The 124,368-nt window shown below is 46.4% G+C and overlaps 1 protein-coding gene across 1 annotated transcript; it reads right to left on the bottom strand.

The window, feature by feature from the left end:
• Nucleotides 1-11,416: 11,416 nt before the first annotated feature.
• Nucleotides 11,417-100,990, bottom strand: farsb (phenylalanyl-tRNA synthetase subunit beta). Its single transcript, XM_072474535.1, has 17 exons — nucleotides 100,836-100,990; nucleotides 87,249-87,304; nucleotides 86,513-86,667; nucleotides 84,513-84,585; nucleotides 82,727-82,842; nucleotides 82,307-82,457; nucleotides 80,062-80,170; nucleotides 67,780-67,850; nucleotides 67,610-67,671; nucleotides 66,655-66,706; nucleotides 62,597-62,658; nucleotides 62,298-62,505; nucleotides 59,630-59,710; nucleotides 58,374-58,466; nucleotides 45,734-45,851; nucleotides 31,944-32,096; nucleotides 11,417-12,262 (listed from the first exon to the last, which is right to left on the bottom strand). The coding sequence occupies exons 1-17, from the start codon at nucleotides 100,891-100,893 to the stop codon at nucleotides 12,111-12,113; spliced, it is 1,770 nt and encodes a 589-aa protein (XP_072330636.1). The 5' UTR covers nucleotides 100,894-100,990; the 3' UTR covers nucleotides 11,417-12,110.
• Between the last annotated feature and the right edge of the window lie 23,378 nt (nucleotides 100,991-124,368).

The raw sequence follows: 124,368 nt of genomic DNA, 5'->3' as shown, positions 1-124,368 counted from the left end.
CTACCCCCCTGCAGAAATGGTTATAAGTATGTGTTGGTGGTCATCGGCACCTTCACAAAATGGGTGTAAGCTTTTCCATCGAGAACAAATACGACCAAGACAACAGCTAAAATACTAACACAGCACATCTTTACAAGATGGGGCCTCCCACGCAGTATAGAGTCCGATCAAGGCTCCCATTTTACAGGACGAGTAATAAAAAACGTCCTCACAATTTTCGGAATTAGGCAAAAGTTTCACATAGCCTACCACCCCCAGTCAAGCGGCATTGTAGAGAGGATGAACAGAACTCTAAAAGCCACTCTCAGGAAAATGGTACAACAGAACAACAGCACCTGGGATTCAGTTCTCCCATTTGCTTTAATGTTCCGATGGAACACGGTATCCACGTCCACAGGATACACCCCCCACACCCTCATGACCAGACGCCCCATGAAAGGGACAGAGTATTTATGAGGACTGGATTTGGCCAGCCCCGCAGTCACCATCCTCACGCATGAAAATGCTGTACAGCAGCTTATTGAGAACATAAAGGCAGTCCAACTCGCAGCAGCTGTGAGACTTGGGACCAGGAGGAAACAAAGCAAAGCTTGTTTCGACAAAAAGGAACATGCCACCGAGTTTGTAGTCGGGCAGCAAGTGATGCTTTCCCTATACAACCCCAGTTCATTCCTTTCCCCCAAATTCTCCAGACCGTACTCCATTTTGGACAAAGTAAGCCCCTCTGTATACAAGATCACATATCCCAATGGCAAGTCTGCGTGGTTTCACATAAACCAGTTTCAGGCTTATGACTCGCAGAACAACCATGCACATCACGTCTCGCTTGCAGCAGCAGATGAGCACGCCCCGCCCACAGATGACGTATTCCTACCCTCCCCCAGCCAGTCCAGCCCGTCCTCAGACACATCTTCGACTCCACCCCCAAGAGGCATGACTCCGCCTCTCCCTTCCTTCAACCAGCAGCGACAGCGACAGTGATAGCGACAGCAATTACGACAGCCACAGCACACCACGTTATAATTATACCCCTGCACCAGGCCCCACTCCCAGCGAATCCAAGCATGATTCCAGCGACCCCTTCGAAATCACAGACATCAAAGCCCCTGACCCAGACCCACAGCCCGACGATTACCGATTGAAACCTAGTAGCTCCAACCTCGACACACGATTCTGGCACTGAGACAATTCATTCAGGCTCATCCGGAATGATGAGATGGAACCCCAATTCACCCCAAGCAGCTTTAGCCAAACTACTCCAATCAAGAGTATGGCAGCCGGGAGAAGATGATGTCATAGAGTCTGACTCCCACCAAACAAATCCCTTTGCGACCCTGTTCGCTACTGAGCAATGAGGTGTCCACATGATGAAAAAATAAGGAACCAATGGAGAGATACGGTGTCCTTTCTGATGGAACCTGCACCATGTTTGTTGTATGTTTGTTTGTTTAATGTACATGTTTGTTGTTTGTGAATTTGAAAGTTATTCATGGCCCCACACCAACACCCTTTGACGCCCAATGGCTGTTAATGGAACAAGTTTGTCAACAGACAACCGTTCAGAGGAAATGGTTTGTTGACAGACACCACTCATAGCTACTCTCCTAATTCGATCACGAGAGGCAGCCTCCCACGATGACCACATTCTTACCCATTCTTTCCGGTCGCTCAGGCAGTGGAAAAATGGCACTGGTCCCCGCCCTGCCTGAGGACCCCCCTCTGGTCAGCTACGCTCGGGTAGATCACATACGGCACTGATCACCGTCCTACCCGGGGATTCCACCCATTTCTTACCCGCCGTGGCCCATACGCACCCCATTTTGCCACTTTTAGTTCAACATTCTTTTGTTTGTTTCTGGCGACCCTTAGGTTGCTTCCGTATGCTATTTACATCCTCAAACACTGGGATGGTAGATCGCACAGGCTGCAAGACGGCTCGCACTGTGTCAGTATTTTTCTCGGCTGTCTTGTCCAAAGATTTGGTTGAAAAAAAAGAGGGAGTCACAGGTGGTGAACAATTATAATGGGCAATTGGCAACAAAGGACAGACAGACAGACATACGAGATCTTAAGCAAGATAGTAACAGATATTATGCTTGTGTCCATAGAACTCCGGAACCTCAGGAATCCCAGAGGAAGAAAAAGAAGACAGAAAGACGGAAAGATGAAGACAGCCTTCATGTTCACCTGGATCTTAGCGGGATCCCTTCAGTTGCGCGTGGACGCTACCCGCCTGACCCCTACCACATAGGCCGTGAATGATTCCCACCCCTACCGTACACCGTACCCCGTGATAGTTAACCCCGAGATAATTAACGACACCCCGACCTGGTGTGACAAGTTCATAACCTGGTATTCACTATCGTACATAGTAGAATCACTCTTAGTACTGGCGATACTCTGCAGTGTCATGCAGACACTTAGACTCAGAAATGGCGAAGGAGAGCCTACCGCTCTCGCACCCCGGTATACACGTTTAGGTCACCTATTTTTGGACTTCACCAAACCCCCCAACCCCTTGAGTGAATTAAAGTGCATCCGCTTCTCTTTATGTGTGTTTTATTCAATAAAGAAATGTAAACCTCTGTGCTTGACTGCCAAGCCAGAGAAACTTGTGTTGCTGCTATTTGTACATTTAAAATGTTGTAGAATTATTGTTGATTGTTTGAGTGAGGATAGTTTATTAAGGATATTTAAAGGTTCCAGTTTTTTAAATTTTGTATTGCATGCCTGAATGCCATAGCACCCCGTAGAATTTTATACTGATGTATGTAGGTAAAATGATTTTAAGTAAAATTGCATTTCATAGGATAGGGCAGTGTAGAGCCCGTGAAGTGCTTATGGGTGCCCCGCTTGGTCAGAGAATGAAGACGATGCAGTAATGTGATCCTTCACGCTTCGCGTTGAGGATCACAAGGAGGGCGTGTAGCCATCTTGGATGGTCACTTCCCTATTACAAAATGGACACTTTGCAAAGATTGCAGGGAAAATGGACAATACTGAGAAAGCAAGCAGGTGCAGGGTTTGTCTGTTGATTGGAGCCGCAGCTGCCAGGCAAGACCGAAACTGCAAAGCCATTACCATATTGATGAGCCATCTCCGGGGACAAAAGAGTAATATTTAAGTAAACGATACTAAGGCAGACACTCTGGCGCCAGAGGAGACCAGAACAAAGCAGGCCAACGGCCACCTAGGACACACCCAGCCATCAGGGCACCCACCCCTTTATTGGAGGAAATCGATAGGAACGATTGAGAAACAGCCCAATAATTGGGGCCAAGTTCAAGGCCCGCCCAAAAGCACGCGAAGCCCCCTTTTGGTATAAGAAGGAACCCCCAAGAGAGAATCGCTCTCTTGGCTCCGGCTCTCACCAAGGAGAGACCTGCCCAACAGCTGCACCAGAACAAGTAAGTCCAAGGTCAACGCACACTGCCAGACAGACGAACGTAGCAGCTGTTATCCCGTACCAGTTCCACCCCAGCAACCTCAGATCCAAACAACGGCCATTGTTCCGCTGACTGAGTGGGCGCCCGAAGCTAAGTATAGGCTTTAGCAGTAGTGATAGTTTAGTCTGTAGTGTTTGTGCATGAGTATATTGAACTGTGTATGTAAATAAATAATCATTTGGCTTTGAATTAACTAACTGGTGTATTGAGTCTTTGATCAGTATTCGGTTTGAAACTTGTGGCGGTATCAACAGATACCTGGCGACTCTAGAGCAAAACGTAATTAGAATTAAGGAAGGCAACCATATTGACCACCTTATTCAGAGCCAAATAAAGAGAAACACAATTAGCAACAATAGTAACCCCCAGGATGTTGATAGTGAGGGGTTCAGTGATGTTAATGCCATTGAATGTCAAGCGGCGATAATTAGATCCTTTCTTGTTGGAGATGATCATTGAGCCTGGTATTTGAGTGGCGCAAATGTTACTTGCCACTTGGCAGCCCAAATATGGATAATGTCCATGTCTTGCTGCTTTTGGACATGGACTGCTTCAGTATGTGAGGAGTCGCGAATGGTGCTGAACATTGTCGTCAGCGAACATCCCACTTCTGAAATATAATGGAAGGAAGATCATTGGTGAAGCAGCTGAAGTTGGTTGCGCCTCGAACACTACCCTGGGGAACTCCTGCAGTGATATCCTGGAGCTGAGATGATTGACCTCCAATCACCACAACCATCTTCCTTGTGGCAGGTATTACCACAACCAGCGGAGGGTGTTCTCCTGATTTCAATTGGCTCCGGTTTTTCTATGGTGTCTGGCAAAAGTGGAAGGGCTGCGATTTTCAGAGGCAATGGGCTGGATTCTCCCCCATCCGCCAACGGGAGCAGAGTTCCTGATATGGTGGAGAATCCAGCTTCAGCCAAAAGGCAGATTTGGTGCTCCGTTTCGATGCTCCGGTCTCATACTGGCGGCAACAATGAGGTTTGCGCACCTCACCAAGAGGATGTATATGGGTCAAATTGACCCATTTGATTCCTATTAACAGGTTGGGCACCGGATTCTCCAAGCCTGTATGAATTTCCGGTCCTCTGGACCAAGATTCACGTGTGCGAGAATTGGCGCAGGTTTTCCCAGCATGGCCCTGACGCTGAGGACTTTGTGATGGCGAAATACGCGTTATTGAGGGTGGAGGAAGAATGACAAGAGTGCAAAGATCTGCAGCAGCTAACCAAGAAGACAAAGAAGAGGAAGTCTTACACCACCAGGCAGTGTTTTGGCAATAAAATCTCCTACCTCAACTGAAATGAGAAGCCGTATATCTAGTGGCGGGTTATGTCACCCACTGTGGCCTAGCAACAGGTCATTGTACATTACTGCTTGTGGCTGTCCCACATATGTTTCTACATATCTGGGGCAACCCAAGCTCCCCAATGTAACATTGGCAACATCATTAATACATAACATACGTTCCAGGTGTCTTCTTCAAAAAAGCACAACCGATTTATCCCCTTTCCAATGATTACAGCAAAAGAGGCAAGAGCACCTGGCTCACAGGAATTGCACACATTCCACAGATCCAAGGCATTTTGGATTGGATGGAGCCTGCATGGAGATGGGCACAGACCCCAGCTATTTGTGAACATGAAAGGCTTCCATTCCAAAAAGATGCAGCTAGCACCTGAAGATTATTCAGTTTCCTGACAGTAGTCATAAAACATTTATCCTTTGCCAGTGCTTATGTACCAGGACACTTGGGTCCCTCTGTACCTCCGAATTATGTGATCTCTCTCCATTTAGATAAAATACTGCTCTTCTATTCTTGCTGCCAAAGTGGACAAGTTAATGAAGATCCAGATACTAATCAAGGGAGGTGGAGGACATTGCATATCCGCCCCCTCCATCATGTCCCCCTACAGAGTGATCTCCTCTGGGGTTCAGTCACTATAGGGGTTATCCCTGAGCTGCGAGTGACAGGGGTAGATTTCTGCTTGGGAATGATTTGGCTGGCATCACATATAATCCTAGATCAGTCAAGAGGGAAAATGGAAACTGATCAGCTACAGGAGGAAGTTCCGGAGATTTTCCCCGATCGCATAATGATCTGGTCCCAAGCCAGGCAGACAAATATAAACAAGGAGACAAGCACCCCAGCCGGCTGAACTGGCAGGTCTTGCTCACTGAAATCAGATATGGAAAACTGTCTGATGGAGCGGAGGATCTCAGCCTCCTTAATAAAGGCACCGCAGGCTTACCCCGAATTAAAGCGGATAGCACAGACTGACATTTCTGAGGCAGAAGCTGCCCAGATCTCTGAGTGCTTTGACTTACAAGACGGGGTCATAAAGTGCAAGTGGAGACCCCTTGGGAGACCTGCAAACGAGGAATGAACAGTGAGGAATGAACAGTGCTCCACCAGACTGTAATGCCCACAAAATATCATCAGGAAATTTGACAACTTACATATGCTATTCCAATTGTTCGACATATGGGTACCCACAAAACCTTATCCTGCCGAAGCAGATATTTTTCTGGCTTTACCTACAGTCTGCTGTGGTTACAGTCCACAGAACCTGCCACATGTGTCAGGTTGCAGGGAACCCCCAGGCCACAATAACACCTGCACAAGGCCATTTAAACCAAATCCTGGCTGTGTTAGACCACTACTCAAAACCAGGACAGACTATCCTCCTTATCATAATGTACCTGGCCACCCAGTTCCCTGATGCTATTCCTTTCAAAATGATCACAGCAAAGGACTCACACAGTCCTTTACCCAGTACTGCTTTCCAAAAGTGACCCATTCAAATCAGGGGACAGATTTAATGTCCTGCGAGTTTCAGGAGGTTTTCCACAACCTGGGAATAACCCATCTTAAATTGTCAACCTACCCCCCCCTCAATCCCACAGGGCAAAAGAGCAATATACCAGACCCTGAAAATGATGAATCAGGAATTCATTGCCCCAAATACCCTCAGAATTGGTCGTTTTCCTTATGTTCGGCACAAGGGCCTCCTCTAATAAATCCACAGGCTTGAATCTATTTGAATTAATTTACAGGCATTAGGTGTGTGGCCCCCTGAAATGACTAAAATATATTTCTGAGCCACAGGAAGGCATCACCTTCTGGGAACAACTCTATAATATCTGTGCTGTAGCCAAGGAACATTTCAAAACCCCCAGCAGGTCATGGGCAGGCTGGCAGATAGCAGAACAGGTCCTAGTGCCACAGCCAAATGATTCTTGCAGGGCAAAATTTAGTGTTTCGTAGCGGGTGGTCAATAGGACCAGTAAGGTCAATTATTTGGTTCACGCCTCTGAAGCACCAGTTACACCATTGATACATGTTAAAGAAATATGCCAACCAAGAGCCCAGTCAACCAGAGGGCTTACCAGAGGGTAGAGGATTGCCGGGGAGTCAGACGAGGAGGACGGACTGGAGAACTGCAAGGTCAAACTTTCACAGTTAGGCTGGCAAATTAAAATGCTGGAAAATCTAAATGCCCTATTAACTAAAAGTTGCTCTGTTCAAGATAAAGAAATCTGTAGGGCCCAACTGGAAGGAACCCCATCAACAGAGAACGATATGGATGTAAGAGATAGCCCACCGATAAAGCAAAATCCATATTGATTGATCCCTGACAAGCTGGCTCAGGTCAGACAAGAAATCAGATACGTGCAAGGCAATGATGTAATACAGCTCAGCCAAAGCAGTTGGAGCTCCCCCATTGTACACACCGCTAAAAACGGACAGATCAAATGGTTATGTATTGACTATCAGAAGGTGAATGTAATGACCTGAACCTCTCCATAACTAACCTCTCGCATCAAGGATTGTGTAGCTAATTGTGGGGGGGGGAGGGGGGGTCACTCTGCCTAACTCAGTAAAAATCACCTTTTGAACACCTCTTCATGCAAAGGATGGTGACTCTATCGGTCAGACAAAGATCACAAAAAAATAAAATCCATATTCATTAGGGAACCACGCACAAGAACACAAGATAGGAGCATGTGTAGACAAAACCGCCAAAGCTTCACCACCATTTAGTATGGTCATGGCATATTTTGGGCTGTCTCCACTTTCCTGCCCACTCTCCATATACCCCAATTCCTGAAACCAAAAATCTGTCCATCCCAACCATATGTAATCAACGCTGAAGCATTCTAGGGTAGACAATTCCAAATGTTTACAATGCTTTAGAGTGAAGAAACTTTTCAGCTTGGTCCAAAAGTAATGAACCCTTATCTTGAGACTGTGTCTCCTAGTTGGGCGGGATTCTCCGATCCGCCAGCTGCGTTTTCCTGCGTGGGGCATCCCCGCCGGCAGCGGGATTATCTGTTCCCGCAGCCAGCCAATGGGGTTTCTCATTGTGGCCACCCTATGTCGTCAGGAAACCAGTACGCTGACGGCGGGCCGGAGGATCCCACTGACGAAGAATTCTGCTGAATGTCTCTGTTTGGTGGCCCTTTTCTGATTTCTAAAATACTTCCAATCTTCAGACTTTCACTATTCTTTGCAAATTTATAAGCCTCTTCTTTTAATCTAGCCACAGATGGATCTCTCTTGCAGTTTTTGTTTTTCAATGGAATGCAACTTTGAATATTTAGATTTTTTTACGTTTCCCATTTATTTATGGCCATACCCATTAGTATATTTATACAATCAAACTTAGCCAGTTTTCCACTCAAACAAAACAAAGTTTTAAAATTAATGTTGAGGTTGACTATTAGCATGACCCCAGAACAGACCCCAACAGTGGTTAGGATACTGGACCAAAATCCCAATATTTAAGTTCATTTGTAAGACTGTGCAGAAAGAATGATTCTCTCCAGGAGTGATTGCATGAAAAAATAGGGCTTTGGGATTTCTAAAACAAAATTTATTATGAATACAATATCAAACTTTTTAACTTCACATCTGAAAAGAAGTTTAAAATTACCTCTTAACACTACTACTCAATTTCCCATTAAAAAAGAAACATACAGCTCTCAATCCAGCTTTAAAATCAGCAAGGCATAGAGTTATTACTTTGCATAACAGATTTGGGCCCTGGTTAGAACCGCTGCAGATTCTGGCTGAATATCTTCAATGGCTGCTTCAACTAGGTTGTTTCAGCCTCTTCCTTGTCTTCAGACAAGGCTGCTTCGGCATTAAAATATTATATTTTTTAAACTATCCTATTGGGAAAGAATTGTGGATTCAGGGTCAGGCAAATCAGAATTCAGCTCCTCTCTCTCTCTCAAAGCTTCTCCAAACTCACTGCCTCTCTGTGATTTTGGGCTCCACATAGCAATGACCTCATTTTCCCAAGGTGAAAAACAAATTATCTCTGCAGGCTGCAAAAGCACATTAACTCCCCTGGGACCTCCCCAGTCAATCCACATTCCCCAGGTCAATTTCACCTGACGTTTCCTAGAAGCAAAACAAAATCCTTTTTAAAACACGACCACTGCAGTCAAACACACTATACCCCCCGGCTTTTAACTGTTAAATATGTTCCAATATTTAGAAGCCAATATTCCTGAAATCCTCCAATTGTCAGTATGTCACTTTTAAAGATAACAACTGTATTGTGATCACTAGTTCCCAGCAGATCTTTTACATTAGGATTACTAGTTAACCCTCCCTTGTTACACAATAATTTATCTAAAATAGCTTCATTCTAGATGGCTCCACATTGTATTGCTCCAGGAAACTCACAAAAATACCATACAAACTCATCTTATAGACCACCCTTGATAATTTGATTGGTCCAGTCTACATGAAGATTGAAATCCTACATTATTAGTACATTGCCTTTTTTACATGCTCCAGTAATTTCTTGTTTAATGCTCTGTTCAACAATACAACTACTGCTCAGGGACTATACCAGCAGAAAGAAACCAAAATGCAACAATCATGTTTACCTTACAAGGTATATTCAACTGAAAATGGAAGACCCTTATGAATCTGAATTAGCAACCCACTCCTGCGTAAACTATATTTTAAAGTGACCTTAAAACAGGTTACACTTTTAAACCAAGGAGTGATAGTTAGCTGACATAATAATGCAAAAAGTGGGAGGGTAGAAAGTATAGTATGTCTAGTATACCTTCACATGGAGAATAAAGACCGCAATATCTGAGGTCAAGCAAACCACCTTTCTTTAGAAATTATACTTCACATATAACATCCAAAAAAAGATGGCAAGTTATTTAACAAATAATTATACTGTCAAATAATGCATGGTGATAAGTGTTACAAATACAAGACTTTATAAGACGGTTGTGTTTTCGACTCTCTTCTTTCAATTTAAGGTAAAACAGAATATCCAAGAATGGAGGGTGATGATCATATTGAACATTGTGGCCCATATGATTTGGTTGTCAAGGGGACAGAGCCCAAGTTGAAACACAGAAATTCAAAGGCTAGGTTTCATACCTTGGCGCAAAAGAAGGGCAGAGGTCTTGTTGGACACAGGCTTTTAGTCTCAGTCAGACAAAAGACAAAAGGAAGACCCCAAAACAGTGGCTGCTATGCCAAGCTGAGGGAAAGGCAGTTTTGTGTTAACCACCAAGTAGAATTCTGGTGAGAATGAATTCCCTATTTGAAGAGATGGAACTTGTAGACATTTAAAGGCCGAGGGGTCACCTGAGGAGGTTGTACTGCTGGAAAGTCAATTTGAATGTACTCAGGACATTGAGTGAAAGGAATGTCAAAAGCACACTAGAAGATTCCCCTGAAGTGATCCTATTGGAAAGCTGGGAGGAATCTGGGATTGTAACTACATTCACGAAAATGCTTTTCAAATTCCAAACATGTACACTTCCAGAAAGGGACCTGGATGAAGATCAGGAGAAGGACGTCTGGCCAATTTTTCTTTCTTTAAGCAAGGAACATTGAAACCAAGTGTAGTATCCCCCAACACCGGCCAACTGAGACCAGCTAACCCAAGGCAGCCATGGAATTGAAACTGGAACCTTGCTGACTGGTACGTCTCAGAGACTCAGTGGATCTGTTTGCTGGGTCACCTGGCAAGCCAGCAGTAAATGAAGTTTAAAATTTAAAAGTCAATCTCATTCAATATTCTACTTGGAGATTAAGGTAACACCTCACATTTTCTTCAAAATCTGTATGAAGGCGAGAGAATGATTACGGTACACTCTCCATAAAGCTACAGGCATGAATTAGCGTTTCACCATTTGCACAAATCACCAAGTTCAGGCCTTTTTTTCTTTGCTTACGTGTAACGCTTCTGGAAAGAATTGTTTCGTACTTTCATACATACTACAAAACAAATTCCAAACCAAGTGAAATGGTTAGCGACTGCCAGGACTTCCTGGCAACAGGAAAACTATTTTGACTTCAAAAGTTCAAAAAATGCCTAAGGGCATGAGATGGGTTTCATTAGTTCTAAATCACGCCACTGTGGTGGGACATACAACTGCAGAAAATAAAACTGCTGCGTCCTGCCAGCCAATCGGCAGAACAGTATGTAACTTCAAATGCAACGAGGAAAGCCGCAAAGGTTGATAATTAAGAGGGAACTATGAGGAGAAAATTGAGAGGAATGCCCCAAGAAGAGAAATTTGAGAATAATATGCAAGTGAATCCCAGACCTATGCTACAAATCAGCTTTCTTTTTAATAAGCTTCCAAAGAGTAATAGTACTCCTAAAATTCTGAATATTTGTCTTTAATGTCATCAATTTCGTAAAATAAAATTAGAAAATCCAGAATTGCGCAAAAGGTCCATCTTAACTGAGTGATGTTTACCAGAGTCACACTAAACTGTCCCAGCCCATAAAATAACCCCACATTCAGTTAAAACTGCAATTCCCGATCCTTCCTCGACAACTCATTGGCGCATCTGTCTGGTACTGAGAACCCTTTGTTTCTCATTCTTTTCCATATATAGTCTCATCAAGACAAATTAAAGTTAATTCTGAAGAGTACGTGTGTGACGAATAATGACTCAATATTTTTCGGAATATAATTGCTTAAAACAGTGCTGCAGTTTATTTGTGTGTTTACATATGCAATGCAGTTTCAACATTTGAAGATAATGTGGCAGCTGCACCAATTTTAACTGAGTGAGTAAACACTATTAATTTATTTTGGGTCAAACAAAAAAATAGTTGATTCATTACAGACAGGCAAACATTACACTATTTAGGCATTTGCAGCATTAAAAAGTATAATGGTAGCTATTGGCAATTGCCTCTTATTGCACCAGGTATTGAATAGGGGAAACTCTCAAATTGGCTTTATGCCACTGATTAAAACAATTTTATCAGTTACATATGCAATTCTTTTACATCATGTTAGCTGCTGAGAAAAATGAGTGGGATTTCCTTAAATCGAATAGATCCTATTACAGCAGGTAAGTTCGACCTTTGTGTGTCAACATTTTGATTATAATATCACACTTGCATGTTGCACTGAATTGCAGCATTGTACACTTATAGCTTCAGTTAATTTATGCTGAAGAATGTACTATTAAGTTTCAAGCAAACAGATAAAATTACAGTTGAGAGAATATATTTAACCACAAAGCAGGCATTAGATCCTTTTGCTTTATTAAATATTTATCTTTACAGTTGAATAGTGTCAGTAGCTGCTCTTTGCACAGAATGACTGAAGGATACAAGAAGTGTGATAAGAACTAAGAAGCAGTCTCATCCTTCAAAGAAAAGGCTCAATGTCGATTTCGAGTGCAGAGCAGGGCATGGTCAGTTCAAATTTGGTGATAACATCAGGATGAAGAACTCCCAGCTTGCCAATACTCTGACCTTTAGCAAAGATCTCTGCACATCGACCCGGGAAGAAAGTGGAATCTATAAAAGGAAGAAACAGAACAAAAAACATCAGTATTTCTCCACCTTCAATAATCAGTAGATGTAATTCACTTTCCTCACATTGCCCTGCAGCTGGCAACTGATAATGCCTTTAATTAAATCTTCAACAGCTCTAAATGAAAATTTATAATTGTCTTCGGCAGGTCAGAAGTGAGCTACACTTTGATGATGGTGGCCAAATCCTTTTTTTCTCAGAATCCAAATGAGTACTAGTCTTTATCACATTTTCAAGATAATTAACCATCAAAGGCATAAAATACCATCAAAGTTTTCCTCACCAAAAGACCCAAGTGGTGGTTGCAACAATAAGTAATTAAAAGTATACATGGGTCACTTCATGAATTTTTAAAATCCAGCTGTAGTCTTTTGATAGCTCATTTTTATTAGTGTTATTTTCTTCTTTGTTGCCCCTCTTTATACATTAGAATACATCCTTTTGATAGATGATCATGAAGTAGTTAACTCTGAGTAGACATTTGAAGTAGTCATTATCACTGTTTTTCACCAAAACCTTCCTGCACAGAGTATTCTGGCTTTCTATGTTTCTGCTTTAACCTTGCCTTGGATCAGGAGAGATATAAGGTTATTTTTCAGATGCAATACTGTGCTAAGCTGTAACATTTTGACAACTACAATAAACAAAATAGATGTGGGTAAGAATTGAATCACGTGTGATGTTTTGCAATCTGTAGGAAACAGCACAATTACGAAATGTATAATGAAAATATCCTTTATGCTAACATGCTAATTCTTTGTTGGTCAATAAATAGGAATACCCAGGGGTGGCACAGTGGTTAGCACTGCTGCCTCTCGGCTCCGAGAGCCCGGGTTTGATCCTGGCCCCAGGGTCACGTCCGGAGTGTGAAGTTTGCACATTCTCCCAGTGTCTGCATGGGTCTCACCCCACCACGCAAAAAGATGTGCAGGGTAGGTGAATTGGCCATGCTAACTTGTCCCTTAATTGGAAAAAAAGAATTGGGTACTCTAAATTTATTACAAAATAAAAATAAAAAGGAATACCCTCAAATTTGCAGAATTAAAGAATCAGGCATTAAAGATTCATTTTCTATAATAGCATGTGTCCATTCTGCAAAGTGTAATAAGCTACACAGAAATTAAGAAATAAAAGCCAAATAATAGATCTGCCAGGTGTGAATTGGGTGGTTTCTTTAAAAATAATTTTGAATTGATCTATGAATTCACTTGCGATGCAATAACAATTGAAAATAATTCCTCTGGAAGATCCATTAAACAAAAGAAATCTGTGACTGGACAACACATTTTGTTAAAATTCAAGTAGGGGATTTTTCCATCAATCCACATAGGATCAAGAAAACAAATAATTTCTTGTATTTTCAGATTTCACACATAATTGTAAAGCTTTACTTTTCTCAGTGCAACACTGTGGTACTTCCACTTCATACTTCTTTGCCAAATAGTTTTGAAAAATTCGACTGGTACAGAGAGGGAACAATTTTGTGCTCCCCTAACCTCCTATACAACCCATGGGTCTGCAGGCAGAAGGCCTGTAAAATTCCCGGGTGGCTTTCTCACCACTCTCCCCTCCCACCTATCTGCAAACTTACGGGGCAGGTGAGAAGTTGGCTCCTTCCGCTCGGCCAGAATTCTTTCGCTGGAGAGAGGAGTTCATGGACCGGGTGGGGAAACCCAGTGGATCACCCTGTTTGCGTTGAGGGCGGGAAAGTGAGGAACGAGTTACTGGTGCCCTTTTGAGATTGGCAATTCCCCCTCCCACTATGGTCTGCCCCCTCTGCCCCCACCCCACCCTAAGATCTGTCCACCCAATGTGTTCCCCCCTGCATGGTCTTGCCATCATGACCCCTCCACCACCACCACCCACATCCCAGGCTGCCCTGCCGCAAGACTCCATACCTACTCGATCCTGTGAGCTTGAGCACTTTGACTGGTGAGACTGCCTGTAGTCCCAAGCTGTGGACACCACTTCCGGTAGTGCTGCTGGGACTGCAGAGTTGTCGGCCAGTGAGATGACAACAGCTTTCTGAGGCGGGATCACCTCCTGGGTGAAGGCAGAAATCTTACCTCCAGCTAATTAATGCTCCTCAGTGTCTTAAATGTTCCAGGACAGCCAGCATCGATAGCGATATGCTTCCCAGACTCTTCAGGTGGCAGGACACGAAGCCCTGTCAGCCGAAAATATCTGTCCTACACTAGAAACTAAAGCAATGGCGCAAGATTGCAATGGAGAGCCATTAATCAAGCCTGTTGTTAGTTAGACGTGTCCTTGCTTGTTTGATGTAGAGGGCATCTGGAATCTGAGTGAACAGGCCAAGGACCTTTGCATCTCCTTGACCAATCAGACACAAGTTCCAAACAAGGAAATATTGGCTGGAATTCTCCAGCCGTTCGCTGCTGGCAGGATTCTCTGGCCCCATTGGCAGCGCACCCCCACCTGCGTGTTTCCCAGCAGCGTGGGATGACTGCAATGGGAAATCCCATTGATAGTGGAGGGAGCAAAGAATACCCCCATCCGCTAATGGCGTGCTGCATCCCGCCACGGAGAAAGATTGGGCTAGGAGGCCTGAGAATCCCCGCCCAGAATTTAGAATGGTGAATTCAACATCAAATCAGGTACAGAAAGAGAAATAAATGGAGGAAAATTATGGAAGAAGAAAAAATGACAGAAAGGAAAAAAATAGCACCCACGCCATTTGTTGACTGAGCAAGCTTGACACCACAGTAGGGTGCATCAAAGCTACCCCGCAAGATGATGGCTACACTGATCAGTTCATTGTTCGCTGTGTATCGCACATATGCATGAATGGGTTCACTGCTGCTGTGATGCCAGGCACATGCTTCATACATCCCAATGACGGTGGCTCATATCAAACCGCACGTCCCTTGCGTTGTTCACAATGGGCAGCCTACTGAACCAATCTGTGCTTGCAAAACGGAGAACATAATGTCTAATGTTATGTTTGATTCTGCAATTGGACAGGACTTGCTAAACAATCCCGATTATAATAACAATTGTACTGACAACCAATTCAAGATCATCTGTCGGACCTTCAGTGTGGTTCATGCATATTGCTAGAAGTTCCATATATTCATACACAGAGACCTGTCCTCTCCAGGCAAAAGGAACATCTCCAGGTTTGAGCATCTTTGAATATAAGTAAAGTATGGGGAACAATAGTTCCCTGTTGCAAAGCCTCAACCAATCACATGCTGACCTGCCAATCACCCCTTTCTAATGCAGTATAAATTGTTGCTACCTTCCATATTTGGCATTCTTGCATTTATCTGATGAGTGTGAGATGAAAAGCTTCACCAGCATGTCTCTTTTTCAGCAATACTCAAGTTCAGTACTACCAAGAGACTAAAGAAAAACAAATGCTACAAAAAAGTTTCCAACTATTAAAGCCTGAAGGAATGAGGCCCCAGGGCTGTAATAATTAATTTCCAGTGTTTAAGAGGTTCATGGAATTTATGATCATAGATCATAGATTTTACAGTGCAGGAGGCCATTCGGCCCAACGAGCCTGCACCAGCCCTTGGAAAGAGCTACCCTACTTAAGCCCACGCCTCCAACCTATCCCTGTAACCCAGTAAGAGGACACTAAGGGGCAATTTAACATGGCCAATCCACCTAACCTGCACATCTTTGGACTGTGGGAGGAAACCGGAGCACCCGGGAGGAAACCCACGCAGACACAGGGAGAAAGTGCAAATTCCACACAGTCACCTGAGGCCGGAATTGAACTCGGGTCCCTGGAGTTGTGAGGCAGCAGCGCTACCCACTGTGCCACCGTGACATCCTTGTTGACTGACATTAGCTACATTTATCCATCCTTTAGCTGAACTAAGAATTGAATTGATCTAACTTTGTGGCAAATTTACTTCATATCTACCACACAAAACAGGAGCTTCACACCACTCAATACATTTTTGAAGAAGTTAGTCAGACAGCGAGATGATGCCTCCGGAAAGAAAGCCCTCTCCTAAAGTTGTTGTGGCATTTGCACATTAATAACAGCAAGTGCTGTTAGCGCCTCTGTTATTTTCACAACTATTTTTGGGACAATGCTGTTATTCAATATTTATTCAACATTTAGTCAAATGGAATATTTGACAGAGTGTGATGTAAAGTGCCATCTTTTGAGCATGCTTTTCTAACAAAAAAGGAAAAGTAGAAAAAAACAGAGTAACCGCCCACCTAAGTAGGATATGATTATAACTGCAACTGAACAAGTTCTATGAAAGAATCAACAGCGATTTATCTGTCTAAGCTGATCTAATGAGGTGAAACTAGTCTCCCTTCTCCTCTCCAAAGAACATAAAAATAACTCATGGCGTGAGGGGTCAAAATTAGATGAATTCCCTTTCCCTTATTTAAGACCTTGCAGTATTTATAAAACATTCAGATTGTTCTGATATGCATCGGTTTTCTAGGCTGGGTGTTCACTGAGTTCTGGAAGAATAGTCAAGTGTTCGTGATAGTACAATGCTAATTACCCAATATTGCATTGATTCTGATAAAACGTTGTGTATTAGATTCACTTCTTATACAGTCGTTAAGAAATCCATGCACAAAAATGCATGTGTTTATCCCACAGTCGGAGATTGAGCGGAGGATAAAATTAACACTACCAACTTGGTAGCATGTGAAACATCAATAGAGGCAATGGAGATAATCAAATTAATCTCCTTGCTTGAAATGGTTTGGGATTTTTTTTAAACAAAATCAAATTTTCAACATTTTTACAAGAAATAAACACAATCCTAATGCCACCCCCCCCCCCCCTCCCCCATCCATTGATGGCAACCAGATCCCCAAAGTCTAAAATAAGTGAACCCCATCTCTTGTGGAACCCCTCATCTGCTCCTCTTAGAGCAAATTTCGCCTTCTCCAAGTACAGGAGCTCCATTAGATCCACAGCCACACCAAGGCACAGGGGGAGAAGCTGACCTTCACCCCAACAGGACCCTCCTGCGAGCGATCAATGAGGCGAAGGCTGAGACATCTGCCCCCGCACCCGTCTTCAACTCCAGCAGGTCTGACACCCCAAATATCGCCTCCAGGACACCCGGCTCCAAATCCACATATAGAACCTCAGACATGGTGCTGAAAAACGACCCCCAAAATTTCTCCAACTTTGGGCAGGGTCAGAACATATGGATATGATTGGCTGGGCCCCTCTCACATTGCTCGCAGCTATCCTCTACCGGTTTGGGATTTTTCTTAATGTTTTATTTGAATTCCTCAGAAAAAGGTTCTTCACCAGCTAGCAGTCTTCTTTGTCCAAGAGGGTAAGAGTTTCAGCAGCAGCCATCTCTAACCACTATTAACATTTTTTCTACACTCATTGAGAGAGATTTTCAGTAAACCCAGCTGGCTCCATTCGATGCACCTTCAGGGAGAGAATCCCTGGCGTGGTGGAGCATTCCACTTAATAACCTGGTTAAGAATAAAGCACATCAACGGTGAGACAGACTCAACTGCTAGACAGCCCATCAGACCTGGATTATTTGGTTGAGAGCTGGGCACGGAGCCAGTCTATAGACTGGACAGTTTTTCAAAGTGACTTACAGAACATATCCCCCCAGGTTCTCTCCCCTTTCCCATTTTCACTTAAAACAAGCAGAGGGTAGTTTTCACCACCACTTGGGTGGTAAACTGGCAGAATGGATCAGCCATCCACTATAGAGCCCATCTGATTTTCATTTCCATTGAAATCAATTGCTGCAGGTCTCTCTAATAGAAGGCAGACAAACTGATCAGATATATGACTTCCCAGAATGTACTGCATCCTCTCCCATCTCTAACTCATCCAGAAAAGAATTGTTTACCACTAGATAGAACCAATAAGTTATCTTCACTGTGGTGGTACTTCACACTTGGCTTGCGGTGAACACACTTTAATACTATTTAATAGCAAAATCTCACACGGGTCATCCATGAAACCCAAAACCACCAATCGTTTAAGGAATGATAACACATGTGTACACCACCACTGGGTTCAAGCAGCTTTTACATGTATAAATCCTTCTGTAAATGACAGGAAACAACATTTTTCCCACTAATATTCTAGTTTGACAGAGAACAATAGACAGGTTGCACATTACACCAAGTGGGTGAAACAGTGCTATGTCCTTTGCAACTTATGAAACAAACAAATAAAGCCTGGGTTTATTCCAGGTGCTAGGCACTTTCAAGGACATTTATAGTTTGATAAAATGGCATCATGCCCATTTATTCTTTGTGTTTCTGTTTAGGATGCAGCAAAGTGAAAGTTTACATAATAATAGTTCAAACCATTGGCACATATTATTACCTACAGCAGGAGGTAATAAAATGGAGCACCTACACCCGGGTTAGAAAAAAGCACTGAAAGCTTCTATAATAGTACGGGTATATTTTTTAACATATAAAAAACACATGAAAGGAACAACCTACATCTTGTATAAGCAGCTTAAAATTAACAATCAGTTCAATTCTTCGCCCTATCCAAGTATTTATTAAAAGCCTTGCACAGGAAGACACCAGAAGCTGCTTTAAAAAGCTGCAGTGTCTAAACTGCACAGGTGGAAAGCCTCTCAGGTGGCTTAATCCTTTTAGGTTAAGCACTAACTCTATGCTCCACCACATCAAAGAACGCAACTAACAAAGATGCCAAATGACAGATCAGACACTGAATCCATCAGATGAAAACCTGTGTACGTATGCCTGAAGCAACTTCTCCTGCCATTGCTAAATCTGGATAAATAGTGACGTCAACTGTAGGTATGCAGTTTTCAACTATTAAACTATATTGGCACGTATCAACTTAACTTGTCTCCACTGCCACCACTACCCCAACCCTACCCCACACTCCCTCCCCAACCCTGCCACACTCTCCCAACCATTTTTCTATATCAGACTGCATCAAATTTCCAAATTTGGACCATTTGTCCTAAGCAGTCATTGCTGGCACTTCTTTTCTCCTTACATGCTACGAATGTCAAAGTGACAACGTATCCACTAAATTGCTAGCTTTCTTGGAAAAAGCTTCATTTCGGTTTGAGAGAGAAGGGGGACTAACTGCAGTGCACAGTGAATAAAAGAAGAAAATCTCATGTTCTAAATTTGTGCTAAATGCACCATGCAATATCGCATTTTACAGCTGGTTTCTATTTATACTTATCGTAAATACACACCTTAATATTTGAACTGAAACGTCTTCATTCCATCAATTATACTTCTGTGAAAAAACTCAAGTGTTGTGTTTAAATAACACACTCTCTGCAGGCCACACTACTCTGCTTTCACTCTGCTTTTCAATTGAATACATATTTATTTTTACAAGTTCAAAGCTCAGCTATCATATACCATCAATATTGATATAATTTCCACTTCTTTAAAATGGGGAGATCATGTCACCTTCCAATTACTAGAACATTTTTTTTTAAACAAGAATATTCACGTATTCTAAACCCACATTCCATTTTGTTTAAGTAGCACTCACACTGCCTACAGCAGGAGTCCATTTGGCCCATTGAGTCTGCACCGACCCTCTGAAAGAGCACCCTACCTAGGCTCACAGCCCCCACCCTACCCCCGTAATCCCACCTAACCTGCACATCCTTGAACATTAAGGGGCACATTAAGGGGCAAATCTAGCAGGGCCAATCCATCTAACCTGCACATCTTTGGACTGTGGGAGGAAACCGGAGAACCCAGAGGAAACGCACACAGTCATCCAAGGCAGGAATTGAACCCGGGTCCCTGACTCTGTGAGGAAGCAGTGCTAACCACCGTGCCACCTTTATTAACTGCAGGATGTTAACCACAAAATAATAGTGTACCATTAAAGACTGTTGAAAACTCTATCTCATTTGTTAGAAACATTTTTAGCAAATGGTACAAACAAAATATATTCATTTAGTATTGCTTCACCATGTCTACTTTTTCAAGGTCTGTACTACCAAATGACTATATATTAATTTGTCTGCAATTATAATGGAATAATAAGACCATAAGAAATAGGAGTAGGCTATTCTGCCTGCTCTGCCATTCAAAATGATCATTGCTCATCTTCCATATCAACTCCATCCTCTTGCCGTATCCCACTACCCCTTAATTATCTTAGTATCCATAGATCTTATCTTTTACTGCCTTAAATATACTCAAAGATCGAGCACCAATAACACTCTCAGGTGGAGAATTCTAAAGATCCACAACCTTTTAAGTGAAGAATCTTTGCCAATCCCTTACTCTAAGACTGTAACCCCAACTTCCAGAGTACCCCAGCCCCCAAGCAAGGGGAAACATCTGCTGTATAAAGCCTCTTAAGAATTTGATATGCTTCCAGTGAAAGCAGCTGTAAATCTTCTGAACTCTAGGAAACAGATGCTTATGCTTGTTCAAATCTCTCCTCACAGAACAATCCCATCATTCCAGAATCCATCTAGTGACCTTCTTTATTTAAAAAAAATTAATTTACGGGATATGGGCGTCGCTGGTTGGGTCAGCATTTATTGCCCATCCTTAGTTGCCCTTGAGAAGGCGGTGGTGAGTTCCCTTCTTGAACCCCTGCAGTCCTTGAGGTGTAGGTACACCCATTATGATGTTACGATGTGGAGATGACGGCGTTGGACTGGGGTGAGCACAGTAAGAAGTCTTACAACACCAGGTTAAAGTCCAACAGGTTTGCTTGGAATCACTAGCTTTCGGAGCGCAGCTCCTTCCTCGGGTGAGTCACCTGATGAAGGAACCGCACTCCGAAAGCTAGTGATTCCAAACAAACCTGTTGGACTTTAACCTGGTGTTGTAAGACTTCTTACTATGCTGTTAGGGAGAGAGTTCCAGGATGTTGCCCCAGTGACAGTGAAGGAGTGGTGATATATTGCCAAGTCAGTGCTGAGTGACTTGGAGGGGACCTTGGGATTCCCAGGTATCTGTTGTATTTGTCCTTTTAGATGGTAGTGGACATGGGTTTGGAAGGTTCTGTCTGAGGCCACTTCGTGAGTTACAGCAGTGCATCCTGTTGATGGTACACACGGCTGCCACGGTTTGTCGATGATCGAGGGTTTGAATGTTTGTGGAAGGGGGAGCAATCAAGCTGGCTGCTTTGTCCTGGATAGTGTTGAGCTTCTTGAGTGTTGTTGGAGCTGCACTCATCCAGGCAAAGGGAGAGTATCCCATTACACTCCTGACTTGTCCCTTGTAGACAGGCTTTGGTGGGGCCAGGTGGTGAGTTACTCGCCGTAGGATTCCTAGTCTTTGAACTGCCCTAGTAGCCACAGCATTAATATGGCTAGTCCAGTTCAGTTTCTGATCAATGGTAAGCCCCAGGGTGTTGATTGTGGCGAATTCAGCGATGGTAATGCCATTGAATGTCATGGGGTGGTGGTTAGATCCTCTCTTGTAGATGGTCATTGCCTGGCACTTGTGTGGCGCGAATGTAACTTGCCACTTGTCAGCCCAAGCCTGGATGTTGTCCAGGTCTTGCTGCATTTGGACATGGACTGCTTCATTATCTGAGGAGTCATGAATGGTGCTGAACATTGTGTAGTCATCCGCAAACATCCCTACTTCTGACCTTATGATGGAAGGGAGGTCATTGATGATCTAGGACACTAGGACCTAGTTGGGCTAGGACACTACTTTGAGGAACTCCTGCAGTGATGTCCTGGAGTCGAGATGATTGATCTCCAACAACCACAACCATCTTACTTTGTGCCAGGTATGACTCCAGCCAGCGGAGAGTTCCCTCCTCCCCCCCGATTCCCATTGACTCCAGTTTAGCTACGGCTCCTTGATGCCATACTTGGTCAAATGCTGCCTTGATGTCAAGGGCAGTCACTCTCAAGTCACCTCTGGCATTCAGCTCTTTTTTCCATGTTTGAACCAAAGCTGTAATGAGGTCAGGAGCTTAGTGACCCTGGCGGAACCTAAATTGAGCGTCCGTGAGCAGGTTATTGCTAAGTAAGTGCACTGTTGATGACTCCTTCCATCACTTTGCGGATTATGGAGAGTAGAATGATAGAGCGGTAATTGGCTGGGTTGGATTTGTCCTTTTTCTTGTGTACAGGACACACCTGGGCAATTTTCCACATTTCCGGGTAGATGCCGGTGTTGTAGCTGTACTAGAACAGCTTGGCTAGGGGTGCGGCAAGTTCTAGAGCACAAGTCTTCAGTACTATTGCTGGGTCCATAGCCTTTGCCCCCCTCCCAAGGCAAGTATATTCTTCCTTAGGTCTGGAAACCAAAACTGTGCTTATAATCTCACCACGGCCTGAAACAATTGTAGTGATATTTCTTCTGCAATACCATTGTAATAAATGCTAACATATGATTTGTTTTCCTAATTGTTTCCGGTATTTGCCTATTAGCTCTGTGATTCATGCACAAGGACATTGAAGTCCCCATCACAAGCAACATTTCCCAATCTCTCACCATTTAAATAAAAATCCTGCTTGACTATTTTTCCTTCCAACATGGATAACTTCACTTTTCCAGACTTAACGTTCAATCTGGCGTGCTCTCGCCCACTCACTTAACCTACCCATGTTCCTTTGCAGCTTCTTCGTGCCCACTTCAAGCTTACTTTGTATTGTCAGAAAACACAGACACATTATATTCTGTTCCATCATCAACTGATATAGGTTGCAAATACTGGAGCTAATTTCTGTAGTACTCCACTGGTTACAACCTGCGAAGCAATGTTAATTCCCATTCTCTGTTTTCTACCCATTAATTAATCCTCAATCAATATATTATCCCAAATCCCATGAATCCTAATTTTGTGTAATAATCCCTTGTGTGGCACCTTAATGAATGTTTTTTTGAAAATGCGAAACAATACATCCATTAGTTCCCCCTCATCACCCTACTAATTACATCCTCAAAAAAACTAATAGATCTGTCAAACATAATTTCTCTTTCATAAATCTGTGTTGACTCTGCCTAATCAGATTTTCCAACTCTCCTCTTATCGAGTCTCAAATATTAGATTCTAACATTTTTCCTACTACCAATGTCAGGCTAACATAATTTCCTGTTTTCTCTGTCCTTTCTTGAACAGCAGTTACATTTTCTACTTTCTGAGCCATGGAAACTGTTCTAGAATCTACGGACTTCGGGAAGGCCAAAACCATTGTGCCCACTATCGCTGTACTCTATTAAAACACTAAAATGCAGGTGATTGGGTTCAGAGGATTTCTAGATCTTGTATTGATTGTATAACCATTCCTGACATAATGGAATTTGGATTGGTATAATGATTTTTATCTTTAGATCTTAGAAACGCAGTTATCTGAAATTGATTGTGCTATGTCAGATTTTAAAAACAATAGGTGGGGATTTTCTGGTCACTCCTGCCCCAGGAATGGAAATTCCAGCCCGAGGTTAGTGGACCTTTCAATGGTCCATGAAATTGTCCGTCCCGCCCTTGCCATTCCGCAGTGGGCAGGACCAAAAATTTACCTCAGTATATCTAAAATATTTTGTGTAAAGTTCGGCTTTCATTGTTTTTTGTTTGATTAGAAAGGGAGCAAGAATGAGAATGAAGTCACTGATGTTACTACTGATCAATGGATTGTAGTTGCTATTCATCAATAGATTGAAGAGATGTTCATATTAGGTGGATTGGCCATGCTAAATTGACCCTTAGTGTCCAAAGGTTAGGTGGGATTACAAGGATAGGGGTACAGCCTAGATAGGGTGCACCTTTGGAGGGTCTGTGCAGACTCAATGGGCCGAATGGCCTCCTTCTGCACTGTAGGAATTCTATGAAGTGTGTTAGAATTTGAAAATTTTAGTTCCATCACTCTGAATTGTTTCTTAGGGCAATTTTGCAAAGAAAAATTACTGTAGGAAAGATCAACGGTCTTGCACTTTGTGTAATCAAAATGTCAAAAAAATTTTAAAAGGGCAGAGAAACGATACAAGCTCAATTCAAGATATGATCAATGCAAGTGGTGATTTGTCACAAAATATATTAAATCTCATAATTTTAGTTAAAATTAATCCCCAATGTTCAATAGAGCCCCATACCTAATAATAAAAAAAACATTACATATTATGCGTGTTAACTCTGTAATGTTGAATATATTATCCTTACAGAAAAGGTAACATATTTAGAAAAGCCATCAATTGCCCCATTCTATCTCTCTTTTGCTCCCTCTTAACAGTTATATGCCCCAGAACTTTACTTGGAAAGAAACCCAAGATTAAAAAAACCAATGTGAATCATCAAGGCCAACATTTTCCACATTGGCCACAGGCACTGAAAGGGACACAAACTGCATTAGTTTTGCAAAGTGAAATTTTTCTCACAAGTTTCCATACAAACTTATTTTCATATTACTGAAAGTAAAGTCTTTCGTGAACTGAGGTACTCCAGCAGAAAATCGGAAGATATATTTTTTTTAATGTTTGCATCAGAAAATATTCCTTGATATATTTAAGAGTGGTAACTCGGTGTAGTTTGATCAAGACACATGAAAATAGGTTCATGACAAAAAAAATAATTATTTTTAATCCGTATGTCTGGTCTGGCCTATTTCAGATAATTGAAAAGGATTTTGAAAATCTATACAAAATGGTTTACGAGTGGCATTGGTCTAGTCAGTTTCTTAACAAATTGTAAAAATTAAAAGCTTTTAAAACATGCATATCAAGCCCTTGCTGTTAAAAAGTGCTTAATTTTAAGAGCCTCCTGGAAGTATTACAAATGGATGCAATTAGCAGAAACACACAATATTCAATTTAATACAATTTTGTGCACTGGACCAACTTCTAGTACAACATTTTTAAACTAGTGCAAAAGATCACAAAGCTCAATTTGCACTGGACGTAACAGTCGCTCATAATTCCTCGATTTTATTGTGTAATTTGGTCAATTTTGGATGAAACGTGCCCTATTGGAAACTCTAGCCCAAGTAACTACTTCCAAGAATGTAACTAAAAAATGATTGTGTTACCGTGTACACTGCGGCAATCCACTCAAGGTTCATATTATGTCAATAAACTGCTTGAGGTATTTTTTTTTAAATCAATTGCCATGTCCTGAAGTCTCAACAATTTTTGAATTGTCTCACTATTCTGAATAATTGACAATTACCAATTACCCCCTGAGCAAAACAGACAGCCAACCCATCAGCTGTATGGGCGTGCTCCAGCACAACCAGCGCCATCTTTTTGGCTGAGACAAGTGTGTGTGGGGAGTGTAATGTGTATGTGCGGCTGCAGCTGGTCAGCCTCCTGAGTGTCAATCACAGACCTGGCGAATCCCGCACCATTTTTCATTGGAATCGATTGTGTACCATGCAGCACCAGTGCTAGCCCCTTAATGGCAGCGGAATCGGAGCAGTTTTGGCGCCAGTTTTTCTTTCGTGGCAGTCCACGGAATTTGCGTTGGCATCAACACTTAGTCTCAGAAACGGAGAATCCCGCCCATTGGTTTCCATAAACAATTCACTAAAAATGAAGGAATGATCTTCCTTATAATACTCTTGTTCTGGTCAAAATATCTTAAGACAATCCATTTCATCACTTGTTATGATTTAGCAACACCCCATGGCACTAATAACCTAGATTATGTACTCTGAAGGAAAATCTCAGTGATATTGCACAGTGAATGCTAATTATATACTAACACTATTACACCTCTCCATTCTACATATAATGGACTAACCCTCCTCCCTGGAGATGGTAACTAGACCAGACGTCTGACTCATGCACTGTCTGTTTTGCTACGCCTGTTTGCTAATGCTGCTCTTCCGTATCCAAGCTTTAACAGGATCACCAAATCTCCTGATGATACAGATTGCTCAGAATGGCCACCTACAGCATCTCTGTTCCATTTTGTGTAGCCTGAGTGAGGATCATTTTTCACATACAATTTCCAGAAAGGCAAATTGCACTCAACAATTTCATCCCTATTTCCAGTCATCTATCCCCGTGCACAGGTGTTTCACAGATGGCTGTAGAAGGTCAGAACCTAGTGGCATTATGAGAAAATGTATTTCACAAGTGCAAAAAAAATGAAAGCTTGTATTGTTCTGCAGGTGAGATAACAAGTCATGGCATACAGAAGGTTAATTAAAGGCTGCACCATCTTTAGGGGAGCCTTCAATTAAATAAAGGAGTTTACTCAATCTAGAGGTGATTGCAGCAAATCATTTTTGCACAATACTGCATGACAAACAGTAGAATGTTTAACTATGGTGGAAAATCCACTACGACACAATTACATTTCTTCATGCATTGGAAACAGATGTATTAGACCTATACAGATCTGTTATGAGTATACCACCCATTTGTACAATCTATTTATTGTATCACTGAAACTTGCAGCATAGAAAGATGTCATCCAGCCTGTCATGCCCTTGCTGGCTCTATGAAAGAGCAGTCGTGCTTGGTCCCGCACCCCTGCCTTTTGTCTGCAATCCTGGAAGTTCATCATTAACTACCCATCCAACCCATTTTTTAAGATTATGACCATCTTGTCAGATGCAGCGTTTCAGCTCTGAGTGAAAGGAATTTCTCTCCATCTGCTCTCAAATCAATAATTTTAAATTTGGTTTGGTTATTGACCCGCTCTCAAAAAGGAATAGTTTTTCTCTATCTACTCTTATCACTCCCCCTCAACATTGTGAAAATGTCTGCTCAATTACCTTCAATTTTCTCCGTTCCAGGGATAGCAGTCATAACTTTACCTACCACTCCTCATAACTGAGGTCCCTCATCCCTGGTAACATCCTGGATAAACCTTTCTAAGGCGTTTCCATTTTTCCTGATTTTCTCAAGTACAATCTGAATGCTGCAATAGTAATCATCTAGAACAGTGTCTTCAATTCCTCCGGTTTCTTGTTCAAATTTCACTTCTGTTATTCACCCAATGTGACAATGTATTCTAGTTTGGACGGAGATCGCCCTGTGAATTATATATATATCCCCAAAAGATGATTAGGTTGTCAGTAATATTCCTCAGTAAATACAAATGAAACGTTTGCTGTGAGTTGGTAGCGTATGAATGGCAAATAAACTGCCTGAAATTCCTCTAGAATTTATCAAGACAGTATCAGACACGTTATCAGGTATGTATTTGTGTTTTTGGAAAACAAGGTAACTTACTATACAGAACAACTAGGACTTTTTAAGATTCACTAGGTTAATCCCAGAGCTGAAGGGGTTGGATTACGAGGAGAGGTTGAGTAGACTGGGACTGTACTCGTTGGAATTTAGAAGGATGAGGGGGAATCTTATAGAAACATATAAGATTATGAAGGGAATAGATAGGATAGATGCGGGCAGGTTGTTTCCACTGGCGGGTGAAAGCAGAACTAGGGGGCATAGCCTCAAAATAAGGGGAAGTAGATTTAGGACTGAGTTTAGGAGGAACTTCTTCACCCAAAGGTTTGTGAATCTATGGAATTCCTTGCCCAGTGAAGCAGTAGAGGCTCCTTCATTAAATGTTTTTAAGATAAAGATAGATAGTTTTTTGAAGAATAAAGGGATTAAGGGTTATGGTGTTCGGGCCGGAAAGTGGAGCTGAGTCCACAAAAGATCAGCCATGATCTCATTGAATGGCGGAGCAGGCTCGAGGGGCCAGATGGCCTACTCCTACTCCTAGTTCTTATGTTCTTATAAGTTTACTCACCTCACTAATCCATCAAATGTAGTACCTGTATAATGAACAAATTTAGAAGAATGTATATGTAGTTAGTTATAGAATGGCCTACTCTTAAATCACTTGGTTGGTAAATTTGCAGCAGAACTGAGTCAACATACAATGATGGTCCTCAGTTTAATCTCTGGCTTGTGTGTCGAATTAACCAAACTCAAAAAGAATTCATTGCTTGTAAAAATGCTTTGAGATCAGTGAATATGAAAAGCACCATGTAAAAGCAAGTTTGCTCTTTCTTTCTTCCCACAAAAAGTAGTCAGCGAAAGTATCAGACACGTTATCAGGTATGTATTTGTGTTTTTGGAAAACAAGGTAACTTACTATACAGAACAACTAGGACTTTTAAAGAGCTGTGATCTAGGGCAGCATGGTGGCACAGTGGTTAGCATTGCTGCCTACTGCACTGAGGACCCGGGTTCGAATCCCGGCCCTGGGTCACTGTCAGTGTGGAGTTTGCACGTTCTCCCTGTGCCTGCGTGGGTTTCACCCCCACAACCCAAAGATGTGCAACTCAGGTGGATTGGCCATGCTAAATTGCCCCTTAATTGGAAAAAATAATTGGGTACTCTAAATTTATAAACAAAAAAAACAAACAAAAAAAAGAGCTGTGATCTAATTCCTTATCTGAGCTGGACAATGAAAGAAAATTAAAATCTTAATGGACCCAAGTGTGTTAGCCTGAAAACCTGTGTTACAGAGCACGACACTGCCAGATTTTCATCTAGCCCCTCACTTTCTGAAAATGGTCCACATTGCTCTGTGACCACGTTATTTTAGCACTGTCGCTGAAAAGGAACTTTGTAGTTGAACAAGTCGGCTTCTTTCAACATCTCAGAACTGAGAAGAATAAACATATTAGCTTGCATTTATACAGCATGTTATGACATCATCACAACATCTTTAATGGATGTTGCACACCATTTCTAGCTAGCTGCTATAGGCGCAAACAAATACAATGGTAGCCTGTTGCCGCTCTGACCCCTTTCTGCGCTTTACGCCAGCATTTCAACATATTCATACCATGTGATGATCACAAAACTTTCATCTTTATTCAATTTGTTATGTGACTACTTTATGAAAATATGAACACTCTTTTCGGTCCATGTCATGTGATTCATGTATGTGTTCCTGCATTCATATAAAATGGGACAATCAGCAGAGCATATTTCAAAAACAGCAAATATCATTTAGGTTTTCAATAAATAGGCACCCGTGTCCTCATCATTGCCTGCTTGGCAGTTTGTTGACCAACAGTGTTCTCCACCACTGTCATTCCACATTCTTCTGGTTCAAGTTTACTGAAACTACAGGACTGAGAGGTTTAAACATATATTAACAGAGCTACTTGTTGGCCAATTTATATTACTTCAATCAACATACTGCAGATGGGGAATGTGTAAGAATCAGTATTCAAAATAAAGAAACCATCAAGTTCTCTTCGGAGCAACTAGTTCATCAGTCATAGACGCGTTGGACACCCTGCATCACTGCAAAATCGTCTATTAGCTGCATGGCATTTCTGATTATGTAATAAATTTCCATAAATGTAACAATAGTTTTATTTTTGTGTACGTTTTAAAATAACTGCAGTGTACCTCCAGAGGGTACTTCTTAAGTTAATTTTTGGGAATCTGCTCAAAGACTAAAAATGCTGACACATTTGAATGAATGCACTATTCCACAACCAAACTTGCTAACACCAAATCATTTTCAAAACATTAAGCAGAGCACAAATTGAGTAGTTTTAGGATTACATACAGTTGTTTGCTGGTGGTGGAAAGACAATCTCTTGAGATTACAGACTGTGTCTGATCAACATCCTTCAGTCTCCTAACACATTAAGAGCAAACCTAATCTGCTATCGAAAGAATTGATTTGCATTTATTGATGAAGCAGATTGCAATACAATAGGAAGTTTTTGAATGTGATTAAGGTCAAATGGAAAAATGCCATTTTAAAACTTTCCACAGCTTATAATAAGATGTCTGAATCTAGTTCCCCCAACTGTTCCTGTGCTAAATTTCCATTGTAATATGTTTTATGCAACAATTATGCAAATATGTATAACTGACAAAAAATAATTCCATTGAAATATATAATCCAGCATTTACATCACAGCTCAAAACACACACTGAACATCATTCATAAAACGTTATGAACATTTAAACCAGTCTGCTGTCTCTGTTAATAGGAATTTAGCAGAGTATTCAAAAATGAAGTGAACTGGGTTATCAATTTCACATGGACAGAGGATATAGGTTCAGCAAGTGTCAGCACTACTGCCTCCAAGTCAGATTATTCCAGGTTCAAGCCCTGATGCAGGATTTCAGCACGTAATCCAGGCTGACACTTTAGTACAGTGCTCAGGGAATACAACATTCTCAGGGGTATGGTCTTCAAAATAAGACCTTGGCCTGGATTCTGCAGTAACAATAGGTGATGCTAACATTGTCAATGGTGAGCAAATCAGACAGCAACTTTCAATGATCATACGTGCGCAATTAAACACAGAAATTAGAAGGTTGCCGTTCAGAGTTATCCAGCTCCTCCAGGAGCTATGCTATACCAGTATTTCATCCAAACATTCATCATGAAAACACATGGAGTGCATGAAATTACTACATCTACTTACTAAACAAGCTCAAAAGGGGCTTATCCATTCCAGCATAAGCAGGTTTTTAATTGGTGTCTTAATTACACCCAAACAACCTCTCTGGCACAGAAAATTAACTTTTACAAGTGTGGAGTTCATTTCTTCAGATTTTCCATATTTTTAGAGACTGGGGGGGGGGGGGGGGGGGGGGGGGGAAACTAATTTTTAAAAAACTTTTTCTGTCTTATTATAAAACCGCTTTGATTCAGAACTCAAAAGATTACACAAACTAGGATAATATTCCCTGAAATTTAGATGGGCAAGGGGTAAATTGATTGAAGTTTTGAAGATATCATGGGAAAATGATAGGGTAAATAGAAACTATTCCTTCTGCTTAAGACGAGAAGACAGTCTCACATTAGAGCCTGACCTTTCAGCAGTGAAATGAGGAAACTGTGCTGCATGCAAAGGGAGGTAGAGGTTTTGAATACCCTTCTGGAAATGGCAGTTCATGTTAGGTCAATCGTCAATTTTAAATGTGAGATTGTTCCATTTTTGTTAACCAAAGGCATTGGTAGCATAGGGAAAAGTTGGGTACATGGAATCAGGTCACAAATCAGCCAGAATTTCATTGAATGGTGAATAGCCTCAAGGGGCTAAATGGCCGACTCCTATTCCCATGTTGGGCCAGTGGGCCGAATGGCCTCCTGCCGCACTGTAAATTCTATGAAATAAATCTATGTTCTCTTCATCCCATTTCTCTTTCCTTCTCTTTATTTCACCTTCTGTGCATGTTTCGATGTTGAATTAGATGTTCTTAACTTAAACTTTCTAATTTAAACTCTGAACTTCTCATTAAGAATTGCTTAATGATTGGATTGATTGAGGAGATACATGTCTGTTTTATCTGTTTACATGAATCCCCGTTAGAGGGTGCCACAGCAAATCATACTTCTGATCAAAGGTTCTAGTGCAAAATCCCATAAAAAAATCTCTGGGCCAGTGTAATGGGCAACCAGCACCTTTCATTTTCTGCCAACTGTAAAATCCAGTGGATTTTTGCCCAGACCAGTTGCTGTGGATGTCAAAGATCCCATGGTGTTGCTCAAAGAGATGGTGGGTTTCCTAGCATGTTGACCAAAATTCATCCCTCAAGTAACATCATCAAAATAAATGAACTGGCCCTTTATATTATTGTTGTTTACATGTAGAGTGCTGCATTTCAGTCAGATAGCATAATTCCAAAGATTCTTTGTTTATTCCCTGGGTCTCAAAACTTCTTTACCCTAGATTCTGGGGCAGTAAATGCACACTCCAGGTTATTAGGGAGGTGAGGTAGACCAAAGGAAATGGCTGGTAATGCTGAATCCAAGTTGGATATCTAGATTAAATTTTAAAAATGAACACCACTCACCTTCCGCAGTCTGAATGTAATAGCCATTTTCCTTTCCTGATTTCAGTTCAAGAAGCTGCATTACACGGTCCAACAAGCCATGGATCACCTCAAAGCCAGGGTTCTTGTTGTAGTACATGGCACAGAGGCGCCTGGTGTTCCTCGCACCAACATCTATGGTCCCATAAATTTCAAAACATCAATCTCAATTTAAAAACAATATAATCTTCACCAGAAAACAGGTCACACAAGGTAGCACGTAAAGAAGGCAACACTGGAGGAAAATGCGTCTTCAGACAAGTGCTTGAAACTCAGAAGACTGACAACAGCAGACTTAAACAACATAGCTGTTGATAATTAGAAAGGACTAAAATAGACAGGGATGTTCCCTCTCCCCACTGTTGTTTGCGCTGGCGATAAGAGCCGCTGGCAATTGCTCTGAGGCCTCAAGGGGCTGGAAGGGGTTGGTTCTGAGGGGGGGGGGGGGGGGGAGCACAGAGTCTCACTGTATGCGGATGACTTACTGTTGTATGTCTCAGACCCAATGGAGGGGATGGGGGAAGTTATGGGAATCTTAGGGGAATTCGCCCGGTTTTCGGGGTACAAGCTTAATATGGGGAACAGTGAGTTGTTTGTGGTTCAGGCGGGAGGTCAGGAGAGGCGACTGGGGGAACTGCCGTTTAGAGTGGTAGAGGACAGTTTTAGGTACTTGGGTATTCAGATGGCGAGGGATTGGGAAAGGCTGCACAAATTGAACCTGGCCCGGCTGGTGGACCAGATGAAGGAGGATTTGTCTCTGGCGGGTAGGGTGCAATCGGTAAAAATGACGGTCTTCCCGAGGTTCCTTTTAGTTTTCCAGTGCCTCCCCATCTTAATCCCGCGGTCCTTTTTTAAGCGGATCAATAAGATTATCGTGGGCTTTGGTTGGGGGGGGCATGCCCCCGCGGGTGAAGAGGGCAATGCTCGAGCGGAATTGGGGAGTTGGTGGGCTGGCGCTACCGAATTTCAGTAATTATTACTGGGCGGCTAACATAGCCATGGTTAGGAGGTGGCTGGTGGGGGGTGAGCCGGCGTGGATGCGCATTGAGGCGGCTTCGTGTAAGGGCACAATTTTAGGGGCACTGGTGATGGCGCCCCTGCCATTCCCGCCGGCACGGTACTCCACCAGTCCAGTAGTGGTGGCGGCCCTGAGAGTCTGGGGGCAGTGGAGGAGACATGTGGGAGCAGAGGGGGGATCAGTGTGGTCCCCAATCTGCGACAACCATCGGTTTGCCCTGGGGAGGATGGACGGGGGGGGGCGGTTCCGAATTTGGCGGAGAGCGGGGATTGAGAGAATGGGGGAAGGTAGCTTCCCGAGTATGAGGGCGCTGAAGGAGAAGTTTGCATTGGCTGGGGGAAATGAACTCTGATATTTACAGGTACGGGACTTTTTGTGGAAGCAGGTATCAACCTTCCCACTCCTGCCGCTAAGTGGGATTAAGGATAGGGTGGCCTCTAGAGGATGAATAGGGAAGGGGAGCGTCTCGGACATATATAGAGAGCTTATGGGTTCGGAGGAGCTGCAAACCGAGGTGCTGAAGAGAAAGTGAGAGGAGGAGCTGAGGGGAGAGATTGAGGAGGGCCTCTGGGCAGACGCGTGAGGAAGGGTCAATGCTACCACACCATGTGCCAGGCTCAACTTGATCCAATTTAAGGTTGTTCACCGGGCTCCATTGACAGTGGCCCGGATGAACAGGTTCTTTGGGGTGGAAGATAGGTGTGCGAAGTGTGCGGGGGGGGGCCAGCGAACCATGTCCACATGTTCTGGGCATGCCCAAAACTGAGAGGGTTTTGGCAGGGTTTGCTGACACCATGTCCATGGTATTAAATATGAGGGTGGCAATGAGTCCGGGGGTGGCTATTTTTGGGGTACCCCAGGACCCATGAATCCAGGAGGAGAGAGAGGCGGATGTTCTGGCCTTTGCTTCCATGGTAGGCGTATATTGCTGGCATGGAGGGACTCAAAGCCCCCGAAAACAGAGACCTGGCTTTCAGACATGGCAGGCTTCCACTGCCTGCAGAAAATTAAGTTCGCCATGAGGGGGTTTCTGGTGGGGTTTGCCCGGAGGTGGCAACCATTCGTTGGCTTCCTCACAGAGAACTAATTGTCAGCAGAAAAGGGGGGGAAGGGATTAGGTTAGCGTAGGTTAGGGGGGTAAGTAATGGCAAGACCTGCAGGAGAGGGTGGTGGAATTTTTCTTGTTATGTATATTGTTGATTTTGTTGCTGTTAAAATGCCAAAGAAATACCTCAATAAAACATTTATTTAAAAAAAAGGACGGACTAAAGTAAGATGGCATGCATTTTTTAATTCTTTCACAGTGTGGCCAGGCCAGCATTTATTGCCCATTCCTAATTGCCTTCGAGGGGGTAGTGGTGAGCCACCATCTTTTTAAAAAAAATTTAGAGTGCCCAATTCATTTTTTTTCCAATTAAGGGGCAATTTAGGGTGGCCAATCCACCTAGCCTGCACATTTTTGGGTTGTGGGGGCGAAACCCACGCAAGTACAGGGAGAATGTGCAAACTCCACACGGACAGTGACCCAGTGCCGGGATCGAACCTGGGGCCTCGGCGCCGTGAGGCAGCAGGGCTAACCCACTGCGCCACCGTGCTGCCCTGTGAGCCACCTTCTTGAACTGTTGCACTCCATGTGGTGTAGGTACACCAACAGCACTGTTCGGAAGGGAGTTCCAGGATTTTGACATTGAAGGATAGGCGATATAGTTCAAAGTCAGGATGGTGTATGGCTTGTAGAGGAACTTGCAGGTGGTGTGTTCCCATACCTTTGTCTTTCTAGGTGGTAGAGATCATGGGTTTGGAAGGTGCTGTCAAAGGAGCCTTGGTGAGTTGCTGCAGTACACACTGCTGCTTCACTGTGACGGAAGGAGTGAATAATTAAGGTGGTGGATGGGTGCCAAGCAAGCAGATTTATAGCATGCAGAGAAAGATGTTTGTGTTCTATGACTGTGAAAGCAAAGCATTTTACCAGGAGAGAGTACTGCTGACTTCAAATGAATAGTTCTCTTGCCTCTGATGGCACATATAAATGACTTAACTTCCACGATCGAGACAAAAATGGAAGTCTGAATTAGATGCCTCTATTAAAGACCTATGATTGCACAGATATTCCCCAACTAAAATTAATTGCTAATGCATAACCTTGAATCACTAAATTGATCGTCATAAATGTCATTGGTTACAACCTGGTGAGTCTGTTTTTCAACATTTCTTCTGGAAAGATTTCCTTGATGCTCTGTACAAGGCACATTTGCATCATGTAATTTTTTAACTCTGTTATCAGGATGTGACATTGCATTCATTGCCCATTCCTAGTTATCATGGTAATGGTGACGGTGCTGCTGGATTTTTTTGCATCTGTCTCTGGAATCTTTGTGTTGGTGATGTCACCATAATGTTATTAGGGAGGGATTTCCAGGACTTTTACTCATCAATGGGTTACAGTGACTTGGAGGAGGGAACATGAAGATTACAGAATTCGTGTGATTTTGCTTGTAGTAGAGGCCCTAGAGCTGGAAAGCTGTTCTTTCATTGGCAAGGCCCATCTCTAATTGTCCGTGAACTGAGTGGCTTGCTAGGCCATTTCAGAGAGCATTGCTTTGGGTCTGGAGTCACAGGTAAGTCAGTCGGGTAAGGACAACAGATTTCCTTCCCGAAAGGACATTAGTCAACCCGATGAGTTTTTACAACAATTGATGATAGTCATGGTTACCATTCTAGATTTAATTGAATTCAAATTCCACCAGCTGCCTTGGTGGGATCTGAACACAGGTCCTCAGACCATAAGCCAGGGCTTTTAAAATACCAATCCAGTAACATTACCACTACACCACCATCTCTCCATGGGAGCATGTATGCCAGCTGCAAAGCCCCTGTGATGGCTGCAGGTAGATACTGCACACATTCTACCAAATGACCAGTTTTGTGAGGGCCACGAAGAATCCAGCACGAGTTTTAAGGATACAAAGTAATAACATTTATTTACAATAACATATATATATATATATAACAGCAGCAGCAACTTCCCTTGCTACACACTGCTTCCTGCTGGTTCCTAAACTGGCCAGGTTTATTTATACTAGGAGTTTACTAATGGTTTCTCCGCCCCCCTCATTGGGGAAGCTCATACTCCCACAGGATTGTGGGATTGTCATTAGTCCCCAGCCAATGGTAAGTAGGCAGGTTATATCATCCCTCCCCCCCCAAAGTCCAAGGAATCCACCGAAGACCCTGGCGAAGGAGGGCGTCGTACTCGTTTTGCCGCAGGCCGGACACCATTTGCACGCGGCGCTGGATCAGGCGGCGTGTAACGAGACGGACACCGGCGCTTCCGTGATGAACGGCGCAACGGTTGTACATCCACGGCCCGTGGACCCGAGGATTCCCCCTCTGATGCATCCTGTGTCTCCATCTCGGAGTCAGATTCTGCTGCCTCCGTCATGTCAGCGTCTCTATCTCCATTCGGTTCTGTAACGACCTGCGCAGGCTTCGAGTGAGGCACCAGCGGAAGATTGTGAGGATTACCTTCCCTTGTCTCTGCGGCTGTAGAAATGAGCTCCGGGGGGCGGGGAATCTTTTGAGGGAATAGTCTTCTGGACCAAACGTGGTCTACATGTTTTCGCTGGAGACGACCCTGGGCTTGCACCTGTAAGATATAGGGCCCGTTTGGCGAAAGATTACACCAGGAACCCACTGGGCACCACCAGCAAAATTCCGAACGAACACTGGGTCAACGGGCGCAAAATGCCGAATCGGTCGATGCCGAGAAAATCCCTGTCCCTGCCGTTCTTGTGTGCGGCGTACTTTTGCGCCAATGTCCGGGAAAACCATACTAAGGCGGGTGCCAAGTCTCCGGCCCATTAGGAGTTCTGCGGGAGCTACCCCAGTCACCGCATGGGGAGTGGTCCTATACGTAAACAAAAAGCGAGCCAGTCTCGTGTCCATTGATCCGGAAGACTGCTTCTTTAGGCCTCTTTTGAATGTCTGCACTGCGCGCTCTGCCAACCCATTTGAAGCCGGGTGGTAAGGGGCAGTGCGGATATGGCGTATGCCGTTCATATTCGTGACCTTCGCAAACTCCTCACGAGTGAATGGAGTGCCGTTATCCGTGACCAGCACCTCGGGGAGGCCATGCGTACTAAACAACAAACGCATCTTTTCAATTGTTGCGCAGGACGTTGTCCCCTGCATCTTATGCACCTCTAGCCATTTAGACTGGGCATCAATCAATAGAAGGAACATGGATCCTTGAAAAGGGCTGGCGAAATCTGCATGCAAGCATGTCAAATGCCGCCCTGGCCATTCCCAGTGATGTAGGGGCGCGGCCGGCGGAAGCTTCTGATGCTCCTGGCAAATGGAGCAGTTTTGGGCCACCTTCTCAATGTCGGTGTCGAGGTCTGGCCACCAGACATAACTCCGGGCCAACATTTTCATCTTGGTCACGCCCGGATGCCCATTGTGCAAGTCCCTTAGTATCAGCTCCTGGCCTTTTTCCGGGACAATCACACGCGTCCCCCACAAGAGGATGCCGTCTTCCACGCTGAATTCTGACAGCTTGGAGGAAAATGCCCGCAACTCGCCTGGGAGCTGTCTATGCTGCCCACCATACAGGACTATGTGCCGAACCTTTGACAGGACTGGCTCCGACTGGGTCCACTCACGGATCTGTGATGCCGTGACAGGCAAGGTGTCCATAAAATTTAGGGTTGCAACCACCTCACCGGTCGTGGGGGTCGACATGGGGCCGGTCGATAAAGGCAATCGGCTCAGTGCGTCGGCATTTGCTATCTGCGTACCTGGTTTGTGCTCCAGAGAACACTCGTATGCAGCAAGCAACAAAGCCCAGCGCTGGATCCGTGCGGAAGCAATGGGCGGTATTGGCTTATCCTCTCTGAAAAGTCCCAGCAGAGGCTTATGATCAGTCACGATAGTGAAATGACGGCCATACACGTACTGGTGGAAGCGTTTCACCGCAAAACCCACTGCCAGGCCCTCCTTCTCGATCTGCGCGTACTTTTTCTCCGCTGCAGTCAATGTGCAGGAGGCGAAAGCTATCGGTTGCTCGGCCCCATTCTCCATCTTGTGGGTGAGCAAAGGCTTTCCAGGATCATAGTGGGTTAGTAACCCAGGCGACGACAATTGTTGCTTTACCTGCCGGAAAGCGGTTTCTTGCGGCTGACCCCAAACCCAGATGTGATTTTTCTTTAGCAGAAGGTGCAAAGGGGCCAGCGTAGTTGCCAGATTGGGGAGGAACTTCCCGTAATAGTTTACGAGACCGAGAAAAGAACAAAGATGCGAAGTGTCAGTCGGGGCGGGGGCCTGTTGAATTGCGCGCACCTTCTCTGCGACGGGGTGCAAACCTTCGCGGTCCACCCGATAACCTAGGTAGACTACTTCCTTTGCCTGAAATACGCACTTTGTGCAACGTAAACGGACTCCAGCCTCCGAAAGGCATCTAAGGACAGCCTCCAGATTTTCCAAATGTTCCTGCTCCGACGACCCTGTAATCAAAACGTCATCTAAGTAGACAGCAACACGTGGTAAACCTCTCAAAATGCCCTCCATAACACGTTGAAAAATTGCGCAGGCAGAGGATACTCCAAAGGGCAACCGTGTATATTCATACAGGCCCCGGTGTGTATTAATCGTTACATATGGTCGGGAGGCAGGGTCCAGCTCCAACTGCAGGTAGGCGTGACTCATATCTAATTTGGTGAATGAGAGTCCACCTGCAAGCTTCGCGTAGAGATCCTCTATGCAAGGCATTGGATATCGGTAGAGTCGGGAAGCCGTATTCACTGTAAGTTTATAGTCGCCACACAAGCGAACTGTGGCATCTCGCTTCATTACAGGTACAATTGGTGCTGCCCAGTCAGCAAAACGGACGGGCCTGATAATACCCAAACTCTCCAAACGAGTGAGCTCCCCTTCTACCTTCTCGAGCAAGGCGTAAGGCACCGGGCGCGCCCGGAAATAGCCCGGCGTGGCTCCTGGTTCGACTTGGATACGGGCTATGGCCCCTTTTATTTTCCCCAAACCAGGCTGGAATACATCTGGGTATCGTCCTAGCACCTCAGTCAACCCTTCAGAAACTGTTTGGAGGATGTGCTGCCATTGCAACCGCAAATGGCGCAACCAGTCCCGACCCAACAGGCTGGGCCTATGGCTGCGCACCACGATAAGTGGGAAACGCCCCTCCTGGCATCCATAAACAACAGGAGTCATTGTAGTTCCTGCAATGTCCAGTGGTTCCCCCGTGTAGGTGGCCAACCTGGCCTGTGAGTCGGTTAATGTAAGGGTCTGTATACCCTGCTTGATGCGGTCGAATGTCCTCTGGGCGATCACGGAGACCGCTGCGCCAGTGTCCAACTCCATCTCAAGCGGGTGGCCATTGACCCGTACTGTCACCTTAATGGGGGCCACACGGGGAGCTGCCCCACAATGCAACTGCAGGCAGTCATCCTCCATCTCCACGTCCTCAGGAGTAGTCGCCGCAGGTTCATCCACATGGAAGGTACGGCCCCTGGGCTGGTCCCGGTTACGGCCCCTGGGCTGGTCCAAGTTTCGGTCCGAACGACGGCGCCTCTGGCGCCCCCAGGACCGCCGTCCGCGACGGGGTCGGCGCCTACAAGTCTGACACGGACATGGCTCCTCATCCATTGGTTCTGGAGAAGGCTCCCTTCGGGGAGGAATGTCCGACGGCCACTGGCGTCGGTCCGGATGTTGCCTTGCCCAAGGTACCGCAGGAGTGCGGGGGGACGTTTTCGGACGGAAGGGCTTGCACCCCAAGACATGCACTTCCATTCCCTGTAGCTCCTGCACTCCTCGTTCGGCGCTCTCTCGGGACAATACTATTTGAATGGCCTGTTGAAAAGTCAACGTTGGCTCAGCTAACAACTTTCTCTGGGTGGCCGCATTGTTAATACCGCAAACCAAATGGTCGCGTAACATTTCTGACAAGGTCTCACCATAGTCACAGTACTCCGCAATCCTGCATAGCCTGGATAGAAAATCGGCAAGGGATTCTCCAGGGGTCCTCTCAGCGGTGTTAAACGGGTAACGCTGGACTATCGTGGACGGGGTTGGGTTAAAATGTTGCCCCACTATATTCACAAGTTCATCAAACGTTTTGATGTCCGGCGCAGCTGGGTACGTAAGGCTCCTAATCACCCCAAACGTATGCGGGCCGCAGGCGGTGAGCAATATGACCACCTGGCGCTCGTTTTCGGTGATATTGTTTGCCCGGAAATAGTAACGCATCCGTTGTGTGTACTGGTTCCAGCTTTCCAGCGCAGTAACAAAAACATCCAAACGTCCGTACAGAGGCATGGTATAATAGAAAACAACTTCCAACCTGTATCCAACAAAAATCCAGGGAGGTGGCTTCAGCAGCGTAGACAGCTATTCACTTTAACCTTCGTCGCCAGTTTTGTGAGGGCCACGAAGAATCCAGCACGAGTTTTAAGGATACAAAGTAATAACATTTATTTACAATAACATATATAGCAGCAGCAACTTCCCTTGCTGCACACTCCTTCCTGCTGGTTCCTAAACTGGCCAGGTTTATTTATACTAGGAGCTTACTAATGGTTTCTCCGCCCCCCCTCATTGGGAAAGCTCATACTCCCACAGGATTGTGGGATTGTCATTAGTCCCCAGCCAATGGTAAGTAGGCAGGTTATAACAAACAGATAGCTCTGATTTGGATAGTATAGAGCTTCTGGACTGTTTCTGTAGCCTAACTGGTGAGTATTTCATCACATTCGTGACTTGAGGCTACAGATGGTGAAAAGGCTTTGTGAGCCCAGCTGAGCACTACTTGTTCAATAGCCAATCTCTGGTTTGCTTTGGTAGTCAAGCTGCTGATATGACTGATCCAGTTAGGCTTCTTGAGCTAATGGTGACCACCCCGCCCATTCGCCCTTCGCAAGATGACGTTAATGCGGTGGTGAGTTGGAGGGGGAGCGGGGAGTGTGTTGATGGACAATGACCTCAAGCTTAATTGTACCAGCCATATCAACATCACTGCTACAATAGCAGGGAAATGCTGGTGCTCCTGAATTATATAGGGAGGTAGTTGGAAATAGCTATTGCATAATGCTTGTGGCACAAATGCTGCCTGCCATTTGTCAACCCAAGCTTGCTGCACATAGGGACATCAGTGATTTCCAGAGCTTGCAATAATTGCCTTTCAATCCTGACAACCAACTTCTTTTGTACCAATAATGACTTCAGCCACTGAGGGCATTTTCGGTGACCACTCCTGCATGACTACACCCCCCCCCCCCCCCCCTTCAACAACCTCAGTTTTGCAAAGGGTATTTGGTGCCATTTTTGGTCGAATGTTGTCTTGCTATCAAAGTCATTAATTCTCACCTCTCCTCTCGCATTTACATCATCTCCTTGTCTCCTATGAATTGTTGAAGATTTATACCTTTTCAGAATTATTAGTGCAATCTGGTCAGGTAATCAGCCAAAGATAATTTTTATTTTATCATGAACGAAGCTGCAACCCTGAAATTGCCTTAGCAGACTCTGAATTTTATCACCAGCCAGTGACCTTTGCTGGAAAAAGTGCACACGTGGATAGGATTAGGTTCAGCTGTGATTCCCATACTCAAGCTCCAAAATATGCCAATATTCACTGTCTAACACACAAAGAATAGGTACTCAGAGGAGACACATGGGGACATAATTAAGCTAAGAAAACCATAAGTTAAATTTAGAGAAAAATATATTTGTGCCAAGCAATATATTTATAATAGGTTGTTTCATAGTCCCGAAGCTACAACTAAATCAATTAAAGATTCAATAGAGCATAGTTACAGGTTTAGTGCTGGAAAAATTAGAACAGGACAGGTTCGGAATGCTCTTTCTTCATTTCATGCTTTTATGTTCCCTGGAATCTTCTACACCAACTATTACTAGAAAGACCAATGATCAAATTTTCCCCTATGTTTCTGAGTTCATAGAGTTGGATTGAGAACGCTTGTCCTCTCAAACAGAAACAATTTGGCCATCAAAAGCATTAATCAGAAAAAATACTGTGTCTGCTTTCATGAAGAAAAATATTTCTGCTAATGGTTGGTTACTGTCAATAAAAAGAATGCAACACATCAGATAAAATACTTATGCTATATCCTTGTAGCTTCAAGTAATTAAACAAAAATATTATTACAATGTCATGAAAGAATTTCACTGCAGCTTATAATGGGTAAATGATGTTTGTTTAAGATTTTAAGCAGATCTTTGGCTGCACGACTAACTGAATTTCTGCCACACACGTCTGTCGTTCCATTTTGACCTCTGACAGATGCAGGATATGAGGCTGAAGTGGCATGCTTTGAATTTGCCTTTTGCCGAGTACGCCTGATCAAGGCATTCTAGCTGTTTCTTTGTAGGTATGGATGTGCGAAATGCAACATTTAGTGTTTAGCACTAACTGTGGCATTGAATATATCCATCTACACAATAGACACTCCTTGGTCAGGAGGCTGCCAACTCAAAATGGAAAACATTTCTGCACAGAGATATTTTAGTAAAAATCTGAGTCCAATTTTTCCCTCCTCCTTCTGCCAATTTTCTCCCCTCCGGGAACAGTTGACTTCTTTGCTGGTATGTGGCTCATTGTGCATGAGCCCCTCCAGTAACCCGCAGAGGAAGCCTCCTAAATGTGTGAGCATAGACACTAATTGCTATTTCTGAACTGAGCAAACTTGTATTTTTCACACTGCACTATTTCAGAGACAATGGTTTTTTACCGTTATAGAGCTATGTAAATTAATTGATGAGCCCTCATTCATAAACGGCAGGAGGTCTGAGCAAAAGTCAAATTTCGCTGTTGCATCTTCGAAAATCATGGAAATTAAATCATCAGTTATAATATCAGAGATCTGCAGAATAGGTTTCAGCTTGCGAGTACTGATATTAAAAAATCTCAAAGTGGATGGCTTCAAGTGCATCAATTTATACATTTTATGAAATGAAAGTCAATGTTTTGATTATATATAATTGGATTATTTTATGAATTATTCCATTCAACTAATTGTTTCTCACTTCACTTACTACTACCTTGTTTTTTTAAATGCCCTTTGGAGTGGGAGTGATATTTGTCTTAAATATCTGTGATATTTAATTTGATTTTCTGATTGCGCAAGTACTTAGGTGAATTTCAGTTTTATAATATAATCTGTACAGTGAACTTGCAAGCAATCTGCTACAAGATAGTGTGATATCTTCTTGCGTGTCCTTTCATATTATAAATCATCGTGTTTTGGTAAACTGAAAAAAAGTCACAGCGAAGTGATTAATTATTTGAGCTCAGCTCCCTGATAAGTTAATGAATAGCTCAGCTATGCAGGTCAAGAAGATTCCATATTCCATTCTGAGACCATATTGAGTTAAGTGATCACAATCAAGCAGCAATACAGACATTACAATTGGCCCAATTGCTCCCATTTTTTTGAGGAGAAAACTATTCACAGATCCTGGGCGGGATTCTCCACTCCCGCGCCGAAGTGCCCACGCCGTCGTGAACGCCGTCGAGGTTCACGACGGCGGGAAACGGCCCCTATCCCAACCGATTCAGGGTCCGATAATGAGCTAGGAGCGGGGCCGCGTCATCTACACGCGCCAGGCCTTGTCGCCGCGTAAAGGCGGCGCCGCATACATGACGCAGCCGGCGCCACATAACTGGCATCACCCGCGCATACGCGGGTTAGCCGGCGCCAACCCATGCATGCGTGGTTGCCGTCCTCTCCGAGTCCGCCCCGCAAGAAGGTGGCAGACGGATCTTACGGGCTGCGGGAGAAAGGAGGTCCTCCTTCAGAGAGGACGGCCCGACGATCGGTGGGCACCGATTGCGGGCCACCCCACATTTGAGGTACCCCCCGTGCAGGATTCCCCGCTCCCCCCCCCCCCCCAGCATTCCCGCGCTGTTCCCAACGGCAGCGACCAGGTGTGGACGCCGCCGGGGGGAACCCGCCGTTTTGGGCTGGCCGCTCAGCCCATCCGGGCCTGAGAATAGCAGGGGTGCCGGAGAATCGCCATTTTGGGTGTCTCGGGCGATTCTCCGGCCTGTGGCCCGCGGAACTCGACGGGGCCGTTCCCGCCGCTTGGGAGAATCGCGGGAGGCCGTCGAACCGGCGTCGCAGGAAATTTTGGCGTTCGACAAATTTTGACATTCGAGAGCCGCCGGATACAGGCAATCTTTACAGTCACATTTTGATTATTAGCGCTTGGATAGTTCTATCTTTAAGAACTCTTAACTTCAATGATCACTCAGTACATGTACCCCAGTTTCTAAATCTGAATTAACTGTTACATTTTACCTGTGCTCAAATTTGTATGGATGCTGGCTAAAATTAAATTCCACCGTATAAAACTATTATAATAGTAATATTCCTTAAGTAAGATGGTACTTACAATAATCACACCCAGTCACTACTAGAGGTAAAGTAAAGTTGCCATAGTCCCAGATGACCATCGGCTGCTTTCCCCTTTGAGGGGGAGAGCTGACTGGTGGTGATTTAACCTGAGGATCACCACACCTCAGCAAGGGGCAAGGTTGAGAAGGTTCATAGATAACATCAGCCGGTACAGGAATTGAACCCACGTTGTTGACCTCTGCATCATAAACCAGTCGTCCAGCCAACTGAGTTAAACCGTAGAGGCCTGATGAGTGTCAAATTGAAATGGCTGGGAGTATCCCGGAATCAATCTTCCAGTCACCAAAGAAATCAATCCAGGTGATTATAAAATGCTATTCTAAACGATTCAGTCATATAATTTGTCTCTCTCTTTTCTCTCGTCTCTTCCTGCTTCCCATCACCTCCAAAAGAGAGTGGATTGAATAGCCATCTCACAGTGGTCCTTTCATTTTGGGCATTTCTGAGATACAGCTGGACCAACCAGCCACCAATTACCAAGAAGGGGAAGGAACTATAACTCGCATCATGAGGCACTGCCAAGCGATGACATCACATCCAGCACAGCGCCGCCCAATCAAACTCAAACTAAAATTTATTAAATGGGTGAGAAAAAGTCAGAAGGACTCTTTGTGGGCTTGGATTTTGGCGGGCTGTGATGGTATTCATAGAATCATAGAATTTACAGGGCAGAAGGAGGCCATTCAGCCCATTGAATCTGCACTGGCCCTTGAAAAGAGCACCCTATTAAGCCCACATCTCCAACCTATCCCCATAACCTAGTAACCTCACATAATCGTTAGGATACTACGGGGCAATTTAGCATGGTAAATCCACATCTTTGGACTGTGGGAAAGAACCGGAGGACCTGGAGGAAACCCACGCAGACACGGGGAGAAAGTGCAAACTCCATACAGACCGTCACCCGAGGCCGGAATTGAACCCGGGTCCCTGGAGCTCTGAAGCAGCAGTGCTAACCACTGTGCCATCGTGCTCTGGGTTTTGAATTTAAATGAGGGATTTGATGCAAGCAACGTATATTAGTCAGAGTAAAAACTATTAGACAAACTATTTTCTTCATGTATGCGTGGAAAATATGATTCTAAAGTCACTTTTAATAATCGCTGATTAAAAATAAGACTGTAATTGGCTAGTAAAAAGTAACGTCGTCGTAGTCCCAGATGACCATGGCTGCTTTCCCCTTTTGATAGTAAGAGCTGACTGGTGGTGATTTAACCTGAGGATCACCACACCTCAGGCAAAGGGCAAGGTTCATGAAAAACCTGCAACTGACCACACAAGTATCATGTTTTACAAAATATAAATACCTTTCGAAGGGTCTTTCAGAACAACATCAGAAATTTCAAACAACTTCAGAGGCAGTGGCATCTTCCTGTTAGCTGCAGTTGTCTTCAGCAGACCAGATAGAAGAGTGGTACGAACTACCTAAATCAAAGAGAAAGATGAATGCCATAAACGAGCTGGTTTCATTTAGCAGCATGGAATATCCTGATCTCGATATTCCAAAATACATGAGATCCATCGCATATGCCTGCTCACTGCTGGCAGTAAACATGTGGCTCCAGCAGCCAATAGATCAGAAGCTACCATTGCCAAATTGGGTAAAAGGTATTTCCCATTATCAAAAGAAATGTACAGAAAATGTAAAGTCTAGGAACCTGTTGGACTTTAACCTGGTGTTGTAAGACTACTTACTGTGCCCACCCCAGTCCTACGCTGGCATCTCCACATCAAAAGAAATGTAGTTAGGGCGATAAAAAAAATAGCTCCTATTTTTAATTAGTAAACCATTGTAATTTAAGATAGAGAAGTAACCAGCGACTCACTACCACCTTCTCATGGGCAATAAATGCTGGCCTAGCAAGTGACGTCCACATCCCATGAAAGAATAAATGCTGAGGATCCGGGTTCGATCCCGGCCCCCTGTCCGTGAGGTCTCACTGTGCATGGGTCTCACCCCTACAACCCAAAGATGTGCAGGGTAGGTGGATTGGCCGTGCTAAAAATAGTAATAATAATAAATTGCCCCTCAATTGAAAAAAAAAATTTAAATGAGAAAATAAAAGCAATCCTCTAACTGCAATATATTAATTGCACATGTTTGACCATTTGAAAAACAGAAGTCAGATATTACAGCCGCAATTTTCAGCAGGAAGCAAAATCTGCATATTCACAGGAATTCATAATAAATAGGAACAGGGTCCGATTAACACACCTTTTAGAGTTAAATGATCCTTAAATAAAGCATTATTAATTTCATTGATGAACTACTCAATTCATCTTTAAGAATTGTATTTCTCAAGGCTTGAGAAAGAGAGTTGGTCAAGTGATGCAAGATTTTACAGACTGAATTCACATCACAGTGGTTACAAATTTACAAACTGGAACACCGACACCACCTTGTGGTCTTTTCAATATCCCCATCATGAGTTGACAAAAGTGCACTGAGGTGAAGCTTGATTTCAACACTAAACATTAAAAGACGGATTCACTAGTCATAGCTGCTGATCCAAACAATTAGATACTCATGGACTGGACTCAAAACATATGCTGGTGAAGCCCATAATGGCATCTTTAAAAACAAATACGCTGCTGCTCATATTTCAAAATGCAAGTTAAGACAAATCTTCGAACCATCTAACAGCAACTCCACCTGCATTGCAAAGCTTCTCCTATGCCACCACTTGTATCATTGGGTCTGATTTCAGTTTTGAAAATGTTGCATCAGCTGGCCACCCCTTAGTTAACAACGAAAAGGAGGCTGGCATACATTCCTTCAACCGAATCCTGGCGGTTTGACAACAGGCAAGGCCTGTTGATAGACAGAGTCCTGTTTTTTCAAAGATTTAATGCAATACTTTGAATTAAGAAATGCAACTTTAAGCAAACAATTATTTTATGGAATGTGGCTTGGCTGTCTAGGCTTAGCCATTTTATTGCTTATCCCCAATTGCCCATGAGAAGGTGGTGGTGAGCCACCTTTGTGAACCGCTGCTGTCCATGTGGTGTACGTACACCCACAGTGCTAGTAGGGAGATCCAGGATTTTGACCCAGCGGCAGTGAAATAACATTGATATAGTTCTAAGTGGAGATGGGACGCGACTTGAAGGAGGACTTGCATGTAGTGGTGTTCCCATGCATCCACCTTGTCCTAGGTGGTAGCGGGTTTGAAAGATGCTATCACAAGGTCCTTGGTGAGTTGCTGCAATTCATCTTATAGCTGGTACACACTGCTACCACTCTATGTCAGTGGTGGAGAGAGTGAATGTTGAAGGTGGTGGATAGGGCGACTCATGGGGGCTGCACTCATCCAGGCAAGTGGAGACAGGGCGGCACGGTAGCACAATGGTTAGCACTGCTGCTCACAGCGTCAGGGACCCGGGTTCGATTCCGACCTCAGCTTATGCTGTGTGTAGAGTTTGCATTCTCCCAGCGTCGGCGTGGTTTTCCTCCGGGTGTTCCGGTTTCCTCCCTCAGTCCAAAGATGTGCAGGCTAGGTGGATTGGCCGTGCTAAATTGCCTTAAGTGCCCAAAGGTTGGGTGGGGTGGCTTTTCGAAGGGCCATGCAAGCTCGATGGGCCGAATGGCCTCCTTCTGCACTGTAGGGATTCTATGATTCCATCATACATGTGCCTTGCAGATGGAGGTCAGGCTTTGGAGAGTCAAGAGGTGAGTGACTCTATGTATTATGCCTAGCCCCTGACCTGCTTTTGTTGTTTTTTAAAAATATTTTTATTCTCCTCTTTTTTCACATTTTCTCCCAAATTTACACCCACCAACAAAAAACAATAAGCAGTAACGAATGCAATGTCAATCCCCATATCAATAACAACAATCTCATCCTCCCACCAAACTCCCAAACATCAGCCCGTATGTTAACATAAACAAATGACAAAAAGGAATCAGTAATCACACATAGTCACCATTAACACATACAGTCCCCCTCCCCCCAACTCTCTCACGCCACCCCCCTAATGTTCGATGTTATCCAATTTTCGAAAGTGCATAATGAATAATGCCCATGAATTGTACAACCCCTCCATCCTTCCCCTCAGTTCAAATTTGACCTTCTCAAGAATCGAGGATTCCAGCAGGTCCCCCCACCACGCCAGGGCACAGGATGGAGAGGTTGATCTCCATCCCAACAGGATCCGCCTTCGGGCGTTCAACGAGGCGAAGGCTACAACATCTACTTCCGCACCCGTTTCCAATCCCGGCTGGTCCGACACCCTGAATATTGCCTCTCGAGGAGCCCGGGTCCAGTTTCACATGCACCACTATAGAGATTATCCAAAAATCCTCCTTCCAGTAACCCTCCAGCTTCGGACAGGACCAAAAGATATGAACGAGTTTGCGGGGCCCCCCGCAACGCTCAAACACATCTTCTACCCCCTCAAAGAGCCGGCTAATCCTCGCTTTTGTGAGTTGTGCTCTATATATCTATATACCACCTTCAGCTGCATCAGCCCCAACCTCCCGCACGAGGTGGAGGTGTTCACCCCCCGGAGCACCTCACACCAGAACCCATCATCCATACCCTCTCCCAACTCTTCCTCCCACTTTACCTTGATCCCATCCAGCGATGTCTTCTCCTCTTCCAAAATAATCCTGTAAACCGCCGACACTACCTTCTTCCCCAGTCCCCCTGTCGTCAGCACCTCCTCCAGCAATGTGGAGGCCGGTTCTACCGGGAAGCTCTCGTTTCTGGCAGTCTCGAACCTGCATGTATCTAAATATTTCTTCCTGCTCCAGCCCATACTTTGCTCCCAGCTCCTTCAATCCTGCAAACCGACCCCCAAGAAACAAATTTTTTAGTGCCCTAAGTCCTTTCTCCTCCCATCTCCGAAAATTTCCATCCCACAGCCCTGGCTCAAATCTATGGTTCCCCCGAATCAGCATTTCCTTGACACTGCCTCCAACCTGAAGTGCTGGCGAAGCTGCCTCCAAATTCTCAACAAAGCTATTATCATAGAATCATAGAATTTACAGTGAAGGAGGCCATTCGACCCATCGTCTGCACCGGCTCTTGGAAAGAGCACCTTACCCAAGCCCACGCCTCCACCCTATCCCCATAACCCAGTAACCCCACCCCACCTTTTATTGGACACTAAGGGCACTTTAGCATGGCCAATCCACCTAACCTGTACATCTTCGGACTGAAGGAGGAAACCGGAGCACCCGGAGGAAACCCACGCAGACTGGGAGAACGTGCGGACTCTTCACAGACAGTGACCCAGGGCCGGGAATCGTACCTGGGACCCTGCAGCTGTGAAGCAACTGTGGTAGCCACTATGCAACTGTGCTGCCCATATTACTACCGGACTCCCTGAGTATTTCCCCGGGGCCGTCGGGCGACGTGCTGTTGCTAGTGCCTTCAATCCCGACCCCCTGCACAAACTCTCCTCCATTCTGACCCACTGGGAGTCAACCCCTCTGACCCAGCTCTGTGCCTTCTCCATATTTGCAGCCCAGTAATAATGCATCAAGTTCGGAAGACCATGTTGCCTGGTTTGGAGGGCATTAGCTATGAGGCGAGGTTGAATAAACTTGATTTGTTCTCACTGGAATGAAGGAGGTTGAGGGGCGACCTGATAGAGGTCTACAAAATTATGAGGGCATAGACAGAGTGGATAGTCAGAGGCTTTTTCCCAGGGTAGAGGGGTCAATTACTAGGGGACATAGGTTTAAGGTGCGAGGGGCAAGGTTTAGAGGAGATGTACAAGGCAAGTTTTTTTACACAAAAGGGTCGTGGGTGCCTGGAACTCGCTGCCGGAGGAGATGGTGGAAGCAGGGATGATAGTGACATTTAAGGGGCATCTTGACAAATACATGAATAGGATGGGAGTAGAGGGATACGAACCCCGGAAGTGTAGAAGATTTTAGTTTAGACGGGCAGCATGGTTGGCGCAGGCTTGAAGGGCCGAAGGGCCTGTTCCTGTGCTGTACTTTTCTTTGTTCTTTGACCCCAGCCCCTGCCTGCCTTCCTCTCTGTAGTAGCACCTTTCTAATTCTGGCCACCTTCCCTCCCCAAATGAACACGGTAATCATCTTTTCAGTCTCTCTAAAATATGCCTTTGGCAGGAAAATCGGCAGGCATTGGAAAATGAACAGAAATCGCAGCAACACGTTTATTTTAATCGCCTGTACCCGACCCGCCAGTGACAGAGGGAGACAATCCTACCTTGCCAGATCAGCTTTCACCCTCCCCACCAAACTAGAAATATTGTACCTACGGAGCCCCTCCCCAATCCCGAGCAATGACCTGCTTTTGCAACCACAGTAATTTTTTTTTCTTTTAAAATTTAGAGTACACAATTATTATTTTTTCAATTAAAGGGCAATTTAGCGTGGCCAATCCACCTAACCTGCACATCTTTGGGTCATGGGGGTGAAACCCACACAGACACGGGGAGATTGTGCAAACTCCCCACGGATAGTGACCCAGGGCCGGGATTCGAACCCGGGTCCTCAGTTCCGTAGGCAGCAGTGCTAACCACTGTGCCACGTGCCGCTCCTGTAACCACAGTATTAATATGACTAGTCCAGTTCAGTTTCTGATCAATGGTAACCCCCCGGGATGTTGATCATGGGGGATTCAGTGATGGCAATGCCATTGAATGTCACGGGAGATGGTTGGATTCTAACTTCCTGGAGATGGTCATTGCCTGGCACTTACGTGGCATGAACGTCACTTGCCGCTTATCAGCCCAAGCCTGAATGTTGCTCAGGCCTTGCGGCATATTGATATGGATTGCTTGTGTATCCGAGGAGTCATAAATGGTGCTGAACATTGTGCAATCATCAGTGAACATCCCCATTTCTGACATTATGATCAAGGGGAAGTCATTGGTGTAGTTGCTTAAGATGGTGAGGCCAAGGAAACTTCCCTGAGGAACTCCAGCAGTGAAGTCATAGAATACACAGCCATAGAATTCACAGTGCAGGAGGCCATTCAGCCCTTTGAGTCTGCACCGAGCCACCAAAACAGCACCCTAACCAGGCCCATTCCCCCTCCCTATCCCTGTAGCCCCACCGAACCTCCACATCATTGTACACTAAGGGACAATTCAGCATGGCCAATCCACTTAACCTATACATCTTTGGGTTTTGGGAGGAGTCAGGGGCACCCAGAGGAAACCCATGCAAATACGGGAAGAATGTACAGACTCCATAGGCATTCACTCAAGACTGGAATTGAACCCAGGTCCCTGGCGCTGTGAGGTAACAGTGCTAACCAATGTGCCACCATGCGTCCTGGAATTGAGATGATTGGCCTCCAATAACCACAACCATCTTCTACCTGGTGCTGTTATGATTCCAACCAGCGGAGGATTTTCCCCTTGATACGTCTCAACTCCAATTTTGCTAGGGCTCCCTGATGCCACATTCAGTCAAATGCCGCATCATCTCTGGAATTCAGTTCTTTTGTCCATCTTAGGCCAAAGGCTGCAATGAGGTCAGAAGCTGAATGTCCCGGGTGGAAACTAACCTGAGCATCAGTGAGCATGTTATTGCTGAGCAAGTGTCACTTGAAATAACACACCAAAATAGAAATGTAATGCTAAACATTTTCGGATGATCGGAACAGAGAAACAGCTCCTCAAGCCTGCTCCATCATTCAATTAGATCATGGCTGCGCTTAAACTTTTACTGCATGTTTTGATGCCTTTACCCTGACAGAAACTTATTTCAATCCTGAAAGGTCCAATTGTCCCAGCACAACAGCACTTGCGCGGGAGAGAGTTCCAGAATTCTATTACTCTTTATATAATAAGGTGCTCCCAGATCTAACACCCAAATGATTTCGCTCTAATATTGCGATGGATGTCCTTTTGTTCTTGATTCTCTCAAAAGAGGGAATTGTTTCTCTGTATCGATGCTATCTAATTGTTTTAACTCTTTATGCACCTTGATCAGGTCACTCCACAATCTCAAATACTCAAGGCATTACAAATCAGAACCTGTCATCATTAAATCCTCTAAGCCCTGCTATCTGGTGAATGTTCGCCAGAATCTGTCCAAGCTCAATCTATCTCTCTCCCACTGTGCTGCACAAAGAAGGCAGAACCCTAGATGAGGTCTAACCAGAGCTCTAGAGGAACTAAAAAAATTGGAGCAGGAGTGGGCCATTCAGCCCTTTGAGTCCGCACCGCCATTCAATGAGATCATGGCTGATCTTCTACTTCAATACCATTTTCCTGCACTATCCTGCTAATATGAAGGAAATAGCGATTTCAGTCTTGAAGATGCTCTGAGGCAGAGGATTCCAAAGATTCACCACCCTCTGAGTGACAAAATTCCTCTTAGCCTCAGTTCTAAATGGCATGAGACTATATCCCCAGATTCTAGACACCCTCCCCCCCACCCCTCACCCCCCACCTCTTCCTCCAACTCCAATGTCAAGCCCTGGAAGAATTTTGTACATTTGAATGAGATCACCTCTCATTCTTCTAAGCTCCAGAAAATAAAGGCCCAGTCCATTTAGCAGGGGCTGGTTTAGCACATTGGGCTAAATCGCTGGCTTTTAAAGCAGATCAAGCAGGCCAGCAGCACGGTTCAATTCCCGTACCAGCCTCCCCGAACAGGCGCCGGAATGTGGCGACAAGGGCCTTTTCACAGTAACTTCATTGAAGCCTACTTGTGACAATAAGCGATTTTCATTTTCATTTCATTTTCATTTAATCTTTCCTGACAGGCGGCACACAGTGCTTAACACTGCTGCCTCACAGCTCCAGGGTCCCAGGTTAAATTCCGGCCTCGGGTGACTGTCTGTGTGGAGTTTGCACTTTCTCCCTGTTTGCGTGGGTTTCCTCTGGTTGCTCCTGTTTTCTCCCACTGTCCAAAGATGTGCAGGTTAGGTGGACTGGACATTCTAAATGGCCCCTTAGTGTCCAAAAAAGTTTGGTGATGTTACTGGGTTACGGAGATAGGGTGGAAGTGTGGGCTTAAGTAGGGTGCTCTTTCCAAGGGCCGGTGCAGACCAGATGGGCTGAATGGCCTCCTTCTGCACTGTAAATTCTATGATTCCCATAGGACAATCCTCCATCCCGGGAAATATTTTGATGAACTTTTGTTGCACTCCTTCTATGGCCAGAATATCTTTCCTTTGGGAAGGAGATCAAAACAGCACACAATACTCCAGGTGCGGTCTCTCCAAGGCTCTGTATAATTGTAGTAAGGCAGCTTTACTCCCACACACAAATCCTCTTGTAATAAAGGCAAACATACTATCTGCCTTATTAATTTTTTGATGTACCTGCATGTTAACTTTCAGAGACCCATGAACAAGGACATCCAAGTCCCTTTAAAGTTCAACACTTCCCAGTCTCTCACCATTGACATTTCGACTTTTCCTGTCAGAGTAGATAGAACATAGAACATAGAACATAGAAAAATACAGCACAGAACAGGCCCTAATATAACTCACATTTCTCCACTTTGTAGTCCATCTGCCAAATTTTTGTCCACTCACTCAGCCTCTCCAAATACCCTTGAAGCAGCTTTGCATCCCCCTCACAACTCACACTTCCACCTGGTTTTGTGTCAGCTGCAAACTTAGATGCATTACATTTACAAAAAAATATTTAATCCCCACATCCAAATCAATTATATAAATTGTGAATAGCTGGGGCCCCAAGCACTGTTCTCTGCGTTACCTCAAGTCACAGCCTGCCAACCAGAAAATGACCCATTTATTTCTACTCTCTGCTTTCTGTCCGTTAACCAGTTCTCAATCCATACCAGTATGTTCCCCTCAATCCTATTGCTGTGTTCTGTGATCTTGCCTATGCAACGAATCTATAGAATGATGATTTATTGATGTATACATGGCAAAGTAACAGTCAGAATTCTATACAGACCAAGTTACTGACTGAGTCTCCTAGACGCTGATGGAACTACCCTTTTGTGTGACTGTCCTGGTGTACGCCTTACAACCTTCTGCCGATAGCTAGATGTCACATGACTGATGTCTGACGCCACCTGCTGGTCGGAGGTCACACTGCTGAGTGCATTTAATATTTTCACAGGCATATCACCACACCTATCTGCTCTAATTTTGTTTATTAACCTCTTCTATGGGACCCGATCAAAAGCTTTCTGAAAAATCCAAATATACCACAATCACCGATTCCTCCTCATCTATCTGAATTACATCCACAAAAAACTCCAACAAGTTTGTTAAACATGAGGTCCCTTCCATGAATTCAGTGACTCTATCCAATCCTACCATTATTTTCTAAGTGTTGCACTAACATCCATTATTAGATTTGAGCATCCCTTCTACTGGTGGCAGGCTAACAGGTCTGTAGTTCCTCATTTACTCTCTCCCTCCTTTCTGGGGTTACATTTGTTACCTTCCATCTGCAGGAATAATTTCAAAGACTATAGAAATTTGAAAGATAACCACCGATGCATTTACTATGAATATACCATGGAAGCATACAGGATCATTTGAATTAAGCAACTTTTTAATCAAAAGATAACTATACAAGCAGGATTATGAACACTTTCGAAGAAGAGTCATTTGGATTTTAGACTAGGGCACCTTTTTAGTAAAACTTTACATATTTGGCTTCCAAAGTTATAAAAAGTCCTTGAACTGGTTGTCACTCCCTAAATTCACTTTCCAAATCCATGACCATCTTATTTGGAATTCCATGTATGAATCCCTCCTTTCAGGTTGCCACCTCTGCCACAGTACAAAAACTGATCTCATCTAAGTCAAAAATGTCATCCTATGGGACAGTGACAAAAGTAAACTACCTCTCCTCATCCTTCTTGACCTGCCTCCAGACATTGACATGGCTCCCGAATGCATCTTCCCCTTTGCTCCAGCTGAACTGGACTGCAGTCACTTGGTTCCATTCTCATCTACCCACTCACCTGCAATGGCTTCCCACTCCCACACTACTCCTGGTGCCCCTCAAGGATCTCTCCTGGGTCCCCTCCTATTTCCCATCTACATGCTGTCCCTCAGCGACATCATCCAACAACACACCCGTTTCCATAGTTTTTGACATCACCCAGCTCTACCTCAGCACCACCTCTCTCCAGCCCTTCCACTGTCTCTATAAATTATCGGGACTGCCTTTCTGACATTCAGTACGAGACAAGCAGAAATTTCCTCCAACCAAACACAGGGAAGACAGAAGCCATAGTTTTCAGTGCCCACCACAATCTCTGCTCCCGAACCATTGACTGTGCTCCTTTTCCTAGCAGTGGATTAGGTTGAACCAGGCTGTTTTCAATATTGGTGTTAGACTTGTCATGGAAATGATTTTCCAACCACTTATCCACGCCAACACAAAGACTGCCTATTTCCACGACTGTAACAACATACGACTTCACCCCTGCTTCAGCAACCCTCACCCATGCCTTTGTTACTTCTCAGGATTTATTACTCCAACACACCCCTGGCTGCCCGTCCATGTTCCAGACTCCATAAGCTTGTGGTCACACAAGCCTCTGCAGTCCTTATTTCACCTTGCTCCAAGTCCAGTTACCAATCACCTCTGACCTACGTCATTTATCAATTACACAAGGCCTGGATTACAAGCATTCTCTTCCTTTTTTGTCAAATCTCACCATGGCCTCGCCCCTCCCTTTCTCTGCAGTTTCCTCCAACCCTAGAAGCCTCTGAGATATCCTCTAATTTTGGCATCTTGAGCTTCCCCAATTTTAATCACACCACCACTGGTGGCCATACTTTCAGGTGCCGAGCCCCAAGTTCCAGAATGTTCTTGCTATCCCTCTCCGCCTCATTATCTTGCTTTCCTCCTTCAACACACTTACCACTTGGGCCAAGGATTCAGTCGGCATGGACACAACTGGCCAAATGGTTTAATACTGTTGATCCGTCCTAATATCTCCTTATGTGGAGATCAGGTGGCATCATATTTTGTTTTATTTATCTATATTTTTAATTTTTTTTAAATTCTAATTAAGGGACATGGTCAATCCACCTACCCTGCACATCTTTGGATTGTGTGTGTGTGTGTGTGGGGGGGGGGGGTCCCACACAGACACAGGGGGAATGTGCAAACTCCTCACGGACAGTGACTCGAGGCCGGGATCGAACCCAGGTAGGCAGCAGTGCTAACCACTGTGCTGTCCACATATTTTGTCTTATAACGCCTTGTGAAGCACCTGTGGATGCTTTATTACAATAAAGGTGCTATATAAGTGGGAGTAGCATTGATGGTAATATGGTGGTTATGATGGTGTACTAAGAATAGCTCATAGAGAAAATAAAATTAAACAAAGCATTTTTTGAAAAAGATCTCCATTTACTTTCTTGTTTAAACATCAAAAGCAGAAACCACTAAGAATAGGAAAGGGGAAGGTGAGAGTTTTGCAAGAGTGGGCTGGGCAGCAGGGGAGAAGAGCAAACGAGAGGAGTGAAAAATAGAGGAGGGAGGGGGAAAGCAGCACAGGGAAAAGAGAGACAGATGAAGTTAAACAATAAAACACCAAAAAGAGTCATATTGGACTTGAAACGTTAACTCTGTTTTTCTCTCTCTCCACAGATGCCACCAGATCTGCAGATACGTTCCAGCATTTTTAATTTTTATTACAAAAGAGGTGGGTGTGGAGATTGAAGTTGTTACTTGTAAAACCAAACATTTCCTTCACAAATGAATCAACAATTTCACTGCAAAAACTGCACGATAGAAATCTTCCCTTTGATTTCAAGATCTATGTTGAAGACCCATGGAATCAGATTTATATCCCAGTTAAGATACAAATCAAGTGAATTCACAAGTAGGTTATGAGATCAATCCACTCATTGAATAATAAATCAGATGTCACAACCATTCAAAATATATCCTTTGTCATCCAGATATACCACATAAAATATGTTATTGATCCCATTACCTTATTAATTATTATAACCTAAACGACATTTGTCACAAAATTCAATATTAAGAGAAAGATAACACCATGGGCACGATTTTACTAAACGGGAACAAAGTCCCATAAGTGAGCGCGTTTAGCCGCATGTTTCCCGGCACTCCCTGTACCGAGAAACACAACGCTATAAAACAGCAGTCGCATCAGATAGGGGGCCTCAGCGTGGAATGTGTGCCACACATGGCCCAGTTTTGTGCACTGAGGAGCTCCACTCGCCGGAGCTCCACAGTGTAGCGAGGGATCGGGGCGTCATTTAAAAATGGCATTGCAATGTCCGAAACCCCAACTCGAACCGCATCCACCCCCCCAAGCCGCAATGCATATGGGGAGGGCCCCCTGGCCCACCCGCAACCACGCCCCCCCACAACACGCACGCACAGGGCACCCCGGCCTGATCACCACTGGGTAAAAAAATACTAGCACGACACCTTGGCAGTGCCAACCTGGTAGCCTGACAGTGCCCACCCAGGCACCTTGGCAGTGCCAGGCTGGCATCCCAGTGGCACTGCCAGGGTGCCAGGCTGGCAGCACCACCCTGCCCATTGGGGAAGCACCTGGGGGCCTCCGATCCCCTGGGAGACCCCCACGAGTGCCATTCTGTCTGGTCCCTGTTTGTGGAGACCAGTACTGAGCGGCGCTCACCTGAGGTCTCCGAGGCGAAGGAGATAGATCCCACGCCTCTGGTACCTCGGAAATCTGCACTCGCTCTAACATGCAGACTTGCTAAAAAGTGAACCCGCCCACAATGGGCGGGATTTACATCGCAACATCTCACGAGATCTCGTTACATCTTGCGAGGCATTGCGAGCAGAGTAGATCCTGGGAGCGAGGTCCCCCGGCTTCTATCCACGCTGCGCCGTGACGAGCTGTTTTTCAGGCTAGTGTGACCGCAAAATCGCATCCCATATTTGAAGCCTTTACAGGTCTAAGTTAACAAACTTTGTTTTCATGCATAAAATCTGTCTTTAAAGCTGAAAGCGGCAAACGTGTAAATTTTTCGATAAACTGAACCAATATTCATTGTTAATTCATACCTGAAATTCAGCTGTTTTGGGATTGGCAATATGTACTGCTCTTGTCTCTGCTATGTCCTTGCCCAACCTGTCTGCAACGTCATCCTGAGAACACTGAGGCAATGAAAAGCAGCAATGTTTATCTATGAGTCAATGCAATGTCATCGGACTATTAAATCTACTTCTTACAAAACTGATTATACTCTCTCTGTTTCTTCCTAAAGCAAAAGTAGAGAACACACTGCTCAAACACAATGGGCAGGATTCTCTGGCCACACCCTTGGCGGGAACTGCCATGGGCAAGAACGGAAGATTTGGCATTCCAGCCATAACTCTATTTACTTTCAGTGGCACCAGAAAATCCCAGCTGTGAACAAGGGCGGAAGATTTCGGCCAGTGTCCCAGAATCTGTTGCAGCAGGGCATCTTATAGTGTGCCCTATTGGACCTGCATCCTAACACACTCCCATGAATAATAATAATCTTTATTATCAGAAGTAGGCTTACATTAACATTGTAATGAAGTTACTATGAAAATCCCCTAGTCGCCACATTCCGGCGCCTGTTCGGGTACACTGAAGGAGAATTCAGAATGTCCAATTCACCTGACAGCAAGTCTTTCGGGACTTGTGGGAGGAAACCGGAGCACCCGGAGGAAACCCACGCAGACACAGGGAGAACGTGCGGACTCTGCACAGATAGTGGCCCAAACTGGGAATCGAACCTGGGACACTGGCGCTGTGGAGCAATGGTGCTAACCACTGTGCTACCACGCCACCCATAATTGTCCTTGATGCACTCATGGGTTCTCCCAGAAGTGTCCTCATCAGTATGTAGGGTGTATTTTTTCTGAAATGCAGGATTCTAAAAGATGCTTTGTTGGCTAATTATAAATTGCTGAAGTGTTAACTGGGTATGTTATTACAACTCCAACAAATATATATTCAAGGAAATTCTGAGCCACTCACTGCAAAAAATTACATCTGACTTTAAAAATTGATCCATGCTGAGCAGTTTGTTGTAAGACTACCATTGCTACTCTTTCTTTCAAAATGAAAGCAGCCATTGAAAAAACAAATGTCCAAAAGTTGTGTTTTCTTCCCAATATTACACAGAAATAAGTGATCTTAATCCATACCAGAGGTTGCATATCTGATCACCATGAAGTGAGATCATTAATGCACTCAAGTCTGAGCAAAATATATCAAACCATAAAAATGAAATGTTCGTAATGTTCCTACAATGGTCCTAAATATTAGGAAATGATCACAAACTCACCAGGGCAAATGTCAAGGCCTCCGTGAATCCACCAGCTGCCATGTCCTGCCTCAGCAACTCAGACAACTTGTTCAGTGAAAACTAATGAAGATAAAATAAAAGCAATCAGGTGACCAGGCTGCAGACAGCTTCAGCAATCCCGGGCAGATTTCGCAGTGATGCTCAACCTGTGCGGCTACACGATGTCAACGAGGCCTCACAATTTCCAGAGGGCGCACCTCGCATCTTAAATGTGCTAAACCAAAAGGTGCAGAGGGCCAACCAATACTACTCCAAAGAGTCCGCTATTTGAAATGCCAAGTAAGGAACCAGTACAAATTTGGGTCAAGTACTCATTAATTACAAATAACTTAACACCTGTATTTTCAGGCATAAGGGCTATCCTCTCAATTCACTAGTTATTTGACATGAAAACTTTAAAAAATCTTGTTAAAAGCTAAAATTTATGACTTATATTTATCAGACTTGTTAAACTTAATTTTAAATGATTTTTCTGATCAGTTACGATTGTGCTTTTCTAAAATGTTTACATTTTTAAATTTTGTATCAGCAATGATATCTATTGAAAACATGATTTTTCAGTATATTTTTGTTTTCAACATCTTTTCTACAGCAGGGGACTATTTTTGTGGTGCAGTGACTGTGTGCCTGCTTACAACTACCTGCCATTAAAAGTCCACATTAGCCTGGGCTATGCCGGGATGCAGCCCTCCCTCAAGGTAACCAAAGGTCTCGCCGCTGGTATTGCAGTCGGTATGTATCAAGATATATTCTTTTTTTAAAATAAATTTAGAGTACCCAGTTATGTTTCTTTTTTCCCCCCAATTAATGGGCAATTTAGCGTGGCCAATATACCTAACCAGCACATCTTTGGGTTGTGGGGTGAAACCCACGCAGACACGGGGAGAATGTGCAAACTTCACACGGACAATGACCCAGGGCCAGGATTCGAACCCGGTTCCTCAGCGCCGCAGTCCCAGTGCCCGTGCCGCCCCGTATCAGGATATATTCAATGTCAGTTGCAAGTGCTGTCACTGGGCCGCTGACTGCAAAATCTGGGCCACTGATATGTAGTCACAACATCAAATAAGCTGCATTTCCTAACGACCAGCATGCAGCTATAGTACTTACTTCTTACTTAAAAATGGCACCAGGTAATTGTAGCTAAGTGGTCATTTGCTGACTGCAACCGTTACAGACGTAAAATATTAACTCCTATTGGAGAGATTATGATTTTTTTGGCAATGCTCTCATCGGTCCAAGTATTTTGCAGCACTTAGTTACTTCTCAACGAAGACTAACAACTAATTACTTCAAATCACTTTGGAATTATTCTTGTGCTTTTTTAAAAACTTTTTTAAAAACTGGATATCATGCAACACTGACGGATCCATTAATGCCAATTTATAGAATTATGGAATATTGAAGCATGATAAAAAACAGCCCTCCAATTTACCTTTCGACTCAACTCATCTAGAGTAATTGCATTTTATGCTTGGTCCAGATACTCGTCAGTCATCTTTTTTTTCATCAACTTACTCATTGCCTTCTAAGATGTTCTATGCACTCTGCTTTAACAACAGTTTTCAGCAGAGAAATCCATTTTCTAATCATTTCTGTACGAATTAGTTGATTCTAATTTTTCTGTAGTCCTTTTATGATACTGCATAATCACCCCTGATACAGCTCACCCCTGCATCCCCAACAATGCTCACAGACCCTCACCACAGGGAGGGTGGGGGGGGGGGGATGAGCAGCGTTGGTGGTGGGGGCTAGGAGCGGAGTCGGAGTTGCAGTTGCGCTGGAGTATTTTGATGCTCCACCTGATTGACTTAGGACTGTGCTCCTGAGCAAGTTTTACTTCTGCTAGAAAAAGCTCTGCAAAGATCAGCGTCAAAACCAGGGTAAGTAGGTATCAGAAGTTCCTCTTTCCTGGTTAAATCAGCTCCCGAGTCTCCAATGCCATTGTGACTATCAATAGCAATAGATCTCTCAGTTTCCGCTGCTATTGGGGTTGGAACATCTGAGCCATTAAGTGGTCATTTATTTCATTGACGTTTCTGGATCCTTGTTGCTGTGTTGGTCTGGATAGCGACAGTGCCTACACCTCAACTAGGATTTACTAGCTGAGTGGACATTTGGAGCATCCTAAGATATAAATATAAATGTCAGTTCTTTCTTTCAGATCAAAGGTATGTGTGAATATTTATTTGTATTTACCTTCTTTTCCCAGATATTAAAACTATATAATGCTTCTTCTGTTATTTATCTTTGTTTTAATTTCTAACTCACCATGCTAAGGCCAGGATTTGTAGAATCTTGATTAAATGCCAAGTTCCATCAGCAATCAACTCTGCTATGCTAATTACCTTTTTTTAAATTTAGAGTGCCCAATTCTTTTTTTTACAATTAAGGGGCAATTTAGCACTGCCAATCCACCTACCTTGCACATCCTTGGGTTGTGGGGATGAAACCCCCACAGACATGGGGAAAATGTGCAAATTCCACACGGACAGTGACCCAGGGCCAGGATTGAACCTGGACCCTTGGTGCCTCGAGGCAGCAGTGCTAACCACTGTGCCAAGATATGGCTAATTATCAATGGACAATTCAAATCTCTGAAATCTGATATTACAAGAATTTGTCTTCAAGAATAACTAAGACTCACCTGATTAGCTACAGTATAGGCTTTTGGAACTGTCATCTTGATATTATTGTAGCCATAGGCTATTGCTGCATCTTCTACAATATCACATGGATGGATGATGTCTGCTCTTGTGGGGGGGATTTCAATTTCTATTTGTGCCCCATCCCCCATCACTTTGGACTTTAAGTACATCCGAGTCAGCAATTTAGCAACAGACTTGGCTGTTTCACTACAAATAAAATTAAAACGCAATTTTAGAAATAGAAATAGAACTTTAAAACAACTTCAGCTAATCAAATATATTAATTTTAATAACTTACTTGATTCCTACTCGTTTGTTAATAAAGTCTGCACTTAGAATCTCTTTCCTGTACCCCAGCTCCTGCAAAAAAAGAACAAAAGTTGCCACGTGATATTTTAATACTCTTTTAACCACCACTTTTCTTCCCTCCTCTCTGGGCCTATTCTGGGGAAAGATTTCCTGGGTTCTGTTAAGCCAGTCACAATCGCTTGGGACACCTGGCACTTATCCCAGACCACATCATCAATTCACAAGTAACATTCGTGCCACACAAGTACCAGGCAATGACCAACCTTAATAAGAGAGAATCTAACCACTTCCTCTTAACATTCAATGTCATTACCATCACGGAATCCCCCACCATCGGCATCCTGACTCCCCAAAGCCTGCCCACCACCTACAAGGCACAAATCAGGAGTATGATGGGATACTCTCCACTTGCTTGGATGAGTGCAGCTCCAACAGCACTCAAGTGACATTATCCAAAGCAAAGAAGCCCACTTGGTCACCCCTCCACCACCTCAAACATCCACTCACTCCAACACCAACACACAGTGGCAGCAGTGGTGTACCATTGATTCACCTCAGCAACTCACCAAGGTTCCTTTGACAGCTCCTTCCAAACATGCAACCTCTACCACCTACAATGTGGGAACACCACAGCCTGCAAATTCCCCTCCAAGTAACACACCATCTTGACTTGGAACTATATTGCCATTCCTTCAATGCAGCTAGGTTACAATCTTGGAACTCCTTCCTTAACAGCACTGTTGGTGTACCTGCATCACATGGACTGCTATTAAGGAAAATAAGGAAAAGGCAATAAATACTGGCTTTACCAACAACGCTCACGTGATTCACATTCTGCAAGAAAAATTACATTTGTGTAGTGCTGACACTGACAACCCTGCAACAGGAAAACCAACAGTTGTTGTAATCTGAAAATTATCAAGGTGTGCTATACAATATATTTGGACAGCAGAATCTAGAATCCTAGTTGAACGACCTTATAGTTTTCATATTTGAAATAAAATATTTCTCAGTGCTGGTCCATTTCAAGTACATTTTGCTTGTTTATAATTACATGGGAGTTCTGTTTAATAGGCATACATTTTTTTAAATTTTGTAATTATAAATCTTGAAGTGCATAATGGATTACATTTTGAAAACTTATTACAATCAAGTTTGAAACAAACTGATTTGGAGTAAAATTTATGGTTTTGATCCCTCGACCTCTGGGTTATGGGCCCAGCATGCCTCCGCTGCACCACTCTGCTACGCGAGTAGAATTTATAACAACTTGATAATACAAGGTTTGTAGCAAACGCGTATTATAACATTACAAAAGGAAAGGAAGATTATTCTTCAGCTAATAACCTTCAAAATTGTGAAAGTTATATTTTTGCGAGGTTCTTAACTCATTATTTCAAATTGCTTCCATTACAGCCACCTCAAATAGTAACTTACCCCGATTGCTTGTGCCAGGGTGCAACTTGGAATGGAAAAAATGTGCGACTGCATTGTTGGGTATTTTTCATAATTCAAGTATTGATAGCCACAACTCTTGTTTATTAACCATTACACCTTTGGAACTCCTATTGACAGTAGATGCAGCTCACAAAGTGACCACTTTTATTCCTCTGATTATGCACAGTTAAGTCCATTTGTTTCTTCTTTTTTTTTTCTTTCTTTCGTCACTCCCTCCTTCCCTCCGTCATCACTCCCTCCCTCCCTCGTCATTCCCTCCCTCCCCGTTCCTCCCTCCCTCTCCCCCTCACTCCCTCCCTCCCGTCACTTACTCCCTCCACCCATCCCGTCACTCCCTCCCCCCCCGTTACTCCCTCCCCGTCACTCCCTCCCCCCGTCACTCCCTCCCTCGTGACTCCCTCCCTCCCTCGTCACTCCTTCACTCATCACTCCCTCCCTTGTCACTCCCTCCATCCCTCCCTCATCACTCCTTCCCTCCCTCCCTCGTCACTCCCTCCCTCCCTCCCTCCACCCCCTCGTCACTACCTCCCTCCCTCGACACTACCTCCCTCCCTCGTCACTCCCTCCCTCCCTCGTCACTCCCTCCCTCCCTCGTCACTCCCTCCCTCCCTCGTCACTCCCTCCCTCCCTCGTCACTCCCTCCCTCCCTCGTCACTCCCTCCCTCCCTCGTCACTCCCTCCCTCCCTCGTCACTCCCTTCCTCCCTCGTCACTCCCTTCCTCCCTCGTCACTCCCTTCCTCCCTCGTCACTCCTTCCCTCCCTCCCTCGTCACTCCCTCCCTCTCTCGTCACTCCCTCCCTCCCTCGTCACTCCCTCCCTCCTCGTCACTCCCTCCCTCCCTCCCCGTCACTCACTCCCTCCCTCCCCGTCACTCACTCCCTCCCTCCCCGTCACTCACTCCCTCCCTCCCCGTCACTCACTCCCTCCCTCCCCGTCACTCCCTCCCCGTCCCTCCCTCCCTCCCCTCCCCGTTCCTCCCTCCCTCCCCTCCCCGTTCCTCCCTCCCTCCCCTCCCCGTTCCTCCCTCCCTCCCCGTTCTTCCCTCCCTCCCCGTTCCTCCCTCCCTCCCCGTCACTCCCTCCTTCCCCGTCACTCCCTCCCTCCCAGTAACTCCGAACCTCCCTCCCAGTCACTCCCTCCCCGTCACTCCCAACCTCCCTCCCCGTCACTCCCTCAATTGTTTCTTCAATGATCAGCATGACACATACATTAGACCATAAGACATAGGAGCAGAATTAGGGCCACTTGGCCCATCGAGTCTGCTCCGCCATTCAATCACGGCTGATATTTTCTCATCCCCATTCTCCTGCCTTCTCCCCATAACCCCTGATCCCCTTATTAATCAAGAGCCATATGTCCAATGCCTGCCTAATTTTCCAACATTTAAAAAAATTTATTTAAGTATATTAATTCAAATAAACAAATAATAACATCTATAGACTTACAAATTCAATATTATGCAGATAATTAAAAATTTGGACAGCACAAACACACAGCAGCAAAGCCTATGTACTGCAATATGGTCGATTATCCTTTTCAATTCTCTGGAATTAGTAGCCATGATGTGGAGGTGCCGGTGTTGGACTGGGGTGGGCACAGTAAGAGGTATTACAACACCAGGTTAAAGTCCAACAGGTTTGTTTCGAATCACTAGTTTTCGGAGCGCAGCTCCATCATCAGGTCACCTGAAACAAACCTGTTGGACTTAAACCTGGTGTTGTAACACTTCTTACTGGAATTAGGGGCGAGATTCTCCGACCCCCCGCCGGGACGGAGAATCGCCGGGGGCTGGCTTGAATCCCGCCCCCGCCGGCTGCCGAATTCTCCAGCACCGGATATTCGCCGGTTGGCGCCCCCCCCCACGATTCTCCGGCCCGTATGGGCCGAAGTCCCGCCGCTAAAATGCCTGGCCCGCCGGCGTAGATTAAACCACCTACCTTACTGGCGGGACAAGGCGGCGCGGGCGGGCTCTGGGGTCCTAGGGGGGCGCGGGGCGATCTGGCCCCGGGGGTGCCCCCACGGTGGCCTGGCCCGCGATCGGGGCCCACCGATCCGCAGAAGGGCCTGTGCCGTGGGGGCACTCTTTCCCTTCCGACTTCGCCACGGTCTCCACCATGGCGGAGGCGGAAGAGGCTCCCTCCACTGCGCATGCGTGGGAATGCAGTCAGCGGCCTCTAACGCTCCCGCGCATGCACTGCCCGGAGATGTCATTTCCGCGCCAGCTGGCGGGGCACCAAAGGCCTTTTCCGCCAGCTGGCGGGGCGGAAATCCGTCCGGCGCCGACCTAGCCCCTTAAGGTTGGGGCTCGGCCCCCCAAGATGCGGAGCATTCTGCACCTTTGGGGCGGCGCGATGCCCGACTGATTTGCGCCGTTTTGGGCGCCAGTCGGCAGACATCGCGCCGATACCGGAGAATTTCGCCCTAGTAGTTTGAGTGTTAACTTGGTATAACATACTTTACAATTTTAGAAATGTAGAGTTGTTTTGGAGGTCACATCCAGCCCTGATAATGTTAGGTAGTTAGGCGATTGTGATCAAAGGTATTGACTATACAATTACACAATGAAAATGATAGCTGATTATTCTTACTGGGTAAATATACGTTTCTTCATTAGGATAAATCACCTGAGCTGCCTCAACTCTGTAAAACAGATAAGAATTTTAATTCAAGGTAAATCTCCAGCAACTCAAATGCACTTGATAATTAAACATATATCGTGTTAAAAGCCAAAAACTATCCAATGCCAATAGCTTTTTTGAGAATGAAAGAAAATAGCAGCAATTTACGTTAGGAGTGTAAAAATACACTTTAACTGCCTAAAATCCAATCTTATGTTGGCAGAACATTAATTCATTTCTATACACACCAACATATTTTTTCATCAATTAAGAATACAAACTTTTAATTTAGACATCCAGGGGAAAAAAATCCAATTCTAGCCTCTTGAACATCGCAGATTTTAATTGTTCCCTCATTGGTGGCAGCGCCTTTGGCTGTCAGAGCCCTCAGCTCACCCAGAATCTTTCCATCTCTCTCGCCCTTCCTTCAAGATATTCCTTAAAATCTCTCTCTTCGACCAAGTTTTAAAAGGGGGATTTAATAAATTTAGACTTGATTTAATTTGATTAATTTAAGGGCAGCACGGTGGCGCAGTAGGATAGCCCTGATGCCTCACGGCGCTGAGATCCCAGGTTTGATCCCGGCTCTGGGTCACTGTCCGTGAGGAGTTTGCACATTCTCCCCGTGTCTGCGTGGGTTTCGCCCCCACAACCCAAAGATGTGCAGGCTAGGTGGATTGGCCATGCTAAATTGCCCCTTAATTGGAAAAAATGAATTGGGTACTCTGAAATAAAAAATTTTAAATGTAATTAATTTCGTTGAATATAACATAGTTACTGGAACCTGAATTACTCCATATGTGACTCTGTCAAATCTTGTTTTGATAATGCTCCTGTGAAGCGCAGTGGGATATTTTAGTTCATTAAACACGCTAAATAAACTCAAATTGTTGTTGCTGTGGGTGTCATCTTTGCAAGTACTTACGTAAACGGTTTCTCGCAGTACTCACTGAACATTGTGACAATCGTATCCAACACTATTTTTGCCTGTGACAAGAGAGATTCAACCATTTAATTCAAGTTTGGCAAAGTGTGACAAAGCATAATCAAAACAGAATGTGAAAATGTATGAAACCACCATACTGGTGTACTTACTTTAGTGCGATCAGTTGCTGTGCATTCTATAAAAATGTTCCGTGTGTTGAGTGTTATTTTGCTGTGATCGCCTAGCAAATTAAAGCATTCAAAAAGGTGACTCCTGGAACTAGAATCTGCAGTCAACAACTGGCATATGAAAATTCACGTTATTCTAGTTAAAGGCATTTGTTTCAAACTGTCTAATCGTTCTGTTTCTGGTACAGTCATCTCTTCCTTGTGGATCCTTGATTCAGCCACAATTACAAAGTCCCAGTTTTCAGCACCCTTACGTTAGGGAGTATATAAGGGCATTGGACGACAACAATTTATACTGCCTGAGAAAAGGAATGTTGACTGATTGGCAAGATAGCTCTAATTGGTCGAGGCATGGCCATGGCAATTGCTCCAAACATTATTGAAAGAAGGTGCAATGTCCGGACATATACTTTTTGCCTGAAGAGGACAAATCCCTACACATGAATAAATGCAGCTTCGCGCAATCAGCACTTTTAGTTTCATATTGTATAAACTGTTGTTCTCTATTGAAATTTGGCATTTTTGCACCTGTCCTGATGACTGCCAGATGAAAAGTCTCAACAGCATATCTTTTTTTCAGCAATACTGATGGTCTGTACCAAGAATATTACAGAGTTGTGGAAATCTGGAATACCACCACCCTTCCCTCTCCCAACATCACTGGTCCCCATCCCACAGTCAATCGAAATGTTCATAACTGAGGTCACATTGAATTTTTGTCAGGGGAGGGTATCAACGGATATGAAGAAAAGGCAGGTAAAACTGAGCATAGATGCACATTAGTTATGATCTAATCATATGGCGAAGCAGGCTTTTAAGGCTGAATGGCTGACTCACATTTTTATTTTTGGTAGCTTCAAATGTCATGGGCGTCATTCTCCGACCCCCCGCCGGGTCGGAGAATGGCCGTTGGCCGCCGTGAATCCCGCCCCCGCCTAAGTCTCCGGTACCGGAGATTGGGCGGGGGCGGGAATCGGGCCGCGCCGGTTGGCGGAACCCCTCGCTCAATTCTCCGGCCCGGATGGGCCGAAGTCCCGCCCAGAAATTGCCTGTCCCGCCGGCGTAATTCAAAGCTGGTATTTACCGGCGGGACCTGGCGGCGTGGGCGGGCTCCGGCGTCCTGGAGGGGGGCGCGGGGCAATCTGACCCCGGGGGGTGCCCCCACGGTGGCCTGGCCCGCGATCGGGGCCCACCGATCCGCGGGCGGGCCTGTGCCGTGGGGGCACTCTTTCCCTTCCGCCTCCACTACGGCCTCCACCATGGCGGAGGCGGAAGTGACTCTCCCCACTGCGCATGCGCGGGAAACTTTCAGCGGCCGCTGACGCTCCCGCGCATGCGCCGGGAAACTGTCAACGGCCGCTGACGCTCCCGCGCATGCGCCGCATTTCCGCGCCAGCTGGCGGGGCAACAAACGCCATTTCCGCCAGCGGGCGGGGCAGAAATCCCTCCGGCGTCGGCCTAGCCCCTCAATGTTGGGGCTCGGCCCCCAAAGATGCGGAGCATTCCGCACCTTTGGGCTGGCGCGATGCCCGTCTGATTGGCGCCGTTTTTGGCGCCAGTCGGCGGACATCGCGCCGTTGGGGGGAGAATTTCGCCCCATGTCTCCACAAGCAGTCCACATACAGAGATACGCTGCCATAACAGAAATATTGTAAATGCTCTACTTACAACTTCATGAATTTATTTAGGGAAGAACAAAGCCATACAGACTAGAAAGGTCACAAATTTAACCTCCAGCCTCTGTTGAATTACTGAGTGTGTGGGAAGTTACTGGAACAGCAGGAAGTGCACTATGAATAACCTCATGAACCCTGGCTTAGGGAGAGAAAATTGTGTCATGGCCCTGATCCTGAAAGTTTTCCAGCAATTCCTCTGGGGAGTGCATGTGTGTGGATCACGTTTGTAGTGATTTCCCATAGTTGAATTAGCCATCAACAATCAACATTAATAATGATTAATGTTGCTGCTCAGATATATGCATGTGCACACAGTGGCCTGGAAGGTGCTGTCCGGGTCTTGTCTGAGTTAAATACCATGCGTGTGTAGCTACATACAGAATTAAATTTGACAGCGGGGCAAGAAAAAAAGAATCAAAGAAGATTCAGACTCAATATATCTGCATGCCAGCTCTGGTCAGTATTACAATGCTGTTCAACATGGCAATTGAAGGTTCTGGTATGTCCCTCCGAAATCTGTCTGGAACATGGAGATCAATGCATGAATACTAGCTACTGAGGCGGACTCAACCTGAGGAACCGTTGAGACAATCAGCAGCACTTTTTGCCTGATGGGGTGGGTCAGTCAAGTATGTATCCCCACTGATGACAACTGACTAAGGGTGCAACTTGCACTTATAATTGGAAGACCCTCAGAGACCATAGCCCCAGGCAGTGCTACTGGGAGCATAGTGTGGGAGTAGACGTCATAGACGTCTGTCGCACAGAAAAGGCCCTTTGGCCCATCGTGTCTGCGCCGGTCAAAAACAACCCACTAAGTATTCTAATCACATTTTCCAACATTTGGCCCATAGCCTTGTATGCCTTTGCACATCTAAATATTTCGTAAATGTTATGAGGGTCTCTACCTCCACCACCACTTTAGGCAATGAGTTCCAGGCTCCCACCACCCTCTGGTTGAAAAGGATTTTTCTCACATCCTTTCCAAGCCTCCTGACCCTTACCTTAAATTCATGCCCCCTGGTCATTGATCCCTCCACCAAGGGGAAACATTCCTTCCTGTCTACTCTATGCCCCTCATAGTTTTATACATCTCAATCATGGATTGAGGGGGTCAGGTCTCCTCTACTTCAAGGAAAGCAACTCAAGTCTATCCAATCTATCTTCATAACTAAAACTCTCCAGCCCACGGAACATCCTCATAAATCTCCTCTGCACCCTTTCCAGTGCTATCACATCACTCCTATAATGTGGATTCCAGAACTACACGCAATACTCTAGCTGTGACCTAACCAACGTTTTATACATTTCTTGCATAACCTCCCTGCTCTTAAACTCTGTGCCTCGGCTAATAAATGCAAGTACACCAAATGCCTTCTTAACCATTGAATCTACCCTGCCCTGCTACCTTAAGGGACCAGTGTACATGCACACCAAGGATCCGCTGATCCTCGGTGATTCCCAGGGTCTTGCCATTTATCATGTATTCCCTTGCCTTGTTTATCCTGCCCAAGTGCATCACCTCACACTACTCCGGATTGAATTCCATTTGCAACTGATCAGCCCATCTGACCAGCCCGTCTATTTTTTAAAAATATATATTTATTAAAGTTTTTAACACAATTCTTCTCCCTTACAAACAATAACCCCCCCTCCACCGTAACAAAAAAAAAGAAACGAGAAATCGCGCGGAGCAAGATATATACATGGCAAAATAGTATATTTACATAGCTTTGTACACTGGCTCTCTCCCGTACGTGCCAGTTTCCCCGACTCTTCATGTTATCTCTTGCTCATCCACCCCCCATGCAGCTCTCCCTCTCCCCCTCTTCCCCCCCTCCCCCCCCCCCCAGGTTGCTGCTGCTGCTGACCAACCCTCCTCTAACGCTCCGCGAGATAGTCTAGGAACGGTTGCCACCACCTGTAGAACCCCTGCGCAGACCCTCTCAAGGCGAACTTAATCCTCTCCAACTTTATGAACCCAGCCATATCGTTTATCCAGGCCTCCACGCTGGGGGGCTTCGCCTCCTTCCACATTAGCAAGAGCCTTCGCCGGGCTACTAGGGACGCAAAGGCCAGAATGCCGGCCTCTTTCGTCTCCTGCACTCCCGGTTCGTCCACTACTCCGAATATTGCTAGCCCCCAGCTTGGCTTGACCCGGACTTTCACCACCTGAGATATTGCTCCCGCCACTCCTCTCCAGAACCCCTCCAGTGCTGGGCATGACCAAAACATATGGACATGGTTCGCCGGGCTCCCTGAGCACCTTCCACATCTGTCCTCTACCCCAAAGAACCTGCTGAACCTCGCCCCCGTCAGGTGAGCTCTGTGAACCACCTTAAATTGTATCAGGCTGAGCCTGGCACACGAGGAGGAGGAATTAACCCTACCTAGGGCATCCGCCCACAGACCTTCCTCGATCTCCTCCCCCAGCTCCTCCTCCCATTTACCCTTCAACTCTTCTACCAGCGCTTCCCCCTCTTCTTTCATCTCCCGGTGTATTTCCGACACCTTGCCCTCCCCGACCCATACGCCCGAGATCACCCTGTCTTGAATTTCTTGTGCCGGGAGCAACTGGAATTCCCTCACCTGTCGCCTTACAAAAGCCCTCACCTGCATATATCTAAAGGCATTTCCCGGGGGTAACTCAAACTTCTCTTCCAGTGCCCCTAGGCTCGCAAACGTTCCGTCAATGAACAGGTCCCCCATTCTTCTGATCCCTGCCCGATGCCAGGTCTGGAACCCCCCGTCCATCTTCCCCGGGACAAACCGATGGTTACCCCTGATCGGGGACCACACCGATGCTCCCCTTGCACCTCTGTGCCGTCTCGACTTGCCCCAGATCCTTAGCGTTGCCGCCACCACCGGGCCCGTGGTATACTTTGTCGGCAAGAGCGGCAGCGGTGCCGTCAGCAACGCCCCCAGACCGTTCCTTTGCAGGACGCCATCTCCATCCTCTTCCATGCTGCCCCCTCTCCCTCCATAACCCACTTGCGGATCATCGACACATTTGCTGCCCAGCAGTAGCTCCCCAGGTTTGGCAGCGCCAACCCTCCTCGGTCCCTACTGCGTTCCAGGAACCCTCCCCTTACCCTCGGGGTCTTATTCGCCCACACAAACCCCATAAGACGCCTGCCTACTCTCTTAAAAAAGGCCTTAGTGATCACGATGGGAAGGCACTGAAACACAAACAAAAACCTCGGAAGGACCACCATTTTGACCGATTGCACTCTACCCGCCAGCGAGAGCGGTAGCATGTCCCGTCTTTTAAAATCCTCCTCCAGTTGCTCCACCAACCTCGTCAGATTCAGTTTATGTAGGGCCCCCCAACTCCTGGCTATCTGGATCCCCAGATACCAAAAGCTTCCCCCCGCCCTCCTCAGCGTTAGGTCCCCTATCCCTCTTTCTTGGTCCCCCGCCTGTAATACAAAGAGCTCACTCTTCCCTACATTGAGCTTATAGCCCGAAAACTCCCCAAACTCCCTTAGAGTCTGCATGACCTCCACCATCCCCTCCATTGGATCCGCCACGTACAGCAACAGGTCATCCGCATATAGCGACACCCGATGCTCTTCTCCCCCTCGGACCACCCCCCTCCATTTATTAGACTCCCTCAATGACATGGCCAATGGTTCGATCGCCAATGCGAACAACAGGGGGGACAGGGGGCACCCCTGCCTCGTCCCTCGGTACAGCCGAAAGTACTCCGACCTCCGCCGGTTCGTCACTACACTCACCACCGGGGCTCTGTAAAGAAGCTTAACACAACTGATAAACCCTCCCCCAAACCCAAACCTACGCAGCACCTCCCAGAGGTACTCCCATTCTACTCGGTCAAAGGCCTTCTCCGCATCCATAGCTACCACGATCTCCGCTTCTCCCTCCACCGATGGCATCATTATCACGTTTAAGAGCCGCCGCACATTGGTGTTTAGCTGCCTACCCTTTACAAATCCTGTCTGATCCTCGTGAATCACCCCCGGGACACAGTCCTCGATCCTCGTCGCCAGCACTTTTGCCAGCAACTTTGCATCCACATTAAGGAGCGAGATCGGCCTGTACGATCCACATTGCAGTGGGTCCTTGTCCCGCTTTAGGATCAAAGAAATTGTCGCTTCCGACATTGTCGGAGGTAGGGTCCCCTCCTCTCTTGCCTCATTAAAGGTCCTCACTAGTAGCGGGGCCAACAGGTCTACATACTTCCTGTAGAAATCCACCGGGAACCCATCCGGTCCTGGGGCCTTCCCCGCCTGCATGCTCCCCAAACCCTTGCTCAGCTCCTCCAACCCAATTGGTGCCCTCAGACAAGCCACTTCTTGCTCCTCCACCCTCGGGAATCTCAGCTGGTCTAGGAATCGTCTCATACCCTCTTCCACCGTTGGGGGCTGGGATCTGTACAGCTCTTCATATACCTTAAATACCTTGTTTATTATCGTCGCACTCCGAACCGTGGCTCCTCTTCCATCTTAGACTCCCCCTATTTCCCTCGCTGCCATCCTTTTACGGAGCTGGTGTGCCAGCATCCGACTAGCCTTTTCCCCATACTCGTAGGTCGCCCCCTCCGCTTTCCTCCACTGTGTCTCCGCCTTCCCTGTGGTCAACAGGTCAAACTCCGTCTGGAGCCGTCGTCTTTCCCCAAGTAATCTTTCCTCCGGGGCCTCGACGTATCTCCTGTCCACTCTCAAAATCTTCCCCACTAACTTCTCCCTTTCCATGCCCTCTGTCTTCTCCCTGTGAGCCCTAATGGAGATTAGCTCTCCCCTGACCACCGCCTTCAACACCTCCCATACCACCCCTACCCGCACCTCCCCGTTGTCGTTGGCCTTCAAGTACCTTTCGATACACCCCCTCACCTTCCCACACACCACCTCGTCCGCCAGCAGTCCCACATCCAGCCACCACAGCGGGCGTTGGTCCCTCTCCTCTCCCAGCTCCAGTTCCACCCAGTGCGGGGCATGGTCCGAAACGGCTATGGCCGAATACTCCGTCCCCTCCACCCTTGGGATGAGCGCCCTGCCCAGAACAAAAAAATCTATCCGGGTGTAGGCTTTGTGTACATAGGAAAAGAAAGAAAATTCCCTGGCCTGCGGCCTTGCAAACCGCCATGGGTCCACTCCCCCCATCTGATCCATAAACCCCCTAAGTACCTTGGCCGCCGCCGGCCTCTTTCCAGTCCTTGATTTGGAGCGGTCCAGTGCTGGGTCAAACACTGTATTGAAGTCCCCTCCCATTATCAGGCCTCCTATCTCCAGGCCCGGAATGCGCCCCAACATGCGCTTCATGAATCCTGCATCATCCCAGTTCGGGGCGTACACGTTTACCAACACCACCCACGTCCCCTGCAGCCTACCGCTCACCATTACATATCGCCCTCCATTCTCCACCTCAATAGTCTTAGCCTCAAATGACACCCGCTTTCCCACTAATATTGCCACGCCTCTATTCTTCGCGTCCAGTCCCGAGTGGAATACCTGTCCTACCCATCCCTTTCTTAACCTGACCTGGTCCGCCACCTTCAGGTGAGTCTCTTGGAGCATGACCACGTCCGCCATCAGTCCCTTTAAGTGCGCGAACACTCAAACCCTCTTCACCGGCCCATTCAGCCCCCTCACGTTCCACGTTATCAGCCGGATTGGAGGGGCTGTCTCACACCCCCCCCACCCACCCCCCGTCGACTAGCCATCTCCTTTTCTGTGCCAGTCCCGTGTCCACGCCTCCCTCACCCTCCAGTCCCCCAGACGGGGGACCCCCGTCCCGACCACCTCTTCTATGTCCCATTCCCTTTCGGCCAGTGCAGCAGCAACCCTTTCCCCGCCTCCCCCCCCCCCCAGCACCCGGTGTGCCCCGTCCAACTCCAGCGGCCTCGAAGGGGCCTCCTTGCCCATCATCGCCCCGAGCATCGTGCTCACGTATGCCCCGGCATCGGCCCCCTCCGCTCCTTCAGGGAGACCCAGGATCCGCAGATTCTTTCTCCTCGACCTGTTCTCCAGGTCTTCGAGTCTTCCCGCCCACCTCCTGTGTAGCGCCTCGTTCTGCTCCACTCTCGCCACCAGGCCCGAGATCTCGTCCTCGTTCTGACCAATTCTTTTTTGTACCTCCTGGATCTGAACCTCGTGGGCCTTCTGGGTGAATCCTAGTCCTTCGATTGCCGAAAGCATAGGGGCCAGCATTTCCTTACCCATCTCCTCGCGATGCTCCTCGAAGCAGAGCCTAATAAACTCCTGCAGCTCCACTTTGGCTCTGGCCGCCGCCATTCTATCTTTCTTCCCCGGTCCTTCCCGCTGCTCCAGCTCCTGCAGCTCACCTTTGTCTCTGGCCGCCGCCATTTTGTCTTTTTTCCCCGGTTTTTCCCGTTTCTTCAATGCCACTTTTGTGGCCGTTATGCTTCGAGTCCGTTTCATACAAGTTGGAGGGGGGCCTCCCTCTTACCTTCCCCACGGGTTAGTTTCAAAAAAAGTTCCGTTGGGGCTCTTCTAGCGAGCCCGAAAGTCCGTGGTAGCGGGAGCTGCCGAATCGTGCGGCTCAGCTCCGCATTGCCGCATCCGGAAGTCACCAGCCCGTCTATATCCTCCTGTAATCTAAGTCTATTCTCCTTAAAATTTACCACCCCACCAATTTTTGTATCATTCACAAACTTACTGGTCAACCCTCCTCCATTGATGTCTAAATCATTTATATCAATCACAAACAGCAAGAGCCACAACACTGATCCCTTTGGGACCCCACTGGTCACAGGCATCCAGTCAGAAAAACATTCCTCAATCATCACCCTCTGCTTTCTGCCAATCAGTCAATTCTGGAGCCAATTTGCCAACGTTCCTTGGATCCCATGGGCTCTTACCTTCGTCATCAGTCTCCCATGTGGGACCTTATCAAAAGCCTTGCTGAAGTCCAAATAGACAACGCCAAATGCATTGCCCACATCCACACAACTGGTCACCTCTTTGAAAAATTCAATCAAGTTGGTCAGACATGACCTCCCCTAAACAAAAACATGCTGACTGTTCTTGATTAATCCCAGCCTCTCCAAATGCAGGTTAATTCTGTCCCTCAGAATTGCTTCCACCACTGAGGTTATACTGACTGGCCTGGAGTTTTCTGGTTTATCCCTTCCTCCCTTCCTGAATAATGACATCACGTTGGCTATCCTTCATTCCTCCAGCACCTCACCTGAAGCCAGAGATGAATTGAAAATTATTGCCAGCCCCCCTGCTATTTCCTCTATTGTCGCACCCAACAGCCTGGGATACATTTCATCTGGCCCTGGAGATCTAGATACTTTTAAGCAAGACAGACCTCCTCGCTGCCTATGTAAATTCCTTTAATTTTATCATAGTCCCTCTCCCTGTTTTCTATACTCACACCTTTCACTAATGAACACCGGCATAACGTATCTATTTAGAGCCCAACCTATGTCCTCCGGCTACTAACACAAATTACCACTGTGGTCCTTACTGGGCCCTACTTTTTCCCTAGTTATCCTTTGACCCTTAATGTACTTGTAAAACTTAGGAGTTCCTTTATTTTGCCTGCCAGTATCATTTCATGTCCTCTTTTTGCTCTCCTAATTTTCTTTTTATGTTCCCTTTTGCACATTCTATACGCCTCTAGGACTTCTGCTGTTTTGAGCCCCTGATATATACCATAAGCCTCCCCTTTTCTCCTTATCCAATGCAGTATACACTTCAATACCCAGGGTTCATTATATTTGTTGGTCCCACCCTTTTCTTGATTGGAACATGTTGGCCCTGTACTCTCCCTATTTCCTTCTTGAATGCGTCCCACTGTTCTGTCTTTTACCCAAAAGTATCTGCTCCCAGTCCACTCTGGCCAAATGATACGTGGGGCGGGATTCGCCGATATCGGCGCGATGTTCGCCGACTGGCGCCAAAAACGGCGCGAATCAGTCCGGCATCGCGCCGCCCCAAAGGTGCAGTCGTCTCCGCATCTTGAGCGGCCGAGCCCTCACCGGACTGATTTCCGCCCGCCAGCTGACGCGAAACTGACTTTGCCGGGCAGCGCATGCGCGGGAGCGTCAGCGGCCGCTCACGGCATCCCTGCGCATGCGCACTGGAGGGGGTCTCTTCCGCCTCTGCCATGGTGGAGACCATGGCGAAGGCGGAAGGAAAAGAGTGCCCCCACAGCACAGGCCCGCCCGCAGATCGGTGGGCCCCGATCGCGGGCCAGGCCACCGTGGAGGCACCCCCCGGGGCCAGATCGCCCCGTGCCCCCCCCAGGACCCCGGAGCCCGCCCGCGCCGCCGTGTCCCGCTGTCCCAAAGGTGGTTCAATGTACGCCGGCGGGTGTGGGTTTACAGCGGCGGGACTTCGGCCCATCGCGGACCGGAGAATCGCCGGGGGATTCCCGCCGACCGGCGGGGCGCGATTCCCGCCCCCGCCGTATCTCCGGTGGCGGAGAATTCGCGACACGGCGGGGGCGGGATTCACGCCGGGCCCCGGCGATTCTCCGACCTGGTGGGGGGGTCGGAGAATCGCGCCCCTGATCTTATTAAAATCTGCCTTCTTCCAGTTTAGGATTTTGATTTCAAGCCTATCCTTGTTCTTCTCCATAAGAATCTTGTATCTAACAGCGGTATGATTGCTGTCAGAAAAACATTCCCCCACTGATGCTTCAACCACTTGCCCGGCTTTATTACCTAAAATTAAGACCAGGACCACCCCCTCTCTTAGAGGACCTTCTACGTACTGGTTTAAAAAGTTCTCCCGGATTCATTTTAAGAATTCCATTCCCTCTAAACCTTTTACACTATGACTAGCCAATTAATGTTGTGACGGCTGAAATCCTCTATTATCACTATCCTATTACTTTTACACTTCTGAAATGCAATAATAATAATAATAATAATAATAATTGCTTATTGTCACAAGGAGGCTTCAATGAAGTTATTCTGAAAAGCCCCTAGTCGCCACATTCCAGCGTCTGTTCGGGGAGGCCGGTACGGGAATTTAATCCGCGCTGCTGCCTTGTTCTGCATTTCAAACCAGCTGTTTAGCCCACTGTGCTAAACCAGCTCCTATGTGCCTGCATAGCTGCTTTTCTATTTCTTCTGGATTGTTGGGGGGCCTATAAAATATTCCCAGCAATATGATTGCTCCTTTATGGTTTTTAAGTAATACCCATATGGTTTAATTTGAAAAGACTTCTAAATTTGTCCTTCCTTACTGCTGTAATTGATTCCCTGATCAAAATTATGGCACCCCCTCCTTCCCTGTCTCGCCTAAAGATCCTATATCCTGGAATATTGAGCTATCAATCCTGCCCCTCTTTTAACCATATCTCAGTGATAGCAATGACATCAGAGCCCCATGTTTTAATTTGTGCCCTCAACTCATCTGCCTTTTTCAGCAGACTCCTTGCATTAAAATAAATGCCATCCAATCTTGCCAAACTCCCTTGTGACTTAGCTGGTCTAGAAATTCTGCGACAACGAATGAACGGACATCGCGCGACAATCACCAGGCAGGAATGTTCCCTTCCAGTCGGGGAACACTTCAGCAGTCAAGGGCATTTAGCCTCTGATCTACGGGTTAGCGTTCTCCAAGGCGGCCTTCAGGACGTGCGACAACGCAGAATCGCCGAGCAGAAGCTTATAGCCAAGTTCTGCACACATGAGTGCGGCCTCAACCGGGACCTGGGATTCATGTCGCATTACATTCATCCCCCACCATCTGGCCTGCAAAATCCTACCAACTGTCCTGGCTTGACACAATTCACACCTCTTTAACCTGGGGTTACCCCATCTCTGGATCTGTAAAGATTTAATCACCTGCTAATGCTCGCATTCCAAGCATTGTCTGGCATCTTTGAATCTGTCTATATATATGTTTCTGGAACATACCTCTTCATTCACCCGAGGAAGGAGCAGCGCTCCGAAAGCTAGTGACATCGAAACAAACCTGTTGGACTTTAACCTGGTGTTGTAAGACTTCTTACTGTGCTCACCCCAGTCCAACGCCGGCATCTCCACATCTTATAATTTTGGCTGTCCCTGCTGAACCTTCTCTCAGGATCTCATCCCCCTGTCAAGTTAGTTCAAACCATCACCAAGTCAGTAGACTTGGAAAGGCGTAGAAAGCATTTGGTGGGTGAGGGGGCCAACCACACCTTGGGGCAGGGGGACCCCGACCGGAAAGAGACAAGCCCCTCCCCTGCACCTCTTCAAGACCTGAGCAGGGCATTTCCCCCACGTCCCCCTAGCCTGCCTCCTGACTTTCTCGCGCCAGCCTAGAAATTGTAGCTAGGTGGGAAGAGGCACTGAATTAGCCTCTACCATTGGGGTGTGGGTGGATCTTTGCAGACCTTCTCCCTCCACCCTCATAAAAAGGCATAGGTCTTCAGCAGGTGGGAAGACAACCTGGGGAACGTAACAGGTTGCCCCCCAGATGCAAACCAGCTGGCATGGATCTGTAGAATTCTGCCCTGTGTGTTCAGGTGGGATGGGGTAGCAGATAAAATTGGGAAAAGAGATGCAGTGGACATTAAATACTTAATGTGGAAAAATTGGGCCAGTAAAAGCAGATGTAATACAAGCTCAAAAATAATTCCACAAATGGCATACTATACTCACCATTTATGATAGGTGGCATGGAAAGAGCTATGCCATTGCTGTCATAAATAATAGGGTAAACTGGCTTGTCCTCAATGATATGCAAATAATGGCGAAGGTGACTGTCAGTCTGAAAATCAAATCAAATTAATCTGAGCATTTTCATGACCAGGATCATTGGGGAAATTATGGGTCCAGTAGATACCATTGGAGTTTTGCTTCTTTCATTTTTAAAAATACACTGTGAACAGTAACATGAATATACATGCAGTAACTTTATCAAACTATTTTGGATTAAATTCAATATATATTTTTGCTTTTAAAGTACAACCCAATATCGGAAATGCATGGCACTGCACAACATATTAGTGAAGATCAACTGAACAACAAGTGTAATGAACGGTTTGGAAAGCAAATGTTATACCGGCGCTTTGGCAAATTTAAGCAGCAGTCAAAAGCATATTTTTGTGTGGTATGTTAGGTATATGGAGATAGAAAAAGCAATTATTCCCACAGTACATTTTCAATAGGTGCCAAATGCAGGCTGAACTGCATTAGTCTATTTGGTGGGAATCTGGGGCGAAATTCTCCGGTATCGGCGCGATGTCCGCCGACTGGCGCCCAAAACGGCGCAAACCAGTCGGGCATCGCGCCGCCCCAAAGGTGCGGAATGCTCCGCATCTTGGGGGGCCGAGCCCCAACCTTAAGGGGCTAGGCCCGCGCCAGACGAATTTCCTCCCGCCAGCTGGCGCGGAAATGACATCTCTGGGCGGCGCATGCGCGGGAGCGTTAGCGGCCGCTGACGGCATTCCCGCGCATGCGCTGTGGAGGGAGTCTCTTACGCCTCCGCCATGGTGGAGACCGTGGGGAAGGTGGAAGGAAGATTGTGCCCCCACACCACAGGCCCGCCTGCGGATCAGTGGGCCCCGATCGCGGGCCAGGCCACCGTGGGGGCACCCCCCCGGGGCCAGATCGCCCAACCCCCCCCCGGGACCCCGGAGCCCGCCCGCGCCGCCTTGTCCCACCGGTAAGGTAGGTTGTTTAATCCACGCCGGCGGGACAGGCATTTTAGCTGCGGGACTTCGGCCCATCCAGGACGGAGAATCGCGGGGGGGGGGGGGCCCGCCAACCGGCGCGGCGCAATTCCCGCCCCCGCTGAATCTCCGGTGCCGGAGAATTCGGCAACCGGTGGGGGCGGGATTCACGCCAGCCCCCGGCGATTCTCCGACCCGGCGGGGGGTCGGAGAATCTCGCCCGTGGTATCATTGAAATACTGCCCCACTTCACAGGATTAAAAGACTGTTAATATTTGCAAACGTTTCCAAGTCATTTGTTTTACAAATCATGCTTTCATTCTTAAAATAAATCGTAATTCACTTTCAACTTCATTATTTGCCATTCAGAAATCAGTGATTTTTTGCAAGTGTTGCCTAACGCATCTGCCATAACTTCAGCACAAGTATGTGGAAACTCTGGTATAACTCTGAGATTTCCATGGTTCTTTTAAGTTACAGCAGACATGTGGGAGAGTCCCTCGAGTCCCACTTAGTTAATACCATTTTATTTAATAATCTAGGTAATTCAGCTTTCTCTCATATGCATTCTTTGTAAATCCTATTTACTTCATAACCTCGATTTTCCATTCTGAGTTTAAATGAGCATACAATTATTAGATGCACAAATATGATCAAAAATCAAAACTTTGCCTTGCATAATGTTAATGTCCGAGTGAATCACACCAATTAATAGTAATGCATTAAATTGAGGATACTGCTTGGCGGGAAAGGATTCCTTGCACAATTGATTGTTCAGTGTGCTACTTTCATTTAAGGCAAGGTATTTTTGGATTCCAATGTGCTGTGTCAACAAGATGAGAAAACATGTATCCAGGGGTGCAATTTTTCCTATAATGTTTGAGCAATCAGTGCTGGAAAGAACTTGCATTTGTACAGTGCTTGGCATGCCCGAGGTCTTTGCGAAGCACTTTACAACTAATCAGTTACTTCTGAAGTGCACTCAATAAGCATTGCTGCACAATGGAACATTTCCTGTCCCAGCAAAATATTTTATAAGGGTACAATTTTTCAATTTGAAAAAAATCAAGGTGCATGTCTCCTACATTTAACCCCTAGAAGTGGTAGTTTAAAGTTAATTATTCGTCAGCAACAGATAATTTCTCCATTGAGGTTCTGTACATTTATTTTAAATTGTTGCCAGAACAATCACCGTACTTAAGTAAAACATTATGCCTGAAATTATTTCTTACCCTATAAAGATCCATAAGTTCTGAAGCAGTGTATTCCTTTAACTGGTTTAACGGTTTGAACTTAATTTCAGAGGGTGGTTTTGCTGTATACGTAAAGGGTCCAGACACTGTATCCAGATCATGTGTTCCGATAGCAACCAGAGCTCGCTTCCTACAGAAACATTTATGCACAAATTATTTTCTCAAATTTTATTACAGATCTAAACTTTCAGATCTACAACTCAAACACAGCTAAGTGCAACACAAGATTGAGCAGCTAAAACATGAAAATATTCTGCCTTATGAGTATTTCCATATGCAACGTCTGAGATATGAGAAACGTGGCTCTAAACTGCACTGAAAAAATTAGGAGATACAAATTTTCCCTTCTGGTAGTTTCATGGAGGATTAGTTGGGAAGTAAGGGCCCGGGTAGTCTCACCTGCAGATGTTTTGATGCAGTTTCTCTTGCAGTTCAATGAAACTGTCATAGCGATCCTTGGTAAACTTAATATCACGAAGGACAGCTGCTACAGCATGTGGACGAACCTGTGCAGTCTACAAAAGAAGATAATGACAATTGGGTACAACAACAGTGAGGCAATGGATTGTGACTGTAACAGATCTAACAACATTCCATGGTCATGGCTGCAGAACGTCAAACAACACTTTTGGATACTACTCCTCCCTTCACAGAAATAATTACTAGTTACAAACTTTTCTGTTCAATTCCTGGTCACTGTTAAGTTATCTGATCACAAATAGAACAATAATAATAATAATAATCTTTATTTGTCACAAGTAGGCTAACATTAAGACTGCAAGAAGTTACTGTGAAAACCCCCTGGTCGCCACATTCCGGCACCTGTTCGGGTACACAGAAGGGGAATTCAGAATGTCCAAATTATGTAACAGCATGTCCATAAGACCATAAGACATAGGAGCGGAAGTAAGGCCATTCGGCCCATTGAGTCCACTCCACCATTCAATCATGGCTGATTTCAACTCCATTTACCCGCTCTCTCTCCATAGCCCTTAATAAGACCATAAGACATAGGAGCGGAAGTAAGACAATGTCTTTCAGGACTTGTGGGAGAAAACCGGAGCACCCAGCGGAAACCCACGCAGACACAGGGAGAACGTGCCCCCAAGCCGGGAATCGAACCTGGGACCCTGGGGCTGTGAAGCAACAGTGCTGACCACTGTGCTACCGTGCTGCCCAATAGAGAACTATATAATTTGTCTAAATCTTACTGTTTTTTAGCAGAGAACAACCTGCCAGGTTTTGCCTTCCTGATCCCCATCCAATAACAATTAGTGGAAGTGTAAATGTGCATATTAAATGTTGGAGAAAACAACATCAGGCAGCACCGTAATGTTTACCGTGGTCACATTGACGCACTTATCACAAGAGTTCACACATGTGGGGCAGCACAATAGCACTGTGGCATCACAGCGCCAAGGTCCCAGGTTCGATTCCCGGCTGGGTCACTGTCTGTGCGGAGTCTGCACGTTCTCCCCGTGTCTGCGTGGGTTTCTTCACACTAGTCCCAAAAGACGTGCTGCTAGGTAATTTGGACATTCTGAATTCTCCCTGTGTGTACCGGAACAGGCGTCAGAATGTGGCGACTAGGGGCTTTTCACAGTAACATTACAATGTAAGTCTACTTGTGACAACAAAAATTATAAAAGTATGATAGCTATGAAACTGTAGCCTAGCAACAAATCATGCATAGAGAAAAGTGGATACAGAAGAAAAAAGGTCAAAACAAATGTTTTCTTCAAATGCAAGAATCTGGTACAATAGATTTGCTTGACGTTCTCTCATTTTTGGTACGTCCATTCAAATCCATCCCACTGGTCTGGGAAACACAAATGTCACTAGTTTGGGAAACTCAAATAGCACATGCCTGCAGGAGTTCGGGTCCAGAAATATTGTTTGCAGTGTTTAAGCTGTTTCACTGTGCATTTATATCTGGCTTGGCAGTTCATAGTGCTGACATTAGGTGCATGAAATGTACAAACATTCCATTTTTAAAAACCAACACATAATCTTGGACATAGATTTTTTTTTCAAATAAAGAAGTATTTGTTTCAAGGTTTGGTTTGAAATTTTGGTACAAGCGGCAGGTAGGATCGGGAGGAAAGGTTGTTTTTTAAATTGCTTAAAATCCTATTAATTATGCAACTTTTATATACTTCACTTTACGAGGCAATAAACCTCTTACCTCTTCGGCAATAATTAATTTCTGCATATCTCCATTAGGCGGCCCTACTCTGGTGTACCTTGGAGCTTCAATTCTGTTTGGATCAGATGAAAATTAGACAATGGTCATCACCATATTTCAGAAGCAATCAGTATCTTAAAGTGTCAATGACTTCATGACAAATTGTATATGAGAGCAGTAATTATTCCACAGAACAAAGAAGATTGTAAGCAATAAAACATTAGGGAATGTTGAATAAAAATAGAAAATGTTGGAAATATTCAGCCAGTCAATCAGCGCCTGTGGAGAGAGTGAGTTATCATTTAAGGTTGATGACATTTCATCATTACTGGGAAAAGTTATTGCCCATATATTTCCCATCCCTGAGGGCATTTAAGAGTCAACCACATTGTTGGGTCTGGAGTCACAAATAGGCCAGACTATGTAAGGGCAACAGATTTTGTTCCCTGAGGGACATTCATGAACCAGGTGGGTTGTTAAGACAACTGACAATGGTTTCATGTTTCATGGTCATCACTTGACTTTTAATTCCAGATTTTGTCTTGAATTCAAATTCCACCATCTGCCCTGGCAGGTTTCGAGCCCAGGTTCCCAGAGCATTACCCTGGGACTCTGGATTACTAGTCCAGCAACAATACCACTGTGCCAACGCCTCCCCTAAAACCTAAGATAGTGAAAGGGGGAGAGGTGTCAGGAAAGGACAAAAAGGAAGGTGTGCGTTTGGATGCAAGACCGAAGACATTAAATAAGAGCTGTTGGTGTAAAGCCAAAGGGAGGGGTAATGGAGCAAGTAAAGAAACAAAAGATGTGTATGGAGGAGGTGTGAATGGCAGAATTATCAAAGTCCGAAAGCAAAAACAAAAGAAAACAAGAGAGTGAAACCAAAATGGAAACAAATTTGGGGCAGAAGTTATGATCTGAAATTGCTGAACTCAATGCTGAATCTGGAAGATTGTAAAATGCCTCATTGAAAGATAGAGTGCTGTTAGGGTAGAGGGGTCAATTACTAGGGGGCATAGGTTTAAGGTACAAGGGGCGATGTACGAGGCAGGTTTTTTTACACAGAGGGTAGTGAGTGCCTGGAACTCGCCGCTGGAGGAAGTGGTGGAAGCAGGGACGATAGTGACGTTTAAGGGGCATCTTGACAAATACATGAATAGGATGGGAATAGAGGGATACGGACCCCGGATGTGTAGAAGCATGGTCGGAGCAGGCTTGGAGGGCCGGAGGGCCTGTTCCTGTGCTGTACTTTTCTTTGTTCCCTAAGCGAACATTGAACTTCAATAGAACACTGCAAGAGGCATTAGAGTAACGTGGAGTATCAAATAGCCATGGAAAGGTGGTGGAGAAAGGGAAGAGAATGCTGGAGGCGATTGAGGTGTGGACAGGGTGGCATGGAGGGAACAGTCTTCTTTTGGAACACTGAAAGAGAATGGGGAGATGTGTTTGGTGGTGGCGTCACTCTTGAGGTGGTAGAAATTGCAGATGAAAATAACGGGTTGGAAGATGAGGACAAAGTGAACGCCAGCATGATTCTAGGAGAGAAGGATAGGGAGGTCAACAGCGTAAATGTGGGAAATGAGACAGATTAGTTTGATGATCCTTTCTCTGTGTAGGTTTTGGATTTAGTCTCCTTTTTCTGATGCTTTTACTTTCAGACAGTAGCTGTTCAACATTCTGCTATTTACACCTCCTCTAATCACATCTTCTGTCTTTACTTGTCCCATTACTACTTCCTTTGGACTTGAATCAACTCTTGACATTTAATCTCTCCTGTCTTCGACCTTATCTCAGACCTTTGTTGTTGTCCTTTTTCTACCCTCCCCTTTACACATGTTTAAAATCTATTACATCTCTAACTTTTGCCGCTTATGATGAAAGGTCACCGACTTGAAACGTTAACTCTGTTTCTCTCTCCACACCTAATGAGGATTTCTAGCAATTTATGTTATTATTTCCCAGCAGCCACAGTGTTTTGCTTTCGCATCACAAAATATTACCTGTCCTTGAAGACCTGCAATCCACGGACCAATCCTTCCAGGCATAAAAGGTCATAGCGGTTGGCAGGAACATCGATTTTATACAGTACCACATCAGATGCACCTTCTGCTTTTCCATCTCCCTGTTCTCGACTTATAATGTCCTTTTCAGATGTCTGCAACCAAAGAACCAAGTATACAACAGCTGCAAAATATTCGTTTTGAATTGAAAAGAGCATCCTGCAGCATCCACCTCCCACCAACCTGAGGTTGTGAAAGGCATTAGATATTTGTGATATCAATCAGCAAAGTGCCAGTTTTGACCCCACAGCTGTGTCATCAGCTGATCTCAGCCAGTGTGCAGTAGGGAATCCAAACTAGGCTTCAGCAGATCCAAGCTCTGGTTAGTGAATGTGTGGGGATTAAAAACAGCCCGGAGCCATCCTCCCTATCAGTATTCACTGACTCCAAATGGAAAATGTACATGCATTAGGTTAGGTTCAGGTATGGCGCTTCATATGATTGAGTAGCCTAAACTCATACATGAAGAATGGTTATTACACAAAGAAGTGGAAGACAGAGAGGACTGTACCCCAACGACAATGAGCACCTGGAGGAGAAGGGGAAAAAAATCCTCCTTTCCGTTAGTGCACCATACATTCCCGGACCATACACAAACGCAAATTTGGCAACAATGTACTACATTTACCAAACATATGATATGTGACATTTAGCTAGCTGTAATAAGATACTGTACCACTTCATCCAATTCCAGACCAAATTCAAAACATAGTTCATCAAATTCTTCATCAGCTGTAAAAGAAAATAAACAGGTTCGGTTTTGTAGAAAGTAAGGACTACATAGAAATTCTGAAACAACGACCAGATAATTTGACAAAGTTAAGAGGAAATATTTGCAAATTACATTATCCCTATCCTAAACATCCAGTTCCCCTCGCCCCAAATAAAACAGTACTTACAATGGTTAAATGCCTATGTGTGTAGACTTCCGGTGGCGGCAATGAGTGAGTGAGCCGCACATTCGGGGGCTTTCACTCCGGCGGGATTTGTGGACCTGGTTCCCCGGTTTTGCGAGGCTGTGAAAGGACTGCCACGGGGGCTAAGGAGCGAGCAGAGCTGCATGGAACTGCGGGAGAGCAGAAAGCAGCGCAAACGGGAGAGGAAGGGACAAAGGCAAGGTGCAGGGGAAGCTGACCCGGGAGCAAAGATGGCGGACCTGCGGACCCGGCGATCCAGCAGGCGCTGGAAAACATGCCGCAGGTAATAAAGAGCAGTTTTGAGTCGTTGAAACAGGATAACTTGGACCCACTTCAGAAGGCAGTGGATCAGCTGAACCAGAGACTCCACGTTACTCTAATGCCTCTTGCAGTGTTCTATTGAAGTTTAATGTTCGCTTAGGGAACAAAGAACAAAGAAAAGTACAGCACAGGAACAGGCCCTTCGGCCCTCCAAGCCTGCTCCGACCATGCTTCTACACTTCCTGGGTCCGTATCCCTCTATTCCCATCCTATTCATGTATTTGTCAAGATGCACCTTAAACGTCACTATCGTCCCTGCTTCCACCACTTCCTCCAGCAGCGAATTCCAGGCACTCACTACCCTCTGTGTAAAAAAACCTGCCCCGAATATCTCCCCTAAACCTTGCCCCTTGTACCTTAAACCTATGCCCCCTAGTAATTGACCCCTCTACCCTAACAGCACTCTTATCTTTCGATGAGGCATTTTACAATCTTCCAGACTCAGCATTGAGTTCAGCAATTTCAGATCATAACTTCTGCCCCAAATTTGTTTCCATTTTGGTTTCATCTGTTTTCTTTTGTTTTTGCTTTCAGACTTTGATAATTCTGCCATTCACACCTCCTCCATACACATCTTGGGCTAGAAGTCGACGGGTTGAGGGAGAGACAGAGAAGACTGCTGGACAGAGTACAGGAGCTGGAAAATAGAGCCCGTAGACAAAATCTGAGGATCATCGGCCTCCCGGAGGGAGCTGATGCCACAGCGTTCGTGGCGGACCTGTTGATGCAGCTGATGGGGGCTGAAGCCTGTCCGCGACCGCCGGAGCTGGAGGGGGCACACAAAGTACAGGCGAGACAGGTGCGTCCGGGGGGTCCCCCCCGTCCGATGGTGATTTAGTTCCACACGTTTGTGGAGAAGGAGTGGGTGCTGCAGTGGGCAAAGAGCTCTAAGAGCAGCACGTGGAATAACAGTGTCCTTCGCATTTACCAGGACCTAAGCCAGGAGGTGGCCAGGCGGTGAGCAGCCTTTAAACAAGTTAAGGAGGTGTTGTTCAAAAAGCACGTGAAGTTTGGTCTGCTCTTCCCGGCCCGTCTTTGGGTTATGCATCAGGGTCAACACCACTACTTCTCCGAGCCCGAAGAAGCAATGGACTTTGTGAGGGATCAGGGGCTAGTCTCGAAAAAAGGATCCACGGACGCAAACTAGGGTCTGAGAATTACTGGTTGAAGGGACGCCTTCTGTGTCTGGACTGCAGGTCGACTGTTTACTGCTTTAAAGGCACCTTGTGATGTATTTATTGTGGACAGTTTTTGCCTGTGGGGGATGTCGGGAATGGTCTTTTTCCTTTTTTTTCTTTTGTTTTTTTTTCTCTCCTTTTTTTTTCTTCTGTTGTGGTGGGTACCTTTTGTTGGGCTCTCTGAGTGCGCTGGAGCCTGTATTGTAACAAAAGGGTGGCCAGTCAGCAATGGGGATTAAAGATGTTGGTTGGGGGCTTTTGTTTCATTTATGTCTATGGTTTTTATGTTTGTTTCGGATGGGGGATGTACGGGCACTGGGTTATTGCGGTGTTATATAATTTATTTTATTTATTTTTTGGTGCTCAGAAAGGGACGTGAGTTAACACGTTTCTGTGTACACAGCTGGAACTGTGTTGTACCTGGAGCAGCCTCACGTTGCTGTTTGATGTTTACATCTTGTTTGATCTTTCCCATCTTAGTGAGACTGCTCCAGTGGGTTAGAGTGGGGGTTGGTGTGCTGGGGAGTGGGGAGATGAGGTCAGGGAAACAATGGAAGTGAGACAAGGGGGCGCCGGAGCGATGAGTCACCAGGCTAGCAGATTGGCTAGTCAAGGGAGTTAGGTGGGGGAGGGGGGAGAAGACAGCCAGTGAATGGCAGGGGTGGGGTTATCGGGGGATGTTACTGGGGGGGGGGGGGGGGGGGGGGGGGGGGGGGAGGAGGAGAGTTATTTTGCTGACGTGGGGGGGGGGGGGGGGGAGAGATCTGAAGTAGGTAATGGAAAGGACGTCGGGGGTGGAGGCAGCCAAGAGGCGTGCCAGGAATGGCACGGCGCATGGGCTGGGCCCAAGAAAGGTTATGGCTGACCGGCGGGGGGTGCGCTCCCCAACCGGGCTGATCACCTGGAATGTCAAGGGACTAAATTGGCCAGTTAAACGGGCATGTGTGTATGCGCATTTGCGGGCTCTAAAGGCGGACGTAATTATGTTGCAGGAGACACATCTGAAAGTGTCTGACCAGACTAGGCTAAGGAAGGGCTGGATGAGCCAGGTCTTCCACTTGGACTTGGATTCTAAGTCCAGGGGAGTAGCAATTATGATCAGTAAGCGGGTTCAATTTGAGGCGGAGGGCGTAGTCGCAGACGGCGGGGGCAGATTCCTTATGGTAAGGGGCAAGCTGGAGTGGAGAAGAGTGGTGCTGGTGAACATATATGCGCCGAACTGGGACAACGCTGACTTTATCAAAAGAGTGCTGGGGAAGACCCCGGACCTAGACTCACGTAAGTTGATAATGGGGGGGGGGGGGGGGGGGCTTTAATACGGTCCTTGACCCGGGGCTGGACCGGTCATGTCCCAGAACGGGCAGACTCCCAGCAATGGCAAGGGAGCTGAAAGGGTTCATGGAGCAAATGGGGGCTGTGGACCCATGGAGAGCCAGACAGCCGACGGGGAGGGGCTACTCGTTTTATTCACATGTTCATAAAGTATATTCTAGGATTGATTTTTTTTATCGTGAGCAGGGACTGTGTAGGGGAGGTAAAGATTACGGAATACTCGGCAATCACTATCTCGGACCATGCCCCTCACTGGGTGGACCTGCAGGTCGGTGGGGGGGAATTACCAACGCTCGCAATGGAGGTTAGATGTAGGATTGTTGTCGGAGGAGGGGATATGTGAGAGACTTCGGAAGTGTATGCAAAATTACTTGCAAGTGAATGATACGGGGGAGGTTTCAGCAGCGCCCCTGTGGGAGGCGCTGAAGGCAGTAGTGAGGGGGGAGCTGATCTCAATTCGGGCTCACAGGGTCAGGGCGGACAGAGCAGAAATGGACAGATTGGTTAGGGAAATTCACCGGATAGACGAGGAGCATGCGGGGTCCCCGGGGGAGGACCTACTCAGGGAGAGACGGAGATTGCAGGCAGAACTGGGGGTGCTATCCACGAGTAGGGCCGTGGAACAACTTAGGAAGGCGAGGGGAGTGGTGAATGAGCATGGGGAGAAGGCCAGTAGATTGCTAGCACAGCAACTCAGGAAGAGGGAGGTGGCCAGGGAAATAAGTAGAGTGGTTGATGGGGAGGGGAGCAGAGTGGAGGACCCGGCAGGACTGAATAAGGTATTTCGGGACTTCTATAGTAAGCTGTACACTTCAAAACCCCCAGAAGAGCCGGAGGAGAATATGTTCCTGGATGGACTAACCTTCCCCAAAAGTAGGCAGGGGATTTGTGGACGGGCTGGGGGCCCCGATTAGAGCGGAGGAGGTATTGGGGGGCCTAAAAGCCATGCATTCGGGGGAAACCCCGGGACCATATGGATACACAGTAGAGTTTTACAAGACGTGCTAGGAGATAGTGGGACCGGTCCTGACAAGGGTTTTTAATGACGCAAGGGACAGAGGGACCCTGCCACCGACGATGTTGCAAGCCACCATCTCGCTGATACTGTAGGACAAGGACCGGGAATCCTGCGGGTCATACAGGCCAATCTCCCTGATCAATGTGGATGTCAGGTTCCTGGCGATTAGAATGGAGGACTGCGTACCGGAGGTGATTGGGGACGATCAGACAGGGTTTGTGAAAGGCAGGCAGCTGACAGCTAGCTTGAGAAGATTGCTTAATGTGATCATGATGCCCCCGACGGGCAAGGAGGTGGAGGTAGTGGTGGCCATGGACGCTGAGAAGGCCTTCGACCGGGTGGAGTGGGGCTATTTGTGGGAGGTGCTTGGACGGTTTGGGTTCTGGGAGGGACCGGTTAACTGGGTCAGACTATTGTACCAGGCCCCAAAAGCTAGCGTTAGGACGAACAGGATAATGTCAGATTATTTCAGACTACACCGCGGGACCAGGCAGGGGTGCCCACTCTCTCCGTTGCTGTTCGCGCTGGCCATAGAGCCGTTGGCGATGGCATTGAGCGCTGCGAAGGGGTGGAAGTGAATGACAAGGGGGGTGGGGGGTGGAACATAGGGTCTCTCTCTATGCGGACGACCTGCTCCTGTACGTGCCGGGATGGAAAATGTACTGGAAACAATGAGGAAGTTCGGCCTGTTTTCAGGGTACAAATGAAATATGGCCAAGAGTGAGATGTTTGTAGTGCAGGCAAGGGGCCAGGAGAATAGGCGGAAGGAGCTGCCATTTAGGCTAGTGGAGGACAGTTTCCGGTACTTGGGGATACAGGTGGCATGAGACTGGGGCAGGTTGCATAAGTTAAATTTGACTAGTGTGGTGGAACAAATGAAGAGGGAGTTTTGGAGATGGGATGCACTCCCGCTGTCACTGGCGGGGAGGGTGCAGACTGTAAAGATGACAATCCTCCCTAGATTTCTGTTTATCTTCCAATGCCTCCCGATCTTTATCCCACGGTCCTTCTTCAAAAGGACTGGCAAAATCATCATGAGCTTTGTCTGGTCGGGAAAATCCCCGTGGGTGAAGAAGGCGATGCTTGAAAGGAGCCGCAGCGAGGGGGGACTGGCATTGCCGAGTCTGATCAACTACTACTGGGCGGCTAACATAGCCATGATAAGGAAGTGGGTACGGGGTCTATCTGGGAGCGAGTGGAGGCGGCTTCGTGCAGGGGCACCAGTTTGGCAGCCCTAGTCACGGCTCCCCTACTGCTGTCGCCGGCCAGGTACTCCACCAGCCCGGTAGTGGGGGCGGCCCTGCGGATATGGGGCCAGTGGAGGAGGCATGGGGGGGGGGGGGGGGGGGTGCGTCTGTCTGGGCTCCAATATGTGATAACCATCGATTCGCCCCCAGGAACATGGATGGAGGGTTTCGAACATGGCGGCGGGTGGGGGTGGGGATGGTGGGAGAAATGTTCCTGGAGGGGAACTTTGCGGGTTTGAGGGAGTTGGAGAAGAAAGCTGGGCTGGTAAGGGGAAATGACTTTAGGTACTTACAGGTGCGGGACTTTGTACGCAGACATGTCCCATCCTTCCCACGCCTCCCGCCAATAGGGATCCAGGACAGAATAGTCTCTAGAGGAGAAGGAGGAGAGGGTAGAGTCTCGGATATCTACAAGGTGCTCATGAAGGGGGAAGAGTCCCAGACGGAGGAACTGAAACTCAAATGGGAGGAGGAGTTTGGCGGGGAGATGGAGGATGGGCTGTGGGCGGAAGCTCGGAGTAGGGTAAACTCAACCGCAACACGTGCCAGGCTCGGCCTGATTCAATTTAAGGTCGTTCACCGGGCCCACATGACGGTAGCTCGGAAGAGCAAATTCTTTGGGGTAGAGGACAAGCGCGCTAGATGCGCGGGAGGACCAGCGAACCACGTTCACATGTTTTGGGCATGTCCTAAGCTTAGGGGGTACTGGGAGGGATTTGCGGGGGTCATGTCCCGGGTGCTGCAAACAAGGGTGGTGATGAGTCCAGGGGTGGCAATTTTCGGGGTTTCGGAAGAACCGGGAGCCCAGGGGGAGAAAGAGGCAGATGTTCTGGCCTTTGCTGCCCTGATAGCCCGGCGGCGAATACTGCTGGCATGGAGGTACTCAAAACCCCCAGAGACCGAACTATGGCTTTCGGACATGTCAAGTTTCCTGGGTATGGAAAAAATTAAGTTCGCCTTGAGGGGATCTGTACTGGGGTTCGCCCGAAGGTGGCAACCATGCATCGTCTTCTTCGCGGGAGAGGGAACGTCAGCGGGTGGGGGGGGGGGGGGGAAGAGATTAGAGTAGAGTAGGAGGGATAAATAGGCGGGTAGTGTCTAGGGGAGAGGAGCGGGCATGTGCAGTATGGTTTGATTGAAGTATTGGTTTTATATTGATGTTTGCACATTTCTGTTATCTGTAACTGTTTACAATGCCAAAAGATACCTCAATAAAATGCCTGTGTGTGTAAACAAAAAAAAACTCGTTATCTAAACACCAACTTGAAATGTGAATTTCAAATGGAAATGTAAGATACACAATTGACAACTCTCTTGGAGAACAAAATACATTGTTACAAGGATTAACATTCAATCAATGTGTAGCTAATGTTGATCTTTGGGATATGCTGGGGTCGATACAAAGCTGTTTCAGAGCACTGCACCTTTTTATAAGAGTACAGAACGGGTACAGAAATGGACCTTAATCCACCAGATTGCCAGGATTCAGGCTTGTGAGGGAATCCAAAACTGCTGCCTGCCATTCTGGGCTCTGCTATTGGTGCACAACAATTCCCAGCATGCCCATGTGTTCAAACACAAGCGCAGAGAGCAGCGAGGGGACAAGCTGCGCATGCTCAGCTTCAGTTTCCCCACACGGGGCTGGCTCGAAGTACTCTTTTCCTGGAGATTTCAAGATCAGAGCCTCACTCTCATCGCATTTGGTTCTGATGGTGATCAGAGAGCATCAGCCTCCAAGGCCGTGCCTCAGAAGGGTCCTGGCCAAACTTGCCAATAAATAGGTCCAGGCAGCGGGCACCCAAGGGGATCATCCAACCCGACTGTCTGCCCCTTTACCACGCCTATATTCACGGCCAGGTGAGCATGCGGTGTCCACGGGCACCATTGAGGCCTTCCATGCCAGGTGGGTGCCGCAGGCTCTGGAGTGCTTTATCAACCCTTTTAATCACATTTTGGTTTCATGCTTTAGGTTTCATTTGCCAATATTTTTGGTTTAAGATAGTATCCCTTTAAGGGGCTGCCCCTTTCACTTTGTCCTTCAGTTTGTTTAATTGTTTATTATCAAAACAGTTGGATGCTGAAGGGCTCAGTCATCCTGGGACAGAAGTGGGCCTGCATGGTACGAAAGCCAACCACAAGGCAGGGGCGTTTAGGTAGGGAAATATAAGTCCATGTGACAAGAGGAGTCTGGAGCCAAAGAAATAACAGAAGGTTGGCAGCTCCATGCAAGTGAAGTGCGTGATTATCCCTCAGCAGCTAAGACATAGGAGCAGAAGTTGCTCAGTAGAACTGGGGAGGTTGAGGCTCAGAGAAGCTGAGCAGTTTTGTGCTGGACCATGCCTGCGTTTAGTCGCAGGAGTGTAGCCTGCAAACACAGTGGAACAGTCTCAAACGTAGGTTGGCTCAGCTGGAAAAGGTTGGAACCTGGAGCAGCTCTGGAATAGTGTGCCTTTTGGTGAAGATTGAACCCATGGATCTCAGGTGGAGTAGAGCTCCTGTCCACTGAGGATCAGAGAAGCTCGATGGAAGAGGAGTTGAAATTCCTCAAGAGGAAGACAGTTTTAAAGAATTTTGGTGACTCACACTCATCACTAACATCTGAGTAGGTTGTTGACAAATTCAGGGGATCCACCTTGGCTGCATCTGCCATTTAATTCTGGATATTAGAATACAAGATGGATAGCATTGACTGTTTGCTTTGTTGGCTTTTGCATATTAAAATTTCTTCAGTTTGTTTCAAACTGTAGAATCCTTAGCAGGTAACGGGGATTTCAAATGTTGTCTTCTTCAAACAAAAAGCTACTAGCCTCTAACCTGATCGTAACATGTCATTTTAGATTATTCAAAAATCTATGGCTTCTCAGAAGCTAATAAGTATTTTTGTGAATCTTCTCTGGAACTTTCCTTCCATATTGGGATAGCTTACAGTAATTTACAAAAGTGTTTCTGATGATATCTTTAAAAGATTATCGGACAGCACGGTGGCGGAGTGGTTAGCACTGCTGTCTCACGGCGCCGAGGTCCCAGGTTCGATCTGGCTCTGGGTCACTGTCCGTGTGGAGTTTGCACATTCTCCCAGTGTTTGTGTGGGTTTCGCCCCCACAACCCAAAGATGTGCAGGGTAGGTGGATTGGCCACGCTAAATTGCCCCTTAATTGGAAAAAATGAATTGGGTACTCGAAAAAAAAATTTAAATAAAAAATAAAAATAAAAGATTATAACAGCAGAACCACAGACCTGCATTACTAAATAGAAAGGACCAATATTTTCATGAAACATAAATGTAATTTTATGATTCACTTTCAATTGTCTGTCCGATTTTGGAAACGGAACAAAACAATGCAAAGTTCTTTCCATGTCCAGAAAAAAAGGTTTACCCAGCACTTTTTCCATTAACTTTCCTGGGGAAAACAGTAGAATAATTTTATACCATTAAAATGTTTTGTTTCCAGTTCTCTCCCCCCTCCCCGAAGACACAAGCATATTTTTGCTGTGCAGGCACAAACTGCAGTATGGTACTTCACTCAGACTGGGAGCTCTTCAATTTCAATCCAGCTCGTGGGTTTCGTTGCGCTGTATGATTGGGGTTTACACCAGAGGCTGATTTTGTCCTCACCCAAAGTCTACACAAGAGCAGTTCCCAACAGGGTCACCAGACAATCAGAAGATTGCTGCCCTGCCTGAAATCAGCAAAGACCAGGAATAGGAATTGGAACCGGTTAAGTATTTATTACACAAGTGATACCTTTGACGAGGCTAGCTTTTCTACTTTTAAAAGTAAATATATGATGCAGCCTAGCATCTGATGGATTGGGAATGTGCAATATTAATAAATGGGTAAGAAAGATCAGATTTGAGAGATGGCTATGTACAACATGTGGCAACTACTTCAGCAAACAATTTGTTTATTCCCAGTATGGTGGGGGAGGATATATATTAATAAGAACATGAACTTAGGAGCAGAATAAAGTGAACGTGGAGAGGATGTTTCCACAAGTTGGAGAAACGAGAACCAGAGGATACATCCTCAGACTGAAGATACGATCCTTTAAAACTGGGATGAGGAGGAATTTCTCCAGCCAGATGGTGGTGAATCTGTGGAACTCGTTGAGCAGAAGGCTGTGGAGGCCAAGTCACTGAGTGTCTTTAAGACAGAGATAGATAGGTTCTTGATTAATGTGGGGATCAGGGGTTATGGGGAGAAGGCAGGAGAATGGGGATGAGAAACATATCAGCAATGATTGAATGGCAGAGCAGGCTTGATGGACCGAATGGCCTAATTCTGCTCCTATGTCTTATGGTCTAGGTAGGCCATTCGGCCCAGCAAGTCTGCACTGTCTTTGAATGAGATCATGACTGATCTGATAATATGATCCCCAATTCCACTTTCCCATCTTATCTCCATAACCCTTGGTTCCCTTAGAATCATAGAATCCCCAGTGTAGAAGGAGGTCATTTGGCCCGTCAGGTCTGCACTGACCCTTTGAACATCCAGCCCACCCTAATCCTGTAACTCCGAACCTGGACATTAAGGGACATTTTATCATGGCCAATACCTAACCTGCACATCTTTGATGTGGAGATGCCGGCTTTGGACTGGGGTGAGCACAGTAAGAAGTCTTACAACACCAGGTTAAAGTCCAACAGATCTGTTTCGATGTCACTAGCTGTCAGAGCGCTGCTCCTTCCTCAGGTGAATGAAGAGGTATGTTCCAGAAACATATATATAGACAGATTCAAAGATGCCAGACAATGCTTGGAATGCGAGCATTAGCAGGTGATTAAATCTTTACAGATCCAGATTTGGGGTAACCCCAGGTTAAAGAGGTGTGAATTGTGTCAAGCCAGGACAGTTGGTAGGATTTCGCAGGCCAGGTGGTAGGGGATGAATGTAATGCGACATGAATCCCAGGTCCCGGTTGAGGCCAACAGCGAACCCAAGCAGACTACCAATTAACCGGAACAGCAGTCCGAGAGATCTGCGGTGCGGCAACCGAAGAGGAAAGAGTCGAATTGGACCTCTCCAGAAGGCCGATGCCCTAGACTCAACATGTATGCTCAAGCCGCCAGGAGTCACGTCAATGCCAGATTCATCAGTCGCATTCAGAAGACAGCCCGAACATCACCCAAGCACAACGCAATACCATCCGCGCTCTCAAGACCAACCGCAGCATCGTCATCAAACCAGCAGACAAAGGAGGGGCCACTGTCATACTGAACAGAACGGACTACCGCAAAGAAGTATACCGACAACTGAACAACCAAGAACACTACAGACAGTTACCCGCAGATCTGACCAAGGAACACATCCGCCAACTTAACAGACTGATCAAGACCTTGGATCCAGATGTTCAGCGCACCCTACATGCTCTCATCCCACGTACTCCCCGCATTGGAGATCTCTACTGCCTCCCGAAAATACACAAGGCCAGCACACCAGGCCGTCCTATCGTTTCAGGCAATGGGACCATGTGTGAGAACCTCTCTGGCTACATCAAGGGCATCTTGAAACCCATCGTACAAGGTACGCCCAGCTTCTGTCGCGACACGACGGACTTCCTACAGAAACTCAGCACCCATGGACCAGTTGAACCAGGAACATTCCTCGTCACAATGGACGTCTCAACACTCTATACCAGCATCCCCCATGACGACGGCATTGCTGCAACAGCCTCAGTACTCAACACCGACAACTGCTAATCTCCAGACGCAATTCTGCAACTCATCCGCTTCATTCTGGATCACAACGTCTTCACCTTCGACAACAAGTTCTTCATCCAGACACACTGAATAGCCATGGGGACCAAATTCACACCCCAATACGCCAACATCTTCATGCACAAGTTTGAACAAGACCTACTCACCGCACAGGACCTTCAACCGACGTTATACACCAGATACATCGATGACATTTTTTTCCTTTGGACCCACAGCGAAGAATCACTGAAACGACTACACAGTGACATCAATTAGTTCCATGCAACCATCAGACTCACCATGGACTACTCTCCAAAATCAGTTGCATTCTTGGACACACTCGCCTCCATCAAGGACAGTCACCTCAGCACTTCGCTTTACCGCAAACCCACGGATAACCTCACAATGCTCCACTTCTCCAGTTTCCACCCTAAACACATTAAAGAAGCCATCCCCTATGGACAAGCTCTCCGTATACACAGGATCTGCCCAGACGAGGAGGAGCGTAACAGACATCTACAGACGTTGAAAGATTCCTTCATACGAACGGGATATGGCACTCGTCTCATCGATCGACAGTTCCAATGCGCCACAGCAAAAAACCGCACAGACCTCATCAGAAGACAAACATGGGACACAACCGACAGAATACCCTTCGTCGTCCAGTACTTTCCCGGAGCAGAGAAACTACGACATCTTCTTCACAGCCTTCAACACGTCATCGATGAAGATGAACATCTTGCCAAGGTCATCCCCACACCCCCACTACTTGCCTTCAAACAACCGCGCAACCTCAAACAAACCATTGTTTGCAGCAAACTACCCAGCCTTCAGAACAGTGACCACGACACCACACAACCCTGCCATGGCAATCTCTGCAAGACGTGCCAGATCATCGTCATGGATACCACCATTATACGTGAGAACACCACCCATCAGGTACGTGGTACATACACGTGCGACTCGGCCAACGTTGTCTACCTCATACGCTGCAGGAAAGGATGTCCCGAAGCGTGGTACATTGGCGAGACCATGCAGACGCTGCGACAACGAATGAACGGACATTGCGCGACAATCACCAGGCAGGAATGTTCCCTTCCAGTCGGGGAACACTTCAGCAGTCAAGGGCATTCAGCCTCTGATCTCCGGGTAAGCGTTCTCCAAGGCGGCCTTCAGGACACACGACAACGCAGAATCGCCGAGCAGAAGGTTATAGCCAAGTTCCGCACACGAGTGCGGCCTCAACTGGGACCTGGGATTCATGTCGCATTACATTCATCCCCCACCATTATCATTAACATAGAATTTACAGTGCAGAAGGAGGCCATTCGGACCATCGAGTCTGCACCGGCTCCTGGAAAGAGCACCCTACCCAAGGTCAACACCTCCACCCTATCCCCACAACCCAGTAACCCCACCCAACACTAAGGGCAATTTTGGACACTAAGGGCAATTTATCATGGCCAATCCACCTAACCTGCACATCTTTGGACTGTGGTAGGAAACCCACGCATACACGGGGAGGATGTGCAGACTCCGCACAGACAGTGACCCAAGCCGGAATCGAACCTGGGACCCTGGAGCTGTGAAGCAATTGTGCTATCCACAATGCTACCATCTGGCCTGCGAAATCCTGCCAACTGTCCTGGCTTGACACAATTCACACCTCTTTAACCTGGGGTTACCCCATCTCTGGATCTGTAAAGATTTAATCACCTGCTAATGCTCGCATTCCAAGCATTGTCTGGCATCTTTGAATCTGTCTATATATGTTTCTGGAACATACCTCTTCATTCACCTGAGGAAGGAGCAGGCCTCCGAAAGCTAGTGACATCGAAACAAACCTGTTGGACTTTAACCTGGTGTTGTAAGACTTCTTACTGTGCACATCTTTGGACTGTGGGAGGTAACAGGAGCACCCAGAGAAAACCCACGCGGAAACGGGGAGAATGTACAAACTCCAGAGACAGAGTTTGAACCTGGCGCTGTGAAGCAGCAGTGCTAACCATTGTGCCACCATGCCACCCTTACTGATTAAAAGTCACTCTATTTCCCCTCAGTCTGGAACACATGTTAATGACCCAGCCCCCAGTCATAGAATCACACTGCAGGAGGTCGTCATTCGGAACATCAAGTCCGTGCCGACCCTCCGAAAGCGCACCCTGCCCAGGCCCACACCCCACTGTATCTCCAGTAACCCATCTAACCTGTTGGACACTAAGGGGCAATTTATCATGTGCAATCCGGAGGAGCACCGTGCGCTTCCACCTGGCCGCAGCTGCATGATGCAATCAGCGGGATGGAACGCTCCCCAGAACCGGGCTCCGAACAATGAGTGGATCCGAACGCCGGGATACTCCGCGTTCCAAATCCCACGTTCCAAATGCCAGGCTCGGCTTGCACCTCCCCCTCCGGTCCGACCCGCTCTCTCGGTGCCGGTCCCCTCGCCGCTTCCCTTTGTAAAACTCCACTGATCCCGGGCACTCTTTTCCGGCCACCGCCACTACCCGGCAGCCGAGACCATGAATGAATGGAAGGACGGACGGAACTCACTGTACGTTTGACCCAAAGCCCGAAATAACAAATCCTTCTTCACACTGACAGTCGGCATGGCTGAGACCGGCGGACGGGTAGGGTGGGCATGCGCGCAGGGCGCAGCTGCTCACCCGGGGCTGCCCCTCACACTCCTGAACTCTTCCTCTGCAATCTGTCTGCTGTGCAGCCAGCCGTCTTTTCCAACGCATAGTGCACGTGTCGGTTTATTTGTTAAAACCCTCAGGCGGTGTTGGGAATATATTCCGGGAGGAGAGCTGCCCCTTTCCCCACCTCCTGGCGAATGGCGCAGCTACCTACTCGAGTGAAAAAAGTATCAATCCACAGATCGTCAGGACCTCTGAGTGCTAATGGGTTTTCTGAGAGCATTTCCTCCTCTCCCTCCCTCCCTCACAGCTGAGGAAGCTGCTAGGAATATCCGGCTCAGCAGCAAAATAGGAATGTACTCATACCCAATCGTCTTTTAGTCCAGTTATAAAAAAGCTTTTGTCCATGTTGTTCTAAAAGGCTGGAATTCCGGACGGAATGCATTTTGATGAAACTCACAAAATACAATGGTCCCGATAGTGCTCCAATTTTTAAAAAAATCATTCACAGCATGTAGGCTTCATTTTCTAGGGCAGAATTTATTGTTCCTCCCTGATTACCCTTGAGAAGGTGGTGGTGAGCTGCCTTCTTGAACCGCTGCATGTTGTGTAGGTGCAGATGCCGGCGTTGGACTGGGGTGGGCACAGTAAGAAGTCTTACAACACCAGGTTAAAGTCCAACAGATTTGTTTCGAATCATTAGCTTCCGGAGCACAGCTCCTTCATCAGGTGAGTGAAGAGGTGGGTTCCACAACCACACATATAGACACAGTCAATGATGCAAGATGATACTTTCTGTTCTGCATTGTCGCGGGTCCTGAAGGCCGCCTTGGAGAACGCGTACCCGAAGATCAGGCTGAATGCCTTTGACTGCTGAAGTGTTCCCCGACTGGAAGGGAACATTCCTGCCTGACGATTGTCACGCGATGTCCGTTCATCCGTTGTCGCAGCGTGTGCATGGTCTCGCATGGTCGCGTGACAATGCCGAATCGCCGAGCAGAAACTGATAGCCAAGTTCCGCACACAAGAGTATGGCCTCAACTTGGATTCATGTTTCATTACATTCACTCCCACCATCTGGCCTGGGCTTGCAAAGTCCTACCAACTGGCTTGAGAGAATTCACACCTCTTTAACCTGTGATTATCCCTCTCTCCAATCGCTCCGTCTGGACCTGTAAAGATTTAATTGCCTGCAAATACTCGCATTCAAAGTATTGTCTTGCATCATTGACTTTGTCTATATATGTGGTTATGGAACCCACCTCTTCCCTCACCTGATGGAGGAGCTGTGCTCCAAAAGCTAGTGATTCGAAACAAACCTAGTGGACTTTAACCTGGTAAGACTTCTTATAGTATTATTAGAGTGGGAGTTCCAGGATTTTGACCCAATTAACGGGGCAAGATAGTGGAACAATGGTTAGCATGCTGTTGCCTCACTGACCTAGAGAGTCGTGTTCCATTCTGACCTTGAGTGACTGTGATCCCCGCCCCCCTATGTCTGCGTGGATTTCCTCCGGTTTCCTCCACAGTCCAAAGATGTGCAGGTTAAGTAGATCGGCCATGCTAAATTTCTCTTTAGTGTCCACAGATATGCAGGTTAGGTGGGGTTATGGGGGGGGGGGGGGGGGGGGGGAAAGTGGGCCTTGGTAGGGTGCTCTTTCGGAAATTGGTGCAAACTTGTTGGGTCGAATGGCCTCATGCATTGTAGGAATTCTATGATTTTCAATGAAGTAAGAAATGTCTTAGTGAAACTAATTCTTCCAGAGGACAAATTTTGTGGTCTAACAGCTGATGGATGAGACGTGCTGCTAGGTAATTTGGACATTCCGAACAGGGGCTGGAATGTGGGGACTAGGAGCTTTTCACAGTAACTTCATTGCAATGCAAGCCCACTTGTGACAATAAAGATTATTATTATTAAGTACATTGGACTTGGTACTCTCGTACTCCAATCAGTACATCATGGAGTTATCAGATAATAATCTTTATTGTCACAAGTAAAATCAAAAGAGCTTTTGCATATACATAAAGGGCAAGAATGACGAGGGAGAGGGTTAGGCCTCTTAAGGATAAACAAGGTCATCTATGTGCAGATCCACAAGGGATGGGAAAGGTCCTAAATGAACATTTCTTGTCAGTATTTACTGTTGAGCACTAATGTTAGGGAAATTGGGGAAATAAAAAGTGATGTCTTGAGTGCACATATTACAGAGAAGGAGGTGCTGGAGATATTAAAGTGCATTCAGATAGATAAATCCCCGGGACCTGATGAAGTATATCCCAGGTCGTTATGGGAGGCGAGGGATGAAATTGCTGGCCCCTCGCTGAGATATTTGAATTGACAGCCACAGGAGAGGTGCTTGAAGATTGCAGGGTAGCAAATGTTGTGCCCTTGTTTAAGTAGTGCTCTAGGGATAAGCCTGGGATGGTGAGCCTTACTTCTGTAGTGGGTAAGTTGTTAGAAAGTATTCTGAGGGAAAGCATCTACAGGCATTTAGGTAGGCAAGGGCTAATTAGGGAAAGTCAGCATGGCTTTGTAAGGGGAAAATCATGTCTCACAAATTTTATTGAGTTTTTTGAAGGGGTAACCAATAAGGTAGATGAGGGCAGTGCGGTCGACATTGTCTACATGGACGTAGACCGCACTGCCTTCAAGGTACAAGGTACCGCATGGTAGGTTGTTGCAAAAGGTAAAATCTCACGGAATCCAGGGTGAGGTGACGAATGTGATATAAAATAGTTACTTTAGAGATACTAGTTAATGTAATGTAGAAATAAGCCACTTTGATTCTGGCAGTTAGGGACAAGGGGATTTGAGACTGCATGGAAAAAGCAGGAAGAGGTGTGTCTATGAGAGTGATGCTGCATTGATAGGGGCCAGAGAAAGGGATTGGAAGTGAGCCAATCAGAAGAGATCAAACAGGTCAGGAGGGACATAGGCTGACCTATGGGCGTCGAGTATGTGAAACTTGATACCATTTGAATTGATTTTGCAGAGATCCTTTTGTCTCTTTGTTCAGTCGCTTTCTGGAGTGTAAGAGACTGGATGTCTCTTATGTTTCTGTAAGATGAATTAAGCTTGCAAGCTAAATAAATAACTTCTTTTTACGTGCGAATCCATCTCAACTTTTATTGAGGCCAGACTGACAGAGAAAGAAATTTGGGAATCAACATTTGGTGCCGAAAACCGGGATTTCTCAGGGCGATCCTGATCCAACTGCGAAATCAGAATTAGACTGATTATGAACAGGAGGATGGGGAACAAAGGGCCCTCAATGTAGAACTGGAAAATGACCGCGCATTGATTGTTCCCCTCTTCTTATCGTCTGATTAGTCTGGTCACTCGCGGTTGGCACAGAAAGACCGCCTCGACGAAATCACAGGTCAGTCTGGGGATTAGCATTTTAATTGATGGGATTTCATAGAGTTAATTCGGCTGGGGTAGGCTGTATTGTTGATGTAACATTTAAAATATAAATGGTTCAACTTTATTTGTGAGTTAATTCGGCTGGGGTAGGCTGTATTGTTGATGTAACATTTAAAATATAAATGGTTCAACTTTATTTGTGAGTTAATTTGGCTGGGGTAGGCTGTATTGTTGATGTAACATTTAAAATATAAATGGTTCAACTTTATTTGTGAGTTAATTTGGCTGGGGTAGGCTGTATTGTTGATGTAACATTTAAAATATAAATGGTTCAACTTTATTTGTGAGTTAATTCGGCTGGGTTACGTTATGAGAGGTAGATGTAACATTTGAAATTGAAAATGGTTCACCTCTATATGTCTGTGTGTTAAAAATATAGTTGATTAAGCTAAAATTTTCTCTTTGGACTGTAGTGGCGAAAAAACGCAGTTCCAAGGACTAGTTGAGATTATGGGAAATTCCTTGGATAGCACAAATGGTCCAGGCATGCCACTGCAAATATTATGTGATAAGTATCCGGACAAAGCGAAGGATTTTAGAAAATTGTCAGCACAGTTAAGAACTAAAATGGGAGATGAATGGCCACTAGGGGGAACCAAAGATCTAGAAATGGTTAAGAAAATCCAGGGACAAATATGGAGAAAAAAATCAAGGTATGAAAACTAAAGAATTAATTGGATTATGGAGGCAATATTGTCAAGAGGAAAAAGAAAAGATTATGTTTTCCAGCTGGCAGGATAACGCCCTTAAAATGGGGATTTCAATTAGTGAACAGAGTAACCTAAAAACATTACAGATCTTGAAAAAGGAATGTGCATTTAAAAAAAGAGCAAATAGAGACAGGAAGGACCCGGGTCACACAAGAGACGAACTACGTAGTTCAATGGCTGGCCTTGAATTGACAGAAGAAAAATTCAATAATTTGGAAAAGTCAGTAAAAGTTCCGTCTGCACCCATAGTATGGTCTGCGCTCATTCCAGAACCACCAGAGTACAATAATATATACCCAGTCATTGCTCCCCAGATTTCAAATATGCCAGAAACTCAAGCCCTTTTGGGTGATAGTGTGGGTCCTGATTTACCAACTTCACAACCGAAAGAGCAAAAGGAACTCTGTCCCACAAGCCCAGTTAGCTCTAGGACAAGATCTCGGACAGCGAGAGAGGGGCTTGACGCTCACCAGAAACAATTAAGCATATCACCTAAGTCTCCCCAAACTAAGGAGAAATCACAAGATTTGGGAACAAAGAAAGCTGAAACAACTTCGTTTGAAGAGAAGTTAGTGACAGGGAGAGACGTTGAAGTCTTGGAACAACCAGGGGAAATAGCTAGAGTGCCCCCTGGTGACATTCGGAGACAGTTACCGATTAGGAAGATGCGAAACCCCGACCCAGGGACTGCGGCAGCAAACCCCACGATAGACGTTTACTTCCCATGGACACCCAGTGAGATGATGGCTATTATGGCTACAATCCCAGATAGAAAAAAATCTCCTGCTGCCTTCGTGGATTCATTGAGAACTACCATCTCAATTTATCAAGCTGATTCAAGGGACCTCTGGGCCCTAGTCCAGCAGATTTTAACCCCAGCAGAGTACCGCAATTATCTTAATCACCTGAATTATGCTAGTCATGCCGCACTCCAGCAGGCCTATGCGTTAGACGACGATAGAAGGACACAGATCTTGAATGCGTTGAATAGCACATTTCAAAGGCCCATAAATCTTTCTGTTATCTTAGACCTAAAACCTAAGAAGACTGAAGAGCCAGAGGAATTTCTGGAGCGTTTTAATGAAATCTACCGGGGGCAGTCAGGCGATTTGCTGTATCAAAATGGTCAGAATTCCCCTCAATACTGTGCTATGTTAATGCATTGCCTACCACCTTCTGTGGTTACTGCTGTGAAATGTAATAACATGAATTGGACAGAGAACGACCCTTCCCAGATGGCAAGGGCAGTCAGATTTTACTGGAAGGAGGGTGTAGGCCAAGAAGGAGGCTCAGTTACAAAGGTTAAGACTGAGTATGTAATGAAAAAGGATGATCTGCGACCCCAACAAGCGGCAGAAATGGTAGTTTACCAGCAGGAGCCCCAATATAGTGACTTTGGGTGGGTGGATCAGCGAAGAGGAGGATACCAAACCCACCCAAAGGGACCCTCACCCCATTTTTATGGCCCACCGAACGAATCAACAGCTCTACAACCGCAGCCCCCTCTGAGGGGCCATTGGTCTACTGGAAGACAAGGACGGGGCAGAAATAGAGGGAGCAATGCATGTTTTAATTGCGGCCGTGTAGATCACTGGCAACAGGAATGCCCCTTTAAAAGACAGACAGTAGAAGGAGATTATTCGACCCAAAGGAGAGGGTACCCACCAAGGGGAGGACAGATGAGATACACTGACTTCTCCCAGGAAAACCCTTTCCCAACACAGGATTGACTAGCTAATTTAGCCATAAGGACTCTCCAATCCGACAGGGAACCTATTATCTCTCTGCAGATAGGAGATCAACATCACTCATTTGTAATCGACACAGGGGCAGCTATGTCTTCTGTGCAATCAACACTTAAATTACCAATATCCGACCACACACAGCAATTATCAGGGTTCCAAGGACAGGTGTGTGAGTATCCTATTTCTGAACCTGTGACAGTCACTTACGAGAATACGTCTGCAGAGCATCAGTTTGTAGTGACTACTGGATTGGACTGTAACTTGTTGGCCCGAGATTTACTGTGTATCTTCCAGCTACAGCTAGAATGCGGAGATGAGGGGGTAACGGTTACATCATGGAGGATGAGACAACAGTGCTATATTTCTATCACCCCCCAGTGGTGGACGTTAGACGTTGAACAGTCACTGCATCACGTTACCCTGGCCTATGACAGAACTGGACGAAACAGGGAGTTGGAGGACAAATACCGGCCATTACTTGAGACCGAATGGCCAGTCAAGGTTACAGCCACAGTCACAGGAAAAGAAGGTACAGCCTATTTTGTTACAATATCACCACATTTATGGCCACAGTCAGCTTCGGTAAGCCCTCATATTACGCGTCAGGTCCATGACCAGTACCATGCCAGGGATATGGGGCGAATGGTCAGGGGGGCAGTGGATCATTCAGATCCAACTGACTACGCACTTCAAGTCATGCCGGACGGCACTACCATAAAATATTTTGAGGTCCCTGAAACGATTAACACTCGACTGCAGCATCACAGGGGACATGATGTGTTGGAATATGTCAATCCACAGGTCTGGGCAGAATACCCATCACAAGTGGGAAAGACAAATGTTACACCTATCAAGGTAATGATTAAGGATCATGTAAAGCTACCTTCCATTCGGCAATACCCCCTGAAATCTCAAGCTGCTCCATCAATAGATAAATTAATTCAAGAACTGTTGAAACAGGGTATTTTGGTCCCTTGCCAATCAGAATGTAATACCCCAATACTTGCTGTGCCTAAACCAGCCAAACCAGACCAGTACCGATTAGTACAGGATTTACGTTCAATTAATGCCATCGCACAGCCGTTACATGCTCTCGTCCCTAACCCTGCCCACATACTGGCTCAAATTCCAGCTCAAGCCCGGGTCTTCGCCATAATTGACCTTCAGCACGCCTTCTTTGCCCTCCCACTTGCGACTGAAAGTCAATATTTGTTTGCCTTCACTTACAATGGACAGCAGTATACCTGGACCCGACTGCCACAGGGGTTCGTCAATTCACCTACACTCTTCTCCAGATGTCTGCAGACCCAACTCCAGGCCTTGACATTGGAGCATGGTTCCACTCTAGTGCAGTATGTAGATGACATATTGGTGGCAAGTCCTGACGAGCCCAGTAATAGGGATGATGTGATCCAATTATTGAACCACCTATCCTCGTTGGGTTATGTTGTTTCACAAGCAAAGGTCTTGGTGGCTCAGAGAAAAGTTAAGGTCTTAGGAGTTTTACTTACAGCCACAGAAAGAAGTCTCGAACCCAGTAGGATTGAACCAATATGCCAATTCCCCGCCCCTACAATAGCCAAGGAGGTTCGTCATTGGCTGGGTATGGTGAATTATTGTCGGCAGTGGATACCAAACATCGCTGTCTATACAAAGCTGCTGACGCCTTACACGAGTAAAGAGGGAAACTTTATTCTCACCACCGAGGCACTCGAGGCCTTCCGTTGCCTGAAGCAGGCCTTGCTACAAGCACCGGCCCTTGGTAGGCCCCTATACGACCGACCATTCCAGATATACTGTACTGTTCTGGAAGGATGTTCAACAGCGGTACTCAACCAGCAACATGGGGACAAGCACCGGCCCGTAGCATATTACTCTTCCAAACTCGACCCAGTGGCGTTGGGCCACCCTGTTTGCACCCAGATCTTGGCAGCGATATACAATAGTTTGCAGGCTGCTGCCAACATCACTCTCCAACAGGATATTACGGTGTATAGCTCCCACTCGGTAATCGCACTATTGGGGCAACTGCAGACTCAGCATCTTACCGCAGCTCGTCAGAATAGGTATGAGATATACCTTTTGAACAATCCACGTCTGACATTTAAATATTGTACCACTATCAATCCAGCCTGTTTTCTTAGCGGTCCCCCTGTCCATGAGGATGCGCCTGGTCACGACTGTTTAGCCTTGATTCAGGAAACTACAACAATTAGGGACGATCTGAGTGATATTCCGTTAGAACAACCTGACATGATTATGTATGTTGATGGCAGTGCATTAGTAAGCCCCACTGGCCGGAGACTGTCCGGTTATGCAATCATAGATCAGGATGGTCTGATTTTAGAAGCGGCAGCTTTCCAGACCCCTTACTCAGCACAACAAGCCGAACTTTTTGCCCTCACCCGTGCATGTATACTTGGGGGAGATCGCCGGGTAAATATCTACACTGACTCCCGATATGCTTTCGGGGTAGTTCATGACTTCGGACAACTCTGGAAGAATAGGGGATTCCTTACCTCGGCAGGCACAGAAATATCCAACCGGGGTTTAGTTAATGACCTACTGCAGGCCCTCCTTCTGCCAGCGCAGATTTCTGTTATTAAATGCGCTGCCCACACGAATGGTACAACCCCAGTTGACGTTGGTAATGAACGAGCAGATCGTGCAGCGCGCACAGCCGCACAAATTCAGCAAGTGATGGTGCCTAAAATGTTAAGTCAGACTAAACGATCTACTATAAATATGTCTGCTTCTGACAAGTCAATGCCAACCATCCAAGACGTCATAAGGTTACAGGAGGACGCTCCTGAGAGTGATAAACAAATGTGGAAACGGTTAGGTTGTACATATGATTCTGTTTCCTCTTTATGGACCACGCCTGCACATCAGACTTGTATGTCTGATGTGCTGGCTTTATGGGTCATTGAATGTGTACACTTTGCAACTCATTGTGGGGCTCGAGGGACTAGTGATTTGTTGCTGGACACTTGGTGGCACCCTAAAATGCAGGGGTTGGCCCAAAGTATCAGTAATCGGTGTTTGATTTGTCAGCAATATAACACCGGAAAAGGTATCCCTTGTGGGAAGGGGCAAACCCCGTTGCCCAGTGGTCCCTTTGAGACGCTCCAAATGGATTACATTGAGTTGGAAAGGTGTCAATGTTACAAATATGTTTTGGTCATTGTGGATGTGTTCAGCAGATGGGTCGAGGCGTATCCGACTATCGATAATAAAGCTGCTACTGTGGTTAAAGTCTTGATGAGGGAAATCATTCCCCGGTACGGTATACCAGCTCAGTTAAGTTCTGATAATGGGCCTCATTTTATTGGACAAATTAACAAGGAGTTTTGCTCCCAGTTGGGCATACGCCAGCAGTTACACTGTGCTTACAGACCGCAGGCAGCCGGGTTGGTTGGGAGACACAATCAGACCCTCAAAACTAAATTGGCTAAATTAAGAGCAGACACGGGACTGACATGGCTTAAGTTGCTCCCCGTTGCCCTCTTCCAGCTGCGGGTTACACCTGCGGGACCAGCCCGGCTCTCTCCCGCCGAGATTCTTTATGGCAGGCCTCTTAGAACTCCTTGGAGCCTGCAGGTTCCCAGACGGGTTCAGTTTCATCAGATGAATGAAGAAATGACCACCTATGTTCTAGCCCTTACGCAAGTGCTCAAGGAACTCCATGGCCAAGTCCGCGCGGCTCACCAGCCATTGCCCCCAGTACCTAGCTCACTTTCAGTCCAGCCCAGTAGTTATGTCATGGTAAAAAATTGGACTAGGAAGGGGTCGGAGCCACGATGGGACGGGCCCTTCCAAGTTCTCCTTACCACCCCCACAGCAGTTAAAGTGGAGGGGCGAAGTGCTTGGGTCCACCTACATCACTGCAAATTGAGTCCATTTCCACTACTGTAAAAGGTCGGATACTAACCTGCCTCCCTTCTCCAGTGCTATTTTACAGGTGTGGAGCATGATGGAGTGGCTACGCATCGTCTGTCTGATATTTGGCCTCACTTCCCTTGGCGTGTTATTGGCGATGGACATGGAAAAGGGGAATATTATGTATCTGTGTAGCCCCAACCAATCTACAAGGATACATCACCTATGCAAAGGTGATGTTCTTCGCTGCCCCCATATACGAGGACATGGTATCGACTCATGGAAGGTCATCAAAGTTAAGGAGAATGCAGGAGTCATGAAGCAGTTGCACCGATCCCGGCGATGGGAAGGGAACATTATATGGACATTGCCTTGTTTTTGGAATACATGTAAATTTGATTTTGGATGTGTTAAGAGTGGTACAATAAAGGTAAAATCAGGCTGTCAGAAGAGTGTAGGAAGAGGCTATGAGAAAGAGAAAGGGACTAGAGAGAGGACGGGGCGTATGAGAAGGGAAGTACAGCTAGAACGTAGGTTACCGGGAGATACACTTAAGTTAATTAAAGGCCAAACTGAGGAAAACCCGGGTAGTATGAATCTCTTCTACCAAATTTACCACCGTCTGTATGGCCAGGGACGGGTTGTCTGCTACCCAAACCCCGCAGCGGTGTCTAGGTTATTTTCTGTTTCACCGCTTTGGGGCACTCCCCAAACGGTGGTTCATTGTCAGCATTCCGAACCACTGCCCGATCAGGTCACTCTTCCTTACGATCCGGGTTCAGCACCACCGGCTATTTGCCTTCCCCTTCCTCGGGATAATTCCCATTCACAGTACGATAGGCTGCGACGGTGGAGGGCGTACATACCTAGCCACTTCACTCCCAATAGGAATTCCCGGTCGTACGAGAATTGCTTCAGCAGTGAAGGATATGGCTGTTTGCTGGTAGAGGTGGACACAAATATAACATGTCTGGTTCCCACCTGTACGGACAGGAGGTGCCATATCACCCAGGCGTCTGGCCAATGCGTTTGTTACAACACCACTTGCGTTCCATTGAACGCCGGCCTCCAGCTCCTCTGTGGCTGGGCGAATGTCTCTCATATCACTGTTGGGACTAGGGCTTTCCGCATTGCTGGGCGGCCCGAATGGGCATTTCAAAGTTGGATAAACTGGGCTACTGGGAGGTCCTTACGCAACCGATATGCTGATTGTGATGCTAGTCTCCACACGGAACAAGGATACTACTTTTTATTTAATGGTACAGCGACCAACGTTTTGTCACCCCCATTTCCCCGCCGAATTGCTAGAGGGACTCTAGTCCCTACCACAGTCCCCTGCCCTTCGGCGTGGAACCTGCATAATCAGTTAGCACGCCGGGCAGTCGCTGCTGAATTTTGCGAGAACTGGAAAAAACCTCAGGTTCTTGCACCCAACCGGGGCCACTCAGCCGGGTGGGGCATTCTGAGCGTATTGACACTGGGAGGTGTGGGGGGTTCCTTGGCTGTCAGTGATCGGAATTATTTTATTTGCGGCCTTACCATCTTGGGAAATGAAACCTTGGAAGCCCTCGGGGCAATAACTAAGGAGTTGTCTCAGCTACGGTTGTTTGCAATGCAGAACCGGTATGCTCTTGACTATCTTCTGGCCCGTGAGGGTGGGGTATGCGCCATAGTACAGGGCAAGTGTATCATGGGAGTTCAGGACTTGACCGCTAACATTACTAAATTTATGGATCGCATACGGGATCACTTGGACGGGATGCAGGATCCTGGCTCTTGGGGTAACTGGGGATTTGGAGGATGGAAGGACTGGTTGATAAATATGGCCATGTATCTAGTGGTAGCTATCGGCTGCATCTTTGTGGGCCTGGCCATCCTTAAATGTGTGATGGGTAGAATGCGGGGTGCACTGGATCAGATCACCGCCCCAATCACCGAAAAAAAAAATTTAACTGTTAAAATCCATGAGGGTGAGGCAGATGAAGGGGGGCTAAGACAGGAATTGGAAATGCAGCGACGGATCTTTTTAGATGAGGAACCGTAGCTATGGATTGGATAGTTCGGTTATCATGGAATGATAAAAGGAGGGAATGACGAATGTGATATAAAATAGTTACTTTAGAGATACTAGTTAATGTAATGTAGAAATAAGCCACTTTGATTCTGGCAGTTAGGGACAAAGGGATTTGAGACCGCATGGAAAAAGCAGGAAGAGGTGTGTCTATGAGAGTGATGCTGCATTGATAGGGGCCAGAGAAAGGGATTGGTAGTGAGCCAATCAGAATAGATCAAACAGGTCAGGAGGGACATAGGCTGACCTATGGGCGTCGAGTATGTGAAACTTGATACCATTTGAATTGATTTTGCAGAGATCCTTTTGTCTCTTTGTTCAGTCGCTTTCTGGAGTGTAAGAGACTGGGTGTTGTTCAGTCGCTTTCTGGAGTGTAAGAGACTGGATGTCTCTTATGTTTCTGTAAGATGGACTTCCGGGTGCGGCGATGACCAGCTGAGTCGCACGTTTCGGCAGCTCCCTGTGAAACGGACTTTTGGGCTCTTGATAGGAGCCCCAACGGCAATTTTGACGGCTAAAAACACTGTGCGGTAAACCAGAAGGGAATCCCCCCTGGATACGGATGGAAAAAGGAGGAGAGAGTGGCCAGATTGCAGTGGATCCTTTAGAACAGCGGCAAGGAAGGCAAGCAAAAACCAAGATGGTGTCGGAAGGTGGCAGTTTAACATGGGGCCCTGAACAACAAGAGTTCTTGAAATGCTGTGTGGAAGAGATCAAAAAGGAAATGAAGAAAGAGCTGTTGGCCCCGATACTACAGGCGATCGAAGGGCTAAAGGAGGAATAAAAGACCCAGGAGCGGGAGCTTCGGGTCGTGAAGGCAAAGGCAGCCGAGAATGAGGACGATATACAGGGCCTGGTGGTGAAGACGGAGACGCAGGAGGCACATCAGAAACGATGTGTGGAAAGGTTGGAGGCACTGGAAAACAACGCAAGGAGGAACAACCTGAGGATTCTTGGTCTTCCTGAAGGTGTGGAGGGAGCGGACGTCGGGGCATATGTGAGCACGATGCTGCACTCGTTAATGGGAGCGGAGGCCCCGGCGGGTCCGTTGGAGGTGGAAGGAGCATACCGAGTGATGGCGCGAGGACCGAGAGCAGGAGAAATTCCCAGAGCCATAGTGGTGAGATTCCTCCGTTTTAAGGATAGAGAAATGGTCCTTAGATGGGCGAAGAAAACTCGGAGCAGTAAATGGGAGAACGCGGTGATCCGCGTTTATCAAGACTGGAGTGCGGAGGTGGCGAGAAGGAGGGCGAGCTTTAATCGGGCCAAGGCGGTGCTTCATAAAAAGAAGATAAAATTTGGAATGCTGCAACCGGCAAGACTGTGGGTCACATATCGAGGGAGGCACCACTACTTTGAGACGGCGGATGAAGCGTGGACTTTTATTGTGGAAGAAAAACTGGAATGAGCGGGTTATTAAAAAGAACGTTCGAAAAAAGTGGTGGGGCGAATGTGGGGGGCAAAGAGGGGTTTTATGTACTAATCCTGCGATGTGGTAACTTTTCTCTCTCCCACAGGTGGTGATGGGGGGAGGAGGGGAGGTGGAGGAGATGGGGCGTTGGCCATTGGGGGCGGGGCCAAGGGAGAAGCGCGGGCTTGGTTCCCGCGCTATGATAATCATGGTGGGAATAGAGAAGCAGGAAGGAGGGGGCGTCGCACGGGGCGAGCCGAGGTCACGGGGGGAAACCGAGGTCAGCCAGAGTTTGCTGACTTCTGGGAGCAACGTGGGGGGAGTAATTACGCTAGCGGGGGATCTAGCGGGGGGGGTGGGAGGGGGGAATTACTGGGTTGCTGCTGCTGGGGAGAGGGGGGAGCTGGTATGGGAGAGGATGGGCGGGGGGGCACCGCCTAGGGGAGATACAGCTGCGTGGGAACCGGGTGAGGAGCTGGAAAAAGGTGATGGCTAATCGACAAGGGGGGGTGGGTAGGAAGCCCCCCAACTCGGCTGATCACGTGGAACGTGAGAGGGCTGAACGGGCCGATAAAGAGGGCACGGGTACTCGCACACCTTAAGAAACTTAAGGCACATGTGGTTATGTTACAGGAAACGCACCTGAAACTGATAGACCAGGTTAGGCTACGCAAAGGATGGGTGGGGCAGGTGTTCCATTCGGGGCTAGATGCGAAAAACAGGAGGGTGGCTATATTAGTGGGGAAGCGGGTAATGTTCGAGGCAAAGACTATAGTGGCGGATAACGGGGGCAGATACGTGATGGTGAGTGGCAAACTACAGGGGGAGACGGTGGTTTTGGTAAACGTATATGCCCCGAACTGGGATGATGCCAATTTTATGAGGCGGATGCTAGGACGCATTCCGGACCTAGAGATGGGAAAGCTGATAATGGGGGGAGATTTTAATACGGTGTTGGAACCAGGGCTGGATAGGTCGAAGTCCAGGACTGGAAGGAGGCCGGCAGCAGCCAAGGTACTTAAAGATTTTATGGAGCAGATGGGAGGTGTAGACCCGTGGAGATTTAGCAGACCTAGGAGTAAGGAGTTCTCGTTTTTCTCCTATGTCCATAAAGTCTACTCGCGAATAGACTTTTTTGTGCTGGGTAGGGCATTGATCCCGAAGGTGAGGGGAACGGAGTATACGGCTATAGCCATTTCGGATCACGCTCCACACTGGGTGGACTTGGAGATAGGGGAGGAAACAGGAGGGCGCCCACCCTGGAGAATGGACATGGGACTAATGGCAGATGAGGGGGGGTATCTAAGGGTGAGGGGGTGCATTGAAAAGTACTTGGAACTCAATGATAATGGGGAGGTCCAGGTGGGAGTGGTCTGGGAGGCGTTGAAGGCGGTGGTTAGAGGGGAGCTGATATCAATAAGGGCACATAAAGGGAAGCAGGAGAGTAAGGAACGGGAGCGGTTGCTGCAAGAACTTTTGAGGGTGGACAGACAATATGCGGAAGCACCAGAGGAGGGACTGTACAGGGAAAGGCAAAGGCTACATGTAGAATTTGACTTGCTGACTACAGGCACTGCAGAGGCACAATGGAGGAAGGCACAGGGTGTACAGTACGAATATGGGGAGAAGGCGAGCAGGTTGCTGGCACACCAATTGAGGAAAAGGGGAGCAGCGAGGGAAATAGGGGGAGTGAGGGATGAGGAAGGAGAGATGGAGCGGGGAGCGGAGAGAGTGAATGGAGTGTTCAAGACATTTTATAAAAAATTATATGAAGCTCAACCCCCGGATGGGAGGGAGAGAATGATGGGCTTCTTGGATCGGCTGGAATTTCCCAAGGTGGAAGAGCAGGAAAGGGTGGGACTGGGAGCACAGATCGAGGTAGAAGAAGTGGTGAAAGGAATTAGGAGCATGCAGGCGGGAAAGGCCCCGGGACCGGATGGATTCCCAGTCGAATTCTATAGAAAATATGTGGACTTGCTCGCCCCGGTACTGACGAGGACCTTTAATGAGGCAAAGGAAAGGGGACAACTGCCCCCGACTATGTCTGAAGCAACGATATCGCTTCTCTTAAAGAAGGAAAAGGACCCGCTACAATGCGGGTCCTATAGACCTATTTCCCTCCTAAATGTAGATGCCAAGGTCCTGGCCAAGGTAATGGCAATGAGAATAGAGGAATGTGTCCCGGGGGTGGTCCACGAGGACCAAACTGGGTTTGTGAAGGGGAGACAGCTGAACACGAATATACGGAGGTTGTTAGGGGTAATGTTGATGGCCCCACCAGAGGGAGAAACGGAGATAGTAGTGGCGATGGATGCCGAGAAAGCATTTGATAGAGTGGAGTGGGATTATTTGTGGGAGGTGTTGAGGAGATTTGGTTTTGGAGAGGGGTATGTTAGATGGGTGCAGCTGTTGTATAGGGCCCCAGTGGCGAGCGTGGTCATGAATGGACGGGGATCTGCATATTTTCGGCTCCATAGAGGGACAAGGCAGGGATGCCCTCTGTCCCCATTATTGTTTGCACTGGCGATTGAGCCCCTGGCGATAGCGTTGAGGGGTTCCAAGAAGTGGAGGGGAGTACTTAGGGGAGGAGAAGAGCACCGGGTATCTTTGTATGCGGACGATTTGCTACTATCCGTGGCGGACCCGGCGGAGGGGATGCCAGAAATAATGCGGATACTTGGGGAGTTTGGGGATTTTTCAGGGTATAAATTGAACATGGGGAAAAGTGAGTTGTTTGTGGTGCATCCAGGGGAGCAGAGTAGAGAAATAGAGGACCTACCGTTGAGGAAGGTAACAAGGGACTTTCGTTACCTGGGGATCCAGATAGCTAAGAATTGGGGCATATTGCATAGGTTAAATTTAACGCGGTTGGTGGAACAGATGGAGGAGGATTTCAAGAGATGGGATATGGAATCCCTGTCAATGGCAGGGAGGGTGCAGGCGGTTAAGATGGTGGTCCTCCCGAGATTCCTCTTTGTGTTTCAGTGCCTCCCGGTGGTGATCACGAAGGCTTTTTTTAAAAGGATTGAAAAGAGCATCATGGGTTTTGTGTGGGCCGGGAAGACCCCGAGAGTGAGGAAGGGATTCTTACAGCGTAGCAGGGATGGGGGGGGCTGGCACTACCGAGCCTAAGTGAGTATTATTGGGCCGCTAATATTTCAATGGTGAGTAAGTGGATGGTAGAGGAGGAGGGAGCGGCGTGGAAGAGATTAGAGAGGGCGTCCTGTAGGGGGACTAGCCTACAGGCTATGGTGACAGCCCCATTGCCGTTCTCACCGAGGAACTACACCACAAGCCCGGTGGTGGTGGCTACACTGAAGATTTGGGGACAGTGGAGACGGCATAGGGGAAAGACTGGAGCCTTGGGGGGGTCCCCGATAAGAAACAACCATAGGTTTGCCCCGGGGGAATGGATGGGGGATATGGAATGTGGCAAAGAGCAGGAATAACGCAACTGAAAGATCTGTTTGTGGATGGGAAGTTCGCGAGTCTGGGAGCGCTGACCAAGAAATATGGGTTGCCCCAAGGGAATGCATTCAGGTATATGCAACTGAGGGCTTTTGCGAGGCAACAGGTGAGGGAATTCCCGCAGCTCCCGACACAAGAGGTGCAGGACAGAGTGATCTCAAAGACATGGGTGGGGGATGGTAAGGTGTCAGATATATATAGGGAAATGAGGGACGAAGGGGAGACTATGGTAGATGAACTAAAAGGGAAATGGGAAGAAGAGCTGGGGGAGGAGATCGAGGAGGGGCTGTGGGCAGATGCCCTAAGCAGGGTAAACTCGTCGTCCTCGTGTGCCAGGCTAAGCCTGATTCAGTTTAAGGTATTACACAGGGCACATATAACTGGAGCACGGCTCAGTAAAGTTTTTGGGGTGGAGGATAGGTGTGCGAGGTGCTCGAGAAGCCCAGCGAATCATACCCATATGTTTTGGTCATGCCCGGCACTACAGGGGTTTTGGATGGGGGTGACAAAGGTGCTTTCAAAAGTAGTAGGAGTCCGGGTCGAACCAAGCTGGGGGTTGGCTATATTTGGGGTTGCACAAGAGCCGGGAGTGCAGGAGGCGAGAGAGGCCTATGTTTTGGCCTTTGCGTCCCTAGTAGCCCGGCGCAGGATATTGCTAATGTGGAAAGAAGCCAAGCCCCCGGGGGTGGAGACCTGGATAAATGACATGGCGGGGTTTATAAAGCTAGAGCGGATTAAGTTCGTCCTCAGGGGGTCGGCTCAAGGGTTCACCAGGCGGTGGCAACCGTTCGTCGAATACCTCGCAGAAAGATAGACGGAATGGGAAAAAGAAGGCAGCAGCAGCAGCCCAGGATCGGGGGTGGGGGGGGGGGTGGGGGGGGGGGGGGGGAGGAGGAACCAGAAGGACTCTCAGGGTTGTTAATATATACTGTATAGTATGTATAGGTCGTTGCTACAGATAATTATATATTGGACTGTTAAATTATATTTTTGGAGAGTGTTACTTGTGACAAGGCAGTTGCCAATTAGGGCTAGTTTTCATTTTTGTTATTTATTATTTATTCATTTTTTGTTTATAAAATAGGTCATTGTTATTTGTGTTGTTATAATATTGTGTAAAGGATGCACAATGTACTGTGTTGGTTGACCAAAAATTTTCAATAAAATATTTAATTAAAAAAAATTAAAAAAATGTTTCTGTAAGATGAATTAAGCTTGCAAGCTAAATAAATAACTTCTTTTTACGTGCGAATCCATCTCAACTTTTATTGAGGCCAGACTGGCAGAGAAAGAAATTTGGGAATCAACAGAGGTAGCCAATTGGATTTAAAATTGGCTTGCTGACCGAAGTCAAATGGTGGTTGTGGAGGGTTGTTTTTCAAACTGGAGGCCTGTGACCAGTGGTGTGCCTCAGGGATCAGTGCTGGGTCCACTGTTATTTGTTATATATACAAAAGATTTGGATGAGAATGTAGGAGGCATGGTTAGTAAGTTTACAGATGGTGGCATAGTGGATAGCGAAGAAGGTTATATAATTTACAACAGGATCTTGACCAATTGGGCCAGTGGGCCGATGAAAGGCAGATGAAGTTTAATTTGGATAAATGTAAGGTGATGCGTTTTGGTAGACCAAATCAGTTAGTGGTAGGGAGTTTGGGAGAGTTACAGAACAAAGAGATCTCGGAGTACAGGTTCATAGCTCTTTGAAGATGGAGTCACAGGTGGACAGGGTGGTGAAGAAGGCATTCAGTATGTTTTATTGGTCAGAATATTGAATACAGGAATTGGGAAGTCTTGTTGAAATTGTACAAGACATTGGTAAGATCACACATGGAATACTGTGTTCAGTTCTGGTCACCCTATTATAGGAAGGATATTGTTAAACTAGAAAGAGTGCAGAAGAGATTTACGCGGATGCTACCAGGACTTGATGGTCTGAGTTAAAAGGAAAGGCTGGATAGGCTGGTACATTTTCCCCTGGAGCGTAGGAGGCTTGGGATGATCTTATAGAGGTCTATAAAATAATGAGGAGCATAGATAAGGTAGATAGTCAACATCTTTTCCCAAAGTTAGAGGAGTCCAGAACTAGAGGGCATAGGTTTAAGGTGAGAGGAGAGAGATACAAAAGAGACCAGACGGGAAATTTTTTCACACAGAGGGTGGTGAGCATCTGGAAACAGCTGCCAGAGGCAGTGGTAGAGGCGGGTACAATTTTGTCCTTTAAAGAGCATGGGCAGGGTGGATATAGAGGGATATGCGGGCAAGTGGGACTAGCTCAGTGATAGAAACTGGGCAGCATAGACAAGCTGGGCCGAAAGGCCTGTTTCCATGCTGTAACATCTATGACTCTAAGTAGGCTTACATTAACACTGCAAAGAAGTTACTGTGAAAAGCCCCTAGTCGCACATTCCGGCACCTGTTCGGATACACGGCGGGAGAATTCAGAATGTCCAAATTATCTAACAGCACATCTTTCGGGACTTTTGACAAGAAACCCACGCATACACGGGGAGAACGCGCAGACTCCACACAGACAGTGACCCAAGCCGAGAATCGAACCTGGGACCCTGGCGCTGTGAAGCAACAGTGCTAACCACTTTGCTACTATGCCGCATAGTCCACCAAGATCAACTCTTTGCCACAGAAGGCGGTGGAAGCAGGGTCACTGAATATTTTTAAGGCAGTGGCAGACTCTTGTGCAAGAGAATCAAAGATTATCTGGGGTAGATGGGAATGCGGAACTCAACGCAAACAGGTCAGACAAGAATTTGTTGAATGTGGGACTGGGCGGGGGGCGTTGAATTTTGAATGTTCGGAGCTATGTGCAAAGACTCTGGAGATGAAAAATGTGACGAAAAAGGTTGTTTCAGGCTTCAATTTCATAAGCTCCAAGTGGCTCAATCACAGACAGCTCCAAGTCTTTTTTACAGAGTTAGGATCAGCTATGATGATGATGCCATTTACTTCAGCCAATGTGGACTCAGCAGTCTGATTCTGGTTACTGCTTGAAGAAATAAAAACCTTCATGACAAACAAAGGAAAACATGTCACCTTCATGTATGATCATTTTTGTTTTCTTTTTTTATAGATTTAGAGTGCCCAATTATTTTTTTCCAATGAAGGGGCAATTTAGTCTGGCCAATCCACCTAGCCTGCACATCTTTGGGTTGTGGGAGCGAAGTCCACGCAAACACGGGGAGAATGTGCAAACTCCACACGGAAAATGACGCAGAGCCGGGATCGAACCTGGGACCTCAGTGCCGTGAGGCTACAATGCTAACCCACTGCGCCACCGGGTGCTTATGTATGATAATGACGATGAATACGTTCATAAGATATAGGAGCAGATTTAGGCCATTTGGTCCATCGGGTCTGCTCCGCCATTCGATCATGGCTGATCTGTTCCTCATCCCCATTCTCCTGCCTTCTCCCCATAACCCACATTCAACAAATTCATGTTAATCAAGAAATTCCTTTATTGATCATGAACACCATATGTGTGCTTGGGTGCTGTGAGTACCTACAGTGCTCCAGATCAGGAGCTGGATGGTGAAATCAACCAGAGTAGTTCTTTCTTAAAACACATGAACTAAGGGGCAGCTATTGAATGATTTGGCATTCCTTATTGAATTCACCAAGTATCTTGCGGACTTGAATGTGAAACTACATCGAGAGGTTCAAATTGTCAACAAACTTTATCAGCATGGCCTTGGGTTCATTCAGAAGCTGAAATTCAGATGCTGAAACAGTTGATTGTAGAATCTCCACAGTGCAGAAGGAGGCCATTCGGCCCATCGGGTCTGCACCGACCCTCTGAAAGACCACCCTACCTAGGCCCATTCCCCTGCCCTACCCCCTTAACCCCACCTAGATTTCATAGAATTTACAGTGAGAAGGAGGCCATTCAGCCTATCGAGTCTGCACCGGCCCTTGGAAAGTGCACCTGACTTAAGTCCACACCTCCACCCCATCCCCTCAAACCAATATCCCCATCAAACGTTTTGGACTCAAAGGGGCAATTTAGCATGGCCAATCCACCTAACCTGCACTTCTTTGGGAGGAAACCGGAGCACCCAGCGGAAACCCACGCAAACACGGGGAAGAAGTGTAAACTCCACACAGACAATCACCAAACGCCAGAATTGAACCCTGGAGCTGTGAAGCAGCTGTGCTAACCACTGTGCCATTGTGCTGCCCACCTAACCTGTACATCTCTGGACACTAAGGGCCAATTTTATCATGGCCAATCCACCTAATCTGCAGATCTTTGGACTGTGGGAGGAAACTGGAGTACCAGGAGAAAACCCCCCGCAGTCATGGGGAGAAAGACATAACCCCACACAGACAGTTACCCAATGCCAAAATTGAACCCGGGTCCCTGCCACTGTGAGACAGCAGTGCTAACTGTGCCACCATGCGCCCTAAAGAAAGTGTCCATTCACAAGACTTACCAACAAGGCATGCAACGAGACAATAAACCATGAAATGACTGGCTTGAAGTGGTCTTTCACAGAGCATAACCTTGTGACAATTTATCATCAACATGTTCCCTTGGAGTCTTATCCAAATCTCTCAAATATGTGCTTTGATTCACTACACTGTTTGGCAGCACATATTGCTGCCAGTAGTTTTATTTAAGAATGTGAAATATCACAACAAAATCAAGTGCACTCTTGCAGGTAGACATCTATTTGGAATACTCTGCATTGCTATATCATGATGTGGAGATGCTGGCATTGGACTGGGGTGAGCATAGTAAGAAGCCTTACAACACCAGGTTAAAGTCCAACAGGTTTGTTTTGAATCACTAGCTTTCGGAGCACTGCTCCTTCCTCAGATGAATGAAGAGGTGGGTTCCAGAAACATATATAGACAGAGTCAAAGAATGCAATACGATACTTTGAATGCAAGTCTTTGCAAGTAATTAAGTCTACAGGTCCAGACGGAGCAACTGGAGAGAGGGATAATCACAGGTTAAAGAGGAGTGAATTGTCTCAAATCAGGACTGTTGATAGGATTTTGCAAGTCCAAGCCAGATGGTGGGGGGTGAATGTAATGCAACATGAATCCAAGTTCCCGTTGAGGCCATACTCATGCGTGCGGAACTTGGCTATAACTTTCTGCTCGGCTATATCACATGTGTGGAAAGACCCTGACTGCTTGTGCAAACAAAAACAATGCCAGTGTTCTAAATCAGAGTTCAATATAGTGACAAGAAACTGAGCTACTAAGTCAGTATTCTCATTTGAAGCTTGTTCAGAAAAATGCACATTTTTTGTTTTGATTCTTAGCAAGGTAAATTTCTGATGCTTTATCTTTCTGAATTTTTCTCACTGGCCCAGTAAGTGTGATTTCGCCGTCGGCGAGCAGAGAATCCCACCCATGTTGTTTGCCATGCTTCCAAGAACAAGACCAGTCCAGAGAAGTTTTTGTATTGGGAGTGTAGGTGAAAATATTCACGAATAGACCTTTGAGTGAGTAAAGAAGCGATTTATTAATTTTCAGAATTCTGGGAGAAAGGCCTTTGACCCCCATGGTCTGCAGCACCCTTTCTCGCCTGAGCTGAGGTTGCACTAGGTTAATATACAGAAGGAAGGCGGAATTAGTTTGCATTCACATTTACATTTACCCAATCAATTCTGTTCACGTCACACTCCACAACATGCATCTTCAATGCCATAAATGGCTACAAGTTAGCTTCTATAGCCTCTCATTGGTAGTTTGCATTAACTGATGAATCCATTACATAGATAATGGTTACATATAGCCACGTTGAATAAGTCCTTCCCCATTCCTTGCTTGTTCCTTAATTTGGGGCCCCTTTCTCCGGTCCGTTAGCTAAGTAGCTAACAATACCGACATTGGGCAAGTTTGCTAACGGCTAATTGTCTCTCTGGATGCAGCTTGTGTGTGACTTGTTTTGCACAAAGCTTTACTTACTTCAGCAGCAGACACTGATAATAACATAGGGTCAAGAACATTGACAGAGTCCATTTTATATCAGGCGGCATCCATGTTGTATCTTCTGTAGTCCATTCGGAATTCTACCTCTTCAGACTACCTCTTCAGACCCCCCTGCTGCTCGTTGGACATCCCGATGTCCCAAGCTGACCACATCTCCAGTTGGGCTCTTGACATCCATCTCGATATTTCCCCGTCTGGGATGTCACGGTCATTGATACCGGGGCAGGCAGGCACATCGGAGGGGTCTCTCTGCGGTAGTAATTCATCGTAGACGTTCTTGTTCTGCACGGCCGCGACGGGTAGAGCCTGTCCCATTAGCTCAGCACAACATAGCTTTACTATGCTTATAAGACAGCAAAAAGCAAACACATAACAGCAACTATTATCAGTGAATGCATGATCCATGTTCCCCATCCCTGCCCCGTAAAACATAGGAGATAGTTTGCCTTCTCTGAACATCTTGTCTCTCCAATCCCCTGTATTCCCCGGCAAGTGGGATGCGTGGAGTTTATTAGTTCCACGCATCTTCCTTGTATGCTCCTACTATAGCTGCCCGTCTGTCCCACACAGGGTCTATCTGACGTGTCTGCAGTGTATAGTTAGAGGCGGGTCCAACTCGGGGTGGCCACAAACAAGGCCTGTCCAGACTTGGCCAACGTGTAGCATACAGACTGCTTTCCATACAATCAGAGAGGGGTTTTATAAAAAAGATTGTCTTCCAATCCCATCACCCTTACACTCGTGACAATACATATTAAAACACGACTATATT

This window comes from Scyliorhinus torazame, chromosome 14 (genome assembly GCF_047496885.1).
Source record: "Scyliorhinus torazame isolate Kashiwa2021f chromosome 14, sScyTor2.1, whole genome shotgun sequence".
Taxonomy (NCBI): domain Eukaryota; kingdom Metazoa; phylum Chordata; class Chondrichthyes; order Carcharhiniformes; family Scyliorhinidae; genus Scyliorhinus; species Scyliorhinus torazame.
This window is presented reverse-complemented; position numbering and strand designations above follow the sequence as displayed.

Bases quoted from the DNA above. Each gene is read 5' to 3' on its own strand.
- farsb (XM_072474535.1), bottom strand. From the start codon at position 100,893: ATGCCGACTGTCAGTGTGAAGAAGGATTTGTTATTTCGGGCTTTGGGT. The intron at 67,672-67,779 runs GTAAGTACACCA...CTCTTGTCACAG, and splicing joins CAGCAACTGATCGCACTAAA to GCAAAAATAGTGTTGGATAC. The intron at 12,263-31,943 runs GTGAGTGGTGTT...TTCCTTTTATAG, and splicing joins TTACATTCAGACTGCGGAAG to ATTCCACTTTCTTCCCGGGT.